The 105,952-nt window shown below is 45.7% G+C and overlaps 2 protein-coding genes and 1 long non-coding RNA gene across 4 annotated transcripts; 2 read left to right on the top strand and 1 right to left on the bottom strand.

The window, feature by feature from the left end:
* The first annotated feature begins 27,936 nt into the window (after nt 1-27,936).
* Nucleotides 27,937-60,916, top strand: LOC141161880 (uncharacterized). Its single transcript, XR_012250699.1, has 4 exons — nt 27,937-27,986; nt 37,661-37,730; nt 44,935-45,244; nt 60,586-60,916. It is a non-coding gene; the product is annotated as an uncharacterized lncRNA (long non-coding RNA).
* LOC141161878 (microtubule-associated serine/threonine-protein kinase 4-like) lies at nt 44,888-73,069 on the bottom strand. Of its 2 annotated transcripts, none has more exons than XM_073647361.1 (17): nt 72,656-73,069; nt 65,822-65,938; nt 60,773-60,874; nt 60,299-60,392; nt 59,230-59,300; nt 58,769-58,854; nt 57,552-57,760; nt 55,796-55,934; nt 55,567-55,699; nt 55,262-55,427; nt 55,006-55,107; nt 54,235-54,357; nt 53,970-54,079; nt 53,792-53,880; nt 47,266-47,867; nt 45,730-45,813; nt 44,888-45,213 (listed from the first exon to the last, which is right to left on the bottom strand). In XM_073647361.1, the coding sequence occupies exons 1-17, from the start codon at nt 72,674-72,676 to the stop codon at nt 45,092-45,094; spliced, it is 2,370 nt and encodes a 789-aa protein (XP_073503462.1). In that variant the 5' UTR covers nt 72,677-73,069; the 3' UTR covers nt 44,888-45,091. The 2 variants fall into 2 exon arrangements, with proteins under 2 accessions (XP_073503462.1, XP_073503463.1); XM_073647362.1 differs by having other exon boundaries at nt 72,443-73,068.
* CNPPD1 (cyclin Pas1/PHO80 domain containing 1) lies at nt 72,774-90,156 on the top strand. The gene is made up of 8 exons (XM_073647363.1): nt 72,774-73,003; nt 74,142-74,244; nt 75,380-75,461; nt 76,975-77,095; nt 83,731-83,859; nt 84,192-84,253; nt 86,550-86,667; nt 86,748-90,156. The coding sequence occupies exons 1-8, from the start codon at nt 72,908-72,910 to the stop codon at nt 87,372-87,374; spliced, it is 1,338 nt and encodes a 445-aa protein (XP_073503464.1). The 5' UTR covers nt 72,774-72,907; the 3' UTR covers nt 87,375-90,156.
* The last annotated feature ends 15,796 nt before the right edge of the window (nt 90,157-105,952 follow it).

Raw genomic sequence — 105,952 nt, forward strand, 5'->3', positions numbered from 1 at the left:
CTGAGACGTTTGAATCAGGGGTCAGGTGATGTTGAAAATTATTGTACACACTTCAGAAGGTGGTCCTCAGAAGTGAAATGGAATGATTCGGCATTAAAATGTTTTTTTCTTGCTGGTCTAATGAAAGGGTTACGGATCTGCTGATTGCATTTCCTGCACCTGAAACCTTGCAAGAAGCCATGCAATTAGCTATACGTGTGGACAGGAGACTGCGTGCCAGGGTTTATGATGAAAAGATTCCTGCAATGCCAGCTCCTAGTTCCCAGAGGGTCTGCTCGGACGGCGGAGAACCGATGGAGGTAGAAGCGATGTCACTCCGCTCTCAGGAAAGAGACCGCAGGTTTTCCAAGGGATTGTGTTTTTATTGTGGTAAATCTGACCATTTGATTAAGAACTGTGAGCTTCGTTTAAGTAAAGAAAAAAAAAGGTCAGTTACGCCCGTATTGCTTGTTTAAACTCAAAGGGAGTATTTCTTTCAGGGAGTACCTCATTTCAGGAAGGTTTGATTGAATTTCAGGTATTTGTGGATTGTAGTTCAACACTTAATGTGATTGATAAGGGGTTTTTGGAAAAACTTAAATTGGAATCCAAACCTTTGTCATCACCTATTTCTGTGATTGCAATTGATAACACTCCTTTGAAATGTATTACTGACAAGGTTGCTGCATTTCCCCTCACTATCAATGGCATTCACCAAGAAAATTTGGATTTGGTGGTATTAAATAATTTACCCTCTCCAGTCATTTTAGGTTTGCCTTGGTTAAAACTGCACAATCCTTTACTGGACTGGTCTACTAATGAGATTAAGTCTTGGAGTCCTAAGTGCTATGATAAATGTTGTAATGGTCGCATTGCGGCTGTGGAAAACGGGGAATTACCTGTACCTATTCAGGATTTTTGGAAGTTTTTTTCAGAGGAGGAGTCGCAAGTTTTACCTCCTCATAGGGACTATGATTGCACCAGTGAGTTTGTTCCTGGAGCTACTCTTCCCAAGAGTCGCTTATTTAATCTGACTATCCCTGAAAGAAAATCCTTGGAGGAGTACATACAGACGAGCTTGGCTGCTGGTCACATTAGACCTTCTAAGTCGCCTGTGGCCGTTGGATTTTTCTTTGTTAAAAAAAAAAGACGGCGGTTTACGTCCATGTCTGGATTTTCGTGAAATTAATAAGATTACCGTACGCAATTCCTACCCATTGCTGTTAATTCCGGACTTGTTTAACCAGTTAGTAGGGGCCAAGTGGTTCTCTAAAATTGATCTCCGGGGGGCATACATTTTGTTACGAATGAAGGAGGGTGATGAATGGAAAACTGCTTTTAACACTCCGGTAGGTCATTTTGAGAATCTGGTGATGCCCTTCGGTCTTACCAATGCTCCCGCGTTTTTTCAGAACCTTATTAATGACATCCTGAGACCTTTGATTGGTAAGAATGTGGTTGTGTATTTGGATGACATTCTGATTTATTCACCAGATCTGGAGTCCCATTGGCAGAGTGTACGTGAAGTGTTGCAGTTATTGAGTGATAATTCACTTTTTGCTAAGCTGGAGAAATGTGAGTTCGCTGTGCAGAGAATTAGTTTTTTGGGCTACATTATCTCCAGCGAGGGCTTTGAGATGGACCCGGTGAAGGTTCAGGCTGTGCAGGAATGGCCTAGGCCTATTGGTTTGAAATCGATACAGAGATTTTTGGGTTTTGCCAATTATTACAGGAAATTCATTAAGAATTTTTCTAGAATTGTTAAGCCGCTAACCGATCTCACCAGGAAAGGTGCGAATACGGTCCAGTGGACTACTGAGGCCATTGAAGCTTTTGTGTATCTCAAAGAGAGGTTCAGTTCTGCCCCTATCCTTATGCAGCCTGATGAGACCAAGCCTTTTTTGGTCGAGGTCGATACTTCATCGGTGGGGGTCGGAGCAGTTTTGTCTCAGGAGAACAAGTATGGAGTACATCCCTGTGCTTTTTTTTCGAAAAATTTTCAGAAACCGAACTTAATTACGAAGTTGGTAATCGGGAATTGCTGGATATTAAACTTGCGTTTGAACATTGGGGTCATTTCATGGAATGTGCTAAATTTCCTGTTCAGGTTTTCACAGATCATAAGAATTTGATCTATCTGGATGCTGCCAAACGCTTGAATGCCCGTCAAGCTAGGTGGGCACTTTTTTTTTCTCGGTTCAATTTTTCTGTTACCTATATCCCTGGTACTAAGAATGTTAAAGCCGATGCTTTATCTCGCAGCTTTTCTCCCATGGTTGGTACCGAGGAGGAGGAGAGCATTTTAAGGAAGGAGTTGTGATAGCAGCATTGGACTCCGTTTTAGAAGATGGGATTCTGAAAGCCCAGGAGGATGCCCCATCTAACACTCCTCATGGGAGGTTGTTTGTGCCTAGAACCTCTAGGAGAGATTTGTTTGTGGAGTATCATGAGTCTCGGTTGGCAGGTCATCCAGGAATTTCTGAGACTAAGAGACTTATCAGTCGCAGTTTTTGGTGGCCTGGATGGCAGAAGGAAGTCATTAAGTGGGTGCGTCAATGTACTGTGTGTGCTAGGTCAAAGGCTTCACATACTCCTGCTGCAGGGTTGCTTTGCCCTCTGGAGGTTCCTAGTGCGCCTTGGATGCATCTGGCAATGGATTTTATTACTGACCTTCCTGTGTCCGAGGGTTTCACGGTCATCTGGGTGGTCGTGGACCATTTTAGCAAGATGTGTCATTTGGTTCCATTCATTAAGCTACCCTGCGCTAAGACACTCGCTAAGGCGTTTGTTAAGGAAATTGTCAGGCTCCATGGCATTCCCACCGACATTGTTTCGGATAGGGGACCTCAGTTTGTGGCTCTCTTTTGGCGTGCTTTTTGTGACAGGTTGGGAGTCCATTTGTCATTTTCTAGAATAAATAATTAGCGTGCACTCTTGTCATAAGACGAGAGGTGCTGATGAAGAGACACGAGGTGTCCAATACATATATTAAATTATATCATCGCACACTCATGAAATCTGATGCAGTGTTCATTTATTAACATTTGGCATAATATCAAACCGATCAAACGTGATTTGCGACAGTGATTGGCAACAGAGACGTTTCGGCCTTTTCCAGGCCTTATTCATTGAGTCGCACTACTAAAAGAGAGGAAATACGGTGTTAGGAGTAGGGATATAGGAAATCACATTAGTTAAAACAGAAAGTCCAAAATATACATTATTGAAGGACGAGAGGGGAGAGGGGGGGGGGGGCAGGGGGGGAGGGGGGGGGGAGGAAATGGGGGGGGAGAGGGGAGAGAGAGATAGAGGCAAGGGGAGGCAGAATAAAATCACAATTATGCATATGTACATTATATACAGTGGAATCATCAAGTAACATAAAGTATACTATGGGGTTACCTTAAGTGGGTTCAGATGAAGGTATATGCCATAAGAGATAGAATAAAAATCTTTATATGGTGCTGTAATAGTAAGAAATGCATGTTAAGCGCCTGGAAAATCAAACAGGGTTTTTTTTAGAGAAAACAGACCACTACCTTTAATGTCTCTTGGTTCACAGCCTAAAGGAGACTTTCATGCTGGTGTGACGTGAAGTCTCTACGTCTTGATACAGTGCTGGCGTCCCTGTTGTGGCTGTTTCATATAGTAGAGAGGAGCGGTGTGGCCTTTTCCCTATATTGTTATTCATATAGTGTGGGGGACTGGAGTAGGGAGAATGTCCCAATTAGTAGGAGGGGTGAAAGAAGAGGGGAAGGGGAGGGCTCCTGGGAGCTGGGTACCTTGTTCCTGTTGGCTTCCGTTTCTGGCTGTGGTGCAGGAGTCCCAGATATGGCTCGTTGTTGCAGGGGAGGAGGAGGGCGGCGTGACCGTCTCCCAGCGCTGTGGAACGTGCACTGGGAGTCCTCATTTAAGTATGTGCGCGCTGAGCGCTGGGGCGGAAGTGCGTCACAAAAGGGGGCGGGGAACCGGAAGTGACGTCGCGCTAGTGGAAAACTCACTTATGTGTGTTTTGGTTGCTATGGTGCGCTGTATACACTGATAGCTGGTTGGCTAATGCACATGCAGAGCGTGTACACTTCACAGCATATCGTGTCATGCCAGTAAAGGGGCATACCTTGCTGCTAGGGGTAAAAATACTCCAGTAAATCAACCATGAGGACTATATGATCCACAGAAATTGTGGTAGTGGAACAGGGTTAAGGTGACTAAACCTCATACTTAAAGAAAGGAAATCTATGTGCACAAATTGTCCTGGATCCCTTAATACACTGTATGTAGTCATGGGTAGTACAGATAGTAATGTTGTCTATTTAGGGGGGGGGGGGGCAAATGATAAGAGAAATATCATGGCATATAGATGGGCACATCAAAAAGTCAGATAGGATAACTTTTAGTTGTGTAATCTTTAGGGGGAGGCAACTGGTAAGAGGGATATCATGGTATGTATAAGGGCACATCAATAGGTCAGAAAGGATCACTTTTAGTGGCAAAAGATAAGAGGGATCTCATGATATGGGCACATCAATAAGTCAGAAAGGGTAACTCACCTAAGAGTGTGTTCAATGGGTCTGTAGGAGCAAAAAGGTCAGTAATTAGAGGTGAGAGAAATAAACTCAATAGATTAAATGGCAATTTTTAGAATCAATGGATCCAGTTAATTTCTCGGTTCAAGCCTTTAGGGGATAGTGTCTGGAGTGTGTGGATCCAGTAGGACTCCCGCTGTTTCAGTAATTTAATATGGTTGCCACCCCTCCTTGGTCTTGCCACATGTTCAATTACTTGGAAGCGGAGTTGGGCCACTGTGTGCCTAGCTCTGGTAAAGTGGTCGGGTAATGGGAGCCAATTTTTGCCGCAGCGGATGGTAGACTTGTGGCTCGCTATGCGATCTTTAATATGTTGTGTGGTTTCCCCTACGTATAGCAGACCACATGGGCATTTGATGATGTAGACCACAAAATTTGAATCACATGTAAAAAAGCCTCTGATGGGGTAGCTTTTCCCTGTCCTTGGGTGCGTGATGGTATCAGACTTGATGATGTTGGAACATGCTGCACAATTGAGGCAAGGGAAAGTACCGTGACGACGGGTACTGAGTAGGCGTTGGGAGGCAGTTGTGCGGGAAGATCCTATGTCAGCCCTAATAATCCTATCTCTGATGTTAGGGGCCCGCTTGACGCACATAAGTGCAGGATTGGTAAATGCGGGGATTTCTGGATAGGCTCTAGATAGGAGAGGCCAGTGCTTCCTAATAATGGCTTGGACTTTAGGTATTAGTGGATGGAAGGTATGTACAAATGGTATTCTCTCAGGGCTAGTGGTAGTCAGCTGGGGTGGTTTGGGTTCTAATGCTCGGTCTGTCTCTTGTCGTAGGAGTTGGGTGGGGTAGTCACGTTCTCTGAATTTAGTCGCCATTTCCTGTAGACGTCGAGAGAGTGTGTCCGGGATCGGTTTGATATTATGCCAAATGTTAATAAATGAACACTGCATCAGATTTCATGAGTGTGCGATGATATAATTTAATATATGTATTGGACACCTCGTGTCTCTTCATCAGCACCTCTCGTCTTATGACAAGAGTGCACGCTAATTATTTATTCTATAAATTACCTGGTCTTCAGCGTTGCACCGGTCTTCCAGATGTCAAGCGATACTTTCGCCTACGACGAGACCACCAGCCACAATATACTGTCATCAGTAACTACATCATGTGAATTCCTTAAGACTCCCTCAGAGGAGATAAGAAGCAAGGATTATGAGAAAGAGAGACGACGTTTCGTCTCCTATGACCTACATGCTGTAACTTTAGCCGAATATCACAGACAGGGAAAGATCCCTAGGGGTCTCAGGAGTAATCTCCGACCCACTCTCTTTTCAGACAACGAACAATACTGTGAAAAATTTAAAAAGATATTAAATAAGTGTTCTCTTGATATAATTATACTCACAGTGGATTTCTTACAGAGAGCCATCAAAGAAAGTCAGAAAACTATCACCGCCATCGAGACCCAACTCACCGCCAACTTGTCCTCAACCGAGTGGACGACGTTGAAAAACAGGACTGATAAGATCCTTTCGGACTACCAAAAAACTCTACAGGAACGCAAACGCCAGAAATTTCAGAGAGACCAAGAGGACTACAGCAGTAATCGGATCTACAGATGGAACGCCTCCTCCGGTCCCCCCACCCGCCGCTACCAAGCTGGCCATCGCAACTACAACTCCTTCAGCTCAGGAAGCGATTCCTCCACCGGTCGACAAGAGTCGAGTTTTTTATGGAAAAACAAAAAAGGAGGACGCCAACACCCAGACCCACAAGGAGATTGCGGAAACGAAAGAATGACGACCCGCTCCCAGGTAAGACATCGAACCTGGTAATGAACATCTCCAGCTACACCCTCTCCCCCACTGAACTGGCAGTCTTACAGAAAGGTTTATCCTTCTGTCCGACACCAAACTGGGACTCATTCCAGTTGGAGAAGGACTTGCAACGCTTCTATCGATCCCTACGATTGAAGACTCACTTTGGACTGTCAAAAGAGACCTCCATATGCAGAGCACCTCCACCTGGGGGTGATACTGTAACGGAGCTTTCAATAGTTAATCTGGGGTTACGCACACACAGTACATTCAATCCCCCACACACCAACCACGCAACTGAGACAACTATTGCCCTCATCACAAGGGACATTAGAAGTCTGCTACATGAGCAACAGTTAGGTTTCTTTCCCACACATCAAAACTTATCAAATGAGGAGAAAAGGGCCCTCAAGAGTCTGAGTGGTAACAAAAACATTGTGATTAAACCAGCAGACAAGGGGGGTGCGACGGTCATCATGGACCGGACGAATTACATAGACGAGGTTAATCGCCAACTGGCGGACACTACAACCTACGATCGTATCACCCATGACCCCACCCATAACATTCATTCTAAAATTCAAGCGATTCTTACCAGATATCTTGATTGTAAGACAATTGACCAAAAAACCGCTACATTCCTAACCAACTCCCACCCAATAACCCCAGTGTTCTACATACTCCCCAAGATACACAAATCACTGAGCAATCCTCCGGGACGACCGATAGTAGCCTCTACCGATTCTATCCTTTCCCCTCTAGCGATTTATCTTGAGAAAATTCTAACACCACTTGTGAAGAAAACTAGAGCTTTTTTACTTGACACTAACGCCTTTCTGGACATCATCAAAAAAAACCCATGCCTTTCCCCGACCAGTCAACTGGTTACACTGGATGTCAACAGTTTGTACACTTCCATAACCCATGAACTAGGCCTTGAAGCTTCAGCACATCTTCTTTCCGAATCTGACCTTTCCCCCCTCTCTATCCAATTCTGCTTGGAAATACTGTCCCTAGTCCTACATCAAAACCACTTCCTGTTCGGCGATGACTTCTATATACAAAGACGGGGCACCGCAATGGGCTCCAATGTAGCTCCAGCTTATGCCAACGCCTATATGCACAAGTTTGAGGAAGACTTCATATACCCCAATGAGCTATTCAAACAGTACTGCACCACTTACCATCGATATATAGACGACATCTTCCTCATATGGCAAGGCCCACCAAAAACACTTGATTCCTTTTTCACACATATCAACTCAATCAGACCTGAACTACAGTTCACAATTACCCATGATTACAACCAAATTTCTTTCCTTGACACCGTAGTCATCCGTGATGACAATAATAAACTAATAACCGACATCTTTTCGAAACCCACCGACTGTAACAGCCTCCTACATTACTCAAGCTGCCACACCAAATCGACAAAAAACAGCCTTCCACGTTCCCAATTCCACAGGGTGACTCGAATCGTATCCAACCCGGACACACTCTCTCGACGTCTACAGGAAATGGCGACTAAATTCAGAGAACGTGACTACCCCACCCAACTCCTACGACAAGAGACAGACCGAGCATTAGAACCCAAACCACCCCAGCTGACTACCACTAGCCCTGAGAGAATACCATTTGTACATACCTTCCATCCACTAATACCTAAAGTCCAAGCCATTATTAGGAAGCACTGGCCTCTCCTATCTAGAGCCTATCCAGAAATCCCCGCATTTACCAATCCTGCACTTATGTGCGTCAAGCGGGCCCCTAACATCAGAGATAGGATTATTAGGGCTGACATAGGATCTTCCCGCACAACTGCCTCCCAACGCCTACTCAGTACCCGTCGTCACGGTACTTTCCCTTGCCTCAATTGTGCAGCATGTTCCAACATCATCAAGTCTGATACCATCACGCACCCAAGGACAGGGAAAAGCTACCCCATCAGAGGCTTTTTTACATGTGATTCAAATTTTGTGGTCTACATCATCAAATGCCCATGTGGTCTGCTATACGTAGGGGAAACCACACAACATATTAAAGATCGCATAGCGAGCCACAAGTCTACCATCCGCTGCGGCAAAAATTGGCTACCATTACCCGACCACTTTACCAGAGCTAGGCACACAGTGGCCCAACTCCGCTTCCAAGTAATTGAACATGTGGCAAGACCAAGGAGGGGTGGCAACCATATTAAATTACTGAAACAGCGGGAGTCCTACTGGATCCACACACTCCAGACACTATCCCCTAAAGGCTTGAACCGAGAAATTAACTGGATCCATTGATTCTAAAAATTGCCATTTAATCTATTGAGTTTATTTCTCTCACCTCTAATTACTGACCTTTTTGCTCCTACAGACCCATTGAACACACTCTTAGGTGAGTTACCCTTTCTGACTTATTGATGTGCCCATATCATGAGATCCCTCTTATCTTTTGCCACTAAAAGTGATCCTTTCTGACCTATTGATGTGCCCTTATACATACCATGATATCCCTCTTACCAGTTGCCTCCCCCTAAAGATTACACAACTAAAAGTTATCCTATCTGACTTTTTGATGTGCCCATCTATATGCCATGATATTTCTCTTATCATTTGCCCCCCCCCCCCCTAAATAGACAACATTACTATCTGTACTACCCATGACTACATACAGTGTATTAAGGGATCCAGGACAATTTGTGCACATAGATTTCCTTTCTTTAAGTATGAGGTTTAGTCACCTTAACCCTGTTCCACTACCACAATTTCTGTGGATCATATAGTCCTCATGGTTGATTTACTGGAGTATTTTTACCCCTAGCAGCAAGGTATGCCCCTTTACTGGCATGACACGATATGCTGTGAAGTGTACACGCTCTGCATGTGCATTAGCCAACCAGCTATCAGTGTATACAGCGCACCATAGCAACCAAAACACACATAAGTGAGTTTTCCACTAGCGCGACGTCACTTCCGGTTCCCCGCCCCCTTTTGTGACGCACTTCCGCCCCAGCGCTCAGCGCGCACATGTAGCACCCTGAGGATTCGGCTGCTACAGGGGTATTGCACCTCAACCCAGAGGTGTGATATTCCACTCCCGGGTAAGGAAGGAGTGTGAAACTGAGCTCGGTAGGCTGCATGCACTACACACATCCCATTTCCGAGGAGCAGACCGACGGTACTCCCACTTAGAAATGTGCAGGTACGACCGAGTCTGTTCCTGGCTGGAGTGGGAGGGGGGTGGTACATCCCAAGTAGTGTAGGGGCAGATAGGGGGAGCAGCCTGGGTAAAGATAGGAGCTCATTGGGTGCTGGTCACCTGAGCTCACACATAGAGGGTGTATATAAGGTGGGCACCAACTAAGAACAGGGTCAGTTGCAGAGAGAAAGTCAGCGAGCGGAGGAGAAGAGAGACCCAGAGTGAGAGAGGAGAAAGAGAGACCCAGAGGGGGAAACAGAAGAAAAGGACTCCAAGAACCCAACTTAAATCCCCGGGTGAAGAGTCGGCACCGGGTACCGGAACCCAAGCTGGTGGGGGCAAAAACACTCCCCAGCCAGAGACCGGAGACCGTGGGCAGCGTTTGTCACGGTCACCCACCACATCCACCACGAAGGCATACCACGAGGAGGGTCAGGGAACCCAAGGCCAAGGGTCTCCCAACAGAAGGCCCGAGGGAGCTGGACCTGGGTGGATCAATAGTGGGGACGGCCAGAGAAAGGACAGAAGGAGAGCTCAGGGTCACGCTCCGGACTTATTTGGGGGTTGGCTGGATCCAGAACCTGGTGGACGCAGCACGGCTCGGGAGGTCACTCGAAGCTGGAGTGACCAGAACATCAGCAGTGAGTAAACATCCTAAACTGCATAACCCGACTCTGTCTCTGATTGCCGTCTACACTGCATCACCACAACTCCCATCCTCTGCACCTGATCCCCCTGAGGCTATACCCCACCCGTTGGGGGTTATACCATCAATAGCTGCACCTACACCATCAGCCTCAGCGGACCCTGCTGCAGCGGCGGCCATAGTGACCGCAATACAACGGGTGGCGTAGTCGACATTAAGAACTTAGTAACATCTGTAGGACTGCCACATACAACTCTGGGCACGGACCGGGTCACAGCCACTCGGAAGACTACAACCCCCATCTGATCCGGCTCCGGATATTCCCCCTAAAGAATATGGCCCAGGGGGCGCGTCACACATACTTAAATGAGGACTCCCAGTGCACGTTCCACAGCGCTGGGAGACGGTCACGCCGCCCTCCTCCTCCCCTGCAACAACGAGCCATATCTGGGACTCCTGCACCACAGCCAGAAACGGAAGCCAACAGGAACAAGGTACCCAGCTCCCAGGAGCCCTCCCCTTCCCCTCTTCTTTCACCCCTCCTACTAATTGGGACATTCTCCCTACTCCAGTCCCCCACACTATATGAATAACAATATAGGGAAAAGGCCACACCGCTCCTCTCTACTATATGAAACAGCCACAACAGGGACGCCAGCACTGTATCAAGACGTAGAGACTTCACGTCACACCAGCATGAAAGTCTCCTTTAGGCTGTGAACCAAGAGACATTAAAGGTAGTGGTCTGTTTTCTCTAAAAAAAACCCTGTTTGATTTTCCAGGCGCTTAACATGCATTTCTTACTATTACAGCACCATATAAAGATTTTTATTCTATCTCTTATGGCATATACCTTCATCTGAACCCACTTAAGGTAACCCCATAGTATACTTTATGTTACTTGATGATTCCACTGTATATAATGTACATATGCATAATTGTGATTTTATTCTGCCTCCCCTTGCCTCTATCTCTCTCTCCCCTCTCCCCCCCCATTTCCTCCTCCCCCCCCCCTGCCCCCCCCTCTCCCCTCTCGTCCTTCAATAATGTATATTTTGGACTTTCTGTTTTAACTAATGTGATTTCCTATATCCCTACTCCTAACACCGTATTTCCTCTCTTTTAGTAGTGCGACTCAATGAATAAGGCCTGGAAAAGGCCGAAACGTCTCTGTCGCCAATCACTGTCGCAAATCACGTTTGATCGGTTTGATATTATGCCAAATGTTAATAAATGAACACTGCATCAGATTTCATGAGTGTGCGATGATATAATTTAACATTTGTCATTTTCGTCTGGTTATCATCCAGAGTCTAATGGACTGACAGAAAGAAAGAACCAGGATGTTGAACAGTTTTTGCGTTGTTTTGTGGCAGACAGTCAAGAGGGGTGGTCGGAGTTTCTGCCACTCCCAGAATTTGCTCTTAACAACCATACATCCTCCTCTGCTGGGTGTTCTCCTTTTTTTTGTTGTACTGGGAGACATCCGTCTTTTGGTTCGTTCTCCAAATTGGGGTCGGTGGTGCCGGAGGAGGAGAATTTTTCCGGTGATTTGGAGAGAGTTTGGACTAATGTACGTTGTAGCATGCTTGCGCTCCTCAGTGTCTGGCTGTGACGGCATCCAGATGAGCCGACAATGAACTCAGCTCACCTCATGCACGTCACTGACAGCGTGGGAGAATTCTCCTGCGCATGCGGTGAGTGTGAGAGACTCGGCTCATCTGGATGCCGTCACAGCCTGACACTGAGGAGCGCAAGCATGCCTGTGCTTCTCAGTGTCCGCGGGATGACAGGCTGGATGGCAGCGTTCTGTTGCGATCCAGCCTGTCATGTGAATGTAGCAGAGCTGGAGCTGTCCTGGGAACCATCGAAAGGTAAGGATGATGTTGCTTTATTATTTTTCTTTTATTGCAGGAGATCGTTGGCTTCAGCTGGAATGGGCGTGATGGTAAGTATGGTTTAATTTAGAACAATAAAGAATTGTGTGTTTATTTCAATTAAAGGACTTTTTTCTGGGTGTTTGTGTTTTTTTTAAATACTTTACTAGAAATTCATGGTGGTCATGTATAATATTGGCGTGACCCCATGAATTTCGGGCTTAGGGCCAGCTGATAATGCCAAGCTTGCCCTAACCCCTTTATTACCCAGTGAGCCACCGCACCAGGGCCCTAGATGAGTTGGGTACAGCGCCAGAAGATGGCGCTTCTATGAACGCGCCATTTTCCGGGGTGGCTGCGGACTGTAATTTGCAGTGGGGTGGGGGCCCAGAAAGCTTGGGCCTCCCTGCGCTGCAGATTCCATCCCCCAGCTGCCTAGTTGTACCTGGCTGGACACAAAAATAGGGAGAAGCCCCACGTATTTTTTTTTTTTAATTATTTCATGAAATTCATGAAATAATTAAGAAAAAAAGGGCTTCCCTATATTGTTGTGTCCGGCCAGGTACAAATAGGCAGCTGGTGGTTGGGGGCAGCCCATTCCTGCCTGCTGTACCTGGCTGGACACAAATATAGTGCGAAGCCCCACGTCAATTTTTTTTTAATTATTTCATGAAATAATTTAAAAAAAGGGCTTCCCTATATTGTTGTGTCCGTCTACAGTGAAGAGGCGACTCCGGGATACTGGCCTTCAGGGCAAAGTGGCAAAGAAAAAGCCATATCTGAGACTGGCTAATAAAAGGAAAAGATTAATATGGGCAAAAGAACACAGACATTGGACAGAGGAAGATTGGAAAAAAGTTTTATGGACAGACGCATCAAAGTTTGAGGTGTTTGGATCACACAAAAGAACATTTGTGAGACGCAGAACAACTGAAAAGATTCTGGAAGAGTGCCTAACGCCATCTGTCAAGCATGGTGGAGGTAATGTGATGGTCTGGGGTTGCTTTGGTGCTGGTAAAGTGGGAGATTTGTACAAGGTAAATGGGATTTTGAATAAGGAAGGCTTTCACTCCATTTTGCAACACCATGCCATACCCTGTGGACAACGCTTGATTGGAGCCAATTTATTCCTACAACAGTACAATGACTCAAAGCACACCTCCAAATTATGCATGAACTATTTAGGGAAGAAGCAGGCAGCTGGTATTCTATCTGTAATGGAGCGGCCAGCGCAGTCACCAGATCTCAACCCCATTGAGTTGTTGTGGGAGCAGCTTGACCGTATGGTGCAAAAAGTGCCTATCAAGCCACTCCAACTTGTGGAGGGGCTTCAGGAAGCATGGGGGGAAATTTCTCAAGATTACCTCAGCAAATTAACAGCTAGAATGCCAAAGGTCTGCAATGCTGGAATTGCAGCAAAGGAGCATTCTGTGACCAAAGCAAAGTGTGAAGGAGAAAATTATTCTTTCTAATAAAAATCATTATTTCTAACCTTATCAATGTCTGGACAATATTTTCTATTAATTTTGCAACTCATTTGACAAATAAATGTATGAGTTATCATGGAAAACACAAAATTGTCTGGGTGACCCCAAACTTTTGAACGGTAGTGTGTATATATATATATATATATATATATATACAGTACAGACCAAAAGTTTGGACACACCTTCTCATTTAAAGATTTTTCTGTATTTTCTTTACTATGAAAATTGTACATTCACACTGAAGGCATCAAAACTATGAATTAACACATGTGGAATTATATACTTAACAAAAAAGTATGAAACAACTGAAAATATGTCTTATATTCTAGGTTCTTCAAAGTAGCCACCTTTTCTTTGATGACTGCTTTGCACACTCTTGGCATTCTCTTGATGAGCTTCAAGAGGTAGTCACCGGAAATGGTTTTCACTTCACAGGTGTGCCCTGTCAGGTTTAATAAGTGGGATTTCTTGCCTTATAATTGGGGTTGGGACCATCAGTTGTGTTGTGCAGAAGTCTGGTGGATACACAGCTGATAGTCCAACTGAATAGACTGTTAGAATTTGTATTATGGAAAGAAAAAAGCAGTTAAGTAAAGAAAAACGATTGGCCATCATTACTTTAAGAAATGAAGGTCAGTCAGTCCGAAAAATTGGGCAAACTTTGAATGTGTCCCCAAGTGCAGTTGCAAAAACCATCAAGCGCTAAAAAGAAACTGGCTCACATGAGGACCACCCCAGGAAAGGAAGACCAAGAGTCACCTCTGCTTCAGAGGATAAGTTTATCCGAGTCACCAGCCTCAGAAATAACAGGTTAACAGCAGCTCAGATTAGAGACCAGGTCATTGCCACACAGAGTTCTAGCAGCAGACACATCTCTTCAACAACTGTTAAGAGGAGACTTTGTGCAGCAGGCCTTCATGGTAAAATAGCTCCTAGGAAACCATTGCTAAGGACAGGCAACAAGCAGAAGAGACTTGTTTGGGCTAAAGAACACAAGGAATGGACATTAGACCAGTGGAAATCTGTGCTTTGGTCTGATGAGTTCAAATTTGAGATCTTTGGTTTCAACCACCGTGTCTTTGTGCGACGCAGAAAAGGTGAACGGATGGACTCTACATGCCTGATTCCCACCGTAAAGCATGGAGGAGGAGGTGTGATGGTGTGGGGATGCTTTGCTGGTGACACTGTTGGGGATTTATTCAAAATTGATTGCATAGTGAACCAGCATGGCTACCACAGCATTTTGCAGTGGCATGCTATTCCATCCGGTTTGCATTTAGTTGGATCATCATTTAATTTTTAACAGGACAATGACCCCAAACACACCTCCAGGCTGTGTAAGGGCTATTTGACCAAGAAGGAGAGTGATGGGGTGCTGCGCCAGATGACCTGGCCTCCACAGTCACCAGACCTGAACCCAATCGAGATGGTTTGGGGTGAGCTGGACCGCAGAGTGAAGGCAAAAGGGCCAACAAGTGCTAAGCATCTCTGGGAACTCCTTCAAGATAGTTGGAAGACCATTTCCGGTGACTACCTCTTGAAGCTCATCAAGAGAATGCCAAGAGTATGCAAAGCAGTCATCAAAGCAAAAGGTGGCTACTTTGAAGAACCTAGAATATAAGACATATTTTCAGTTGTTTCACACTTTTTTGTTAAGTATATAATTCCACATGTGTTAATTCATAGTTTTGATGCCTTCAGTGTGAATGTACAATTTTCAAAGTTATGAAAATACAGAAAAATCTTTAAATGAGAAGGTGTGTCCAAACTTTTGGTCTGTACTGTATATATATATATATATATATATATATATATATATACATACATACATACATACGTATTCAAAATTGTTGGTACTCCTCGTTTAATGAAAGGAAAAACCCACAATGGTCACAGAAATAATTTGAATCTGACAAAAGTAATAATAAATTAAAGATCTATGAAAATGAACAAATGGAAGTCAGACATTGCTTTTCTGCTTCCACAGATGTTTTTAAAAAATTAAACTCATGAAATCGGCCTGGACAAAAATGTTGGTACCCCTGAAAATAATGTGACAACAGATACATGTTAAATCAAGTTGTGTCCACTGATTAGCATCACAAGTGTCTACAATCTTGTAAACAGTCAGTGGACCTGTATATAGGGCTACAGATACTCACTGTGCTGTTTGGGGACATGGTGTATACCACACTCAACATGGACCAGAGGAAGCAAAGGGAAGAGTTGTCTCAGGAGATTAGAAAGAAAATTATAGACAAGCATGTTAAAGGTAAAGGTTATAAGACCATCTCCAAGCAGCTTGATGTTCCTGTGACTACAGTTGCACATATTATTCAGAAATTTAAGATCCATGGGACTGTAGCCAGCCTCCCTGGACGTGGCCGCAGGAGGAAAATTGATGACAAATCAAAGAGACGGATAATTCGAATGGTAACAAAAGAGCACAGGATAACTTCTAAAGAGATTAAAGGTGAGCTTCAAGCTCAAGGAACATCAGTGTCAGATCGCACCATCCGTTGTTGTTTGATGCAAAGTGGACTTCATGGGAGACGACCAAGGAGAACACCATTGTTGAAAAAAAAATCATAAAAAAGCCAAACTGGAATTTGCCAAACTACATGTTGACAAGCCACAAAGCTTCTGGGAGAATGTCCTATGGACAGATGAGACAAAAATTTAAGTTTTTGGCAAGGCACATCAGCTCTATGTTCACAGACGGAAAAATGAAGCATATGAAGAAAAGAACACTGTCCCTACTGTGAAACATGGAGGAGTTCTGTTATGTTCTCGGGCTGCTTTGCTGCATCTGGCACAGGGTGTCTTGAATCTGTGCAGGGTACAATGTAATCTCAAGACTATCAAGGGTGTAATGCACACGCCCGGACTGACTGGCGTGTGCGTGTTTATGTAGTGATTCCACTGTGCCATGAACCGGAGAGTGCCTGGAGGGGCGTAACTAAGTATCTGCCCGATCCGACCAAGGTCGCACGACGGCATACGACGCCAGTGCACCAGGGAGGAACCGAGCACAGGAACCAGGGTCTACTCCAGGTCAGACTCCGGACACGGCTGTTGACCCACACCGGGGAATACAGGAACAGGCCGACTAGAGCGCAGGCTGGGTAGGGTCCAGTACAGACTGGGAGACAAATTCGAAGCCGCAGACGCGGTGGACAGGGCGGAGCAAAGCGAAAACCGCAGACGCGGTGGACAGAGCTGAGCAAAGCGGAAACCGCAGACGCGGTGGACAGAGCTGAGCAAAGCGAAAACCGCAGACGCGGTGGACAGAGCTGAGCAAAGCGAAAACCGCAGACACGGTGGACAGAGCTGAGCAAAGCGAAAACCGCAGACGCGGTGGACAGAACTGAGCAAAGCGAAAACCGCAGACGTGGTGGACAGAGATGAGCAAAGCGAAAACCGCAGACGCGGTGGACAGAGCTGAGCAAAGCAAAAACCGCAGACGCGGTGGACAGAGCTGAGCAAAGCAAAAACCGCAGACGCGGTGGACAGAGCTGAGCAAAGCGAAAACCGCAGACGCGGTGGACAGAGCTGAGCAAAGCGAAAACCGCAGATGCGGTGGACAGAGCTGAGCAAAGCGAAAACCGCAGAAGCGGTGGACAGAGCTGAGCAAAGCGAAAACCGCAGACGCGGTGGACAGAGCTGAGCCAAGCGAAAACCGCAGACGCGGTGGGGACAGGGCTCTGTACACACGGAACAGACTAGAAGGGAAAGGCAGAACCAGATACCCACAGGGTACTTGCAGAGAAGTAGCGAGTGGACCACAAACTCACAAACGGAAGTACAGTGACAATGAGCAGGAGTTAGGTACGAGTTCAGACTCTGCAGAAAAAGGGAAAGTACGGACATAGAGAAAAACAAAACAGACTAGGAGAGTATTCAGACAAGAACAGACACAGCAGCAAGATACAGGAGTGGGTCTAGGTATACGGTCCCTAGAAGGCGGATCGAACAGGCAGGAGCGAGTTCACACAGGCCTGGAAATACAGCCTCCAGGATAGGCAGAAGACAACAGGCTAGAAAATAATACAGACAGGACACAGTTCAGACACGGGAACTGATACCGAAGGCAGGAAACATAAACGGGACCTGGCATATCAGTGACCAAAGGCCAACTGACAGAACACAAGCTCAGGCAGGTATTCATTGGAACAGCTGGGTTAAATACCAGATGGCAGACAGCAATAGGCTGAGGACGCACAAGGGGTGTGTCTGCAGCAGGTACAAAAAGCAGGAAGTGATCGGGCGCCGCCCTTAAGCAGCAGACACAGATGCAAACAGACAGCATGGAGGGAAGCCAGGCTAGCAAACTGGACTGGAGATCAAGTGCGCGTTCTTGCACAGTGGGAGATGGACCACTATGCAAGGACGCCGCCAGGTATGTTACAAAGGGATTCTAGAGAGAAATGTGCTGCCCATTGTCAGAAAGCTTGGTCTCAGTCGCAGGTCATGGGTCTTGCAACTGGATAATGACCCAAAAAAAACAGCTTATAACACCCAAGAATGGCTAAGAGGAAAACTTTGAAATATTCTGAAGTAGCCTTCTATGAGCCCTGACCTAAATCCTATTGAGCATCTTTGGAAAGAGCTGAAACCTGCCATCAGGAAAAGGCAACCTTCAAACACGAGACAACATAAATAAAACTGTTACACTCGCGCTTGGACTGACTGGCGTGAGCGTGATTAGTGATCCCACTGTACCATGAACCGAGGAGTGCCTGGAGGGGCGTAACTAAGTATCTACCCGATCCGACCAAGGTCGCACGGAGGCTAACGACTCCGTGAACCAAGGAGGAACCGAGCAGAAGGACTAGGTGCTACTCCAGGTCAGACCCCGGTCACAGCTGTTGACCCACACCGGGGAATGCAGGAGCGGCAGGTTAGGCTGGCACACAGACAGGTGGGTATTGGCAGGCACGGCTGGAGTGCAGACACGAGGATACTGGCAAGCACGGCTGGAATACAGACAGGAGGGTACTGGCAAGCACGGCTGGTATGCAGACAGGGGGGTACTGGCAAACACGGCTGGAGTGCAGACAGGGAGAAACTAGCAAGTTGGAGCGCAGGCTGGATAGGGTCCAGTACAAACTGGGATTCAGGAACAGAACCGCAGATGTGGTAGACAAGCAGAGCAGAGAGGAACCGCTGGAGCGGTGGACAAGTCAGAGCAGAGAGATACCGCCGGAGCAGTGAGCAAGGCACAGCAGGGCGAAACCGCCGGAGCGGTGGGCAAGGCAGAGCAGGAGGAACCGCCAGAGCGGTGAGCAAGGCAGAGCAGGGCGAAATCACCGGAGCGGTGGACAAGGCAGGGCAGAGAGGAACTGCCGGAGCGGTGAGCAAGGCAGAGCAGAGAGGAACCGCCGGAGCGGTGAGCAAGGCAGAGCAAGGTGAAATCGTCGGAGCGGTGGACAAGGCAGAGCAGAGAGGAACCACCGGAGCAGTGAGCAAGGCAGAGCAGAGAGGAACCACCGGAGCGGTGAGCAAGGCAGAGCAGGAAGGAACCGCCGGAGCGGTGAGCAAGGCAGAGCAGAGCGAAACCACTGGAGCGGTGAACAAGGCAGAGCAGAGAGGAACCGCCGGAGCGGTGAGCAAGGCAGAGCAAGGCGAAACCGCCGGAGCGGTGGACAAGGCAGAGCAGAGAGGAACCGCCGGAGTGGTGAGCAAGGCAGAGCAGGAAGGAAGAGCCGGAGCGGTGAGCAAGGCCGAGCAGAGCGAAACTGCTGGAGCGGTGAACAAGGCAGAGCAGAGAGGACAGGGCTCTGTTCACACTGAACAGACTGGAAGGGACAAGCAGAACCAGATACACACAAGGTACTTGCAATGAAGTAGCGAGTGGACACTAAGCTCACAACAGAAGTACAGAGACAACGAGAAGGAGTTAGGTGCAGGTTCAGAGACTGCAGGAAAAGAGAAGGTACGGACACAGAGACAAACAGGCTAGGAGAGTGTTCAGACAGGAACTGACACTGCAACAAGATACAGGAGCGAGTCTGGGTATACTGCCCCCAGAATGGCGGACACACAGGCTAGGAGAGTGTTCAGACAGGAACTGACACTGCAGCGAGATACAGGAGCAAGTCTGGGTATACGGCCCCCAGAGAGGCGGAAACAGGCTAGAAGACACAGATAATAGGTCTGGGAATGCAGCCCCCAGAGAGGCGGAAACAGACTAGAAGTCACAGGTAACAGGTCGGGTAATGCAGCCCCCAGAGAGGCGGAAACAGACTAGAAGTCAGGACAGGACCTGGCAATACAGTTGCAAAGACAAACTGAGTGAAGGTGTTGCACAGGCACCTCCTACTGGGTGGAGGGGGTATAAATATCCAGTGACTCACAGCAATAGGCTGGAGACGCATTAGGGGTGCGCCCACAGCAGCTATAAGAATCAGGAAGTAACCAGGTCGCCGCCCTAAGCAGTCAGTCAAGGGACATGCACACAGCATGAACTGGAGCAGGAATAGCAGACTGGACAGACAGGTAAGATTGCGGTCTTGCATAGTGGGAGGTGGTGCACTATGCAAACACGCCGCCAGGGATGTTACAAAAACTAATTCTTCACCTGCTGTTGATTTTTAAATTCTGCCTCCCAAAGATCGCAGTAAGGCTCAGCTCACATTTATCCTGAGCTCTGCGCTGAGCGCTTACACCGGTTTTCTGTGTAAATCTCTGAAATACATGATTCAGACGGAACCTCCAGCGGAAGATTCCCTATAATGAGGCAGATGGAGACCCCTATGATTTGGAGGGGTCTGTATTTTTATTAGGCGTGCATAAAAGTCCCGTCGGCCACAGTTTTGTGCACTTCTGGAAAGAAGGGAGACGCTGAACAGAGGTCACATGGAGTCCAGAGTGAGTCTGCTGCCTCATTATAGTGAATGGATCCCTCTGGGGTTTCATCTGAATCATGTCACTCGGAGATTTACATGGAAACGCTGATATAAGTGCTCAGCGTAGAACGCTGGATAAATGTGATCCAAAATGTTATATAAAATGTTGCCAATAAAAGCTTCAACTACATTCGCAAAAAAAGCAAGTCTCCAATCAGGTCTGTCATCTGTTAACGAATATATAGAGGGCTTCTACGTTATTGGTAGCACAAAGGCTCTAGAAAAATGAAATGGCTACTAGCTGTCCAAAAGAAATCCAGCAAATTCTGCACTCCCAAATCCAAATGCCGCCTCCCTTCTGAGCTCCACAGTGTGCCTGAACCGCAGTTAGCGTCCACATGTTTAGCATTTCTGTAGCGATGAGAGCCCGCCTAATTTACAGGTGCATGTCTCCAGAAGCACGAGCTGGGCACAACGTACTGGTCACTACAATGGGAGTTTGCAATCTTCACTGCTGCTTGTTTCTGAAAAACACCCATGGAGTCAAAATCATCACTACACCTGTAGAAGAATTCACAAAGGGGTGTAATTTACAAAATGGGGTCACTTGAGGGGGGATTCTGCTCTTCTAGCAGTTAGGGGCTCTGTATATGGAATCTGCAAACTATTGTAGGAAAATCTGAGCTCCAGGAGGCAAAAAGCGCTCTGTTCCTCTGGAGCCTCACCGTATGGCTAAGCAGTACTGCACAGCCACAGCAGAAATTGGAGAAAAAATTTTGGTGCCATTTTTACCCATTTCCCAGTATGAAAATGTAAATTCTGGGGCTAAAACTAAATTTTGGTGGTAAAAATGTAATTATTTTTTCTTCACTGCCCAATGGTATGAAAGTATAAAATTCTGTGACACACCCGTGGTGTCAATATGATCACTATGTCGCGCCCAGGGGATGGGGACGACTCGGTACCCGGGCCTTTGCCTGGTTTGGGGGTGTCGCGGTGGTCGGCTCCCGGGCCCGTACCCTGGGGTCACTCTTGAAAAAGGGGATTGGAACTTGGATAAAATAAACAGTTTGTGACGCCACCTGTGGTACCTGGTAATGATTACCAGCGCTGCTTCAGACCTCCGGGGGTGTTGGGACGGCAGCCGAGGTGTTTCTGCTCCCCACAGGCGGAGCTGGCCCCCGGGGCAGGGTGGTGTGAAGGGATGCAGGAGAGAGGGGACCCAGCCAGGTCAGAGGAAGAACAGACACACACACACTGTAGATGGTAGGCAGGTATGGTCCGGGGTACTTGTAGGTGGTGTGCACTTCTGGACTTGCTCCCCAGTGAGCGGGTGTAAGGCCTACTTTCTGTAACTTCCTGTCTCTATCCCTGGAGCTTCTGACCTGCCTGGGACAGGGTCTATCTCCCTTGATGTTTCTCTCACCCGTCTTGCTTGGTGGCGAGGGCTTTCCCACTGGTTACCACGATCCCTGGACGCTGGGGCCTTCGTGGTACCTAGTCCTCTGAATGTGCGCCATTCACGGGTGGACTGAGGGATCTGAAATTCTCCTCAGTATGCCGGATTCCCTACTGGGCATAGAGGTTCCAATAGGCTCGGGCCCGGTGCCCGGCTTGCATCAGGGGTCGAACCCTCTGTGGTTCCTCTGTCCCTCATGGCTCTTCTCTTCTCCTTGCCTTCTAGCCCACACTAGGCTCTCACTGGCCAGACCAGCCCGCAGCTTGGGCCTAGCCTGGCTTTCAGCCACACAGACTTCAGCTTGTCTGGTGCTGCAGCATAGTGTCACACTCACTGCTTCCCACTGACTGACTTCCTGAACTCCACCCCCCAGTATATATATACCTGACAGGGCTCCATCTAGCGGACTTGGGTGGAGGTGTCTGCATGTATTGAGACCACTGGGGAGAATCCATCTGTGCAACACCCAGGAGTTCTGTGACAGCCTGCAGCCGCAGGGTGTCACAACTACGCCCCTAGATGAATTCATTGAGAGGTGTAGTTTGTAAACTGGGATCACTCATGAAGGATTCGGTTGATCTGGCACCTTAGCCAATGTGACACAGCACCATCAAAGCAGTCCAGCAAAATCTGAACTCCAATATGGCACTTCTTCCCTTCTGAGCTTTGCATTATGCCTCAAAAGTAGTTTTCGACCACATATGGGGTATCTGCGCACTCAGGATAAATTGCACAACAAATTTTGGTGTCTATTTTCTCCTGTTACCCTTGTGAAAATGCAAAATTTGGGGCTAAAGAACATTCTTACGGGAAAAATGTGATTTTTTTTTCTTAATTTTTTTATTTTCACGGCTCAATGTTATAAACGTATGTGAAGCACCTACATATGTGCGCACCACCCATCTAGATAAGTTCCCTGAGGGGTCTAGTTTCCAAAATGGTGTTACTTGTGGAAAAGTTTGGCGTCCGCTAATTATTCCAGCAAATTTTACATTCTGGAATGGAGCTCCTTCCCTTTCGACGCCTGCCATGCGCCTGAACAGTAGTTTTGCCCCATATATGAGTAGTGATTAGGGTTGAGCGAGTATGTTCTGTCCGAGTATGCTCGGGCCGAGCTCCGAGTATTTACAGCTGCTTGGTAATATGGTTGAATCGCTCCCCTGTGCATGATTTCCAACTGTTTGACAGCTTTATTACATGTGAGGAATGTGTAAGAAATAGACATTCCTCTCATGTAATAAAGCTGTCAAAGAGTTGCAAATCATGCACACGGGAGCGATTCAACCATATCACCGAGCAGCTGTAAATACTCGGAGCTCGGCCCGAGCATACTTGGCGAAAGGGTTAATAGAACATACTCACTCAACACTAGTAGTGAGGAGTGAGCGTGCTCGTTTAACCCTTTAAAAGAGCACACTCAGTACTCGCATAGTAGTTTCGGCATACTCGGCATTTCAGTAACAGCCGCCGCGGCTGCATGTGTCACATCTGTTAGACAGCTGTGACACATGCAGGGATAGCCTGTTAACTCATAAAGTGACACTGGTTAGAATTAAAAAACTTGGCCTGGTCAGGAAAGTGAAAACAGGTTTCAGGGTGAAGGGGTTAATGGTTGCATGAGGAATGTTCTGCCATAATGAATGCACTTGGGCACACAAATCATCAAGATCTGCTGACAGCAACTCCTTTTGCAATGCTCGACCAATGAAGTTCTTAATGGGAGTCAAATCCGGAGATGCTTCAGGCCATGGTATCATGTTTAAGTCAAGCATGCTGATCACAGTAGCACCTGCAACATGTAGCTTAACATTTCCATGTTGAAAAATAGTTACTGAGGCACGTTTAAGAAATGTCCATATCACTGGTTCCACGACCAAATCAATGTAACACTGAGCAGTTAGTATACCTGGAATGAAGACTAGAGGGGTCCTGATATCATAAATTATTCCACAGCACACCATAATCCCGGGAGTGCAATCGGTGTGACATTCTTTCTTGAATGTCAGTATTCTAATCTAGTCCAATTCCTCATATATGCCTACACACAGTATGATACCACTTTCATGGCCCCACAGTGGCTATCACACTCAATATGATGCCCCCACAGTCCTATTGCACACAGCATGATGTACAGTATGATGCCCACTGACAATACATTTCCCCTCACAGTACATTGAAAGAAGACACATCCATTGTGTTCTACCTATAACCTAACATGTTGATACAAAGGAAGGCAAAAGACCCATGAGGCAGATGCTAATTGCCCCGTATTAACGAAAAAATCCTTCCCAACTCCACTAACGGCAATTAGACTAGTTTCCTGGATGAACGTCCCATCACAGAATCTAGTTCCCATAACCTGTAATATATTTTTCAACAAAAGCATCCGGGCCAAACTTGAACTTGTTTAGTGAATCAACGATTACAATATGATGTTCCCGAAAGTCTGAATATTAACCCCTTAAGCCCCGAGGGTGGTTCACAGGAATTTTTGGAATGTGGAAGAAAAAAATGAACATTTAACTTTTTTCACAAAAATGTTACTTTAGACCCAATATTTTTTATTTTCACAGGGGTAACAAGAAAAAATGGACCCCAAAATTTGTTTTGCAATTTCCCCTGGGCACGCAGATACCCAATATATGGGGAAAAAACACTGTTTGGGCACACGGCAGGGCTCGGAAGGGAAGGAGCGCCATTTGACTTTTTGATTGTAAAATTTGCTTGAATAATTAGCGGACGCCATTTTGTGTTTGGAGAGCCCCTGTGTGCCCAAACATTGGAGCTCCCCCACAAGTAACCCCATTTTGGAAACTAGACCCCCCAAGGCACCTATCTAGATGCATAGTGAGCACTTGGAACCCCCAGGTGCTTCACAAATTGATTCGTAAAAATGAAAAAGTGTTTTTTTTTTCACTTTTTCATTTTTACGAATCAATTTGTGAAGCACCTAGGGGTTCCAAGTGCTCACTGTGCGTCTAGATAGGTGCCTTGAGGGGTCTAGTTTCCAAAATGGGGTCACTTGTGGGGGAGCTCCAATGTTTGGGCACACAGGGACTCTCCAAATGCAACATGGTATCCGCTAACAAATTGAATGGAAAATCGGCTCAAATTGTTAGCGGACAACGTGTTGCGTTTGGAGAGCCCCTGTGTGCCCAAACATTGGAGCTCCCCCACAAGTGACCCAATTTTGGAAGCTAGACCCCTCAAGGCACCTATCTAGATGCATAGTGAGCACTTGGAACCCCCAGGTGCTTCACAAATTGATTTGTAAAAATGAAAAAGAGAAAAAAAAACACTTTTTCATTTTTATGAATTAATTTGTGAAGCACCTGGGGGTTCCAAGTGCTCAATATGCATCTAAATAGGTGTCTTGGGGGGTCTAGTTTCCAAAATGGGGTCACTTGTGGGGGAGCTCCAATGTTTGGGCACACAGGGACTCTCCAAATGCAACATGGTATCCACTAACAAATTGTCGGCTCAAATTGTTAGCGGACACCATGTTGCGTTTGGAGAGCCCCTGCGTGCCCAAACATTGGAGCTCCCCCACAAGTGACCCCATTTTGGAAACTAGACCCCCCAAGGCACCTATCTAGATGCATAGTGAGCACTTGGAACCCCCTAGGTGCTTCACAAATTGATTCGTTAAAATGAAAAAGTGTTTTTTTTTTCATTTTTTCATTTTTACGAATCAATTTGTGAAGCACCTAGGGGTTTCAAGTGCTCACTGTGCATCTAGATAGATGCCTTGGGGGGTCTAGTTTCCAAAATGGGGTCACTTGTGGGGTAGCTCCAATGTTTGGGCACACAGGGACTCTCCAAATGCAACATGGTATCCGCTAACAAATTGAATGGAAATTCGGCTCAAATTGTTAGCGGACACCATGTTGCGTTTGGAGAGCCCCTGTGTGCCCAAACATTGGAGCTCCCCCACAAGTGACCCCATTTTGGAAACTAGACCCCCCAAGGCACCTATCTAGATGCATAGTGAGCACTTGGAACCCCCAGGTGCTTCACAAATTGATTCGTAAAAATGAAAAAGTGAAAAAAAAACACTTTTTCATTTTTATAAATCAATTTGTGAAGCACCTGGGGGTTCCAAGTGCTCACTATGCATCTATATAGGTGCCTTGGAGGGTCTAGTTTCCAAAATGGGGTCATTTGTGGGGGAGCTCCAATGTTTGGGCACACAGGGACTCTCCAAATGCAACATGGTATCCGCTAACAATTTGTCGGCTCAAATTGTTAGCGGACACCATGTTGCGTTTGGAGAGCCCCTGATGTGCCTAAACAGTGGAGCTCCCCCACAAGTGACCCCATTTTGGAAACTATACCCCTCAAGGATTTTATTAAGGTGTATGGTGAACATTTTGAACCCAGAGGTACGACACAGAATTTGTTTACATTAGATCATCATATTGAATAAGTTGTCATTAGTCTTGAGCGCAAGTGCTCGCTACTTGAGTTTGCATCGGGTACTCAGGTATTCACCATGTACAGCGTGTGCTCGAGTGACATGCTCAAGTCCCTGCTCCGCATGTTTCACGGTAATTAGAAACCCCCCAAAAAACATGCGGGGATCGCTCGTGCATGGCAGGCAATCCCCGTAAAGTTTTTTTGGTCGCGAAGCATATGAGGCAGAGACTCGAGCATGTCACTCAAATACCCACAATACTCAATGCATACCAGAGCACCCGATGCAAACTCAAGTAGCGAGCACTTGCGCTCAGCACTAGTCGCCATATCGTCATCTTTTTTTCTTACTTTTGAAAAATATCCCAACCCCATCACAACCCTAACCCCAACCCTAACCCCAACCCCAGCCTTAACCCTAGCACAACCCTAACCCTAGCACAACCCTAACCCTAGCACAACCCTAACCCTAGCACAACCCTAACCCCAAACCCAGCCCTAACCCTAGCCCAATCCTAGCCCAAGAGTTTATTTTTGACGCCGTTCCTCGTGCGGTATAAGTGATTAGACGACTTTATTCTTCGGGTCGGTGTGATTACAGCAATACTAGAATCATATGGGGTTTTTATGAATGACAGCTGTCACACACTAAAAGACGCATTTTTTGTAAAATCTAGTTTTTGCATCGCCATATTTTGAGAGCTATAATTTTTCCAGATTTTGGCAGACAGTCATGTGACAGCTCGTTTTTTGCGGGATGAGTTGACGTTGTTATTGGTGCCATTTTCAGGCACGTGACATTATTTGATCGCTTTCTATTCCGATTTTTGGGAGGCAGAATAAACAAAAAAACAACAATTCAGGAATTGTTTTTTTTTTTTTTTTTTTTTATTCTGTTCCGCGTATGGTAAAATTCATAAGGTAGCTTTATTCTTCCGGTCAGTACGTTTACAGCGGTACCACATTTATATCGTTTTTCTATGTTTTGCACTTTTACATAATAAAAGCAATTTTATAGAAAAAATTATTTTTTAGCATAGCTTTATTCTGAGAGCTATAACTTTTTTACTTTTCAGCTGATGGAGCTGTATGGCACCTTGTTTTTTGCGGGACGAGATGACATTTTCAGCGGTACCATTTTTATTTATATTTGTCTTTTTGATCGCGTGTTATTCCATTTTTTGTTTGGCGGTATGGTGATCAAGTATTGTTTTTTGCTTCGTTTTTTTTTTTTTTTTTTTACCGTGTTCACTGAATGGGTTAACTAGTGGGACAGTTTTATAGGTCAGGTTGTTCCGGACACGGCGATACCAAATATGTGTACTTTTATTGTTTTTTTTTTTTTTTTTTTATAATAATATTTATTGATGGGTACATTATATTTTTATTTTTGGTGGATTATTTTTTTTATTTTTTTTTTATATATTTTTGCAATTTTTTTTTTTTTTTTTTTTTCACTTTCTGAAAGTTTATATACTTTATTACTTTGTCCCACTCTGGGACTTTCACTTTTTTTTCTCTGATCGCCTGCATGGCACAGGAATGCAGCACCATCCCTGTGCTATGCAAGCTGTCAGCGCTTGACAGGGAGAAGATTGTTTGGAGATGCACTGCGCATGTCCAAACAATCTTCCTGCTGTCTGGTGACCCGGATGTTGTCATGACGACATCGGGTCGTCATAGCAACACCCGGAAAACCTTTGCAGACAGCGCTGGAAGCCAGAAGAGGAGGTGAGTATCTGCGATCACCTCCCCTTGCCCCCGCAATGCTGCGATCGACTTCGATCGACTTCGATCGCAGCATCGCGGGGGTTAATGTCCTGGGAGCGGTGCAGGACCACTCACTGCACATAGTATCGGGTGTCAGCTGTGACAATCAGCTGACACCCGGCGGCGATCGCGCCCGCACAGCCTGTGTGCGCGGGCGATCGCCATGACGTACTAATACGGGTCTGGCTCTTAAGTCCCAGGGCACAGACGTGTATTAGTACGCCAAATGTTGTTAAGGGGTTAAAAATGATGAACATTGGACATAATTTCAACAAACATCACAGTAAAAGATAATGCTTTACCAACACCAGGTCAGATTACCAGTGCACTACAGGATGCAGCAAGCCTCCATGATAAAGGCGGGGGCAGCACATGTGCAAAATACTGATGCAGACAGCCACTCACTAACCTACTAATTCATGGAGGGGGTGGCTGTGTAGTATTATACATGCACACCGATGGAGTCTGCATAGGGCGCCAGTCACACAGATATGTGTGTTACACAGTGTCTGGCTTGCAGCCTATTGCTGTCTTGCTTGCAGCCTATTGATGACGCCCATAGTATTAGATCAGGCGGGTTGCCCAGAACTATATACATGCACCCCCACAGGACAGACGCCCTAATTCACCCAGCCAACACTAAAGAGGCCTGGCTGCAACCTGCAAAAAGATGTGCAAAAAAGATGAAAAATAGTATATAAGTACACCACATGAGGTATTGGACGATATTTTGGCCAAAATACGCAAGCTCGCAACTCCATCGGTGTGCATTCAAAATACTGCACAGCCACCCCCTCCAAGAATTGGTAGGTTAGTGAGTGGCTGTCGGCATCAGTATTTTGCACATGTGCTTCCCCTGCCTTTACCATGGAGGCTTGCTGCATCCTGCAGTGCACTGGTAATCTGACCTGGTGTTGGTAAGGCATTATCTTTTATTGTGATGTTTATGTTCCCGAAAGTCCCGTAATTTCACTATTCTTAGAGTAAAGAATCGCCATCTATGATGACTGAGAAACCATCTTTCTTATAGTAGGAGAGGGTGCCTCCTTGTCATCGTTGAAGGTCTATATGTAAAAAGTTCCTTAATAAGATCTCTATACTGTTTCTTCTTATATTTGTACATTGTAATAAGATCGCCCTTAAACCTTCATTATTCCAAACTGAATAACCCTAACTTTGATAACCTGTCTTGGAATTGCAGTGCACCAATTCCCTTAATAACCTTGGTTGCATTTGTCTGCATACGTCCTAGTTCAACTATGTCCGTCTTATACACCAAAGTCCAAAATTATACACAGTATTCTAAATGTGGCTGAATTAGTGACTAGTGTTGAGCGATACCTTCCGATATCGGCAAATATCGGATCGGATTGGATCGGACCGATACCCAAAAACTATCGGATATCGCCGATTCCGATACCGGAAACCAATGCAAGTCAATGGGACAGAAACATCGGAATGAAAATAAACCCTTTCTTTCCTTGTAGGTTAATTCTACATGAAGGAAAACAACTAAGAATAATGTAGAATGTATTGGGGGAGGTGGGGGAGACAATAAAGGCATAGAGGTTTAGCCCAATCAAATGGAATAGCAGGAATTAATATTTTTTTTAAGACGTTCTGAGTTACGGAAATATTGACTATGTTAAGTATTTTTATATTTTGTCAGATATTTATGTTTCACTACTTCCATGCTCTTCACCTTCTTTTTTACTTCTCCCACACTTTCTCCTTCATCATCCTCAGCATCAGCAACTTTTTCATCCACTTCTTCTTCACCTTCTTCATCTTCTTCTTCTTCACCTTCATCGTATTATTCTTTTTTTTAACATTCTTCATATTCTTCTTATTCAACTATTATTCTTCTTCATATTCTACTTCTTCATCTTCTTCATATTCTTCTTCTTCATCATATTCTTATTTGTGACAGGCATTCCTGTAGTTGTTATCTATAAAAGTTTGGACATTACACCTTTCGTTCTGCCCGTCACAAAAGATTTACAACAGGATTTGTCCGCGTTCAGTTTGGCCTTTTGCAGCAGGTCTTTTCCAGGGACACCACGAGGAGGAACGGACTCACCCCCATACACTGCTTAGTCATCTTCTGCTTATAATTTAGATATTATCTTTTGCTCTGATTTTTAGTCTTATGCTTAATGTTCTTCCGCTTTTTGCTCTGCAGCTTCTTGTACTTCTGCTGCTTGGTTTTCTGTCTCTTGTTCTTCTGTATCTTGGTGGTTGTCTTCTCTTCTTTGTCCTCTTGGTCAACTTCTTCAGAGTCATCTTCTTGGTCTTCTTCGGGGTGGTCTTCAGGGTCGTCGTCTTCGGGGTCCTCGTCTTCAGGGTCGTCGTGTTCGGAGGTCCTCGTCTTCGGGATTCTCGTTTTCTTCGGGTTGGTCTTCAGGGTCCTCATCTTCAGGGTCCTCGTCTTCGGGGTCCTCGTCTTCTTCGGGGTGGTCTTCAGGGTCCTTGTCTTCAGGGTCGTCGTCTTCGGGGTCCTCGTCTTCTTCGGGTTCATCTTCAGGGTCCTCGTCTTCAGGGTCCTTGTCAGGGAGATCCAGAGTGATTACCAAGAACCATTTCAAAAAGCTTGAACTTGGAAATGTAGCAGAAGGTACAAGAAGGCTGAGGAACTACCGAGGACCAGCTGACGGTACTGGAACCCGGATGGGTAGCAGAAGGTACAAGAGCCAATGGAACTACCGAGGACCAGCTGACGGTACTGGAACTCGGTTACTAAGTAGGAGGTACCTTTGCCAGAAAGCACTACCAAGGACCAGCAGACGTTGGTGGAACTTGGATACCGAGAAGGAGGCACCTAATCCAAAGGCACCGCGGAGAACCAGCTGACGGTACTTGAACCCGGATGGGTAGTAGAAGGTACAAGAGCCAATGGAACTACCGAAGACCAGCTGACGGTACTGGAACTCAGTTACCAAAACCCACAGTCCTACAGGGGGTGCTTGTCCTATTGGCACTATGGAACCAGCCTTCATTGCCAGATCCCGCAGCCCACATAGGAGTCACCTAAACTGCAGGCACCATAGAGTCGGCTAACTCGACCGCAACACGACAGGAAAACGCATTGGAGGCAAAGTGACGTTGACAGTACCCGGAAACAGCTGGCGTGCTGGATCCAGGCTGGGCAGGAGGGAGTACCCGTGCCAAAGACACTGCTGGGAAACAGCTGGCGGTGCTGGAACCCAGGGTAAATACTAAAAACAGAGTGGAGCCAAAGGCGTAATTGGAGCAACTTTAAAATCTGTAGTAGTGTGAATGTGGACAGAGCAGGAGAATTTGCCGGACACACAGCTGGGGAACAGCTGACGTTACTGAACCCCAATAACACTGGAGCAAGCGTTGACTGTGCAGACGGCACTTCTGAGCAGCAACTAGCGGTATTGGAGCCCAGGGTAAATACTAAAAACAGAGGAGCCAGAGGTGTAATTGGAGCAAGTTTTAAATCAGTAGTACAGTGGATGTGGACAAAGCAGGAGAATTTGCCGGACACACAGCAGGGGAACAGCTGACGTTACTGAACCCCAATAACACTGGAGCAAGCGTTGACTGAGCAGACGGCACTTCTGAGCAGCAACTAGCGGTATTGGAGCCCAGGGTAAATACTAAAAACAGAGGAGCCAGAGGTGTAATTGGAGCAAGTTTTAAATCAGTAGTACAGTGGATGTGGACAAAGCAGGAGAATTTGCCGGACACACAGCAGGGGAACAGCTGACGTTACTGAACCCCAATAACACGGCAGCAAGCGTTGACTGTGCAGACGGCACTTCTGAGCAGCAACTAGCAGTATTGGAGCCCAGGGTAAATACTAAAAACAGAGGAGCCAGAGGTGTAATTGGAGCAACTTTAAAATCTGTAGTAGTGAGAATGTGGACAGAGCAGGAGAAATTACCGTCGGCACAGCAGGAGAACAACTGACGTTACTGAACCCCAATAACATGGCAGCAAGTGTTGACTGTGCAGACGGCACTTCCCAGCACCAACTGGCGGTGTTGGAGCTCAGGGATTACAGTTCAGGTGGTAGAAACATGAACACAACAGGAGACCTGGATACTGTTGCCAACCAATTATTTATTCTGGAAGAGGACTGACAAATTCATGAGAGATCCAGGCCTTGTTCATTTTGAGAAGAGTAAGCCGGTTAATGTTATCGGAGGATAGTCGCATGCGACGGTCTGTTAGTACACCACCTGCGGCACTAAAGACGCGTTCCGATAATACACTAGCAGCAGGGCAAGCTAGCACCTCCAATGCATACTGACTAAGCTCTGGCCATGTATCATGTATGTAGACATTTGTGGCGGCGGGGACGCAAAACTTTGCCACATTTCGGCCATACTGGTCTTGCCTTGTGCTGAAGCGCTGCTTCTGCTCCCTCTTTGTGCAGAGCTTCCTCCACTGCCTCGACGCACTGAGCTGCTTTGTAAAGCACTAGCAGCACTGCTCTCGGTTGGAATGGAGAACATGATGGAATGCACCAGTGCGTCTTGGTACTCCCGCATTTTACGCTCCCGGTTCAACGGTGTTATGAGGCTTTGTAAGTTGTCCCGGTAGCGAGGATCTAGGAGGGTGGACACCCAATAATCAGCCGTGTTGAGAATGTGGGCGATGCGGCGGTCGTTTCTCAGGCACTGCAGCATGAAATCAACCATGTGCTGCAGACTGCCAACTGGCAAAGAAATGCTGTCCCCTGCTTGAGGCGTGATCTCTGCCTGCTCTGCATCACCCCACCCTCGCTCTAGATACTGACTACTAGAGCATTGTGTACCTCCCTCCTCTGGACAGATGTCTTCCTCATCCATTGACTCCTCCTCATCCTCCTCACAAAGTGTTCCCTGCCTAGGCCTTTGTGAGGAACCACGTTGCGCAGACTGTAGAGAAGCAGATGACATTTGTGACTCCTCAACCTCCACCTCTTCCAAAACCTCGTCCCTTAGTGCTTCCAGTGTTTTTTCAAGCAGGCAGATAAGGGGGATAGTCATGCTGACTAGTGCATCATCTGCACTCGCCATCCGTGTGGAATAATCGAAGGCACGCAAACCGTGGCAAATGTCCTTCATAGAGGCCCACTCAGTGGTGGTGAAGTGTGAACGGCGCGCACTGCGACTTGTTTGCGCCTGCTGCAGCTGGTACTCCATTACTGCTGCCTGCTGCTCACACAACCTCTCCAACATATGTAACGTTGAATTTCACCTGGTGGGTAGGTCACATATGATGCGATGTTCCGGAAGACGTAATCGGCGCTGCAGAGCTGCAATGCGTGATCTTGCGTTGCTGGAACGCCGCAAGTGAGCGCACTCTATGCGGACCTTGTGAAGCAGTGCATCAAGATCCGGATAGTCCCTCAAAAAACTCTGCACGACCAAGTTGAGCACATGTGCCAGACATGGGATGTGAGTGAGGTTGCCTAGGCCCAGAGCTGCCACCAGATTTCGGCCATTGTCACACACTACCATGCCTGGCTGGAGATTCGCTGGCACAAACCACACGTCGCTCTGCATTTGGTGGCATTCCATAGCTCCTGCGCTGTGTGGCTTCGATTCCCCAAAGAAATTAATTTTAATACGGCCTGTTGACGGGTGGCCATGGCTGTGCTCATATCGGTCATCATAACAGGTAACCCTTCACGGGTCGATGTGGAGGTAGACCGTGACAGCTCCTGCAGCGCTGATTCAGAGGAACTGGAGTATGAGGAGGAGTCAATGTGTACAGACTGGATTCCTGCAATCCTTGGAGTTGGCAGAACACGTACAGTGCCACTCTCAAGATCTGTACCCGGCTCCACAACATTTACCCAATGGGCAGTGAGGGAAAGGTATCGTCCCTGTCCATGCTTACTGGTCCACGCATCGGTGGTCAGGTGGACCTTGCTACTGACGGCGTTTTGTAGCGCATGTTTAATTTTTCCCTCCACATGATGTTGCAGGGCAGGGACGGCTTGCCTGCTGAAATAAAAGCGGCTGGGCACGTTGTATTGTGGGACTGCCAATGCCATAAAGTTATGGAAGGTGTCAGTCTCCACCAGCCTGAATGATGGCATTTCAAGGGCCAGTAGTTTAGCAATGCCAGCATTCAGAGCCTGTGCTCGGGGGTGGTTTGCCGAGTATGGGCGCCTTTTCTCCCATGCCTGTGCTAACGATGGCTGTAGACTGGCCTGGGAGTGTGAGGATGACTGGGAAAGTGGTGCTATGGGTGGAATTACACTGTGTCTCTGTACACCAGTGCCAGAGATTCTTCCATGGCGATCCTGTGAGGAAGCTGAACCAGCTGTGTGTGAGCTGGAGAAAGAGGCTACAACACGAGCTGAAGAGGTGGTAGGTGGAGCTGTAGGTTGGCCTAGGTCTTCAGTGTGTTTTTGTAACTCCACCACGTGCTTGGTCCGCACATGTTTCCACATATTTGTGGTATTGAGGTTGCTGACACTTTTCCCTCTTTTCACCTTCTGATTACATAGCTTGCATTTGACAAAGCAAATGTCATCTGCAACTGTTTCAAAAAAGGACCAGGCACTGCAAGTCTTGGGAGCGCCCGCTTTGGATTTTGGAAGAGCCATGCTCCTAATGGGTGCAGAAGTGGAGGCTACAAGCAACCAAGTCTGCCCCCTCCCTCTCCCTCCTTTTTGGGCTGTTCAGGGAATCTCTTCCTCAGAGCTGCTCCCACCACCTTCCTGTCCCTCACGCCATGATGAGTCAAGGAGCTCATCATCTACACCACCCTCTTCAAACAACTGCTTCTCCTGGGTAGTCTCGACAGCACAGTACGCACCAGAAAGTGGCACCTGAGTCTCATCATCAGATGCGTACTGAGGTGTGCTGCTGACCATAGGCACTGGTTCACCCGCCTCTTCAGATTCAGAGAGACAAAACGGTTGCGCATCACTGCATACTACCTCTTCTTCAAATTCTCAAATTCTGCTTGGCTGGCCCCGTCTTTCCAAGCCAAGAGATTCAGAGAACAGAAGTAGAGATGGCTCCTGTCCAGAGCTCTCTGACTGCCTGGGCAATTTGGCAGGTGGTGAAGAGAAAGATGGGTGCTCTTCAGTGCTCAGGAGCTGAGAGGATCTGGAACTAATTGAAGTCGATGCGTTAGCTGCCATCCATCCGACAACGGCTTCAATTTGGTCCTCCCGCAGCAGTGGGGTACGGCTAGCTCCTACAAAGCTGCGCATAAAGGACTGTTCCCTGGTAAAACTGGGGGATGCTGAGTCACTGGTGCCCGCAGCAGGCACAGAATCCCCACGTCCTCTCCCTGCAGGCACAGAATCCTCATGTCCTCTCCCTGCAGAAACTCCACGCCCACGACCACGACCACAACCACGACCACATGCTTTACTCCCTGCCTTCTTCATCTTGGTAGACTGATAAAGATAGGCAGAAAAGTACTAAGGGCTTAGTGTGCTTATTCCTGAACAGCTGCTAACAGGTATAAGAAACACTAATTTTATAAAGTGTGGACTAGACTTTAATATGAGCTAATATGGCCTACACAACTGTAAAGTGGAGTGTTTGGTGAACTTTATTTAGGTTTTTTTTGTCACAAAAAGACACTGGATGTGCCCAAAGATGTAATACCGATAGTATCACAAACTTTTTGTAGCTATTACAATGTAGGAAGGTAACCTACAATGCAATAGATGAGGCTACAAAAAATAGGCTAATACTAATCTGGCTGGGGCTGCAGGGCACAATGCTGCAGAAAGGCTCCTCTAACTACTCTTATATAGTGTGTTTGGAACCAATTTAGCTGAATACGGATGGAACCACCACACTAATAGGAGATATCAGGAAAAATTATGAATTGGCAATAAAGGACAATGTATGAGGCAGTGACACACACTGAGTGCACTACAACCAGACGTGGCTGAAGCACACACTACAGGGTGAGCTGCACTCACACACACAGACCTTGTAGACAGCGGTCAACAGTGCAGATGCAGAGCACTGTGCACTAGCGCTGCAAGACAAAAAAAAAATCTCTATCTACTCCTATATAGTGTGTTTGGAACCAATTTAGCTGAATACGGATGGAACCACCACACTAATAGGAGATATCAGGAAAAATTATGAATTGGCAAAAAAGGACAATGTATGAGGCAGTGACACACACTGAGTGCACTACAACCAGACGTGGCTGAAGCACACACTACAGGGTGAGCTGCACTCACACACACAGACCTTGCAGACAGCGGTGAACAGTACAGAGAACTATGCACTAGCGCTGCAAGGCACAGCGATTTATAAAGTAGCTTGGGTAAAGCAGAATAGACCAAATAGGTAGCTAAAACTGTCCCTCAGAACAACAGCGTCCTATCCCTAACTGAATTCACAGCAGAGTGAGCTCAAAATGGCGGCGGCGGCTTTTATAGTGCATCATGACATCATTTCAGCAGTCAATCACAGCCATGCCATTAGTTAAGATGCCTACATGCCTAACAGGATGTGCCCACACTTCTTAGGATCCTCATTGGCTGAATAAAATGAAACTGGCTCATTGCATTATGGGAACTTCCGATTCCGGTATACGATATTGCAAAAGTATCGGAATTAAGTATCGGAATTCCGATACCGCGAATATCGGCCGATACCCGATATTTCAGTATCGGAATGCTCAACACTATTAGTGACTTGTATACAGACAAAACTATGTTCTTCTCATAAGCATCTATGCCTCTTTTAATGCTTCCATGGTTCTATTTGCCTTGGCAGCAGCGGCCTAGCACTGGTTATTAAAGTTGAGTTTGCTGTCCACCCATACACCCAAGTCTTTTCTAGTGATGGTTTTCCCAGTGTTTAGTACATAATTGTACATTGTAATTTGTCCCAAGCAAGAACATTTATCTACATTAAACTTCAATTGCCATTTTTCAGCCCAAACCTCAAGCTTACATAAATCCCTCTGTAATATTACATTATCCTCCTATGTACTGATAACCTTGCAGAGTTTACGATCATCTGAAAATATTGAAATTTTACTCTGTATACCCCCCAAAAGATCATTAATAAATGTATTAAATAGAAGTCCCAATACTGACTCCTGGGGTACACCACTTTTAAATGTGACCCAGTTAGTGTGTTCCATTAATAACCATCATCTGTTTCTTATCACTGAGCTTTTTTTTGTTTCTTTCGAAATCATCTATACGGTCCCAGACATATGGACCTTTTTAAGTGCTAATGTTTATGGTATTTACCAAAGAAGCAGTCACCCAATGACACTCTTCCTTCAGAGAATCTTCTGGGCCATGGAAACTGGCATGACTTTGGGGTTACTTGTAGTTTTGAATGATTCATTTTACTATTCAATGTACTAAAAATGGGAAAAAAAATCCATTTGTGGTGAAATTGGACCAAATACTGATAGTGGGACGGTAGCCTAAATCTCGGACTCCTTTGAAGCTCAGCATATAGATGAGCTCCAGAGGAGCACCAAGACAGCGGACACAGGGCCCTCACTGTCATAGTGACCCATCAGCCCCCCGAGATCATGTCACAGGGGACAGATGGGAGCTGGTAAATGGAAGCAGTGGCACGGGTTACATTTACATGCTGCTGTCAGAGATTGACAGCAGCATTTAAATGATTAAGTTGTCATAATTAATTGCTGTACTTTTATGTTAGAGGAGCAGGAAAGAAGGAAAAGCCGAGCCGTGGAGTTAGTATCAGAAGAACGTAACAACTCCAACTGCAGGTAGAAAAAAATGTAAATACTTATATATTGTTAATATTGTATATTATAAATTATTTTCATGCATAAATTGCTGAATATTTACTATTATTTGTTGCAGTATATTTGTTATTAGTAATTATTATAGTTGGAAATTTGACTTACTGACACCACAGCCCTAGTTAAAAGGGTTTTACACAAGTGAATATATTTATATATATACTAGATGGTGTCCCAATTCTAACGCATCGGCTATTCTAGAATATGTATGTGGCCGACCGGGCGCAATCAGCAGAGCGTTGTTTAAATTTGGCGACAATCTCGCTGATTGGTCGTGGCTGCCAGCCGCGACCAATCAGCACAGCAGTGTTTAAATGTGGTGCCAAGATCGGTGATTGGTCGCGGCCGCTATTTAAATGTGGTGCCCAAATCGGTGATTGGTTGCGAGCAGCATCCGTGACCAATCAGCACAGCAGTGTTTAAATGTGGCGCCAAGATCGGTGATTGGTCGCGGCCGCTATTTAAATGTGGTGCCCAAATCGGTGATTGGTTGCGAGCAGCGGCCGCGACCAATCAGCACAGCGGTGTTTAACTTTTGCGCCAAGATCACTGATTGGTCGCGGCCGGAGACCGCGACCAATCAGCAAATCATATTGGTGAGGACCGGGGAGCGGAATCGTATTGGTGAGGACCGGGGAGCGCCTCTGCCTGTGCGGCTACTTCCGCTGCAAGAAGCCGGGAGATGAGCGGCTTCTCGCAGCAGAAGTATCCCAACCCGCAGCGCCGCTCCCCGGTCCTCCCTTGACACCCTAGCCACATGGACGTCAGCGGCGTCGCCGGTCTGGGTCCTTCTGCTGCTAGCGGCCGGGAGATGAGTGCCTCGCGACGGTCATCTCCCGGCTGCATCGCCGTTGAGCTCCGTCCCGCAGATGAGCCGCTAACGGCGGCCATCTTTTTTCTGAAATCCCGCGTCGCTGATTGGCCGCTGCCGGACCAATCAGCGACGCGGGATTTCCTGGACTGACTGACAGACGGATAAGATTATATATATAGATATACACGGTGTGCAGAATTATTAGGCAAATTGTATTTTAGAGGATTATTTTTATTATCATTGGGGAACATGGCAGACCTTCTACCAAGCGTTTTTTAAGCATTTCTGCAGCGGAATTGCCGTTGCGGAAATGCTTAAAAAACGCACAGTGGGCACACAGCCTAACAGTGTTATTGATAGGGAATAGAATAGATTTTACATTTTTTTGGCAGCACCAGCAGCACGCAGTATAAGGCAATAATACCTGGCTGGATCGATGTAATACGCTATCCACACAAATTCAGATAAGACAGTTAATATTCTAGAATATAGAATCTGCTTGAATTGTCCTTCCCATTATTTAGTCTTAAAAAATAGCGTAAAACAAAAAAAATAAATAAAAAATAAAAACACAGTAGGATATTTGTTTAGTATAAAAACTGGACTCACCAATGTAATCACATTGTTCAGCTCCTGAACCTCCTCCTTCTCCTGTTCGGCCCCCATCTCTGAAATGACCACATCAGTCACAAGCTGGAAGCACTGCCTTGGCCAAGTGGCAACAGGCTATGCTGAAGATAATATGCTTAATGCTTAGATGAAAAACTGCCCACCACTGCAGAGTTGTTGAAAGCTGTAACACAGCAGCCTGATCTCCTGCTCTCATTGCTGAACATACAGCCAGGCATGGTCGTGTGTGACAACATGCAGAACTTGGGGTTAGGCGTCGGGCGTTTCTGAAATTGGTTCAGAATCATCAGTGGATTCTGTGGTCTTCCATTCTGGTCCAGCTGGGGCAGATGCTGCTCAGCATCACCATCGGTCCCAATGCCTAGCTGGTGCACGAGATGTACAAGTTTTCTCTTGGGTCTTTGTTCCTAGTAGTGTTAAGCATAGGTTGTAGAGGGGAACAGGGCTACTACAGCCTAAGTCCACGATGCACTGCACTGAACATGCCCGTGACATAGTGGACCGTGATTGGTGGTTTGGTGTCAGCTGATCCGGTGACCTGGCACCGCCTGATTGGCCGTGGGTGACGTCATCAGTAGTGGGACCAATAATGCGACGGTGGGCAGGGCTTAGTCTTTAAATAGCCTGCCCACAAACATGGCGGTGCGCTCTGATCATTGAGCTAAGGTTGTGTTACTGTGTGGACGCTTTTCTGTTTGGGCTCCATGTGCTCTCTTGCTGCTCTAGCTTCGGACAGGCAGGTTTAGTTCGGGATAGGCAGTCTTAGCTGGAGGGAGGCAGGTAGTTCAGTTTGACAGTCTGGCTCCGACAAGGGGGTCGCTATACACTCCGAGCAGACTGCGGACTCCGTATTCCTGGTACCGCCTGTTAGCCACATGAAGAGTAACTCCGCAGTCCGGTCGCACACCGGCTGGGAGCACGTATACGCCGGCGTGAGTCACACACATATCCTAGCGCCTGCTGCGTAGCCTCTGTGCAGTTAACAGGGCTACGGCTACATTATTTGTCGCACATCTCTCGTGCAGTTAACGGAGATAGTGCGAATCCCTTTTCCCGTCCCGGTGTGCAGTAACACTGGAGGGATTTATATATTAGTTGGTTGTTTTACCTTCTTACCCGGAAGGTGTTCGGTCGCAGTCTTCCAGGTTGCATCGCGGACCCCGGGTTCGGTTGCTTTCCATTATTAATTAAGTTGTTTGCAACCATTCCCTTAACAGTATCAGAGCGCCAGGGTCTAGCCGAACATGGGTGACAACCAGCAACTGCAGCGCTATATACAGCAACTTGAGGCCAGACTTAGGACTCTGGAACAAACTGTCCCGGTCGCTGATATCGCTGCAGTAGCTACCCAGGCAGCTTCACAGGCGGATAATCTAGTTAACACGGCTGCGGTGAATGCTGAGGCAGCTGCTATTGCTCCATTACCCCGTTTTGCTCTCCCGGAAAAATTTTCTGGCGACAGCAGATCCTGCAGAGGTTTTATTAATCTGTGCTCCATTCAGTTAGAGATGATGGAGGCACGGTTCCCCTCCGAAAGGTCCAAAGTGGGTTTTGTCATCTCCTTACTCTCCCACAGGGCTTTGGAGTGGGCTACCCCTCTGTGGGAGCGAAATGACCAGGTAGTGGCTAATGCGGGTCTCTTTCTTAGAGCCCTAAAGAGTGGTTTCATAGGTCCTCAGGTCACGCATGATACCGCTCTTAAGCTTCTTGCGTTGGTCCAGGGTTCAGCCACCGCCAGCCACTATGCCATCCAGTTCAGAACCTTAGCGGCTGAGCTGGATTGGTCTGAGCGGTCGCTAATCCCAGTGTTCTGGAAGGGTCTGGCTGGGCATATTAATATGCTCTAGCTACCAGAGAGATACCAACCTCTCTGGATGAGTTAAATGGTCAACAACAATGTTCTCAATCAACCCAAAAGACTCATAAATATCCAAGCGTAATATTTTTGGAAGCTGGAGTGGGTTTTTTTAGATTTGGCTATCTTAGGAGGATATCTGTTTGTGCAGGTAACTATTACTGTGCAGAATTATTAGACAACTTAATAAAAACCAAATATAATCCCATCTCACTTGTTTATTTTCACCAGGTAAACCAATATCAGTGCACAAAATATAGAAATAAACATTTCTGACATGCAAAAACAAAAACCCAAAAAATTAGTGATCACTATAGCCACCTTTCTTTATGATGACACTCAGCAGCCTTCCATCCATAGATTCTGTCAGTTGCTTGATCTGTTTTCGATCAACATTGCGTGCAGCAGCCACCACAGCCTCCCAGACACTGCTCCGAGAGGTGTACTGTTTTCCCTCCCTGTAGATCTCACATTTTATGATGGACCACAGGTTCTCTATGCGATTCTGATCAGGTGAACAAGGGGGCCATGTCATTATTTTTTCTTCTTTTAGACCTTTACTGGCCAGCCACGCTGTGGAGTAGTTGGATGCATGTGATGGAGAATTGTCCTGCTGAAAATCATGTTTTTCTTGAACGATACCAACTTCTTCCTGTACCACTTCTTGAAGAAGTTGTCTTCCAGAAACTGGCAGTAGGTCTGGGAGTTGAGCTTCACTTCATCCTCAACCCGAAAAGGTCCCACAAGTTCATCTTTGATGATACCAGCCGATACCAATACCCCACCTCCACCTTGCTGGCGTCTGAGTCGGAGTGGAGCTCTCTGCCCTTTACTGATCCAGCCTCTGGCCCATCCATCTGGCCCATCAAGAGTCACTCTCATTTCATCAGTCCATAAAACCTTTGAAAAATCAGTCTTAAGATATTTCTTGGCCCATTCTTGACGTTTTATCTTATGTTTCTTGTTCATAGGAGGTCGTTTTTCAGCCTTCCTTACCTTGGCCATGTCCCTGAGTATCGCACACCTTGTGCTTTTTGATACTCCAGTAATGTTGCAGCCCTGAAATATGGCAAAACTGGTGGTGAATGGCATCTTGGCAGCTTCACTCTTGATTTTCCTCAATTCATGGGCAGTTATTTTGCGCCTTTTTTGGCCAACACGCTTCTTGCGACCCTGTTGGCTATTTGCCATGAAACGCTTGATTGTTCGGTGATCACGCTTCAAAAGTTTGGAAATTTCAAGACTGCTGCATCCCTCTGCAAGACATCTCACAATTTTGGACTTTTCAGAGCCCGTCAAATCTCTCTTCTGACCCATTTTGCCAAAGGAAAGGAAGTTGCCTAATAATTAAGCACACCTTATATAGGGTGTTGATGTCATTAGTCAACACCCCTCCTCATTACAGAGATGCACATCACCAGATTTACTTAATTGGTAGTTGGCTCTCAAGACTATGCAGCTTGGAGTAGGACAACATGTATAAAACGTATCATGTGATCAAAATACACATTTGCCTAATAATTCTGCACACAGTGTATATATATATATAGTACAGACCAAAAGATTGGACACACCTTCTCATTTAAAGATTTTTCTGTATTTTCATGCCTATGAAAATTGTATATTCACACTGAAGGCGTCAAAACTATGAATTAACACATGTGGAATTATATACTTAACAATGAAGTGTGAAACAACTGAAAATATGTCTTATATTCTAGGTTCTTCAAAGTAGCCACCTTTTGCTTTGATGACTGCTTTGCACACTCTTGATGAGCTTCAAGAGGTAGTCACCGGAAATGGCCTTCCAACAATCTTGAAGGAGTTCCCAGAGATGCTTAGCACTTGTTGGCCCTTTTGCCTTCACTCTGTGGTCCAGCTCACCCCAAACCATCTCGATTGGGTTCAGGTCTGGTGACTGTGGAGGCCAGGTGATCTGGCGCAGCACCCCATCACTCTGCCTCTTGGTCAAATAGGCCTTACACAGCCTGGAGGTGTGTTTGGGGTCATTGTCCTGTTGAAAAATAAATGATGGTCCAACTAAACGCAAACCGGATGGAACAGCATGCCGCTGCAAGATGCTGTGGTAGCCATGCTGGTTCAGTATGCCTTCAATTTTGAATAAATCCCCAACAGTGTCACCAGTAAAGCACCCCCACACCATCACACCTCCTCCTCCATGCTTCACGGTGGGAACCAGGCATGTAGAGTCCATCTGTTCACCTTTTCTGCGTTGCACAAAGAGACGGTGGTTGGAACGAAAGATCACAAATTTGGACTCATCAGACCAAAGCACAGATTTCCACTGGTCTAATGCCCATTCCTTGTGTTCTTTAGCCCAAACAAGTCTCTTCTGCTTGTTGCCTGTCCTTAGCAGTGGTTTCCTAGCAGCTATTTTACCATGAAGGCCTGCTGCACAAAGTCTCCTCTTAACAGTTGTTGTAGAGATGTGTCTGCTGCTAGAACTCTGTGTGGCATTGACCTGGTCTCTAATCTGAGCTGCTGTTAATCTGCGATTTCTGAGGCTGGTGACTCGGATAAACTTATCCTCAGAAGCAGAGGTGACTCTTGGTCTTCCTTTCTGGGGCGGTCCTCATGTGAGCCAGTTTCTTTGTAGCGCTTGATGGTTTTTGCAACTGCACTTGGGGACACATTTAAAGTTTACCCAATTTTTCGCACTGACTTAAACATCGCTCTGCTGATTGGTCGCGGCCACTGCACGCGACAAATCACCGATTTGGGCGCCACATTTAAATAGCGGCCTCGACCAATCACCGATCTTACCGCCACATTTAAACACTGCTGTGCTAATTGGTCGCGGACGCCAGCCGCGACCAATCAGCGAGTTTGGCGCCAATGTTAAACAACGCTCTGCTGATTGGTCGCGGACGCCAGACGCGTCCAGTCAGCGAGATTGGCGCCAAATTTAAACACCTCTTTGCTGATTGGTCGCGGTTGCGACTAATCAACGATTTTGGTGCCTAATTTAAACACGCTCTCCAGTCCTCACTAACACGGTCGCCGCCTCACTAACATTGGTCGCCGCCTGCGACCAATCAGCGATTTTGGCGCAAAATTCAAACAACGCTCTGCTGATTGGTCGCGGCCGCCAGCCGCGGCCAATCAGCGAGATTGGCGCCAAATTTAAACACCGCTCTGCGGATTGGTCGCGGCCGCCATCCGCGACCAATCAGCGAGATTGGTGCCAATTTTAAACAACGCTCTGCTGATTGGTCGAGGGCGGCGACCGCGACCAATCAGCAGAGCGGGGTTTAAATGAGGCCCCAAAATCGCTGATTAGTCATCGCTGACGGCCGCGACCAATCAGCAGAGCGTTGTATAAATTTTGCGCCAAAATGTAACACCGCTCTGCTGATTGGTCGCGGCCGGCGACCTATCAGCGATTTTGGCGCCAAATTTAAACCCCGCTCTGCATTGCTCTGCTGATAGGTCACCGGCCGCAACCAATCAGCTGTATTGGCGCCAAATTTAAACACCGCTCTGCTGATTGGTCGCGACTAATCAGCGATTTTGTTGCCAAATTTAAACACGCTTTCCAGCTCTCACTAACACGGTTCGCTGATTGGTCGCGGCCGCCGCCCGCGACCAATCACCGATATTGCCGCCAAATTTAAACACCGCTTTGCTGATTGGTAGCGGTTGCCGAACTCGGCCAATCAGCGATTTGGGCGCCAAATTTAAACACCGCTCTGCTAATTGGCCCGGTCGGCTGCATACATATTCTAGAATACCCGATGCGTTAGAATTGGGCCACCATCTAGTATGCCATACATGTCAGTAGTATTACATTAAATGCAAAGGGACATTAATCAATTTGAAATTATTCTTTTTATTTTTTTTTTATTAAGAATTACATGGAAGGATGAAGAGATGTTCTTGGAGGGCCTTCTTCTGCAGATGTTACTTGCTGGTCAGAAGGCCACAGGTAGATGGTACAAGTCCCTCCACACAGGTGCATCTTTAATGGTGGACATGCTGGACTAGGCACTAGACATGAAGGGTTTTTCACATTGAGATGTTTGTGTTGCTCAGATGACAGGGAGCAAATATGCAGCTTTGTCTGATGGAGCGAGCAACCCTGGATAATCCACGCCGGCAAGATGATATCAGCCGGCGGAAGGTGGAACCTGTGAGAGGAGACAAAGAGACATAACTAATGTAAGTAATGGGACTACATATTAGAGCAGGGATGTCACACTCAAACACACAGAGGGCCAAAATGAAAAACTTGGACCCCACATAATCCTACATACAGTATAATGGCTCCACATAGTCCTCCGTACAGTATAATGGGCCCTACATAGTCCTCCATACAGAATAATGGCCCCACATAGTCCTCCGTACAGTATAATGGGCCCCAAATTGTCCTCCATACAGAATAATGGCCCCAAATAGTGGTGGTGGTTCTGTTGTCGCGGGTGAAATATAACCACCCTGCGGGCCAGGTTTGGTCCACGGGCCAGAGTTTGACATGTATGTATTAGAGGATACTACTGTAGTGTCACTGTGACAGGATGATAGAGGAGTCGTATCCATACAGAGGTACGGGGTCATTGTCACTAATCCTACAGATGATATCTGCTCCACATGACTCCTTCTCACTGACTGACATCATGTAACATGGAGCTTATTCTTACACTTACCTCTTCTACTTCTTCTCTCTTCTACCTTCTCTGTTTTTTGTCGATCTTTCGATGCAGATTTTCTTTTCCCCTGAACTGGTGATTCTGATAAAAAAAACAAGAAAAAGATGTATATTATAAACTCCTAAAAGATTAGCTTTGTATCTTTATATAGAATTCTGTTATTCTTGTACCCTGTAGTCCTGGTAATTGATTATTGCACCATAATAGAGAGAATATGTCATATATACATAAAACCAGCTGAGGGTCTGAGAATTAGATTGCCTTGTGAACTGATTAATATGAAACCTGTAGGTTTTCCGATATGTGGTGTCTAGCCAGGGAACTATGTCCCCTTATTAACATGATAACACTGCGGCATCCTGCAAGTAATATCTTAAAATAAGTTAGCTAAAACCTCAGTGCTTTCTTAAGGTGATAAGGATCAGTATAGGCCTATATGGAGCCATGGCTGCAGTGTTCAGAATCAGTTTGGCAGAAGACTGAATGGCTTCTTATGCATTAAAAATTATAACCTATAAGGCTATGTGCCCACGTAGCAGATTTGATGCAGAGCGTTTTTGCCTCTCTCTGCCAGAAAAAAACGTATGCAGATTTACATGCAGATTTACATGCGTTTTTTCTGCCAGAGAGAAGCGTTTTTTCAGCATTTTTACATGCGTTTTCGCATGCGTTTTTTCAAGCAGTTTTCCAAGCGATTTTGAGCATCACTTGGAAAGTGCTTGACAAGTTGGTCACACTATATAAATCCATGCAACCGGCATGGATTTATATAGTGTAACCGAGTAATAGTTAAAAAAAAGAATAACAATGGTAAAAAATAAGAAAAAAGATTATACTCACCTTCCAGTGTCTTCCCGGTGTCATCTCTGCTGCGTCCGGTCTCTTGCAATGCTCGCGGTGGTGTGAAGGACCTGCGGTGACGTCATTGAGTCATGTGATGGGTCACATGACTCAGTGACGTCATGGCAGGTCCTTCATAACAGCGCGGGCATTGCAAGAGACTGGACGGCGTGGACAAAACACTGGGAGGACATCGGAAGGTGAGTATAAGCTTTATTTTTTATTGTAAATTCTTTTCTTTACAGATTCTATGGTACCCAGGTCTGGATGACAGTCTCCTCTCCTCCAGACTTGGGTACCATCCGCACATTAGAAAGTGCCAATTACGCAAGTACAGATGCAGTCTTGCTGAATTGGCGCGTTCTAATGCAAGTCAATGGCGGCAATTACACTGCGTGTCCGCAAAATTAATGGACATGCTGAGTATTTTTGAGCGCAGCATAAACGCTGCGGAAAAATACGCAGCATGGGCATTGAAAGTGCGGAATTGCATTGGAGACCATGGGGGAAGGTTTACCAAGCGTTTCCCAAGCGTTTACACTGTGGAAATTCCGCAGCTTAAACGCTTGAAAAACGCATCGTGGGCACACAGCCTAAGAGTGAGGATTTTTATAAAATGAAATGTTGGGCTGTTTTTCACATTACGCTTTTTGACACAGGCTGCAATAGAATGACCTATAGAGCTATACATACCTGACAATATGGATGACTGTCTGCCTTCAGCAGAGAAACACTGCTTGTCATCATCAGCTTTAGAGGGGGGAGAATCTTTCTGCGTCTGGTTGTCATCATCAGACTTAGAGGGGGGAGAATCTTTCAGTGTCTGGTTGTCATCAGACTTAGAGGGGGGAGAATCTTTCTGTGTCTGGTTGTCATCATCAGACTTAGAGGGGGAAGAATCTTTCAGTGTCTGGTTGTCATCAGACTTAGAGGGGGGAGAATCTTTCTGTGTCTGGTTGTCATCAGACTTAGAGGGGGGAGAATCTTTCTGTGTCTGGTTGTCATCAGATTTAGAGGGGGGAGAATCTTTCTGCGTCTGGTTGTCATCATCAGATTTAGAGAGGGGAGAATCTTTCTGCGTCTGGTTGTCATCATCAGACTTAGAGGGGGGAGAATCTTTCTGCGTCTGGTTGTCATCAGATTTAGAGGGGGGAGAATCTTTCTGCGTCTGGTTGTCATCAGACTTAGAGGGGGGAGAATCTTTCTGCGTCTGGTTGTCATCAGATTTAGAGAGGGGAGAATCTTTCTGCCTCTGCTTATCATCATCAGACTTAGAGGGGGAAGAATCTTTCTGTCTGTTTGGTAGAAGAAAAACATATAAATTACAAGTGAAAACAATAGATACGGATACAACACCTGTCTGCAAAGCCCATTAGGACTAGTGTTGAGCCACCCCCGTAGTGTTCGGGTTCGGTTCGGTTCGTCGAACACCGGGATGTTCGAGGAACTGTTCGTCGAACTGTTCGTCGAACACCTTAGAACACCGTCGAACACCGTTAAAACCAATGGCAGGCAAACAAAAACACATAGAAACACATAGAAAACACCTGCAAAGGTGTCCAAAAGCTGACAAACTGCTCAGAAGACACTCTCTTTAAAAAAGCCGGCCGGCAAATTCAGCAGCGGCATACACCGGTACCCGACAATTTAGACAAGAAGGAATAGAGCATCACACATAGATTAGATAGATAGAAACATGTCAGTCACACATATAAGAAGCACAGTGACAGTGTTGGTTACTGCACTTGTCATTTAGTGTAAAGGATTTATTAAAAAAAATATTAGTGTTTTCATGCACCGTCTCTTTAAAAAAGCCGGCCGGCAATTCAGCATCTGTACCCGACAATTTAGAACAGAAAGAATAGAGCTTCACACATAGATTAGATAGATAGAAACATGTCAGTCACATATATAATAAGTACAGTGATAGTGTTGCTTACTGTACTTGTCATTTAGTGTAAAGGATTTATTTAAAAAAATAATAGTGTTTTCATGCACTGTCTCTTTAAAAAAGCCGGCCGGCAATTCAGCAGCGGTACCCGACAATTTAGAACAGAAAGATAGAGCATCACACATAGATTAGATAGATAGAAACATGTCAGTCACATATATATGAAGTACAGTGATAGTGTTGGTTACTGTACTTGTCATTTAGTATTAAAATAAAGGATTTATTATTAAAAAAATTGGCGTGGGGTTCCCCTTAATTTTAGGCTCTAGTGGAGGTTAAGCAGACGGCTGGGGCAGATGTTTGAAGCCTGGGAAGGGGGTAATACCCACGGAGCTTCCCAGGCTACTAATATCAGCCCCCAGCTGAATACATAGCCTTTACTAGCTATTAAAATGGGGGACCCCCCAAAAGAAATGACGTGGGGTCCCCCCTAATTTAATAGCTAGCAAAGGCTAGGCAGACAGCTGGGGGCTGATATTAATAGCCCAGGAAGAGAGCCATGTATATTGGCCCCCTCCCAGGCTAGAAACACCAGCCGTCAGCCGCCCCAGAAATGGCGCATTCATAGGATGCGCCAATTCTGGCACTTAGCCTCGCTCTTCCACGCTGCCCTGGTGCGGTGGCAGGGGGTAATAGGGTTGGGGTTGATGTCAGCTTATAATGCCAGCTGACATCAAGCCCAGGTTAGTAATGGAGAGGCGTCTATAAGACACCCCCATTACTAACCCCATAGTCAAAGTTAAAAAAAACACAAACACCCAGAATAAAGTCCTTTAATTGAAATAAAGACACAATCCTTTATTGTTCTAAATTAAACCATACTTACCATCACGCCCATTCCAGCTGAAGCCAACGATCTCCTGCAATAAAAGAAAAATAATAAAGCAACCTCATCCTTACCTTTCCATGGTTCCCACGACAGCTTCAGCTCTGCTACATTCACATGACAGGCTGGACCGCAGCAGAACGCCGCCATCCAGCCTGTCATCCCGCAGACACTGAGAAGCGCAGGCATGCTTGCGCTGCTCAGCGTCTCACTGTGACGACATCCAGATGAGCCGAGTTCATGTCCAATGAACTCGGCTCACCTCATGCACGTCACTGACAGCATGGGAAAATTCTCACGCTGAAGCGCTGATTGCAGGAGAATTTTCCCACGCTGTCAGTGACGTGCAGGAGGTGAGCTGAGTTCATTGGACATGAGCTCACCTCATGCACATCACTGACAGCGTGGGAGAATTCTCCTGCACTCAGCACTTCAGCGTGAGAATTTTCCCACGCTGTCAGTGACGTGCATGAGGTGAGCCGAGTTCATTGGACATGACCTCGGCTCATCTGGATGCCGTCACAGCGAGACAGTGAGGAGCGCAAGCATGCCTGCGCTTCTCAGTGTCTGCGGGATGACAGACTGGATGGCAGCGTTCTGCTGCGGTCCAGCCAGTCATCTCGATGTAGCAGAGCTGAAGCTGTCGTGGGAACCATGGAAAGGTAAGGATGAGGTTGGTTTATTATTTTTCTTTTATTGCAGGAGATCGTTGGCTTCAGCTGGAATGGGTGTGATGGTAAGTATGGTTTAATTTAGAACAATAAAGAATTGTGTCTTTATTTCAATTAAAGGACTTTATTCTGGGTGTTTGTGTTTTTTTTAAATACTTTACTAGAAATTCATGGCGGTCATGTCTAATACTGGCGTGACCCCATGAATTTTGGGCTTGGGGCCAGCTGATAATACCAAGCTGGCCCTAACCCCTTTATTACCCAGTGAGCCACCGCACCAGGGCCCTGGATGAGTTGGGTACAGCGCCAGAAGATGGCGCTTCTATGAACGCGCCATTTTCCGGGGTGGCTGCGGACTGCAATTTGTAGCGGGGGGGGGGCCCAGAAAGCTTGGGCCTCCCTGCGCTGCAGATTCCAGCCCCCAGCTGCCTAGTTGTACCTGGCTGGACACAAAAATAGGGCGAAGCCCCACGTACTTTTTTTTTAATTATTTCATGAAATTCATGAAATAATTAAGAAAAAAAGGGCTTCCCTATATTGTTGTGTCCGGCCAGGTACAAATAGGCAGCTGGTGGATGGGGGCAGCCCGTTCCTGCCTGCTGTACCTGGCTGGACACAAATATAGTGCGAAGCCCCACTTCAATTTTTTTAAATAATTTCAGGAAATTCATGAAATAATTTAAAAAAAATTGACGTGGGGCTTCGCACTATATTTGTGTCCAGCCAGGTACAGCAGGCAGGAACGGGCTGCCCCCAACCACCAGCTGCCTATTTGTACCTGGCCGGACACAACAATATAGGGAAGCCCTTTTTTTCTTAATTATTTCATGAAATAATTTAAAGAAAATTGACGTGGGGCTTCGCCCTGTTTTTGTGTCCAGCCAGGTACAACTAGGCAGCTGGGGGCTGGAATCCGCAGCGCAGGGAGGCCCAAGCTTTCTGGGTCACCCCCGCTGCAAATTGCAGTCCGCAGCCACCCCGGAAAATGGCGCGTTCATAGAAGCGCCATCTTCTGGCGCTGTGCCCAACTCATCCAGGGCCCTGATGCGGTGGCTCACTGGGTAATAAAGGGGTTAGGGCCAGCTTGGCATTATCAGCTGGCCCTAAGCCCGAAATTCATGGGGTGACGCCAATATTAGACATGACCACCATGAATTTCTAGTAAAGTATTTAAAAAAAACACAACACCCAGAAAAAAGTCCTTTAATTGAAATAAACACACAATTCTTTATTGTTCTAAATTAAACCATACTTACCATCACGCCCATTCCAGCTGAAGCCAACGATCTCCTGAAATAAAAGAAAAATAATAAAGCAACATCATCCTTACCTTTCCATGGTTCCCATGACAGCTTCAGCTCTGCTACATCGAGATGACAGGCTGGACCGCAGCAGAACGCTGCCATCCAGCCTGTCATCCCGCAGACACTGAGAAGCGCAGGCTTGCTTGCGCTCCACAGTGTCTCTCTGTGAGGGCATCCAGATGAGCCGAGTTAATGTCCAATGAACTCGGCTCACCTCATGCACGTCACTGACAGCGTGGGAAAATTCTCCTGCACTCAGCGCTTCAGCGTGGGAGAATTCTCACACTGAAGCGCTGAGTGCAGGAGAATTCTCCCACGCTGTCAGTGACGTGCAGGAGGTGAGCTGAGTTCATTGGACATGAGCTCACCTTATGCACGTCACTGACAGCGTGGGAGAATTCTCCTGCACTCACCGCTTCAGCGTGAGAATTTTCCCACGCTGTCAGTGACGTGCATGAGGTGAGCCGAGTTCATTGGACATGAACTCGGCTCATCTGGATGTCGTCACAGAGAGACGCTGAGCAGCGCAAGCAAGCCTGCGCTTCTCAGTGTCTGCGGGATGACAGGCTGGATGGCAGCGTTCTGCTGCGGTCCAGCCTGTCATCTCGATGTAGCAGAGCTGAAGCTGTCGTGGGAACCATGGAAAGGTAAGGATGAGGTTGCTTTATTATTTTTCTTTTATTGCAGGAGATCGTTGGCTTCAGCTGGAATGGGCGTGACGGTAAGTATGGTTTAATTTAGAACAATAAAGGATTGTGTCTTTATTTCAATTAAAGGACTTTATTCTGGGTGTTTGTGTTTTTTTTAACTTTGACTATGGGGTTAGTAATGGGGGTGTCTTATAGACGCCTCTCCATTACTAACCTGGGCTTGATGTCAGCTGGCATTATAAGCTGACATCAACCCCAACCCTATTACCCCCTGCCACCGCACCAGGGCAGCGTGGAAGAGCGAGGCTAAGTGCCAGAATTGGCGCATCCTATGAATGCGCCATTTCTGGGGCGGCTGACGGCTGGTGTTTCTAGCCTGGGAGGGGCCAATATTCATGGCTCCCTTCCTGGGCTATTAATATCAGCCCCCAGCTGTCTGCCTAGCCTTTGCTAGCTATTAAATTAAGGGGGACCCCACGTCATTTTTTTTGGGGGGTCCCCCATTTTAATAGCTAGTAAAGGCTATGTATTCAGCTGGGGGCTGATATTAGTAGCCTGGGAAGCTCCGTGGGTATTACCCCCTTCCCAGGCTTCAAACATCTGCCCCAGCCGTCTGCTTAACCTCCGCTAGAGCCTAAAATTAAGGGGAACCCCACGCCAATTTTTTTAATAATAAATCCTTTATTTTAATACTAAATGACAAGTACAGTAACCAACACTATCACTGTACTTCATATATATGTGACTGACATGTTTCTATCTATCTAATCTATGTGTGAAGCTCTATTCTGTCTGTTATAAATTGTCGGGTACAGGTGCTGAATTGCCGGCCGGCTTTTTTAAAGAGACGGTGCATGAAAACACTATTATTTTTTTTGATAAATCCTTTACGCTAAATGACAAGTACAGTAAGCAACACTGTCACTGTACTTCGTATATATGTGACTGACATGTTTCTATCTATCTAATCTATGTGTGAAGCTCTATTCTGTCTGTTATAAATTGTCGGGTACCACTGCTGAATTGCCGGCCGGCTTTTTTAAAGAGACGGTGCATGAAAACACTATTATTTTTTTTGATAAATCCTTTACGCTAAATGACAAGTACAGTAAGCAGCACTTTCACTGTACTTCGTATATATGTGGCTGACATGTTTATATCTATCTAATCTATGTGTGAAGCTCTATTCTTTCTGTTCTAAATTGTCGGGTACCGGTGTATGCCGCTGCTGAATTGCCGGCTTTTCATGTTTCACTGTTGGCACTGTTCCCATCGATTTGGGCAATCACTGTAATGCCACAACCACCATGGCTGTGGCATTACAGTGAGTGGCAGACAATCCCTGCATGATTGGTGCTCTAAATAGCGCCAGACATGCAGGACACGCTTTTGGTGCACGAACAGTTATCGAACATAACCTCGAACAGCCGAATTTTTTGCAAATCGTTCGGGTTCGTCGAACAACTCGAACACCGCCCAAAACAGCTCGAATTTGAGATTGGCGAACAGTTCTAGTCGAACACCGCTCATCTCTAATTAGGACATCTGAATAACATGAAGGGGATGCTGTGCTCAAGACCCTCTTCTACCAGCAAGACTGGAGAATCACTAGTAATATTTATTTTCCTGTAATGAACTGGAAATTAAAGCTGGTCATAGTTATCAACTTTCATCACCAGCGTTATCACAAGTCAGAAACATGGTGATCAGCAATCATGTGGTCATCCATACTGGATTTAGTATCGACTTACACTCGTCTTGAATTTGGTGTTGTGAACACATATCAGAATTGGACCCCATAAAAATAATTTACTCACATGTCTGACTGCTTTGCACTTTCTGGTGAATACCCTGGAGGTGACTTGGGTTCTTCATTGTTCATCATCTTGGTATGGATGGAACAGAGCTAATACAAAGAGGAAAAAAAAACATTTTAATATTTTAAAATTTTATTTTAATTATATGTTGTATCGATCTTATTGGTCACATACTTACTTTAGAAAGCCTATGCGAAGATGATAGAAAGTTTTGGCTTTCCGGCCAGTCATTATCTTCACTTGTGTCCCCCTCATCTGAATCAATATGTTGATGTCTGCTACATCGAGCTGAAAAGTAGAAGAGTTAATCGAGATTATTAGCATAATACTTTGTCCTGAACAGTCACCATTTTATCATGAATCAAGGTGGGGACTGATTCTCACTTAAAATGAAATACAAGACACACAGCAGCTTTCTGCAGATGACGTCTCATTCTACTTACTGTCAAAGTAGATGGTATCCTCTTCTGACTCAAGATCAGGAATGAACAGCGACTTCTGACTTAGAAGGTTGTCAAAATCTAAGTTACGCAGGAATGGATGAAATTTGATCTCATTTGCTCCTCCTTGAAAAGGAAAACAATGAATAGTGATATAGTTATTGTCAAAGAGACAAGTTTGTTAGGCCTCCTACACATATCCGTGTTTGCACTACATGTGGCGTCCATTTTTTTTTTCTCGTATGCCACACGTACCCATTATGATCTATGCTGCTGTTTTTTTGTGGCAGCACAGATGACAAGGGCCAATACAAGTCTATGGGACCCTGAAAAACACGTACATCACACAGATGGCATCCGTGTGCCTTCCTTATGCTGTATCTGTTTAACATTACAAAGTATAACAGATACTTTATCATTTCTTTGCCGTACCAGAAAAACACTGATGGCACACTGATGGCACACTGATTCAAAACACTGATGGCACACTGATGGCATACTGATGGCACACTGATTCAAAACACTGATGACACTAGTACTGTTTTTTTCCGGTACTGGTTTCAGTACTGATTTTATACGGACGTGTGAAGGGGGCGTTAATCTGAACGGTTGACGTAACAGAGCCGAAGTGAAGGAGATGTACTGAAAGTCTTAGCATGAAGAATGGGGAATGGCCAAGCTGGTAGAGCACAAAACCTCAGTGCTGATCCTCATTATTCATTTTCTGTTCACAAAGGTGTAATAAGTCATTAATAATAGTATTATATACATTACCTGTCCCAAGTCTTTGTGCTGGATCTTTTCTGAGCAGCTCAATGATGATATCCCGAGCTATGGCTGGAAAAGCCGAATTAGTAAGTTTCCAATATATGTCATCTGTTATGTAAAAAGCAAATATTACAGAAAATGAAACATCTTAATTTATTTTATCAAAACAAAAATCTTTTGCATTAACACAAGTAACTAAATCACACAACTAATCTATTCAAATAACAATGACATTACACAGCAATCAGATTATTTGACTTACCCCTGACAATATGGCTGTAAATCTCATATTTGGAAGGCCCATAAAATGGTACACGTCCTAAAAGAAATTTATATAGGATGATCCCAATTGACCACCAGTCAGCTGGCCTTCCATAGCCTTCCTTTAAGATAACTTCTGGGGCTATGTAATGAGGGGAGCCAGCAATCTGGAAAAAAACAGAGGAATGAGATAATGATCAGAGAACATAATTGTGACAAATAACATCAGTGGAAACGTTTTCTAGATGAGAAAGTATAAGAGAAGGAGAAATGGAGGAGAAGAGTAAAGAACAAGTTCCTGCCGACCTCCTTATCATGGAACTCTCTGGTGATGTCCTCAATTGGAGCCTTGTAGATCTCTGATGTTGGTCTCATGAGGCAGAGTTTGGAAAGCCCAAAATCTGTAACTTGAATATGACCAGTTGACGTTATCAGGAGGCTGTGAAAAAAAGAGGATGTCAGCCCCAAGTTGCAAATAGATTGTGCAATAAACGATATATTTTTTCCCCTTTCTTATACTACAAGTGTCACTTACTTTTCAGGCTTCAGGTCTCTGTGCATTACACCATAGCTGTGCAGATATTCCACAGCGAGAACCGTTTCTGCAATGTACAGACGAGCCAAGGGGACAGGTAAACTCCCATAGATCTTCATAAAACTGCCACAGTCTCCTCCTACAGCAGAAAGCAAATGTGACAGGAGAGGGTTTGTTACAATGTAAATTACACATGAGGAGTGTGAATGGAGACATTGGGGCAGGATGTCATACACAGAGATATACTGTATAATAATGCAAAAACCCTCCATTGGAGCATACCCGAATAGTAACCAGGACTGCACTAAATGTCTATGAAGCAAAACCACAAAGGTGCAAGAGCTGCACAAATAAGTGCAATGAAGCAGCATCCCATATAAAAGCATGAATCTTTATTAGTCACGTGGAATAAATATTTAAAAATAACAAGGTAACTCATACAAAAAAAAGAGACACTATTCTGGCCAAAAAAGTATGAGCTATATATACTATGTATCTTACAATAAATAAATATATAATTAGTTAAAGGTGTCAGCAGTCTCATTTGTGGTTTTGCTTTATATACTGTATAAGGCCGGTTTCACACGTCCGGATATTTCTGGTACTGGAAAAACCTGTGCCGGAGATGTCCGTGTGCCGCATCAGGAGCACACGTACCGGCGTTTGGGAATCAGTGTACAGTTAGCGTTATTCCCAAAAGCCGGGTACTGAACGCTGCGCTCATCATTTTCCCCTGCCGGCACTGCGATCAGCACCAGCAGGAGTTAATAATGAGAGCTGTAAGTCTGCTCCCGGTGTCTCCACCTGTAAAAATAAGAATAAAATTAAAAAAAAAACTTATACTCACCTACCTGTCCTAAGTATCTCCCGCTGTAATCCATGCGACTGCTCAGCAGAGGAGCTGGGGAGAATGACTCTTGCAACGAGCGACGCCAGACCTCCGCTGAGCTCAGTGAGTGACAGGACACCGCTCGCTGAGCTCAGCGCAGCTTCGGGGCCGCTCGCTGCAGGAGTCATTCTCCCCGGCTCCTCTGCTGAGCGGTCTCATGGATTACAGTGGGGGACACTTAGGACAGGCGAGTGTATGGATTTTTTTTTTATTCTTATTTTTACAGGTAGAAATACACTGGGAGAAGACAAACCTCATCATTAACCCCTGCTGGTTCTGATCGTAGCGCCGGCAGGGGACAATGATGAGGGCAGCGTTTAGCACCCGGCGCTAACTTTATCGCTAATTGCCAGGCACCGATACATGTCACACGGATGGCATCCGTGTGCGGTACGTGTTTACACTGAACCATTGACTTGAATGGGTCTGTGTGATCCGTCCTGCTGGCCAAAAACAGACATGTCTACGTGTGGAAACTGTCACCACACGTACCAGAAATACTGACGTGTGAAAGAGGCCTAATATAGAGCGTATAAAGCAGAGTGACCCAATATAAAAAGACAGAGCCGTGCCTCATCTACAAGCCTCTTATTCATTGCTCTGTGAAATGCTCATCTATACAAACTGTTAGAATTGAGTCAAATCCTCCTTTTATCCTCAGTGGATATTTTTGCCATTCTCAGTGAGGACATTCACCAGAGACTTTCACAGAGATAATGATTTTCCTGGCATCTTGGTAACAGATAACTTATAGTAAATGCAGTATGGACATGTAACCGTCCATGTGGTCACATTCAGATTATGGAGAAGATGATGCTAGAGATAAGCAGATTGAGGCTGGATATAGGCACAATGGATATGACCTACCTGCTGCATACTCCATGACCATACACAGATGATGAGGAGTTGGAAAGGAGCACAACATGGAGGCCACAAAGGGACAATCAGCAAATGTTAGGATGTCCCTCTCTAGAAAGGCACGTTCAAGTCTTCTTGGAATATTCACGTTCTCCTTGTCCAGCTTCTTCATAGCGAATAGCTGGCTTGTGTATATGTGTCGCACTAAGTGGACGGCTCTGGAGAGAAGGAAAATCCAGGATTTATAATGAATTCTTACTAACATTTTGTCTATAAACCTCATCACATGATTGTCTGGTTACTACTAGATGTCACTAGAAATCCATGTAGAAATCCATCAAGTTACACAACATAAATGATGACCTATGCGAGGTCCTCCTCTATGTCACTTCCTAACTGACCTAAATAATGACATATAGATGTGGACAGTAGACATGAGCTAACACATTTGAGTGGAATTGAATTCTACTCAGATTTTGCAAAATTCTGCATTCACCAAAATGGCGTGGTTTTTTTTTGTTTGTTTTGTTTTGTTTTTTTGTAATTTGCTTACTCATGGATTTAGCAAAATGTCAAGCGTTGGCCACCATTTTCAAAATCTTAAAAGGCCATAAAAATGTTTAAAAATAAACAAATTGTTATATTCACTTCTACGGCCCCTCCGCCTCAACCGTCTGTTCCTTGCCGCATCCTCAAATCTCTGCTGCTAATGCTGAAATCCAAATGCCTCTCATACTGGGACGGGACTTCCAACATTGATGAGATCTGGGAGGATTATGCACAAGCGCAAGAACAGTCACGGTGTCACAATGTTGTGACTTTTTATGCTCTTGCATAGAACTCTCTCAGACCTTCTCAAAGCCAGAAGTCCTTGCATAGCGTGAGCGGTGGCAAACTGAAGAGGCGGTGAGGACCGGACGGGTGACGGTGAGAAGTGGAGGGGCTAGAGAATTGAGCAGTAAGGGGAGTATAAGTATGTTTCTTATGCTTATTATGTTCTGGGGCCTGGTGAGACCCCAGAGCATAATAAGGGACATTAATTTCTCCTTGAATCGTATTTTCACGAGTTCACGTGAACAAGCAAATTAGAATTTTGCCTGATCCGCTCATCTCTTGTGGACAGTATGGACTCAGATCATTTCTCTGTTGTACGGGCTGGGCACAGAGACAGAAGCATTGTCATAAGGAACCCTAGGAAATGTATATTATGCAAACATAAAGCTCACCCATAAGCTCCACTGCTGATCAGTTTGATTGGTTTAAAGTCGGTCTTACTAGGACTTGTCTCCAAGTTCAATGATCCGGTCAAGGCCTAGAAATAATAAGAAATGACATTAAGACATAGAATCTGCAGGAAAATAAAAGCTCCAGATGCAGGAACTTCTCCTCTATATTATGTCCACGCTGATTACATTGCAGCAGATGTAGAGGTCATGATGCAAGCCGGACCCTCCACAGACAGTATTATATTATAAGGGGATATTCCCCATACATAGATATCACTGTACTGCAGGGTATGATAAGGGGCATCACACAGAAGAGGCAGAATAATAATGCCATCATTAATCACAATAGATCTGATCTACATAAAAGCAAAAATAGCCCATTGTCATCTGGGGTATAATATTATATGTGTAATTCATACCCCGTTATCTGATGATAAACAGACGTCTCCTCTGATACTTACACTGGCAGATTCGTGGATCTCTGGTGTCTCACATATTCCACCATCAGTACTGGCCGTCGACACAGTTATTTCTAAAATAATTATAAAATAATGAAGAATGTCATGTGTCAGTCTATATTAGTACTTAATATATAAAACATCAATATAATGAAGGACATGACAAGATCTCTGTAAATGATATAAAAACTAGATATCTGGTATTCTGCACATACTAAATATACAGTATTTATGGCACATCCAGAGATAGATACACTGGGCGATTGTTCAGGATCTGATTACCGTATTTTTCATATTATAAGACACACTTTCTTCTGTAAAATGGGGGTGCGTCTTATCCAAACGTAGCTTACTGAGGGGGGGGGGCGGTTGCAGTGAAGCGAGGCCCCAGGAGGCAGGGTCACTGCTGCAGGAAGCTGGCGGCGGCAGGAGTGGGGCGATGCTGTGGGCCCCAGGCTGGGAAGAAGGGGTGTTCGGCGGTGCAAGGATGCAGCGGCCCTTGAGCTTTCAGAAAATGTCGCCGGAGACTCCGCACTTCCATGATTTTCAGTGTGGTGGACTTCGGAAAAATGGATTCTGGAGACGGCGCATGCAGATTGAGATCTTGTCTCCCGAGATCTCAATCTGTGCATGCGCCACCTCCGGTGGAGATTTTCCCGAGGTCCACCAGATTGAAAACCATGGAAGTGCGGGGACTTCAGTGCAGCATCGCCCCACTCCTGTTGCTGCCATCATTCCGCCGCCTTTCCCCTAGAAAAGTTACCACAAAATTGGATTATAAGCTGCACCACCATTTTATTAAAAAAAATGTTTTTCCTATTTTCCGCTCCAAAATTTCACCTGCTTCTTACGGTCCGGTGCATCTTATAGTCTTCAAAATATGGTATTTTTGAACAATTACATGATTGGGGATCTATGACCCTCATTTTGGAGCCGAGAAGACCGCACAGGCGTGAAGTAGAATTACATGATCCCTCTCCATTGCAGGGGATGAAGAGTAAATCTACATATTCTCTGCCATTCTCTATAATATCTGGATATTTGAATGTAAAATATTAGATGATCGGCTTACCTTCAATCAGATCAGTTTTTAGCTCTAACTGACTAATATTAGGGTCAGGCATGTTCACGGTTTGCCCCTCTTCGGAGTCACCTTCGGATGGTTCCTGATGGTTATGATATGTACAATTAGTATAACACTTCACAAATACTAAATTATCATATACAATAGATAGGAAGGACTAAACATTGGATTTACTGGTAATTTCAGTATTGGACCGACTATACACAGCCGCTCCCTCCAGTAAATCAACAATAATATATAAGGTACTTGTATATACAACTGATCTCTGTTATCAGAATTTCAGCATTTACAAGAAGGAAGATTGTGATGATCGAGCAAAACAGAGGCAGAAATACAAGCTCCCACCGCTGAGTACAGACTGCCATCACAGATGATGGAGCCGCAGGGACAGGCGGTCATGAAATATCCTGCGCCTGCCTGAGACGACAAGGACATGTGATATAGAAGATGATGGATCCTTACCAGGTGCTCCAGTGAGCGGGCCGGACTCTCCAGTATATTCAGGACATTTTGGGCCAGTTGTTTAAAAAAGGCCAATTTTCCACTTTGGGCTTTTTCTTCAGCCTATAAAGATGGAAATAAATACAAAAGGAAAATCACGAGAGAAAGTGCAGAATGGAGGAGGCCATTTATGTCACCATTTTACTCCTGTCTATCTGCAGCTACAATTACTACACATTTGGAACATTTTATATATTATATTGGTGTCGATCTAAAGAACAATTTTCTGCAAATAAACTTGTATTCCATTATTATTATTTGATTTGCATTATTATTATTATTTTTTTATACAGCATAAAAACACTTGTATAATTAGTGGTGGTGAATTATGATGTCATAATAGCAGTGATGTCGTGATGGAATCTTGTGATGGAATCTTAACGGGGCATCTCACCGTAAAAGGAAGTTTCCTAGCAATAGTTAAGGTGGCAAAACCATAGTTTGTGCATCAGTACCAGATGCTTGAATGTAAGAAAGAGCTGTGTGTACTTTACATTTCTGATCAGTGAGGCTAGTTCTATGGTCTGAGATAAATTATTAATATTTGTTATACACAATAAAAATTATAATTACATATTTATAAAAAATCCGGATTAAGGTGCTAAATGAAGTGTCTTTACTAAGGGACAAGGACTGGACTAGGAATGAAATCTAGCCCTGACATTTGAATCACACAGGCTCATGCTGCACTTCTACACCCTCTTCCCAAAATGGGGATCTCTATTACAAATATGACCCTGCCTGACACTGAAGAAAGTCTAAATTTTATTACTACCAATAATACCACTATATACAGTAAGGGAGACCAACTAGACATAATAATAATAATTTGTGCAGATTGTCTGCTATTTACCTGTTGTACTAATGTCCTGATGTTCTGCTGTAAATGCTGAAGATATTCTGAGGTAATACGACCTTGGTAGTATTTGGTCAAGCAGTCCCGTACAAGCTCCATAACCAGCCGGTAAGTGAAGCTGAGGACGCCATTGGGTAGTGGTAGCACAAAGTTAGGGGTATAGGTGGTAAGAATCCCCTGGAGTAGTGACAACTCCTGAAGTTTGTCTGGAGAAATTCCAGACATTTCAATGAAATGCGCAATCAGTATATCACTAGATAAGTAGCTAAACACTGACAACAATGACACCAGGGTATCAAAGTGACACTGAAGTGTAAACGCTTGTATAAGTAGTGGTTGTGAATTATGATGTCATAATAGCAGTGATGTCATGATGGAATCTTGTGATGGAATCTTACAGGTGCATCTCACCTTATAAGGAAGTTGCCTAGCAACAGCTAAGATGCCAACTCCATAGACTGAGCATCAGCATCAGATGCTTGAATGTAAGAAAGAGCTATGGGTACTTCACTTTTACTTTGATAGGCAGGTGAGTATAAGGATTTTTTAATTTTATTCTTATTTTTACACTAGGACACAGCGGGAGCAGACTACTACTCTCATCATTGTCCCTTGCTTGTGCTGATCACAGCGCCAGCAGGGGACAATGGTGAGGGCAGCATTCAGCACCCGGTGCTTGGGAACAGCGGTAACTGTACTGCTGATTCTCAGGTGGCGGAACGTGCGCTCCTGATGCGGCACATGGTTGCCACACAGGTGCACATGGACACGGATATCTCCCGTACCGGTTTTTCCGATACTGGAAATATCAGGACATGTGAAACTGGCCTTACTCTGGACTCTGTAAACAGAAAAAACTGACGGCACTTCTAATACGAGAAATAGGTGTGAACAGGTGCTTACTAGGAGAAGCTACCTCCATATACAATTAACAAATAAAGTAGCAAACTGCAATGCTAAGTATGTAAACATGAAATATGGAATATGAATAGCATTACTGCTAAAGAAAATAGAAATAAATAAGAAATCTTAGCGCATAAATTGGCCAATTCATGTGTACCTGTCCCTTAGAGAGGTATTCACATTGATAGGGTCCTGGCACTGAGAAACGCCTTACCGCGGCTGCCAGGTACACATGAATTGGCCAATTTATGTGCTAAGATTTCTCATTTATTTCTATTTTCTACAGCAGTAATGCTATTCATATTCCATATTTCATGTTTACATACTTAGCCTTGCAGTGTGCTACTTTATTTGTTAATTACTCTGAACTCTGTGTGGTCTCTGTTCAGCGGTGTCCTTTTTTTCAGAGGCTCACAAAACTGTGGCCGACGGCACTTTTATTCACGCCTAATAAAAAGACGGACACCGTGGGAACACAGGCCAGACGGTGCCTCCATCTGCCTCATTACAGGGAATCTTCTGCCGGAGGTTCCATCTGGATCACGTATTTTAGAGATTTACATGGAAACCCCGGTGTAAACGCTGAGCGTAGAGCACAGGATAAATGTGGGCAGAGCCATATTGCGAACTCTGGGAGGCTGAATGAACAAATCAACAGCAGGTGAAGAATTGGTTTTATTTATTTTTTTACACCGTTCCTCGTGCGGTTTAAGTGATTAGATGACTTTATTCTTTGGGTCGGTGCAATTACAGTGATACCAAATTCATATCGGGCTTTTACAATTGGCAGCTGTCACACACTAAACTTTTTTTTTTGCAAAGACTAGTTTTTGCATCGCCATATTTTGAGAGCTATAATTTTTCCATATTTCGGTCGACAGAGTTATGTGATAGCTTGTATTTTGCGGGACAAGTTGACATTTTTATTGGTACCATTTTCGGGCATGTGACATTTTTTGATCGCTTTCTATTCTGATTTTTGGGAGGCAGAATAAACAAAAACCAACAATTCAGGAATTGTTTTTTTAGTTTTTTTTTATGCCGTTCTGCGTGTGGTAAAATTGATAAGGCAGCTTTATTCTTCGGGTCAGTACATTTACAGCGATACTGCATTTATATCTTTTTTATGTTTTGGCGCTTTTACACAATAAAAACTATTTCATAGAAAAAATCGCTTTATTCTAAGAGTTATAACTTTTTTATTTTTTGGCTGATGGAGCTGTATGGTGGCTTGCTTTTTGCGGGACAAGATGATATTTTCAGTGGTATAATTTTTATTTATATTCGTCTTTTTGATCGCGTTTTATTCCACTTTTTGTTCGTCGGTATGATGATAAAGCACCGTTTTTTGATTCTTTTTTTTTTACTGTGTTCACTAAAGGGGTTAACTAGTGGGACAGTTTTATAGATCAGGTCGTTCCGGATGCGGCGATACTAAATATGTGTACTCTTATTGTTCTTTGTTTTTTTTTTCATAATAATATTTTATTTTTTTATTTTTTAAAAAATATTTTTACAACTTTTTTTACCTGGTCCCACTATGGGACTTTCACTTTCCGCAGGCTGATCGCAGTTATAAGGTATAGCAGTGCAGGATCACTGCTATACCTTGTAAACTGTCAGTGCTGCAGACACAAGCTAGTTTGATCATGCACTGCACATGGTCAAACTAACTTGCTGGTGCCTGGTGACACAGGTGTCGTCATGACGACATCGTGTCACCATGGCAACGATCGGGACCCCGTGAGGACAGTGCAGGGTCTCTGATCCAAGAGCAGAGGTGCTTCTGTCCCTCCAGTCACTTGCTAAATGCTGCGATCGCAGTGCCGGGTGTCAGCTGTCAAAATCAGCTGACACCCGGCGGTGATTGAGCCCGCACACCCTGTGTCGTAATAATAACTACCTGGTACATAAGGCCCAGGGCTCAGGGACGTATTATTATGCACAATGTCAGAAAGGGGTTAAAGGTTCCGGTGCCATTTCAGACACCGCTCAATATACAGTGATCGGCAGCTGTAACAACGCCCCGGCACTGACTGACAGCTCAGCAGTACATCAGTACAGATCCGGCTGTCAGTCTGTACAGGGTCCGGTTACAGGGGCCGCTTAGCGGGCTGTCAGTCAGTGCCAGGGTGCGGTTATAGCCGCCGCTCACTATGTACTGAACAATGACTGAAGCCACGCCGGCCGCGCCTCTATGACTGAAAGCTGGAGGCTGCCGTGGGGAATAAAGTACATTTCCTCCCGGTAGCCGGCCTTTCAGTAAGACGCCCGGCAGCTTTATAAATACCCCATATCTGCAGGTTAATAGCGTTTAGGGACATGACAGGTTCCCTTTAAAGTATAGAGTGAAAACCGTAGGTGCCAGAGCTTCACCAAGGACAACTCACCGGCGTCTAAATGATGTGCACATACCCTTAGGCTACGTTCTCACAATGAGTTTTGGGTGAGTTTTTTATGCTGTATATTTTAGAAAAATGCAAGTAACCTATGGGGCAGAATATCTGCTACATCTAAAACTCACTAGAAGCTCATCATTTTGCTTGTTTTTTTAACAATTGATAGCATGTGAACCCCTCTTAGTAATCCTGCAAAACCTTTACTAAAATCTGTGCTGTGCCGTCAAGTCCCTTTTCTCTTTTATGTCTTTTGTATCATTTGATTTTTTTGTGCCAAATTCCTGAAAGTGGCGCACCTGGTTCATGGATTTTGCCCAAAATCAAAACTGTATTTTTTTTGTCTTTAAACCTTTTTGTGTCTTTGTATTGCAAAAAAGTGGCATGCTAAAATGTTGCAAAGTTTGTGCAAAAAAAACCTCCCGGACTACAGAACACAAAATCACTTGAAATATATTTGAGTAAAAATGTGATAACTTTTTAAAAAGTCACAATTAGATAATTAGCCGGAAACCTAATAATGATCAATGAAAAAAAAGGGAACGCTGCAGACTTCAAAAAGGCGCAAATTAAAAGAAGAACAAGGCACAAATGAAAAACACTAAAAAGTAGAAAAAAAAGGTGCAAATATGCTAATGAATTGTCCCATAGCTTTAGAACAGTGCCATAATATGCAGCTTGTGTAAGAACACCCCCCATTATAAAGGGGAACGTGACATCTAGTAGTCGGGTGGTATTACATTTCCAGGAACAGCACAATATGGAGGTCACAGAAGATACATGAACTGTTCCTTCATTGAGGATATTTTATAAAATGAACACGCGGTATCTATACGCTATGGGGGAGTCACTTACATGAGGGTCCACATGGTCCATAGCAATCTTGTGGAGGTCCAGCAGAGCCTGATTTACGCCCTTTTCAATTTTCAAGGCATTCTCCATAGCATTGGTGCCATTCCCCCATTCATCGGCCTCAGATTTGTGGAGCAAAAATGGACAAAACATTTCATCAATGGCGGATAAATAACGACTTCTATCTACGGATATCTACGCACAACCTGAAGTTACATTCCCTCCAGGTTTCATAATTTCACCTGATTTGTACCTTACAGTCCAAGAGTTTTCATCATCTAGGTAGATGCAGGTATGGGAGTAAGTTAGTAGCAGCGAGGGCTTCATGCTTCTTGGAGGACCAATACCGGCTTGGGATATTTTTATGGACGTTATTCCATAATGTCTACAAGTCTCAAAAACTCTATTTCTTCAGAGCAGATGTCCGTCCTGACAGACTATTGACCAACATCTGCTAATTGGCTGCAGAGGACATAACAAGTCATAGCAATGTCCGGAAAAAGCGGTGCTGAAGTCCTAAATGTAATAAGCTGGGGATGTGCAGTAGTGGACAACCCCTTTAATGAACTTGATTACTTAAAGGGGATGTCCACTAATCAGACAACCCCTTCTAAATCCCTATGTTTCTCCCCAGTAAAATAACACTTATATTCACCTTCGGTGTTGGTGTTGTACCAGCTGTCTCGGCACTGGCTCTCCCGGGGCTCATGTGACATAACAATGGCACTGGCATACCGCTAATAACGGCAGACCCCGCAACTGCTTTGCAACTGTGAGACAGGTGGCGATGTCAGCACAGGCATCGGGCCCCACGCATCCAGCATCACACTTTCAACTGTATCCGCATTCTGGATGCAGATACAATTGAAAGGAATGATGGAGGAGGGAACCGTCTGCTCCCTCCTCCATCATTCTCCTCTGTGCTTCTGATGTCTCAGCTCAGTGGACGTGATAACGTCCCAAAATCGCGTCCACTGTGCCGAGCTGAGCATAGTTTCAAACCACATGCTGCAAAGACCAGAACAGCAGGGGAATGGGGAGAGTTTTTTTTTTTAATCAATAAGTAGTTTGTGAGGGCCATCATATTATTTGGAGGGCAAATTGGAAGGCCATGATACTATTTGTAGGGCTACTTGGAGGCCATCATATTATTTGAAGGGTTATTTGGGGGGCATCATCATATTTGGGGTGCTAAAATACTATTTTTAGGGCTGTCTTGGGGACCATCATACTATTTGGAGAACTATGTGGGGGCCATCATTCTACTATTTGGAGGATTATGTGGGGAGCATCATACTATTTGTAGTGCTCTGTGGGGGGCATTATACTACTATTTGAATGGCTATGTGTCAGGCTATCATACTATTTGGAGGAATATGTGGGGACCGTTCTGTTATTTGGAGAGCTGTATGGGGACTATTATACTATTTGGAGGCCTATGTGGGGTCCATTATATTATTTGGAGGGCATGGTGGGAACTGTTATATTGTTTAGAGGCTTATGTGAGGACTATTATTATATTTGGAGCGTTGTGTTTGGGCCATTATACTATTTGGAGGGCTGTGTGGTGAGGGGCATTATACTGTCTAAGTGGCTGATGGGGGTCATTATACTGCTTGGGTGGATAGTGGGGGCCATTACACTGTATGAGGACCATTATACAGTGTGGAGGGCTGTGCGGGGTCCATTATACTGTGTGGAGGGTTATGCGGGGGCCATCATACTGTGTAGAGGTCACTGGGGGTTATCATACTTTGCAGGGGTACTGTAGAGTCATCATACTGTATGTGTGGAGGGTACAGTGGAGAAATTCACTGTGGGGGTATCTTATTGTGTTTGGGGGCACATTTTTGGCCATTAAAGGAGTATCTTAGTACGTGGGAACACTAGGGGGCTTCAATTGGGGCAAAATTACTATGGAAGGGTTGCAAAGTTGTGAGGTATGCTCTTCTGTGACCCCGCTGAATATTAATGTTTTTTTGTGGGGGCTTAATTATTACTTCTGCTTTGGGACCCCATGATTTACATGTATGCTCAGGGAAGGTGATAAATCATAAATTAGCTGAATGGAGCTCAAAAGAATAAAAACAAGAGTAGTTACTTCTCCACTCAGACCAAACTCACTGATGATATCCCAGTTAACTCATTCTGCAGCCAGCAATAGAAATCTTGATTTAATCTGTTCATATAATCTTATATTTGTGATTCTGCTATTACTATGATGTGGCGTTCTCATCGCAGGCGTTGATACCATGTAAAGGCCTCATACAGGTTTGGATTGGGGTGCCTAGGGCCCACCAGGAGAATTGACTCTAGGGGCCCACACTACAGCATCCATAAACGGTTGTATTGCTCGTTCATTTTCGGCCTCTCCCACTAAAACGTGTGCCTTTTAGCAAACTATACAGTGTGTAAAAGAGAACTGTATTGTGTAGTGCACTATATCAAAGTGTTTCTTGTTAACCAACTTATTTATTGTAGTTAACAGAATCTGTAATTTACAGTCAGTAGCGGTTTTTCTTACGCATGGCCATTCCTTGTCCTAGGTAAACCACCCAGTCCCTCAGCCAACTTAAACAATTTTCAAAGTGAAGAAACAGTCATAATCACACAGCCTCACTGCGCATGCGCTTTAACGCGCTATGTTCCCAGCGCATGCGCAGTGAATCTGGTAATCACAGAGCCTCACTGCGCAGGCAGCCGGACATCTACAAGTGTGCCTGCGTCCCACAATATCAGCACTGGCCGGGAACAGGATTCAAATACATGGACGGCGCCAGCAGTGAGTGAATGCTGCGCTCGCCCTTGACTGAATATGACAAGCACGCCCCTATGATTGAAAAGGCAGGTAGGATATAAGCAGGGCTGGCGTCAGCACCCGGCGCACCCGGGCAAGTGCCGGGGCCCTGAGCAGGCAAGGGGGCCCACTGGCGGTCGCGCACCCGGCTGGGCTATGGGAGGAGGAGAGCGGTGTCAGCGCGCGCCCGCCCTTCTCCCCCACTTGCTCAGGGCCCCGGCAGCCGGATACTTACCTCTCCCCGTGCCTCCGCAGATCCGCCGTCTTCCTGCTCTGCGCTCTCTGTGACGTCTCAGGTCAGAGGGTATGCCTTTCCACCGCGCCCTCCCCCTGAGCCGTCACAGGGAGCGCAGAGCGGAAAGACGCCGCCAACGCTGGAGTCCCGACCCGAGCAGCTGCAGAGGAGGGAGTTGACTATTTGATTTTTTTTTTTTTTTTAATGTATGGAGGCATGGGGCATAATATGGGGGGGGGTGACATCCTGCATGGGGCATAATATGGGGGGGTGACATCCTGCATGGGGCATTATAAAGAGAGGGGGGGTGACATCCTGCATGGGGCATTATAGAGAGAGGGGGTGACAGCCTGCATGGGGCATTATAGAGAGAGGGGGTGACATCCTGCATGGGGCATTATAAAGAGGGAGGGGGGGTGACATCTTGCATGGGGCATTATAAAGAGAGGTGGTGACATCCTGCATTCGGCATTACAAAGAGAGGGGGGTGACATCCTGCATGGGGCATTATAAAGAGAGGGGGGTGAAATCCTGCATGGGGCATTCTAAAGAGAGGGGGTGACATCCTGCATGGGGCATTCTAAAGAGAGGGGGTGACATCCTGCATGGGGCATTATAAAGAGAGGGGGTGACATCCTGCATGGGGCATTATAAAGAGAGGGGGTGACATCCTGCATGGGGCATTATAAACAGAGGGGGGTGACATCCTGCATGGGGCATTATAAAGAGAGGGGGTGACATCCTGAATGGGGCATTATAAAGAGGCGGGTTGACATCCTGAATGGGGCACTATAAAGAGGGGGGGTGACATCCTGCTTGGGGCATTATAGAGAGAGGGGGTGACATCCTGCATGGGGCAATATAAGGGGGAGAAAAGCCTGCATGGGGCATTATAAGGGGGGGGGGGGCAGCCTGCATAGTGCATTATGTGGGGGGAACAGCCTGCATGGAGCATTATCAGGGGGGGGCAGCCTGTATCGGGCATTATGTGGGGGTAACAGCCTGCATGGAGCATTATAAGGGGGAAGACAGCCTGTATGGGGCATTATGTGGGGGATAACAGCCTGCATGGAGCATTATATGGGGGCCAGTATCCTGTATGGAGCGTTATAAGGGGACCAATATCCTGTATGGAGCGTTATATGGGGGCCAGTATCCTGTATGGAGCTTCATAAGAGGACCAGTATCCTGTATGAAGCGTTATATGGGGGCCAGTATTCTGTATGGAGCCATCATACCGTACCAGTGCCTGGGAATCAGCAGTACAATTTGTACTGTTCCCAAGCACCGGGTGCTGAAGGAATCGCTCATCACTGTCCCCTGCCGGCGCTGCAATCAGTGTTAGCAAGGGACAATGAAGAGACAATGTTGGGAGTAGTATTCACCTCCAAATGTCTCCAAAACCTGTAAAAATAATACTAAAATAAAAAAAAAAGAAACAATATATTCACCTGGCTTGAAGTGACCACACACGCTGAGGAGCGGAGAATGACTTGGTGCAGTGAGCGGTCCCCCGACCTATGCTGAGCTCAGTGAGCGTAGGGGCCTGCTCGCTGCAGGGAGTCAATCTCCTCAGCGTGTGTGGTCACCTCAAGCCAGGTGAATATGTTTTTTTTATTTTCTTATATTTACAGGTTTTGGCGACATCGGGAGGTGAACCTACTGCTCTCAACATTGTCCCTTGCTAGCGCTGATCGCTGATTTCTTAAGCACCTGGGAACAGCATGAACTGTACCGCTAATTCCCAGGCGCCGGTATGTGTCACACCGACGACACACGCACGTCATCTGTGTGCTCGTGTGCGGGACGTTTTTCGGCCCGTGCAGTGTATAAAAAAAACTGACATGTCAGCGTGTTTTGCCCACGGACACACGGTCCGTGGAAACAGTATATACTTTATATAGGAGGCCGAGTGCGTTGTACATCATGTAGGTCCGCACTCTAGGCCTCATATAAAACGTATACCGCACTTCCAGCCTCCTATAGTCTATACATTATATAGGAGGCCGAGTGCATTGTACATCATGTAGGCCCGCACTCTAGGCCTCATATAAAACGTATACCGCACTCTCAGTCTCCTATATGGCATATACAGTGTCTGTATATGTCATATAGGAGGCCAAGAGTATGATCTACATGTCATATAGGAGGCCTAGAGTGCAATGCATAATGTATAAAATAAATAATATTATTGTTGGCCAATGCTGGGAACACTCACCCAAAAAAACCTTATTGAATATTTGGCATGGTACTTTTGAGATGAAAATAAAGCAGTGAGAGCTGTAGGCCGGCAGCCTTGTTTCCAATTCCAGGCCAGGTTGGAGAGTTGAACTGTAGAGGACGGTCACTGTCCATATATCCAGCCCCGGAACCGGTATAAAAAAGCCCAGAGTCAGAGCAGGAGAGAAGGGGGCGGTGCGCCGGTGCCACCACCCGGTCCGGAACAGGTATTACTACAGGGGAGTAGGCCAGGACAGGTAAGGAGCTGGGATGGGACCGCATCAGAAGCCCGGGAGCAGGGAGAGCAGAGCGAGACGTCGGGTTCGTTGGCGCCGGCGTATCATAGGAGGACGGCCCCGGAGCTGAGAGAGAGCACTGCAGAGTGTGGCCAGAAGAGAGCGGCGTCAGCGTCAGTGTCACCTGACACCACACCACAGTCTGCCAGCCAGCGGGAAAGCAGAGCGCGGTGCGTGTCACCACCCAGAAAGAGTCCATCCTCATGGACTACTCACGTGGTAAGTATGCTGCATGCACGTCACTGCAGGCCCGCTGTCACCAATGAATGTTCAGTGCGCGCGACGCTACATTTCCTTCAGCCGCGCTTTTAAAGGGCCCACATTTTTAAAGGGCCGCCGCCACCAATTTTCTCACTCTCATATTGGGGCCCACCAGGAAATTTCCCGATTTCCCGCCAGGCCAGACTGACCCTGATGAGGAGCTCCTGGAATTAACTCCATTCTGGAGGTTTCTGTCATAAGCCGTCTAGATTGGATTTGATCCTATGAGGACATCGCTCCAGCAACTCCATTCTAGTCATGTCAGCAATGAACTGTACAGAATATTGGCTACAGGGAGATCATCTAAAAATCCACTCCGATCTAGATGGCTCAATGGTGAATCAGCTAGAATGGAGTTGCTCAAATGAGGTCCTCAAAAAATCCACTCCAATACAATGTGGTAAATTATGAGGACTCTGTCGCTGCGCTCTGTTACGTTTTTCCCCACGTAAAACTGAACGATCAGCGCTGTGTGTGATTATTTATATTACAAAAAGCGATAATAAAATGCAAGTTTGATTAATCATGAAAAAATTAAAATTTTGCCCTTTGGAAACACATAATAAATATAACAGTTTGAGCAAGTACTTAAAAAATAAAAACATGAAATCATTAGAATTATAAGGCTGATCTATATCTACAATGTGTGTACATTCCAATTCCACTACATTGCAGGCTATGAGGGTCCGGGAATCTGCTCCATCCTGGACACTGGAGGGGATTTTTTGAGAAACATCACTGTAGAAACTGAACTGTCTAGAATGGAGAAGCTGCAGAGAGATCATCAAAGATCAACTCCGATCCAGTCACCTCACCAGTGATCAGCTAGAGCGGAGATGCTGGAATGAGGACCCCAAAATATCCCCCCGATCCAGTCACTTCAGTGGTGAGCCGCCTAGAGTGGAGCTGATAAAATGAGGCCTCAAAAAATCACCTCCAAACTAGACGGCTCAATGGTGAATCAGCTAGAATGGAGCTGATTGTTTGAGGACCACAAATAATCTACTCCAAACTAGATGCAACCGTACTGGCAGCGGCTCCTCCGCCATGTTTGCTGATCACCCGGCCGCAGCCTCTTCTCCTCCTTTTAAGCTCCGCCCTCTCTCTCTCTCTCTCTCTGCACGTTCAGAGGCGGGGCTCCATCATGTAAACACGTGACGTCATCGCGCCGGACCCCGCCCCTTCCTCGTCTCCCGGAAGCGCCGCAGCAGGAGCGGCCTCGAGCGGACGCGGATCAGCGGCTGTGACAGCACCGGCCTGACCGTAACCCAGCAGTCACCATGGAGCGCAGAACGTCCGGCCGCCTGTGCGGTCCTCACCCCCGGGAGGAGAGCGGCCGCTTCCAGCTACCCTCACACGACTTCATGGAGTTCCCGGTGAGTGAGGAGACCCCGGTGTCAGGAGGGTGATGGATGACGACAGGACAGTGGTGAACAGGAACCATTGTCTCCTGACAACTTCATATAAAGTTTTTTTTTCTTTTGTGTTAGTCCCCGGGAAAGCTGGGTGGTCACAAATATGGCGGCTGTCACGTGACCGGCTGCCTCCAATAGACGAGTACACAGCTGTGTGGTCAGAGGTCAGAGCCCCGCACAGACGTGTAACCAGGGAGATGAGGAGGGAGAAGAGCCATGTCTGTATGGGGAACCGAGGAGGCCGCCCCCTGATAACAGCCCATAGCACTATCCTCCTCCACCATCTGTACAGGGGCACAATGCAGTCAGGGGGTAACGTCCTCCTGGAATCACCAAACCTAGACCCCTCCATCAGACGCAGATAGAGAAGTGCGATCCGTCACTGCACAGAACACGTCTCCTCCAGTCCAGTGTTGGCGGCTTTACACCACTCCATCCGACGCTCGGCATTGTGCTTGGTGATGTACGGCTGCATGCAGCTGCTCGGCCATGAAGCTTCCAGCGGGGGCGCAGTGTTTGTGCTGATACCAGAGGAGGTCTGGACTCTGCACTTATGGGGTCAACAGAGCAGTGAGGACTTTTCTGCCCTCTGCTCCTCAGCACTCGGCCCCCCCACTCTGTAACGTTACGGGGTCTCCACTTTGTGGCTGAGTTGCTGCGGTTCCTTCCATTTCTCAGTAATATCACTCACAGGTGATGGGGGAAGAATCAGGAGGAAGAAATGTCATGGACGGACTTGTTACCCCGGTGGCTCATCGTACAGGACTGCGCTGTATCAGGGAGCTCCGCACCACCGGCCGCTCTGTCACATGGTAGTAAAGGCGGACGGCATGGCGGGGGGACAGAGGTTATAGGATGTTATACAAAGGAGGGCAATGACTGGGCCTGTGGTTATTCACCTGGGGGTGTCATTTATGTGGCTGAGTGTTTATGCATCGGGAAGGGTGAGGAGCCGGATGTTATAGACCTGGGGGCCAATGTGGCTGAAGGAAACAACTGAATATAATTATTATGACTCGTGGCTTTTTCTACCATGATTCAAAGGTTTGTTGCCGTTACTGTTTCATTTTTAAGTCAATCCTTTTGCTTTTTGCTTCAGTTTCTACCTGGACACCCCCAGCTGAGCGAGCGCGTCCGAAAACGCCTGTACTATGGCTGGGAGGCGGATTGTCCCATGGAGAACCTGTCCAGTCCTGTGGCCGGTGAGTGCGGCCTCTACTCAGGCTTAGAGATGGTGTTAGGCTATGTGCCCACGTAGCAGATTTGATGCAGAGTGTTTTTGCCTCTCTCTGGCAGAAAAAAATGCATGCAGATTTACATGCTTTTTTTCTGCCAGAGAGAAGCGTTTTCGCATGCGTTTTTTCAAGCAGTTTTCCAAGTGATTTTGATGATCACTTGAAAAAGTGTTTGACAAGTATACTCACCTCTCCTGTCTCCTCCAGTCTGCTCCCGGCGGCGTCCACTCTCCTCGGCGTCCCGCGGTGTACTATCAGGACCTGCGGTGATGTCATTTAGTCAGCTGATGGTCACGCGACCATCACCTGACCGCCAAAGTCAGCGGTCGCATGACCATCAGGTGACTGAATGACGTCACCGCAGGTCCTGACAGTACACCGCGGGACGCCAAGGAGAGAGGACGTGGCCGGGAGCAGATCGGGGGCCGCCGGAGAGGTGAATATACAGGTTTTGTTTATTTTTAACTTTATTTCTTTTTTTCACCGCGTGGTAGTCTCCTCTTCATCCTGGGTACCACACGCACCGCGATTATGCTGCAAAGTCGCAGCCATTGAATTAAATTGAAACGCAGCAAATCCACATATACCTGTGGAATTGCTGCGTTTAAATGTTCCTCAATGGCCGCGAATTTGCAGCGTAATCGCGGTAGAAATGGTCATGCTGCGTTTTGCAACGCAATGCGAATTCGACTCGCTAATTAGCGTATCATGTGCCCAGCACATCCGAATTCACATTGCTTTGCATGGCAGACTGTTTTAAAAGCGTTTTCGCAACCGTAAAACAAAAACGCTACGTGGGATCTTAACCTTATAGTCCTGCTGTAGGCACAAAACAATAGATTTTTTAATGGAGTAAATGAAGAAAAATTATGCAAAAGTATACACCCCTTTCCAAGGATAATTGGTGGTGATGCTGAATGTAGGTGGCACATTGTGTACAGGAGTTTCCCTGCACGGTGCCCGCTCCTCACTCCTGCCTGCACAGTGCCGGTGCCTGCTCCTCGCTCCCGTCTGTCCATATTCAGACTACATTCCTTTGTTATCTGACACCTCGTCCCCGGGGGTCTCTCCCTTCTCATTTTAATTATCCCTTTTCTTTCAGATATCGCTGTGGAGCTGCTACAGAAAGCTGCGCCCAGCCCCATTCGCCGCCTGCAGAAGAAATACGCATCTCACGTGTCCAGGTGTGTGCCGGCTCTATATGCATCCTGCAGCAAAAGATGATTGCAAAAACTGTCCATAGCCTGAAAGGACAGACGAGCCTGCTCCCCGGAGCTTACGCTCTAGAGCCGCAGCCTGCTCCCCGGAGCTTACGCTCTAGAGCCGCAGCCTGCTCCCCGGAGCTTACGCTCTAGAGCCGCAGCCTGTTTCTTCTGTGCTGCTGTAAAATTACAACTCCTAGCATTCTTCATTTCTCTTAGGTGTTGCCTTCAGTAGTAGCTTTCATATGAGTGCTGGTGGAGCAGACGTTATGTCACATGAGGTCGGGCCGTAATAACAATTGTATTTATGTATACACACGCCTAAGCACTGGGATTATAACACGAAAAGGAAAAGTTGTGGATGATGGAAATCAGCTGATGGAGACATTACTGATCTGTAAATGATGGAAACAGAACATCTGGATTATTCAGTCTGAAGTCTGAGCCTCGTGCAGAAATCCCGGCACCTCCAGCCCCGGTTGCCATCACTGAGGTTAATAATGGTCATCTGAGGAAGGTTCTGCCGCTGAATGCACTTGGCAAATCATCAAGATCTGCTGCTGGCAGTGCCTGTATAATCACGGACCACTGACTCCCCCGATGTGCTCGATGGGAGACAAGTTCAGAGATGCTGCAGCCACGGGGTCAGGTTTAGGCCACGCAGGCTGCCCTCAGTATTACCAGCCACACGCGGTCTAAAGTTGTGCTGAAAAACAGCTCCTGGGACACTTCCCCTGGAAATGAATGGAAAGGTGTTTATGGGACTTACGGGAAGAGTCTAGTACTGCTCGCTCAGCTCTTTCTGCAGTTCCCATAGACTGCAGTGGGGAGAACTGGTGGCAACTGCTGCCCTCTCTTCATTGGGAGAAGCAGCCAGTAAGTGAATTACTGACGGCGCCCCCCACTCTCCTGAGGGTCCCAGGCATATTATAGATTTATATGAATGGCTGCTGGCCGTGGGTTTACAGGACCTCACAGAAAGCAGACCTGGCTGTGGTGGACACTAGTCGTCAGTCAGGTCATCTGAAAATGTTATCCCCTCAGCTGTCAAAATGCTTAATGACCGTTGGGGATCTCCTACCGTTTTATGTCCACATCTCTTGTGCAGACCTATATGTCTCCATGGTTACAGACTACAAACAAACCCTGTGTAGTCTGATCCTGCAGACAAATTTCTTCCAATAGTGTTCACTCTCTCATGTCTTACTAACCACTCAGGAGCCGGACCCTCACCAGTGCACAATATTGAGGAGCCACCATGGGATTTGTGGGGGAATGAGCCCTGAGACCCCTAAACATGGCACGGGAGAATGACTGTACACGCTCCATCCCTTACCATGCAGTGGCCTCCTCTTGCGGACCCTTGCTTTATGACCTACTGGGGTGTGTCTCGGCTATGGGACCCCCTCGGATTTGTACTTGTGCATCGGTCAATGGCTCTTAACGTGATGTGATTGTAGAGGACTGTGGTGCTGACTAGTGTCTTTTTCTCTAGGGAGGCCTGCATCTCTCCGTGCTCCATGATGTTGGCCTTGGTTTACATAGAGAGGCTGCGACACCGGAACCCCGAGTACCTGCAGCAGATCTCCTCCTCCGACCTGTTCCTCATATCCATGGTGAGTGATGGGAGTCTCAGCAGTCACACCACTTGTCCTCCGGGTTTCATCGGCTGCGGGGCCGGTTTTTCCAGTTTGTTGATCTGCAGTCCCCGGGGGGACGGATCGTCCGTGTGATCCGGGGTGTGTTGCAACTGTGCCGACTAATGTCTCCCATCGTGGCGAGCGCATTAATCACACTGATCACATGGACATGGCAGATCTGCGCCTGTAATATACAGGGACGTTGCTGCTCTGGCGTTTAACCCTTCCACAGCTTTCAATAAGCTTTTGATAGTGCTATCGAGACTGTTTCCATGTAAGGACACAGCACAGCGTCCATTGAAAGACCCTAGGGTGGTCTGACTGTATTTCCCATTGGGACATTCCTATATGTGCCATTACAAATGCCTGTATTCCAATATGACACAGGCCGATCCGCTGGAATATAGAGATGTGACTGCCGGATGTATACAGTGCACGGAGCCAAGACACCATTGCTCTGTACACGAGGAAATGGCTGTGCCGGGGTGCTGAAGCTCAGATCTGCAGTACCTGGGAGCGGCCACTGCACAGCGCTGTGGTGGCTTAGCTTTGTGCACTTCTGGCTACAAGATCACTGAGGGGCGCCAGGTACCAGACCCCGCTAATGTGATATTCTAAGGATAGGCCATCAAGTAGTGGATAACCCCTTTAACAACTTCGCGCCAGAGCCTGTTTTTGCCTTCGTGACCGGGCCAATTTTTTCAATTCTGACCACTGCCAGTTTATGAGGCAATTACTCTGGAACGCTTCAACGTATTCCCCTGATTCTGAGACTGTTTTTTCGTGACATATTGTACTTCATGATAGTGGTAAAATTTCTTCGATATAACTTGTGTTTATTTGTGAAAAAATCGGAAATTTGGCGAAAATTTTGAAAATTTGGCAATTTTCAAACTTTGAATTTTCATGCCCTTAAATCAGAGAGATATGTCACACAAAATAGTTAATAAATAACATTTCCCACATGTCTACTTTACATCAGCACAATTTTGGAACCCAAATTTTTTTTTGTTAGGGAGCTATAAGGGTTAAAAGTTGACCAGCGATTTCTCATTTTTCCAACAAAATTTACAAAAACATTTTTTTAGGGACCACATCACATTTGAAGTCACTTTGAGGGGTCTTTATGACAGAAAATACCCAAAAGTGACACCATTCTAAAAACTGCACCCCTCAAGGTGCTCAAAACCACATTCAAGAACTTTATTAACCCTTCAGGTGCTTCACAGGAATTTTTGGAATGTGGAAGAAAAAAATTAACATTTAACTTTTTTCACAAAAATGTTACTTTAGACCCAGTTTTTTTTATTTTCACAGGGGTAACATGAAAAAATGGACCCCAAATTTTTTTGTGCAATTTCTCTTGAGCGTGCTGATACCCCATATGTGAGGGAAAACCACTGTTTGGGCGCACGGCAGGGTTCGGAAGGGAAGGAGCGCCATTAGACTTTTTGAATGTAAAATTTGTCTGAATAATTAGCAGACGCTATGTTGCGTTTGGAGAGCTCCTGATGTGCCTAAACAGTGGAAACCCCCCACAAGTGACACCATTTTGGAAACTAGGCCCCTTAGGGAACTTATCTAGATGTGTGGTGAGCACCTTGCACCCCCAGCTGCTTCACAGAAGTTTATAATATTGAGCTGTAAAAATAAAATTTTCACATTTTTCCCACAAAACCGTTTTTCATCCCTTAATTTTGCATTATCATAAGGGTAATAGGATAAATTGCACCATGAAGTTTGTTGTGCAATTTCTCCTGAACACGCTGATACCCCATATGTGGAGGCAAACCACTGTTTGGGCGCACGGCAGGGTTCGGAAGGGAAGGAGCGCCATTTGACTTTTTGAATGTAAAATTTGTTTGAATAATTAGCGGACGCCGTGTCACATTTGGGGAGCCCCTAATGTGCCTAAACAGTGGAAACCCCCCACAAGTGCCACCATTTTGGAAACTAGACCCCTTAGGGAACTTATCTAGATGTGTGGTGAGCACCTTGCACCCCCAGCTGCTTCACAGAAGTTTATAATATTGAGCCGTAAAAATAAAATTTTCACATTTTTCCCATAAAAAATGTTTTTCATTCCCTAATTTTGCATTATCATAAGGGTAATAGGATAAATTGCACCATGAAATTTGTTGTACAATTTCTCCTGAGTACGCCGATACCCCATATGTGGGGGAAAACCACTGCTTTGGTGTACGGCAGGGTTCGGAAGAGAAAGGAGCGCTATGTTGGCTGGGATAGGTTGCAGACACCATGTCACATTTGAAGAGTCGCTGACATGCCGAGACAGCAGAAACCCCCACAAGTGACCCCATTTTGTAAACTACACCTCTCAAGGAATTCATCTAGGGAAGTAGTGAGTATTTTTTAATTTTTAAATTTATACCATTGGGCAGTGAAAAAAGCATAATTATATTTTTGCCACAAAAAAATGTTTTACCCTCAGATTTTACATTTTCACACAGGGCAATGGGTAAAAATGGTGCTGAAATGTGTCACACAATTTCTTCTAAAAGTGTCAATACCCCATATGTGGCTGTATCGTACAGCTTAGCTATACAGCGAGATCTGGGGGGGACGGAGCGCTATTTGACAATTGGAGAACAAATTATTGTAGAATAGGCATTTGGATTTGGGAGCACAAAATTTTCTGAATTTCTTTTGGGGGGCAAGGACTATTTTTCTTTTCCAGAGCCTTTCTGCTACCAGTAACTTGGAAGTCCCTTATATTTTTAACAGATGATGGACCTGAGTGGGGACTTGCTTTTTTTGAGGACTGAGTTGAAGCTTTTATTGGGAACATTTTACGTAACATTTATCCGGCGCTCTAGGCTGAGCACTTACATCGGGGTTTCCATCTAAATTTCCAAGTGATGTAATTCAGATGAAACCCCTGCGGGATCCATTCACTATAATGAGGCAGCAGAGTTACTCTGGACTCCGTCTGGCCTCTGTTTAGTGGTGTCCTTTTTTTCAGAAGTGCACAAAACTGTGGCCAACCGCACTTTTATGCACGCCTAAAACAAATGACACCGTGGGATCCCAGGCTAGACGGCGTCCACAGTGGCCTATATCTGCCTCATTACAGGGAATCTTCCCTCATGGGTTGTGGCTGAATCACGTATTTCAGAGATTTACACGGAAACTCTGGTGTAAGTGCTCAGCGCAGAGCACAGGATAAATGTGAGCAGAGCCTTACTGGGATCTTTGGGAGACATAATAAACAAATCAGTAGCAGGTGAAGAATTGGTTTTATTTATTTTTTATGCCGTTCCTAGTGTGATATAACTGATTAGATTACTTTATTCTTCGGGTCGGTGCGATTACAGAGATACCAGATTTATATCGGGTTTTTATGACTGACAGCTGTCACACACTAAAAGACGCTTTTTTTGCAAAATCTAGTTTTTGCATCACCATATTTTGAGAGCTATAATTTTTCCAGATTTCGGCCGATAGTCATGTGACGGCTTGTTTCTTGCGGGACGAGTTGACATTTGTATTGGAACCATTTTTGGGTACGTGACATTTTTTGATCGCTTTCTATTCCGTTTTTTGGGAGGTAAAGTTAACAAAAACAAACACTTCAGGAATTGTTTTTTGAGTTTTTTTTTTATGCCGTTTTGCGTGTCGTAAAAGTGATCAGGCAGCGTTATTCTTCGGGTCAGTACGTTTACAGTGATACTGCACTTACTGTATTTTTTTATGTTTTGGCGCTTTTACACAGTAAAACAATTTTATAGAAAAAAAAATATTTTTTTTGCATTGCTTTATTCTGAGCGCTATAACTTTTTTATTTTTCGGCTCATGGAGCTGTATGGCGGCTTTTTTTTGCGGAACAAGATGACGTTTTCAGTGGTACCATTTTTATTTCTATTCTGCTTTTTGATCGCATTTTTTTCCACTTTTTGTTTGGCGATATGATGAAAAAGCATATTGTTTTGCTCCGTTTTTTATTTATTTTTATTACGGTGTGCACAGAAGGAGTTAATTAGTGTGACAGTTTTGGGCTATGTGCCCACGTTGCGGACCTGAAGCATATTTTTTACGCTTCTCCCTGGCGGAAAAATCGCATGCGGATATTACATGCGGTTTTCCCGCCAGGTAGAAGCGTTTGTGGGGCGTCTTTGCATGCATTTCCGCATGCGGGTTATCAAGCACTTCTCCAAGCATCACTTGGAAAAGTGCTTGACAACTTGTTCAGAATGGTAAAAAATAAAAAAATAAACTTTATACTCACCTTCTGATGCATCCTCTGCCCCGTCCGGAGTCTTGAGCGGCTCACGCTGTTGTGTGCAGGACCTGCGGTGACGTCATTGAGTCATGTGGTGGGTCACATGACTCAATGACGTGGCAGGTCCTTCAGACAACAGCGCGACGGAGGGAAAACATCGGAAGATAAGTATAAACTTTATTTTATTCTTTTTTTTACAGGTTCTTTGGTACCCAGGTCTGGATGAGAGTCTCCTCTCATCCAGACTTGGGTACCATCCGCACATTGATTCCGCTGCGCTTCCGCAAAATTAATGAACATGCTGCGGATTTTTGACCGCAGCATATATGCTGCGGAAAAATCCGCAGCATGGGCATTGACATTGCGGAATGCCATTGGGGACCATGGGGTGCGGATATACATGCGTTTTTCAAGCGTTTACGCTGCGGAAATTCCGCAGCATATACGCTTGAAAAACGCTACGTGGGCACACAGCCTTAGGCTGTGTGCCCACGTAGCATTTTTCAAGCGTATATGCTGCGGAATTTCCGCAGCGTAAACGCTTGAAAAACGCATGGTAATCCGCACCCCATGGTCCCCAATGGGATTCCGCAACTTCTATGCACATGCTGCAGATTTTTCCGCAGCGTTTATGCCGCGTTCAAAAATCCGAAGCATGTCATTTAATTTTGCGTTTCCGCAAGCAGAATTGCCTTAGTCCAATGCATAAAAAACGCAAGGCAATTCCGCATGTGGAAAACGCGTGATAAACGCGCGAAAAATGCGCGATAAACGCGTGCGGAATTCCGCATGCGTTTTTCCGGGAGAGGACTTGCATTTATGCAGCAGAAATTTTCTGCTTCATAAATGCAACGTGGGCACATAGCTTTATAGCTCGGGTTGTTTCGGACGCGGCGATACCAAATATGTGTACTTTTTTTGGTTTTGTAATAATATACGGATTTATTGGTTTAATATTTTATTTATTTATTTTTATTTATTTTGTGATTTTTTTTTTTAATAGTTTAAAAACTTTTTTTTTTACTTAGTCCCTGTATGGGACATTAATTTTTATTTTTCTGATCACTGATCTCATGTAATGTAATAGACATATATTACATTATATGAGATCTTCACTGACTGTTTCAGTCAGAGTCTCCTGTCTGGCATCAGCTACATACAGGCTGAAGCCAGACAGGAAGGACACCATATATGGCAGAGCTGGAGGCGGTCATGTGACCTCCAGCTGCCATAGCAACCCCAGGTCCTGGAAGGAAACGGAGGTCTTCGGAGGTAAGTAAGACGACCCCCTCTCTTCCTGCTGTCTCCTATATGCCACGATCACTATAGATCGCAGCATATAGAAGACAGCAAAGGGTTAACATCACTGGGACCTGATCTAATCAGGTCCCGATGATGTACCCTGTCAGAGCTAACGCTCTGCACCGGAATCGCAGTGCTTGCAGGACCCTGGGGGTCCTGAGCACTGCGAGACCACCCACCGTTTTTAAACGTCGGCGCTGCACAGAGCCCGGCAAGCGCCGACGTTTATCTACAGTGGGCGGTCGGGAACCGGTTAAGCACAAGAAAACCACAATTTTCATTCAAGGAGATTTCTTGGATTTTTATTTTTTTAAATTGGGCAAAGGGCAGAAAAAGAGTAATTCAACGCCTTTAATCTCCTGCCACTCTGACCAGATATCAGCAGAGACTCCCAATCAGTCACATGACAGCTGCAACCAGTCACTGACCAGAACTATGTCAATCATATGACCACCAAGGTCAGAGGTTGGTTGTAGTGTTCGTGGGACTGACAGACTGGACATCATCACTTCCGGTGCCGTTAAGGACGAATGCAGAAGTGATGGGTGATGTAATAGAGAATAGAGATGAGTTTATCGATCTACAGGACCCTATTTCAGAGTCAGTGTTTGTAGTCCTTGGCCGCCAGATAGGAGCCTCAAGAACCTTCTCTTACCTGGCGAAATCCCCGGCGCCTCCTGTGATTTGTGGGTATTACGCAGTCGTCACTGCGATGTGAGACACATGATGTCACGCTGGCAGTCTGTGGGCGGCTGTCCGCCTGGCAGTCTGTGGGCGGCTGTCCGCCTGGCAGTCTGTGGGCGGCTGTACCAGGCTCCTACTGATCTATTTTGCTCATCTCCAGTAATGGTTAATTCTTTATTATAGGACTTTCTCTGATCTTTTCCAAGTTTCAGAAAATCCCCCAAAACTTCTGATGAAGCTGAATGGCCGCCCCCATTCCAAATGCAGGCAATGAGCCCATCCCTACCGGCCCAGGCTAAGCGGTTCGGCCACAGGAGTGTCACCCATTCACTTAGACATCGCTGAGAATGTTCATGAGATTTTGGACATTTTTTTTCTACCATAGATGGTGGCCAGTAAGTATCTGTACGATGAAGGTGAGGAGGAAGAAGTGTTCAATGACGAGTGGGGCGCAGCCGGGAGACTGGACGTCCAGACAGTGAATAATTTGGAGATGAATTTTCTCCGAGCGATCGTAAGTCCGTTGTGCGAGAGCTTTACATTTTGTATCGTTAGCAGCATTGTGTCCAGCGTCCTAATTACCATCTGCCTGCAAAGCCTTGAACTGTCTTCGATAACTACCAAAGCTCCCCCTAGTGGTGGCTGTCAAACTTGAAATTGGAATTTCGACAGCTTTGAGATTTGGAGTTTTGTCTCCTATTCGGATGGATAATAAAGTTCAGATACGGGAACTTTTACCATTTCATAAAAATAAACTTTTGCTACAAGAAATTATTTTTTTTTCTTATTTGCAGCCATTGTCATTAGTTGCCATCAGTTATTCAATTGTTTTTCTTTGTCCTATAGGATTGGAGTCTCTATACTCAGCCGGGGGAATTCTTTGAGGTGCTGCGGTGGCTGGAAGGCCGGTGAGTTAGTACATAGGTTTCATTATACGTATGACGATTTCTATTATCCTCTCAGTGCTACTCGTGCATGCATTATGGTGGGTTTTTTGCATTACAAAATGCTTCATGTAAAAGTATAAGAGTGTGTATATACATGTATGTCTCTTCAATCATAACGACCCGTACAAAGTCTATTCCACATGTTGCACAGTGCGTTATATGTGCCCCAAAAGGGCGTCACTAATAACTACAAGTCGTCCTACAGCTCTGTCAGCAGAACACCACAATGGAAATAGACAAAATGTGATTTACGGACTGTAGTGGACTCAAACCTGCTGTCATCTGATAATGTGAGAGATATATATATATATGTATGTGTGTGTATATGTATATATATGTGTATATATATATATATATATATATATATATATATATATATATATATATATATATATATATATATATATATATATATATATAGTACAGACCAAAAGTTTGGACACACCTTCTCATTTAAATATTTTTCCGTATTTTCATGACTATGAAAATTGTACATTCACACTGAAGGCATCAAAACTATGAATTAACACATGTGGAATTATATACTTAACAAAAAAGTGTGAAACAACTGAAAATATGTCTTATATTCTAGGTTCTTCAAAGTAGCCACCTTTTGCTTTGATGACTGCTTTGCACACTCTTGGCATTCTCTTGATGAGCTTCAAGAGGTAGTCACCGGAAATGGTCTTCCAACAATCTTGAAAGTTCCCAGAGATGCTTAGTACTTGTTGGCCCTTTTGCCTTTACTCTGCGGTCCAGCTCACCCCAAACCATCTCGATTGGGTTCAGGTCTGGTGACTGTGGAGGCCAGGTCATCTGGCGTAGCACCCCATCACTCTCCCTCTTGGTCAAATAGCCCTTACACAGCCTGGAGGTGTGTTTGGGGTCATTGTCCTGTTGAAAAATAAATGATGGTCCAACTAAACGCAAACCGGATGGAATAGCATGCCGCTGCAAGATGCTGTGGTAGCCATGCTGGTTCAGTATGCCTTCAATTTTGAATAAATCCCCAACAGTGTCACCAGCAAAGCACCCCCACACCATCACACCTCCTCCTCCATGCTTCACGGTGGGAACCAGGCATGTAGAGTCCATCCGTTCACCTTTTCTGCGTCGCACAAAAACACGGTGGTTGGAACCAAAGATCTCAAATTTGGACTCATCAGACCAAAGCACAGATTTCCACTGGTCTAATGTCCATTCCTTGTGTTCTTTATCCCAAACAAGTCTCTTCTGCTTGTTGCCTGTCCTTAGCAGTGGTTTCCTAGCAGCTATTTTACTATGAAGGCCTGCTGAACAAAGTCTCCTCTTAACAGTTGTTGTAGAGATGTGTCTGCTGCTAGAACTCTGTGTGGCATTGACCTGGTCTCTAATCTGAGCTGCTGTTAACCTGCGATTTCTGAGGCTGGTGACTCGGATAAACTTATCCTCAGAAGCAGAGGTGACTCTTGGTCTTCCTTTCCTGGGGCGGTCCTCATGTGAGCCAGTTTCTTTGTAGCGCTTGATGGTTTTTGCAACAGCACTTGGGGACACATTCAAAGTTTTCCCAATTTTTCGGACTGACTGACCTTCATTTCTTAAAGTAATGATGGCCACTCGTTTTTCTTTACTTAGCTGCTTTTTTTTCTTGCCATAATACAAATTCAAAGTCTATTCAGTAGGACTATCAGCTGTGTATCTACCAGACTTCTGCACAACACAACTGATGGTCCCAACCCCATTTATAATGCAAGAAATCCCACTTATTAAACCTGACAGGGCACAAGTGAAGTGAAAACCATTTCCGGTGACTACCTCTTGAAGCTCATCAAGAGAATGCCAAGAGTGTGCAAAGCAGTCATCAAAGCAAAAGGTGGCTACTTTGAAGAACCTAGAATATAAGACATATTTTCAGTTGTTTCACACTTTTTTGTTAAGTATATAATTCCACATGTGTTAATTCATAGTTTTGATGCCTTCAGTGTGAATGTACAATTTTCATAGTCATAAAAATACAGAAAAATCTTTAAATGAGAAGGTGTGTCCAAACTTTTGGTCTGTACTATACTGGGGATCACACACCTTAATTGGTGCACTTAGAACAGCATTTATGGGACTACCAGAAGCAACCGGAGTTTTGCTCCGATCACTGCTCTTACATGCAGGTGCCGGCTGTATAACGCTGGAACCTGACGTGGACGTTGTGAAGGGATTGTTACACAAAAAGATTTTTTTTTTCTATTAAAAACAAACAATATAAAGATTCTGTCCTTTGCAGAGTGGCGGAGCAGCAGGGGATGAAGCGCGGCTGGTTCACGTACACGGACGTCGCGGTGCTGCTGGAGCAGGAGCTGTGGCAGAAAGCCTTCAGTGACTTCTGCCAGCAAGTGACCAAGGTGCGGAGGCTTCTGGGCCCGGGCTGCTCTGCTGTTCGTTGCATTATGTGCTGACTCTATTTGTGTTTTCTCCCCCGCAGCTGGCCTGTCTCCTGAGTCTGGTGTACCTCACCGGAGTTGCCACCTTCTTTGCCTCCGTTGCCGTCCTCCACAAGGCCACGGGTGAGATTAACGGCACTGCGCTTCTCTCCGGCACTGTCATGGAGTCGCCTTCAGAGGTCTCCGTGCCTCTATTCATCACGGTTCCGCCCGAGGAGATTTCCGGTGCTATCCTTCCTCCGTGCTTCCAAGAACAGGAGTCCGTAGAGCGGCAGTCAGGCGTCACGGCTACAGCGTTGTATCTCTGGGGCTCGGTGCTGACCGCACTCACCTATAGCGATCCAGGGGGAGCTGCAAGCGAGGAGCCGCAGCCCCCCGACCAGTCCTGTCCATACTGCTCTAAACCAAAATCGTCATCCTGGCCCAAAACCTGCAGTCAGAAGAACGCCACCCACTGCGGTGCCCCCCGGCCCGTCGTCCGTGCCTTTCCAGGACTCTACTACTATGGCTTCCATGACTCACTGCTGCGCTCTAGCTGCCCCAACTCCTGCGTCCTCTCTCCAGGCGGCTCCGCAGACCCGGACTTGTCCAGAAACTTGGAGTTACAGATATATTTTTGCGGAGGCAGCAGCTTTGACAGGTTAAAAAACTTCATCGTTCCAGGTTAACGCATGTGCAAGGCGGCTTTTATTTTACCATGACATCGCTAACGTCCGTGTTCAGATGCTGCTTCTTCTAGACCTTGCTGTTTTTGAATGCAAACATTTATAGCCAGAGGGTGAAAACCTGTCCTGACCTAATAACTGCTGACAGCTGCTGCTTTGTTACAATGGTATCTAGTCTAGATGAGCCTGTCAGCGCAAATCTCTTTCCTTTTATTAGGGTTTGTTACAGTGTATCAGTTCAGGTAAAGTTTTGGACTATTATTTAAGCTTTATAAGGGGCTGTTTAGGCTTCATACATTAATGATTTAGTCATTGCTATCCGATAAGTCGGGGTCTGACGCCCGGCATCCCCCCCGATTAGCTGTTAGCACATACGGGATGTACGCAGCTTACGGGGTCCTAACACAGCGTTAGCTCCTATCGCAGTGAATGTGATCTGAGCCTGCAGTACCTGAGCACAACCACTACACAGAAATTTATTAAAGGGGTTATCTGATACTTTGCTTATTTTTCCCTATGTTACTAATAACTTACAGTCAGGTAGGAGCCAGCTACGTTCCCGCTCCTGCTGGCGATTTTCCGGCTTCATTTCGCCTCTAGTCAACCGAGCAGCTCTCTCTCTTCCGTTCTGCTGATGGGGCGTGAGTGCCGATGTCATGCTGATTGACAGCCGGCCCCCCCCCCAACGTGAGGCAGAAGGGCAGAGACGTCACTCGGAGCTGCAATATCACTGGCAGGAGCGGTGTATGAGCGGCATCGGGCACAACAGGCCCAGAGGGGAAAAATAAGCGATGTCCTTGAAAACCTTTAAGACAGGAGAGATTTGTGCTGTTGATGTCCATGCTCAGATGATCGTTCATAGTGGATGAAATTGTAACAAACCTGCAGCTGTACGAATTATAACGGCGGCTGGTCAGTGGCATCTGTCGGCCGTAGACTTCCATGTCAAATACGAAAAAAATTGTGTTTTTATTTGTTTTTTTTTTATGATTTGTGCAGACCAGATAAATGCCGTCTGCTCTGCTGTTCCATTTTCTTTTTCACCCAGTAGATGTACTAAATGTAGAGTAAAAATATGGTCTGAACAGCGATTTATATTTTTTCCTATTCCCAGTCGCTGACAGCAAGCGTGTCACAGGGAATTGAAACACAAATGGATTAGAAAGTTGAACCTTTTCTGATGTATTTGGAGGAAGCCTTTGTGAGAACAGTCGCCCCGGCCCGCTGCATGTTTTACCATTAATGGACGCAGTTTTGCGATATGGGATTGGGGTGTTGCATGCAAAATAGCATAAAGTTGGAGTTTTGTACAGTTTTGCCTGTCTGGGACACAACGGGATGAGGACGCCATAAAGCTGACGGCTTTCAGTGGCAACAGTTTCCCTGATTTGCAAAACTTGCTGCAGTTGTTAGTGCCCATGATATGCGGACTATGGGACGAGCTTAGCCCTGGTCGTCTCGCCCCCCTGCATGGCCTAAATCTGCACAGCTTCATTCCCTATAATAGTAGAGGGGTCACCAGGGGTAAGCTGCAAAGTAGACGACGACTCCGATCCTAAAACTTCTTTCCTGCACACTGGAAAGTATAGAAAAGATCTCACTGGTGACTATGGAACAAGGGGAAGGACTGGCACCCAGTAAAACGCCCTCTACAACTGGTTCAATAATGGTACATAACACTCAAGAGCTGCATACACTATTCTGCTGCTTTCTGTTGGAAACAGTCAGCAAGTTGCCAAAAAGATAAGGTATTATCTGAGCTCCTATTAATAGTGAGCGCAGCTCTGGAGTGTAATACAGGAGGTAACTCAGGATCTGTAATACATGTACACAGTGACTGTACCAGCAGAACAGTGAGTGCAGCTCTGGGGTATAATACAGGATGTAACTCCGGATCAGTAATGTAATATATGTACACAGTGAGTGTAGCAGCAGAATAGTGAGTGCAGCTCTGGAGTATAATACAGGTTGTAACTCTGGATCAGTAATGTATGTACACAGTGACTCCACCAGCAGAATAGTGAGTGCAGCTCTGGAGTATAATACAGGATGTAACTCAGGATCAGTAATGTAATGTATGTACACAGTGACTCCCCCAGCAGAATAGTGAGTGCAGCTCTGGAGGATAATACAGGAAGTAACTCAGGATCAGTAATGTAATGTAATGTATGTATACAGTGACAGCACCAGCAGAATAGTGAGTGCAGCTCTGAAGGCTAATACAGGATCTACGGTAACTCCAGATTAAGGTAAAAAGTGACTTTATATAGATTCATTCTGTATGTCACTATAAAGGTGGTGCCTAGTGAGGGGTAGTTATGCTTTTAAAAACAGATGTAGAATAATAAATTGTTCAGGATCGGGGGTATATTTGCTCCTATAAGGAATCGTGCACCTTTGCTCTCTGCAGATCTTAGTTTTCTCACCAGCAAAATCACCTGGAAATCTTCACTAATTTGGTGAAAAGCCACATTACCTTAAAAGAGGATCTGTTACTAATGACACCTGGGTGCAACCTGCGGCTCTACACATAGAATATACCTGGTTATATACTGCACTGAGCACTTATAATTTTATATTAGATATTTTATGGACTTAATTTGGTCAATTTAGTTACTGCTATCGGTACATTATTTGCATGAAGTGACAAAGATCACATTAATAACCACCGGGATCGGTGTGGTTTCTTTGTAACAAAAAATATAAATATATTTCAGGGTTTTATTTTTTTTGTACAAAATTTCAGCTTCCATATAACACAATAAAAGCAGAAGTTGTTCTCAGACATCGTCCTTCATGTGTTATTCATCTGATGTTCTATAACAGCTGAGGCTACAAGTGCAGAAAATGCTGTGAAAAGAATGTACTGTATTTTTCGGACTATAAGACGCACCTAAGGTTTTAGAGGAGGAAAATAGAAAAAAAAAAAGTAAGCAAAACATGTGGTCATAATGACCTGTTAAGGGGGAGGGGGTCTGCTGCTGACACTGTTATAGGGGTAATGTCCCCCAATTCGGTTAATATCCCCCATCCTGGTATATATGGCCCTCTCCTTCCTGTTATACGTGGCTTTCATCCCCATCCTGATATGCATGGGCACCCCAATCCCCCATCCTGGTATGTATGGCACCCCTCATTACCATCCTGGTATGCATGGCACCCTCATCCCTCTTCTTGGTATGTATGGCCCCCCTCATGCCGCATCCCTGTATGAATGGCCCCCCTCATCCAGGTATGCTTGGCACACCCTGATCCCCATCACGCTGCACAGAAAAAAAATAAACTTTCATACTGACTTCCTCTCTCCAGAGCTGCGTCTCGCTCTGTGCCGGAATAGTCACTGCTCCCCACGCAGGGACTGCGTGCGTAGGGGGCAGTGACTATTCATTATCCCAATAGCGCTGTAGCTGCAGCGCGGCTCCTGTTGATCTTGGCTGTCAGCGTGCCTGCTATTAAAGGCCATGAATATGTATAAGAATATAACTACTACAATACTGCCCCCTGTGTGCAAGAATATACTATAATACTGCCCCTTTGTACAAGAATATAACTACTACAATGCTGCCCCCTTTGTACAAGAATATAACTACTAGAATACTGCCCCCTTTGTACAAGAATATAACTACTAGAATACTGCCCCCCTTTGTACAAGAATATAACTGCTATAATACTGCCCCTATGTACAAGAATATAACTGCTATAATACTGCCCCTATGTACAAGAATATAACTACTATAATACTGCCCCCTATATGCAAGAATATAACTACTATAATACTGCCTCCTATGTACAAGAATATAAACTACTATAATACTGCCCCCTATATGCAAGAATATAGCTACTATAATACTGCCCCCTATATGCAAGAATATAACTACACTGTGTTCCAAATTATTATGCAAATATTTTCTCAGATTTTCCCAAATTACCTATATGAATTGCAGTCATTGTAATTTTCCAGTCAAATAACTATTCGAGTACAATTGAAAGGTTTTTGTACAAACTGCCTATGATAACAGGATATTTTAAAAAAAATAAAAAACTCAAACTGCACTCAAAATGCATGTTCCAAATTATTATGCACAGCAGAGTTTTCAACCTTTTCATTTTAATAAAGAACAAAAAAATTGTCATTTTTGAAATTATAAGCATTAGCAGGTTATTACACACTGAAATCAAACAGTTTTCACCTCAAAACTTTATTCTAGGTGATGTTACATTTGCACATAGGACCCCTGGTTCGAAAGGAGCTTCTGAACTCTCTCGTCCATTGAATTTGTCAGGTTTTGGATGGTTTCTGCTTCAATTGTTTTGCATGAGGACAGAATACCCTCCCAGAGCTGTTGCTTAGATGTGAACTGCCTCCAGCCATCATAGACACTCCTTTTGATGATGCTCCAGAGGTTCTCAATGGGGTTGAGGTCAGGGGAGCATGGGGGCCACACCATAAGTTTGTCCCCTTTTATACCCATATCAGCCAGAGATGCAGATGTGTTATGTGCAGCATGAGACGGGGCATTATCATGCATGAAAATGATCTTGCTGCGGAATGCACGGTTCTTCTTCTTGAACCATGGAAGGAAGTGCTGTTTGAGAAACTCAACATACATTATGGAGTTCATCTTTACCCCTTCAGGGATCCTAAAAGGGCCGACAATCTCTCTCCCCATGATTCCAGCCCAAAACATTACTCCACCTCCTCCTTGTTAGCACCGTAGCCGTGTTTGCATGGGGTGTCCATCAACCAGCCATCCTCCACTCCATCCATCTGGACCATCGAGATCATTTCATGCATGATAATGCCCCGTCTCATGCTGCACATAACGCATCTGCATCTCTGGCTGCTATGGGCATAAAAGGGGACAAACTTATGGTGTGGCCCCCATGCTCCCCTGACCTCTACCCCATTCAGAACCTCTGGAGCATCATCAAAAGGAGTGTCTATGATGGCGGGAGGCAGTTCATATCTAAGCAACAGCTCTGGGAGGGTATTCTGTCCTCATGCAAAACAATTAAAGCAGAAACCATCCAAAACCTGACAAATTCAATGGACGAGAGAGTTCAGAAGCTCCTTTCGAACAAGGGGTCCTATGTGCAAATGTAACATCACCTAGAATAAAGTTTTGAGTTGAAAACTCTTTGATTTCAGTGTGTAATAACCTGCTAATGCTTATAATTTCAAAAATGACCATTTTTTTGTTCTTTATTAAAATGAAAAGGTTGAAAACTCTGCTGTGCATAATAATTTGGAACATGCATTTTGAGTGCAGTTTGAGTTTTTTATTTTTTAAAAAATATACTGTTATCATAGGCAGTTTGTACAAAAACCTTTCAATTGTACTCTAATAGTTATTTGACTGGAAAATTACAATGACTGCAATTCATATAGGTCATTTGGGAAAATCTGAGAAAATATTATTTGCATAATAATTTGGAACACAGTGTACTATAATACTGCCCCTATGTACAAGAATATACCGTATTTTTCGGACTATAAGACGCACCTAGGTTTTAGAGGAGGAAAATAGGAAAAAAAAATGTAAGCAAAAAAATGTGGTCATGATGCCCTGTTATGGGGGAGGGGGACTGCTGCTGACACTGGTATTAGGGTAATGTCCCCCAATTCTGTTAATATCCTCCATCCTGGTATGTATGGCCCCTCCTTCCTGGTATACGTGGCCCTCATCCCCATCCTGGAATGCATGGCACTCCTTGATCACCCATCCTGGTATGCATGGCGTCCTTTGATCCCCCATCCTGGTATGCATGGCACCCCTTGATCACTCATCCTGGTATGTATGGCCCCCTTCATCCCCATCCTGGTATGCATGGCACCCCTTATCCCCATCCTAGTATGCATGGCACCCCTTGATTCCCCCATCCTGGTATGCATGGCACCCCCCCTGATCCCCATCATGGTATGTATGGCACCCCTTGATCACCCATCTTGGTATGTATGGAACCCCTTGATCACCCATCTTGGTATGTGTGGCACCTCTTGATCACCCATCCTGGCATGTATGGCACCCCTTGATCATCCATCCTGGTATGTATGGCACCCCTTGATCACCCATCCTGGCATGTGTGGCACCCCTTGATCACCCATCCTGGCATGTATGGCACCCCTTGATCACCCATCCTGGCATGTATGGCACCCCTTGATCATCCATCCTGGTATGTATGGCACCCCTTGAGCCCCCATCCTGGTATACATGGCACCCCTTGAGCCCCCATCCTGGTATGCATGGCACCCCCCCCCCCCTGATCCCCATCATGGTATGCATGGCACCCACTCCCCATCCTGGCATGTATGGCACCCCTTGATCACCCATCCTGGCATGTATGGCACCCCTTGATCACCCATCCTGGCATGTATGGCACCCCTTGATCACCCATCACGCTGCCTACAAAAAAAAAATAAAAATCATACTCGCCTCCTCTCTCTTTCAGCGCTGTCCGCTTTGCTGCCAAGACTCTCACAGTGTGAGCAGCGCATGGCAGGGCTCGCATGGCGTCCCTGCCATGCACCCTCACACAGTGTGAGATGCTGTGCTGGAATAGTCACTGCTCCCCACGCCGGGACTGTGTGCTTTAATAGCAGGCACACAGACTGCAGAGCGGCAGCAGGAGCCGTGCTGTGGCTACAGTGTGCCAGCTATCAAGGAAAATGAATATTACCTGCTCCTCATGCCCATGGGCGTGGGGAGCAGGGAATATTCATTTTCTTTAGTAGCGGGCACAGCGTAGGCTGCAGCAGGCGGCTGCTGCCTCCTGTGCCATGCTGATCCCCCGCTGCCGCTCCCCCACACCTCCTACCACGCAGAGCCACAATATATTCAGGTATATAGTATTCAGACTATAAGACACACCCCCCACTTTCCTCCAAAATTTTGGAGGAAAAAAGTGCGTCTTATAGTCCGAAAAATACGGTATCTACTATAATACTGCCCCTATGTACAAGAATATAACTACTATAATACTGCCTCTATGTACAAGAATATAACTACTATAATACTGCCCCCTATGTACAAGAATATAACTACTATAATACTGCCCCCTATGTACAAGAATATAACTACTATAATACTGCTCTATGTACAAGAATATAAAACTACTATAATACTGCCCCTATATACAAGAATATAACTACTACAGCCTGCCAGGGGTGTGAGTGAGTGTGGCGCCACATCAGTGAGGACAGGGGGTGTCTGTGTAGAACTGTACCAATCTGACCTTACGAGTGCCCGAGGGGGTGCGGAACGTCTCGTTGGTGCAAAGTGCGGATCCGTATCACGTGATCCATCTGACGTAAAAGCGACTTCAAATGGGAGGCATGGTGGGGATCCTTCAATGTGGTGGCAGTGGTGGGATTCTGCGTGATCTCTCTGGTGCCATTCATCACATGTGGTGGCAGCGGTGGGATTGAGATATTAGTGTGTGAGTGTGGAATTCATACTCACAGACACTAAAGACTGCCAGGGGTAGCTTTTTGCTGCTGGGGTCTTAAAATGAGCTCAGCACTAGACAGTCTGAGTGCAAATACTGTAAGGTGTGTGGGTGCAACAGGTTGCAGCTCTGTCAGTGACCATAGAGTGCAAGGATGGCCAGTGGCACCAGAGGCAGAACCAAGGAGGTGGCTAATGCTATGGATGGTGGGGAGGAGGTGGAGGACGATGTCACTCTAGGAGAGGGGGAGTCCAGCCCAGGCTCCACAAGGAGACAGTCGCCGGCGATCGGTCCCACATTGGGCTACTCACCACCTGCTCATCCCCCCCACCCAGGCAGGCTCCGATGAATGCATGCAATCTGCCCTGGCCAGTCTCAAGGCTGGGGACAAAGCCACCTATGAGACCCTCATGGCAGAACTTCAGCTGGAGCGTGATCGTGTCATCTCTGCAGACAGCCGGGACACTTCAAAGCCATGTGTCCCCAGCGCCAGAAGGGCCCGTCCCAGAAACCGTCCACTGTTTTGTGAGTGGGGGTGGTGGGAGATCCCTTGACAGCCTGCAGATCGTCACCATAGGCAAGGCCAGGGTCATGGGATTGTGAGACACCGGCACTGAGATGACTCTTGTGCAGCCTGAGCTGGTGTCGCCACAGGATTTGGTACCTTGGAAAACTCTTTCCGTCTCCGGGGTTGGAGGCATCGAAACACCGCTGCCCGTGCCAAGTGTATTTGGACTGGGGCGCCAGGAGGGGAGTGCGGGAGTAACCCCAAATATTCCCGCAAGTGTTTTGCTTGGGAGAGACTTCGGGCGGCTAGTGTCCCACTATGTGGCCGCTGAACCCCCAAGGCCTGGCCCTCCATACAACGTCCTGTCCACCCCTGTTGATATTAATATAATTAACATGCCTACTGATGGGGGTGTGGGGGTGGGTGATATACTGTGTCCCTCTCCCCTCAGGGGGAGGAGATCAATCAAGTCAGCTATGATAACACCTTACAGTGTGGTCAGCAGGCATGCTGGAAGTTTGTCCTGTGAGGTTGTCACAGAGGGGACAGACACGGTGCAGACAGCTGCGGTGGGGGAGCATGCAATTGAGGGTGGAGCAGTCCCAGGATATGTAGGGCTCTCAGGTAAGGCCGCATTGTAGGGTTCCTCCACAATCAGAATGTTAGAGGACCAGGTTAGTCCGTCTGGACTGGCAACTTGGTCAGAAGAAAAGGAGAAGTGGGCGCTACCTGCTGTCGAAGCCATTGTCACGCGCAGTGGTGTCATGTCACCGGGGCCCCACAGATTTTCCTCATCCGACCGAGTGGCTGCCGGGTCAGACGGAGGCCATGAGACAGATCCCAGGGAATTGACAGAAAAAGTGGCAGTCTCGTCTATTCTGGCCACATCCAGTCAGGGGTTTCAGGCGGCGTTAGAGACTGATGACAGCCTGAAAGATCTTAAGGAGCAGGCGGCCCAGACTCCCTCGGACTCAAACCTCAAGAAGGTGGTCTGGGACCAAGGACAGCTATACCGGGTAATGGTCCAGCGAGGTTCGCCGGAGGTGTGGCCCAGGGACCAACAGTTAGTGGTACCCTATCCGTTCAGGGCAGAGTTGCTGCGTATGGAGCACGAGATTCCGATGACTGGACATCTAGAGATCAATAATACCAAGCCCAGGCTAGCCAAGCATTTCTACTGGCCAAGGATGGGAGCCGAGGTGACTGCCTACTGCCGTTCGAGCGACACCTGTCAGAGGGTGGGGAAGGTGGAGCGGCGCCCCAAAGCCCCATTGGTAACTCTGCCCATCATTGAAGAGCCTTTCAGGAGGGTGGCTGTGGATTTGGTTGGCCTGAGGGCCACTCCCAGCAGCTCCAGGAAACGCTTCATACTGACGGTAATAGACTATGCCACCCGGTAGCCGGAAGCAGTAGCCTTGTCGTCCATTTGGGCTGACAAGGTGGCCACCGCCTTACTGGAGATTTTTTCCCAAGTGGGGTTTCTCCATGAAATGCTCACCGACTGGTGGACCCTCTGTAAGCAAATACAGGTGCAACATCTGGTGACCAGCACGTACCACCCACAGACCAACGGCCTGTACGCACTGTTCAATGGCACCCTGAAGCAAATGATGTGCAATGCAACTTGCCAGAGGAGGGAGAGGCAGAGACCCACCCAGACATGCTCGACAAGGTTAGGGCGGGACCATCGAGGACGTGGTTTGCAACCAGCTATTGTCGGACCAACAGTCCCAGCTGTGGGCAACCCTACACCCCTTCCGGGATTTGTTCAACAACAAAGACAGAGGCAGCCGTCCATCACGTGGACACCGTGGATCACCCCACAATCAGGCGTTCAGCATATCGGGTCTCCCTGGAGGTACAGCAGCACATGCGCCAGGAGAATGACGAGATGCTGAAGCTGGGGATCATCCAACCATCCAGCAGCGCTTGGGCCTCGTCTGTAGTCCTCGTCCCAAAGAAGGACCGGAAAACCTGGTTCTGCATGGACTACAGAGGGCTCAACGCTGTCACTGTCACCGATGCATGGCCAATGCCGGGCAACGACGACCTGCTCGATCAGTTGGCTTGGGCCAAGTACCTGACCATCATGGATCTGAGGGATATTGTCAGATTCCCCTAACCCCTGAGGCACAGGAACGCTCTAGCCTTTATCCCCCATTCAGACTGTACAAGTCCACGGTGATGCGATTCGGCATGAAGAATGCCCCTGACACTTTTCAGTGGACGGTCAACAAGCTGCTCAAGGGACCCGAAGGGTACCCGGCCGGCTTTTCATTAAGCCGGAAAAATGCCAGCTGGGTATGTGTGAGGTCCACTACCTGGGACACCGTGTAGGTAGGGGGGGGCTCTAAAGCCGGAAACAGGTGATGTCCTTTCTGGGCACCGCCGGGTACTATAGGAGGTTCGATCTTCATTATAGTAGCCTGACGAAGCCCCTGACAGACTTCATCAAGAAGAAGCTGCCCTCCGCAGTCGATTGGACAAACGACTGTGTAATGGCCTTCCGGGCACTGAAGACCACCCATTCTAGCTCCCCGATACTACAGGCAGCCGACTTTACACAGCCGCTTGTAGTGCAGACCGTCCCCAGTGACTTTGTCCTCGGTGTTGTGCTCAGTCAGATCGACACTACGGGCCATGGCCACCCTGTTTTGTACCTGAGGTGGAAGCTCCTGCCAAGGGAGGTGGCCTACTCCACGATAGAGAAGAAATGTCTGGCAATTGTGTGGGCCCTGCAATGTCTGCAGCCATACCTGTACGGACGCCAATTCACCGTGGAAACGGTCCACAACCCCCACAGCTGGTTACACACCATATCTGGAACAATGGAGAGGTTGGGAGGCTGGAGCCTCACGCTCCAGCAGTACCACTTCGCCATTCGCCACAAGGGCCTGGACCATGGTAATGCTGATGATTTATCCCGACAAGGGGAAGTTTCAGACGGGTGCGTGGGGGAACACCGAGAAGTGCTGCCCCCTAGCGCCCTCTGAAGGGGGAGGTGTGAAGAATATTGGCGATATAATTCCATGTCAATCATTGTATCCAATTTGGCAGTGTGCAGTTGTAACAGGACACCGAGCAGTTGCAGGAGAGGGAAGTCAAAAGACTGAGAGTGACAAATATCACACCTCGAGCCAACTCAACACAGAAAAAAGGACTAGCATGTCAAGTGGCCCCAAGCCATGTGGGTTTCCTTTAGTTAGACAGATAAGAATTCCATACAGAGTTATGGAAATACTATACGTCTTAGCCATACACCGAATAGATTTTTGAAGAACATGGTGAAGATCTGCCTGGGTCTTGACCCAGTCTAGCACATAGGGATAAGGAGATACACAGCACAGCCATCCGGAAACCCCTAGGGCCACTGTGTTTAGTCTCCTCGCGTAGCAGGGGCCCGGTGTCACGGGTGTGTTAGGGGTGACAGTCGCCCTGCAGTTGGTTGCATGAGATCTCTATGTTTGGCGTTACAGACATCTTCTTAGAGGATGTCTCTAGGACCCAGCAGCTACCTCCCTCTAGCTAATTAACACCTTGCCTAGGTGTATAAATACCTGCTGTGTTTCAGAGGGAGGTGCAGGCGACATTCATTATTACCTGTGAAAGCTTTAGCAATAGTACTTCATCCTCTCTGGAGCTTGAGGACATGTTTGTCCATTTGTCTGGAGTTCGTCTAAAGCGAAGCAATTTCCCCGTTTGTCCACCCCTGTTGTCTACAGTGTTTAGTGGAGATCGACTAGTGCTCATCTTCTCCCTTCCCTAGCCTAAGTCATACGCCAGGGAAAGACAGGGCGAGGAACGCGTGCGGCAATTGGTAAAGAGCCAGTACAGGGAAGTAAGGGGAGACAGGGTGACGCTAAATCAACCTAGGAGGTCTCCACTTCCCCCCTTTCCCTAGAGTCCGGGCTCCCTTTCGCTCTTCCCTTTGTGTTGCACTAAGTCTTTCCCACACCTTGCGTGACACCCATCTGGCTCTGATGACGCCAGAACTGACTCCCTAAGACTGTCCATTAAGGAGTTATGACCCATCTTAGTTTCTAGCTGCTAGAGAAGATTAGACCCCTAAAATATAACTTTTATTCGAATATGCTAAAAAGGACTCAGTAGTCACCATAACAACAAACACGTTATGGTGACTACTCATTGATGAGGGATCATCAATGATAAGTGTTACTCCCTGTCTATTTATATATCAGACTGTCTTTGCATTTGGGACATGATATAAGGGACTATCTATGATAAGTGCTAAATCCCTGTATTTTCTGACATAGGATATTAGGAATCACTAATGATTTGTGTTATTTCTTTGATATCTATGAGATGTGACATAATGCATTACCATTGATAAATGCTATTCCTTACTAAATGATATTGAGATTGTTATAATGCATTTAGAATTGGTCATTTGTTTTGCTGTATGTGTTACAGTCTCTATCACATTCTGGCTCTGACAATTTAGAACGACATAGAGCAGGATGCACATGTGATACCGGTCTGTGGGCATTACTTCTGGGGATTAGTCTCATATATAACAGAACCTGCTTTATTAGCTTTGGTTATTTAGTATATGCTGGCTTGTGTATGAATGTAATAAACCAGCTATCTTGAAACAAATTTTACCTTCTAAAAAATTCCCAGGGCTATTATTATTGTCGCAATATACAGACTTGGGTCTCCTTAAATGCATATCTATGATGAATTGTCGGCTTCTTAATCTGTACGTTCACTTTTCTCTATCTTTTATTCACGATTGTGGTTTTTTAAATATAAAGATAGAGATTTACCAGGGATATTAGGGACACCGACGTTGAGCGGGGGCGCCACGGAGCAAAAATTAGGGTGCCAACCTCCGCTGTCAGGAAGGGAGAGAATTTAGGGACAAAATAGGGACAGATAGAGCCCGTAATCCTTCCTGACTGATGTGTGACTTATCCCTGTTCCCTGGCATTTTGTCTTGTTTTTGTGTTTGTTGTTATGGTGACTACTGAGTCCTTTTTAGCATATTCGAATAAAAGTTATATTTTAGGGGTCTAATCTTCTGTTGGTTGTCTAGTTTTGCAATTGGGCCCCGCTTATACATTCCTTGTTCAGGTGTTTAATCAGTTTCTAGCTGCTAGAACCAGGGGTGGAGATTTGGGTTCAGCCCAGGGGCAGAAGGGGGTGAGCCAAAAGGGTTAAAAAGCTTCTGCAGCTCTTGGCCTATTGCTTTTTCTCTGGGAGGTCGGTACGACACATCGTGTGAGAGAAAGCAAAAGTAAAAGACAACGTCCATACCAGGGTGGTCAGTTGCAAAAGAGGTTATTCCGCCATCCCAAAACACACAACGTTTCGACCCTGTGTGGGTCTTTGTCAAGTATAGGTTAACAAACACGGGGCCGTCTTTATGTAGTGTGGTTCACAATAGATCACCAATCACTGCAAAGGTTCAACCCCCACATCAATAATAATTAGATAATAAGAATATAGTACAAAAAACTATAGATCCATACATTAACATAGAGGTTATTTTAAATATAATACCCATAAAATACAATCGTATTCAAAGCAAATATATTAAACCATTATTTACATATGTATTGTACCTCAGTTAGCTTACCAGGCTTGGCATCTCGATATGTAAGCAACCATCAATCAATTCATATGGGGTCATAAATATGGAAGTTCACCAAACCAATCACCATAGGTGTATGGTTAAGCGCCAAAGGAGTCCACAAGCATATGCATGAACTCCAATGGGGTCATACCAATAGGACCTGCCGCAACACAGGAAAGCGATCACATGACCGCACCCATGAAACCTGCAATCCTATCACGTTTGCACAAGCAGCTTACATTATTGGCCCAAACACACATTTTATTATTATTCTAGACTGTTTCATCCTTGGAAAATTTCTTAATAACATTGCGCACTGTTGAAACTGGAATACCAAGGTCTTTGCAGATGGCCTTATACTTTGGAAGTCTTGTTTTTTTCTAATAATAGCAGTTCTGATGTCCTCACACCGCTCCTTTGTCTTCACCATTGTGACAAAGGAACAGGTCCTACCATGTGGCTTTTTAAAACACTGAAGTCATCATTCATTGGCTAATTCATGTCACATGGGCACCAACAATTAATCACAGGAGAATCTCTTTTGTGATTTACCACAGGCGAGTCAAAATGTGTTTCCACACTAAATTAATGTAAAGGTGCCAATACTAGTGACACAGCAAGCTTTACAATTTTCAATTTTTCCCTCCCATTGTTTTTTGGTTTTAAATTGTTTATCATTTGTTCTTTTGTATTTAACACAAGTCTCTATACAAAAAACTGTGTCACTTTATGCATTTTTTTCAGGAGCTATTTCACATTATGTACTTACACTTCATGGGGCCAATAACGATGAGCAGGACTGTACATACAAGAATATAACTACTATAATACTGCCCTTGTGTACAAGAATATAACTACTATAATACTGCCCTTGTGTACAAGAATATAACTACTATAATACTGCCCCCATGTACAAGAATATAACTACTATAATACTGCCCTTGTGTACAAGAATATAACTACTATAATACTGCCTCCTATGTACAAGAATATAACTACTATAATACTGCTCCTATGTACAAGAATATATCTACTATAATACTGCTCCCTATGTACAAGAATATAACTACTATAATACTGCTCCTATGTACAAGAATATAACTACTATAATACTGCTCCCTATGTACAAGAATATAACTACTATAATACTGCCCCTATGTACAAGAATATAACTACTATAATACTGCTCCCTATGTACAAGAATATAACTACTATAATACTGCTCCTATGTACAAGAATATAACTACTATAATACTGCCCCAATGTACAAGAATATAACTACTATAATACTGCCCCTACATACAAGAATATAACTATTATAATACTGTCCCTATGTACAATATAACTACTATAATACGGCCCCTATGTACAAGAATATAACTACTATAATACTGCTCCTATGTACAAGAATATAACTACTATAATACTGACCCCTATGTACAAGAATATAACTACTATAATACTGCTCCTATGTACAAGAATATAACTACTATAATACTGCTCCTATGTACAAGAATATAACTACTATAATACTGCTCCTATGTACAAGAATATAACTACTATAATACTGCCCCATGTACAAGAATATAACTACTATAATACTGCCCCTATGTACAAGAATATAACAACTATAATACTGCTCCTATGTACAAGAATATAACTATTATATTACTGCCCCTATGTACAAGAATATAACTACTATAATACTGCCCCATGTACAAGAATATAACTACTATAATACTGCTCCCTATGTACAAGAATATAACTACTATAATACTGCTCCTATGTACAAGAATATAACTACTATAATACTGCTCCTATGTACAAGAATAGAACTACTATAATACTGCTCCCTATGTACAAGAATATAACTACTATAATACTGCTCCTATGTACAAGAATATAACTACTATAATACTGCTCCTATGTACAAGAATATAACTACTATAATACTGACCCCTATGTACAAGAATATAACTACTATAATACTGCCTCCTATGTACAAGAATATAACTATTATAATATGGCCCCTATGTACAAGAATATAACTACTATAATACTGTCCTTATGTACAAGAATATAACTACTATAATACTGTCCCTATGTACAAGAATATAACTACTATAATACTGCCCCCTATGTACAAGAATATAACTACTATAATACTGCCCCTATATACAAGAATATAACTACTATAATACTGTCCCTATGTACTAGGGAATACAGGAATATGTATAAAAAGTGCACAACCCTGTTAAAATACATTGCTTTTGTCATGTAAAAAAAAATCATTCCAAGAAGATTAATTCACAGCGATTCTGATTAATAGCAAAATAGTTTTGCTGTTCTAGTAGAATTTTACAGCACAAGCCATAAATAGCTGACAACAAAGCAAAGGGATCTTATTGTGGAAAGTTAAGTCAGAAGGAACAAAAACATTACCCAGGCATTAGATTTACTATGGGAACAGTGAAGACGTCATGAAGAAAGAGATTAAAGTTGGCACAACAGTGACATTACCTAGAACTGGACGTTCATCAAAAACTAATGAAAAAAACAAAAAGAAAATTAGAAAGTAATGAACACAAATGATGAGGTTGCATAAATCTGCACATCCTTATCTCCACTACTAAGACAACTCCTTCTTGATCGAAATGTTTGGCCCCAACAAAATAATAAAGCTTATACTCCTCGCCCGTGCTGGCGCTGTTCCAGTGGTGTCGGCACTCACGGTACCGGGGCTCTCGTGCAGTTTTTGTGACATGTGACCCTGCCGCCCAATCAGCGCTGGCTTCACTGTCCCCGCCTCCTGCTGAACCGAACATGAAGTCTGAGATCAGCTGCAGCCCTGGCTTCCTCTTCATGCTCGATTAGTCCAAAGGCGGAAACAGTGGCGCCAGCGCTGATTGGGCGCCAAAGTGACATGTCACAACACTGCATCAAAGATAGCTCCAGGACCGCGAGTGCCGGCACCGGAGGGGAGTAGAAGCTTTATTATTTTATCGGGACCACACATTTCGATCAAGAACGGTGTGAGATTTATGTAACCGCAGCACTTTAGTTCATTACTTTTCTTTTTCCACCAAAAAGATTTCAGTTTGTTTCTCAATGGATTTGATCAGATAATGGGCGACATTGAAAGCACAAAAAAGTCCTGAAATTAATCTTCTTGGTTGGATTGTTTTTATATAACAAAACCCTGGGATGTTATCAGGGGGGTGTAGACTTTATATAGCCATTGTACAAAAATATAACTAACACTGCTGGCTCATCCTCTCTTTGTCTTCCCCGTCTCTTCCTCTGTCTCCCCTTCTGCAGTAACATCTCCTCCTCCCTCTGTCTCTTCCCCTCCATCTCTTCTTTCTTTTCCTGTCTCGTGCTCATCTCCTGTCTTTTCCTCTCGCCCTGTCTCTTCTCCCTTCTCCTGTCTCTTCCTCATCGTCTGTGTGCCCACGATGCGTTTTTTAAGCGTTTTTGCAATGGCAATTCTGCTGCAGAAACGCTTAAAAAACGCTTGGTAGAAGGTCTGCCATGTCCCCCAATGATAATCCGCATGTGCTGTGCACATGCTGCGGAAATTTCCGCTGCGGGTTATCATTGTGGAAAAAAACACAGCACTACCAATTATTTTGCGGAAGCGCTGCGTTTTCACCGCCATTGACTTACATTGGAACACATGGAATCCGAATAACTGGATCAGTACATGCGGAATCCAAGTGTTTCAATGTGCGGATGGTACCCGGGTGTGGAGGACAGGAGACTCTCCTCCGGACCCGGGTACCATAATATCTGTAAAAAAAATAAATATTATACTTACCTTCTGATGGCCCCCGGTGTCTTTGTCTTGGCTTGCCAGCAGATCGCGGTGGACTGAAGGACCTGCGCTGACGTCATTTAGTCATGTGACGGGTCACGCAACCGCTGACGTCAGAAGGTCCTTTAGTCTACCGCGAGCAGCCGGCAAGCCGAGACAAGGACACCGGGGGCCATCAGAAGGTAAGTATTTTTATTTATTTTTTAACCATTCTTTCGGTCACACTATATATGCCGGTTGCATGGATTTATATAGTGTGACCAAGTTGTCAAGCACTTTCCAAGTGATGCTAAAAGTGCTTGGAAAGCGCTTGTCATCCCGCATGCAGAAATGCAAGTGAAGAACGCTTCACATCAGCATGTCCCTGGCAGGAAAAATACATGTACAGTCCGCATGCACAATCCGCATGTACAATCCGCATGTACAATCCGCATGTACAATCCGCATGCGTTTTTTTCTGCCAGGGAGATGCAGAAACACTCAGGAAAAATCCGAAGCATTTCTGCATCGTGGGCACATAGCCTTACTGTTTTTTCCTCTCTTCCTTCTTTTGGCTATGTGCCCACGTTGCATTTTTGAAGCAGAAAAGTTCTGCTGCATAAATGCAAGTCCTCTCCCGGAAAAACGCATGCGGAATTCCGCACGCGTTTATCGCGCATTTTTCGCGCGTTTATCACGCGTTTTCCACATGCGGAATTGCCTTGCGTTTTTTATGCATTGGACAAAGGCAATTCCGCTTGCGGAAACGCAAAATTAAATGACATGCTGCGGATTTTTGAACGCGGCATAAACGCTGCGGAAAGCATGTGCATAGAACTTGCGGAATCCCATTGGGGACCATGGGGTGCGGATATACATGCGTTTTTCAAGCGTTTACGCTGCGGAAATTCCGCAGCATATACGCTTGAAAAATGCTACGTGGGCACACAGCCTTTCTCTCTTTTGTCTTTTCCTTCTTTTGTCGCTCCCCCTCTATCTCTTCTTGTCTCCTCCCTTTCTTCTGTCTCTTCCCCTGTCTCTTCCCTTCTGTTTCTCCCCTTCTCTTCTTCTGTCTCTTCCCCTCTCCCCTTCTGTCACTTCCCCTGTCTCTTACACTCTCTTCTCATGTCTCTCCTCTGTCTTTTCTTCTGACTCATCCTCTGTCTCCGCCTCTGTCTCTCCCCTTTTCTGTCTCCCCCTGTCTCCCCGTCTGTCTCTCCTTCTCTGTCTCCCCGTCT

This window comes from Phyllobates terribilis, unplaced genomic scaffold, assembly GCF_046119375.1.
Source record: "Phyllobates terribilis strain yellow unplaced genomic scaffold, ASM4611937v1 Scaffold_9__5_contigs__length_417890890, whole genome shotgun sequence".
NCBI classification, from domain to species: Eukaryota; Metazoa; Chordata; class Amphibia; order Anura; family Dendrobatidae; genus Phyllobates; species Phyllobates terribilis.

Bases quoted from the DNA above. Each gene is read 5' to 3' on its own strand.
- LOC141161878 (XM_073647361.1), bottom strand. From the start codon at position 72,676: ATGGCGGAGGAGCCGCTGCCA. The intron at 60,393-60,772 runs GTAAGGATCCAT...CATAACCATCAG, and splicing joins CCCGCTCACTGGAGCACCTG to GAACCATCCGAAGGTGACTC. The intron at 57,761-58,768 runs GTGAGCTTTATG...CCTTCTCTCCAG, and splicing joins ATCAGCAGTGGAGCTTATGG to AGCCGTCCACTTAGTGCGAC.
- CNPPD1 (XM_073647363.1), top strand. From the start codon at position 72,908: ATGGAGCGCAGAACGTCCGGCCGCCTGTGCGGTCCTCACCCCCGGGAG. The intron at 73,004-74,141 runs GTGAGTGAGGAG...TTTTTGCTTCAG, and splicing joins ACGACTTCATGGAGTTCCCG to TTTCTACCTGGACACCCCCA. The intron at 77,096-83,730 runs GTGAGTGATGGG...TTTCTACCATAG, and splicing joins ACCTGTTCCTCATATCCATG to ATGGTGGCCAGTAAGTATCT.